The following is a 123,013-nucleotide window of genomic DNA, read 5'->3' as shown; positions in this document are numbered from 1 at the left end:
TATACCACACAGTATCAGATAAGTCTGAGGCCCGTGTTGAAGCTCTGAGACACTTTTACAAGAAACGATGAAGAAAATAAGGGTCCGCTGGAGAAGTCACACATCTTTTGTCAGTTAAAAGCTGATAGTTACAGAGAATGTGTATAAAAGAATAGTTGTACCTGTAAGGCTAGCATGTAAAAGTCTCCACTACAACATAACAAAACATGGTGGGTGGAAATTGAGTGATGCGCACAAGACAGACAGCATCAACCTGGAGGAGGCTTTGATCTTTATGGTGTCAGAACTTTTTATGCTGAACATGTGTCAACTTTGCCAAAATTGGAAATGTAAAAGTAGAAACGGGGGAGGGAAAGTCAGGGCATCTTGAGTCGTGATCTTTTCAAATTCAAATATTTGCATACAGAGACATTTTTAGCTTTAGGCTTGATACATTTCTCAAATAAATGTATTTGGTTGACTTGAAACTGCACAAACCAAAATCAAATCATCAAATCACTGTCTGTAAGTGATAAAAAAACTTAGTTTGTCCATTTCCTCCCTGCCTGCCAATAACATCCAAAATTGTAACAAATCACTGTTTCAAAAATAGAAGCCTTTTACTGTCTGAAAACGCTATCATTACGTAAAACTGACTTGTTTAGAGTAAGGAAAAAAGCATGGTCTCTAGGCTATAATTTCTTTGTAGGTTTAGGGTCCTTTTTTGTCATGGTTATGATAACCACTGGCCACTAAAACTCTACAAGGTGATAAGATGTCAATTCTATGCTAACAGATTGTTCAATCGCTCTTAAGTGGCAGCTGGTAAAGAAAAAATAAATAAAACAAGAAACAAAACCTGTCTGTTTTGTCTCCGAATTAGGATGAAGTTAGTTTTTGTTTTTGGATATCTTCTGCCTGGCTTCCAAATTGTGGGAATGCAAAATACAGCCATCAGATATGCAATCAGTTTATTTCACAGCAATACATTTTGTTCACATATGAAAGAGATTAACATCTGCTGCTGTTTATGGGCGAATTTACACTCGCAAATGAAAACTCATAAAAGTTATTTTGGAAGTGAGTGTTCAAAGAAGGAGGACATGCAGATGAGCATTTTGATGAGCTTCAAAGTTCATTCTTGACCTTTGAAACAGCAGTTGACTAAACTATTTCACCTCAAGAGATCGGAGGAAGGTCGTGTGATTGGTCCAGAAGAGGAGCTAATTGACACTCACTTTTGAGCCATCGTGCATGAAAAGTCCTCAGAGTGCTGAAGAAAAATGGAAATTTGGACATCCACAATTCCAGTGACAACTATGTGATCTATCCCCTGATGAAAGTCATGTGATATGATTTCCAACTTCAGAACAGCGACTAAATGGACCTTGACGTGATCATCTGAAGTACTAAGAGTGAATTGTGAACTGTAGCAGTGGTGCACAGTGATCGCAGCTGTGGTACGGCTCTATGGTAACATTTTTTTGAGGTATTGAAGTTCAGTTGTTTCAAATGTGTCTCTTGTGACATTTTGGGCTACAAAAGTTTCCCAGTGCAGCCTTAAATGAAGAAAAACACCAAAATGCTCATGTGCCAGACTGAGCGGGCAGAAATGTGGACAGTGCTATTGAGCATATGAGGCTTTGTGAGACAGTTTACGTAGCACTCTGAGGGCACTTCAGCCAAATGATATGCCTCTCACTCCTCTCTCTCCCTCCTCTTTCAACCAGTTTTTTTGTCTCTCTATCCAAGTGTTTACTCTGGCTGGGGGGTTTTCAGCACTATTTCTTCCATCCAAGTCCTCCAACTTACAAAACCTCCTTTTATCACGGTACAAAGGCAGCTATGTACTTCTTTGTGTCATGCTTGTTTCCCGGTCTCGCCTGTGTTCTGGCAGTCTGCAGACCTCTCCGCTTCAGTATTCCCCCCACGTCCCTCCACTTCTCCTACAGACTGCAATAATGTGTCTAAGTGCATCTCAGCATGGTGGGGAATGGGACCCTTTTCAATACCACCTGCCATTTATCTAACCCTTCAGTTGGTTACAGGTGGAGGAGAGAGACAAAGCTCTAAACTCAGACGCTTGTGAAGCGAGAAAGGCCGGAATGCCTGCTGGGCCTCCGAAAAAACCTTTCTCTGCATTCAATCTGAAATACAGTGATGGAAACAGTATACCTGGTGTACTTGTAACACAGTGGGCAGAGGTTTGATTAGGTGACAGATACCAAATGTTTCTGCAGTGATAGCAGAGCTTTAAAGTCAGTTATACAGTGTTCTGTATAGTATATGCTTGTAGCTGTACCTGCTATAGGATACAAGTACATTCAAGTCAAAATCACACATAAATGGCTAGGCTTGTGATACCCTATTGAATTATACCTGCATTGGGAGCTGCAGTATGCAGATTTTTTCTGCTGTTACAGATTTAGTTATTTGGTCCAGCACCTGCTCTCTTATTCCGGATGTGCATGTCTACTACATAACTATTAATGGAGGTTCCAATATGTATGTGTGCTTTAGTCAACCAATGACATAACAGCTTTTATCCTTTTCAAAACACCAGCATGCCCATTTTTGTTGGGTGTAATAACCACTGTACCTCAAATGTGCAGAAGTTTCATTTCAGTATTATGCTTCTTTAATATTTCTTTTATATCCCTCTATCCATCAGGCTTAAGTCTCTGCGGTCAGCTCGCTGCAGCTGAAGAAACACCACTGCAGAATATACTGTTATGTATTTATTGTGTTTTTCTCTTATTTATTTGGAGAAAGCAGCAGGCAGCAGTGATTAATCAGTAATGCTTTTGTCACAGTTATGATCCATAACAGCAGATAAGCAATACCGAGACTGAGACAGACTCAAACTAAGATTCTGTATCTCACACAGAAATATTTGTCTGTCTCTGATAGGTCAGTCTGCTGTTACAGGTGACCAACCATCAATAATATGGCCTGTAATATAATCAAAAGTAGTTAAAAATATGTTAGTTAAAAAAAAAGACAAAAACTGTACACAGGAAAGAAATGACTTTAATACATCCATTTCTTTCATCTTTCATGTTTGTGTTCTGCATTTTGAACATGAAATGAACCTAACTGATATCTGAGGGAAAATAATGCAAGTGTGTTTGGCCATTTGAGGGAATTAATGCTCCATTTCAGCGCTCCACTGACTTGCATTCATACATACCTGTATGCATAGAGACATGGAGACACTGTGTCCTTTATACGTGTTTGTACAACAAAAATACAAGGTCTAGTCTTTGTATGGCTGATTTCTGTGGAGGCTTGACATGCATAGAGTACAGCACATTTCACACTGATACGTTGCTGGAAAATAGAGGCATTGAATGCTAAACAGTGCTCATCGGAGGTAGGGAAGCATTTCAGAATATGAAGAAACCATTGAGTCAAGTACACATCCTGTATGAAATGTTTTTCAGTGAAGAAGAACAGGTCTGCTTTTCCAGTTTTGTATGGGTTTGTGTTATTTATAAAAGGAAACTATAACCTTCAGTTGATGATTTTCACAAAGCAGCTTAACTTTCTCCTTAAATAATGTTTGCTTTTTAAAAGATGTTAGGTTGATACCACTAAACATAAATTAATGTCTTAATGGCTTGTCTCATAATAACAAAATCTATTCTGAAAAATTCCTAAAGAGAATGCATGTGCCTTTACTTCAAATCCCTTGATTTATATACATGTTGTACCTGCAGATATCATTGCAGAGGGCATTCTGAGCCAGCAGAGGGCAGTTCAGACCACAGTTATTTTTTCTGTGCCTAAGGGCTGATACACTGAAAGCAGTCACGATGAGACAGCAATTAAACCTTCCTGTAGAGTATTACAAACACCTCCCTAATGTTTGCACCGCTGGACAATCCCAGCAGCTCTGATCATACCTTAATGACAGTGATCATAGTCACTTCTGACCACTTAACCCAAAACATGGGCCACATGATGACAAATTTCTGACCCACTGGAAAACAAATATGTGAAAAAAAGAGTCCCTGCTGATTCATACTGTGCTGTTATTGGTGAACATTATTATACTATATGGCATAAAATTCCAGAAGTATTACTATGATAATCCTACAAACACAATGTTGTACTGAATAGTGATTTTATTGAACCTACAACTGAATGCATGTTAATATTTACATCATTTTGCTTTATAGTTTTGACATTTCTACAAGAGATGATGTGTAGAGTTCTTTCAGGATGGGATTACAGTAAGTGGTTATTAGTGGATGGAAAAGTGAAGCTGGTGGAAACTGTCTTGTGGCTACACCAATATGAAGCAGAAGGTAAACAGAACACATCTAACAACTGAAATCCAACAAAATGTGCAATAACTTCTTTCTGTCTTCCCTATTAATAACTGGAAACGAGGTAAAGTCTCTCGTTAGCACAGAAATTGCAGCTTGATATGTCTGTGCTTTGCAAATGTATATTTATTACAGGCTTCTCTATGCATAATGGGATATAGTCATACAACACAAATACGTTATTTAGGGCTACCTCACAAAATACCTGTGTTTAGAATTTAGTAGCATCTATCGTTAAGAAATATAATATTAATAAGCATGTTTTCATTAGTCACCTGAAAATAATAATCGTTGTGTTCTTGTCACAGTAGAATGAGCCTACCTACGAAGAAAGTGGGTCCTCTTCCACGGAGCCCACCATTTTAAACAGAAATGTTTCTACAGTGGCACAGAACACATAAACTAAACACTAGCTCTAGTGCCTTTCGCGTTTTCCCCCGAGTTTCCTCCATGGGTTTTTCAACAGGCTCGGTAGAGGAAAGGAAGGGTAATCAGTTGGTTGCAATCTTTAACCGCACCGCTGAGTGGCGCTAAATCTCGCACACCGGTCCTTTAAAGACACCCCGGTACAAATAGTGCTGATAACAGCCCTGCTGCTAACTCCGCCTACTGAGTTGTCCTGGGAAACACTAACAACTGTAAGAAAGTGCAGGCAGTCCTGTTTTTTGACCGGGGACACACAGTAGGAAAACTACACCGCAGCTCTTCTATTTCACTCTGCAGTACAAAGCTTTTTTTTAAAAGGACGTTTCGGCCCAGTTCCAAACACTGCAAGTTCATCCATTAGGAGGATTATTATGCGTCCAAAAGCTCCAGCTTCACACTGAGCTCCATCTGCTTGAGGTAAGAGGACTCATTTACAATGTAGCCAGTTACAAGCTCACATGAAATGACTTTACGTTGTGTCTTTTAGCGAAGTTTTACATTGATAGAAGTGCTTTAATGGCTTCGGGAGGATGACTTTTTTTCTAACTTGTTGCTTGGTAGCCATGACATCCTCATTCAGAGACCCGCTGGGTCAATGTGGGAACTTCTCACGTTTCTGTGAACTCAGCGACAGCGAGGAAGAATACAGACGTCCCATAGAAGTGTAAAATGATACCACACAAAAGCAGCTAAAGTTTAATACAAGTCGTACACATGCTATAGGATTTAAAACCCCCACAAAGTATGCTAAATGTTCAAGTTAGCACGTACAACGCATGTTAAGTCTACATTCATATTCAATAGAAGGTTTTAAAAAGTACATAGCAACGCCTCATTAAACAACATATGGGGAAAAAAACTATTGTAAAGGTATGGTATAAAATATTTAACATGACATCTAGAACCCTTAAATATCTACATTATATCATAGCACCTCTTTGTAAAAGTCATATTGATGCCATTGTGCATAATGAGTCAATTTTCAGTTGTCATTCAAGCATTTGTTAAGTAATAGTGTGACATTTAATTGTTATTTGTGTACATTCTGTAGATGAAAATGACATCATGATACATGACATGAGGTAAAACTACATTTTACAGCAGCAGTGATATCTTATGATGATACATATTGATATAGTGTAATACCCTGCAGTGATTTAGTGTTGCACTTCCATAAAGTTGAAGAGATGGATTAAAAGAAAATGGAAGCAGCAGAGGCCAACATATCTGGACATTTAATGGTAGTAGATTGGTGCCCAAAAGATTGGAGTGTGTAGAATTGACTGACAACATCTCAAATAAAACTTCCATAAAGAACAACACGATCATTACCAGTCACTTTTGAAGAGTTGATTTCACTGCATACATTTTTCCATACTAGTGGGAGGATCTGCACACGTGAGGGAAAACACTAGCCTACTAATTCATTTACACTCGCTTGACCTCACCCACTTAAACATGTTCAAAGGACCAGGCGCATAAACATGGCTGCCCTCTGGTTTCCCATATTGAAACACACCCATAGGGTTACTCAGAAGTTGCATCATTGGATCTCATAATCCACATTTCCAGGGTTATTGGGCCTCATTTAATGAGAGAGAAATAAAAAGAGGATCCTCTTTTTCTCACAGCGTTAACACACTAATTATTCATCAAAGAAATTTGTCTTGACTTGCGGTCAGAGTGAGGATGGCTAATAGCTGGACACAGTTTTTATCACACCTCTGACATAGTGGCATGACCCTCGAAATCACTAGTTTTGACCCTTCAAATGTTTTGTGACAATGATCTAAAATCTTGATTTCCTGCGTCTCCATGCGGATGCTTATCCCTGTGGGACTGGCCTGTAAATCTGAGTGGGTGCCTTTTGAATCGAGGCCACAGATACAAACTGGGACTCTCCCTTTACAATTGAGCAGCTTTAACCTTGGATGTTGTTGGATTGCGGTGCTTTTTTTATTAGCTTCTTTGACCGGCACCTCTAGCATTTCCCCAGACAGATTTCCCCAATCAAATGTCTACTTTTTAAGACCTGAAAAGAACATTTGGGGTTGTTTTTTTTACATGATAAAATTATGGGTTTCTTTTAAATAAATGCATTGTATTCATATGCAAATTCATATGAATAGTAAGCATTTTTGTAAGTGCAACAGTAGACAAAGCTGCAGTTCTTAGATTGCCAACAATCCAAAAATCAGTAAACATTCATAAACAGTTAGGTTTTCATCCCCGCGGTCGAGGCTATCAGCAGAGGACTACACAACGCTTCCAAAAGCTTATTAGTCTACTCCCTCTGTGTCTCTTCCCACTCAGAAATATGTATTTAGCTCCAGTACAAGAGTCAAATGAAAGAGGACTTGGCCTCCCATTTAGAGTACTGTAAATTACCACGAGGATTCTGCTGGCTCCAAGTTGAACCCAGCCAATTTCTCATCCTCACAAACCCCCTAATTTAATGATGATGGAGGATACACACAGTGTCAGCCTTGTAATTACACTGCATTTACTATAGAATGGAAGCATTAGAGGAAGTCTTACAGGTACTATTCCATGATGTAGCGCTGTCCCGGGGATGGTTTTCGTGTGCCTGGGAGGGCGACTGCTGAATTCCCCACGCTGATATTCACAATAAAGCCTTGACTTAGTTTTTGTTAAGACTGGAATTGCTGGAATCCTTGTGGCACGCCAAACAGCAGCCGCACTCACTGTTCCAAAATAGCAGCCATCTCCTCGGCTCGTCCGCACTTTGTGACCTGGAGTCGTGTCTCTTCTCTCCCAGGAGTTATCAAGAACTTTGTTGTTAATTGTTGCTGTGCTTGTGGTGGCTGCAAAGATCTGCCATGATATGACTTTCTACAAAAAATATGGTTATAAGACACACTAGAGTAGGGCTGTGTATAATATGACATGTTTTGTTTACTGATGGTCATATGAGGCTGAGTTTTGGTATGAATACCAAAAATGATGCCATACAAGAAGGACTGGGCCTGAATAATCTTGTCTAAATATGGTAACATCTTTAATCAAGTTCTGATCCAAGAACAAGTAAACAAGATTAGGAATCTGAACAGACATTCTTTGCTAGTTTTTGGTATTTTGCAGTTTTCAATAGTCAGATTGACTCTTATCATAATGCATAAACTGTATTCAAAGGTCTGATGATGAAAAGTGCATCCAGAAGTGGTTAAACTGGCATTTCATTGCACTAAACATCAGAATGTAATTGCTAGGAGTCTCCGTATGGATAGGACCTTTGTTTATCGATCCAGCAGGAAGTGAACACAAAGCAAACAGCAGATAAGGGGAAGGAGGAGGGGGGACTCAAATACAGCAATGCGCAGACTGGATTGTCAGGATGGATGTGGTACAAACTGGCTTGGGTGTTTACTATTGGATTTACATGCTTTTGGAGGAAGTTGCGTGAACATTCTGCATTTAAAAATTTGATTTCACTGTGTATACAGGAGATGTTTGTAATTCCTACATGTGAATGTAATCCAGCCACACACATCTGAATGGAAGGTACATGTAATGCTCGGTATAAAGACGGCCTCTGAGCTTTTGTCTGTTCACTCAGTGGATGTGAATGCCCTGTGTGTGAAACTTTCACGCTCAGCAATGAGCACAAAAGCCTGTGCTGTGGATAGACTCGCCAAACCAATAAAAAATAATGTTGAGATAGCTCCTGTGCCAGTACAGTATGGGGCACTGCTGCTGTTCTGCTTGCTCACACTATATGCCTGTAATTTACCCATAATCCGAATTTGATGTATGTCTATCCGCATTATTAAGAGCGAGTCTACACTGTACAGTCATAGTTTTAGATGTTTGCATGGATGACATTTGAGTCACAGAAACAGATGCTGTTTCTCTGAAAGAAATAAAAAAGCTTGAGTAGATAGTTCAACAGCACTTTCATTTTCAAGACATTTCCAGATCCTTCTGTGCAGCTGCTAAAAACACTTTTTTTTTTCTTTGTGTGGGTGTGAGATGTCTCAACAAGTTTTGGAAGGACTAATGGATTTCCATTCAATTTTGGTACAGATGTCCTGGGTATCAAGAGGACTTTGTTGATGCATTGACTTTTCCTCCTGCACCACAGGCAGGTCAAATGTTTCACTTATCCTGTGAAATATCTCAACATCTACTGGATTAAGTGTTGTTGAGATATTTTTGTTACACCCCTCAGGATAAATTGAAATCCCTTTGCTGATCCCTTAATTTAGGGATTTAAATATGTACAATACTTTTATTTATGATCAAATACATGCAAAACAAATGACATTCCCATCAGCCTCAGCTGTACTTTTTGTTTAGTGTTATTTAGAGTACCAGCGTACTAAACTAAGACGGTGAACATGCTAAACATTATATATACCTGTATAGCATCAGCATGATAGCATTTTCATTGTGAGCATATTAGCTTGCTAATGTTAGCATTTAACTCAAATACCACTGTGCTTAAGTGGAGCCTCAAATAATTTATAGCATGGTTGTAGACTTATAATCCTGTTCACCTGTTTCAAAATGTGAGACTCCATTCCTAAAAAAAAACCATTGTCATCGATTTAAAAACCCATTAAATACATATATATCTAAAGCAGTTAAAATTATCTCCCCAGCCCTTGTACCCTTGATTGATTGATGAAGAGGAAGCTGTAATGTTTACCTGCACACACTCCAAACTACAACACCTTTTAAGAACAACATGTTTAGAAAGCAGAGGGAGCTGGAACAGTGCAGTTACAGCAGACACCTGACCTGCGGCCTGCAGGCTCCGCCTCTCCCCTCTGACATCAGGGCTTTGATCTGCCTACTGTCTGTGTTAGCACAAAGCCATATTTAGCTCACTTTAATCAGTGTGGTGAGAGCTCTGCATGCCTGCTACTGAGGATACCTGCATAGTGTAAACACACCTGCTCCCTCTGATGGACTTAAAATGAATTTAATGTGCACCTAAAGGAGTCTGCTGGCTGCTGTCATCATCAAATAAGGCTGCGGGTAAGGTTTCCATTGATGCCTTCATCTGCTGCTTACTTAGCTGACACAAACGACAAAGTGCGATTGAAGTTGCTCTGTTGTCTGAGGTGACAGAATTAGGAGAACAATGAAACATCAAGACTCATACTAAACAAATGATTCATTATGTATGAAGTAACACATTCGTTCTGAAGCTTATCTGCGTTGTTATTGTTTTGATGGTATTCCTCGGGGGCAAAGTTTGACTATGATGCACCTACTGGGCCTAGCAACGTCTGCCTCAGTGGTAACATTTAATGGTTTTAATAACAACATGTGACCAAAGAGCCTGCAGTTAAATGAAATTGTAATTGGGCTGTGCTCATGGGGAATTATAGATTTTATCTCCGTGCACACATTTCCTTGAGATCTAGTTGTTTTTGAAGCTATGAATTAATCCATACGGTATAAAAGACTACATAGGTTGTTATGAAAGAGTTTGTATGTTTACAGTTCAAATCATGTTATAACAACTTGGTTTCCACTCAGTTTAAGTTCCCCCAAATGATAAAAAAAGATGGCCTCCAATTAAAAAAAAAAGCTTTCTTATTTATAGTTGTCTATGTCCTAGCCTTTTCCACTTCGATATGTTTTTGTTTTGCTCACATCTTCACATGACCTTCATTTTTCTGATTCAACATACAGTGACTAGCAGCAGTCGGATTTAGAAATGGAACTAGTTTAGCATACAAGTGAACAACAAGTATTAATTACCAGAAGTCTCAAAGGCTGTGTCTTCATTCATTTCCTGTTTGAGAAATCAAGCGTTCTTTTGGGCTGATGTAAACAGGGAATCAGTTTGGGAGGAAGTGAGCAACTTGTGCACATCCTAGGCAAGTCAGTTCCCAAATTCTCTGCGGTGGGTTTAGTTTCACTTTTCTCTGAATCATGTCCATGTTTGAACAATTTTTAAAGAAACTGACGTTACGTTGACCATTGTGTGTCATCTAGTTGCAGTATAACTTTTTGGAAAGATCACAAGGAGGTCAAGAGTGCATCCCAGGATAATCCCACACAAACACATGCATAGTTGTGGGCAATTTAGAGTTTCTGATTGACCAAACTTGTGCCTCTTAACTTCACACACACTCAAGAAAACACAGCTGACATAAACCCAGGACCCTTTTGCTGTTAAATATACATACAAACCACAAAGCCGCTATGTAGTCACCGTCTGTGGATGTGTACACTTTTATTGCTCTTGTTGCAGCACTGCTTCTTTGGTTTTTTAATTGAAATGAACTTGTACTTCATGCAACAGTGTCTCAGCAATGCACATCAACCGTGACTACAGTAGAGGTAATATTAATCTGATCAGGCCTGCTGTGAGACTGAGGTTAGCATTGCTCAGGATTCTCCGGGTTAAACCTCTTACCTCTCAAATGCAACTAACAGCCACTTTCCTTTTCTAAAACCTATGCTATCTTCCTTGTTGTTTCCCTCACTACTCAGCTCCTACTTTTTAATTTTTTTTACATTTTCAATTTGTTATTTCGCATGCCACGGCTGGACGAGTAAGTGCAGCAAGTTGACAGTTCAGTGGCAGAATTTGCAGTTTTTGAGAGATTGTTGCTTTGCTTCTTGAAAATGAGTTGAAATCCACATTACTCACTTTGCTATCACCCATCAGAATATTGTCAGGAACTAGATTGCCAAGTATGACTGGATTCAAGCAGCTGAAATTGCCCTGCCCGTCTTGTAATGATGTGTTGAACATACATGGGCAAATGTGTATATGTGGTGTGTGTATTTATCTGCAGATTTCCGGGCCATTTCATCAGATAGTGATGGCACTCTCTAAATATCCCTTAAAAAAAAAAAAAAAAAAAAATAAAGTCAGTCAAGTCCTGTTGTTTCTGAAAACTTCACTATGCAGAGCAGCAGTGCTTTTTGCTTTGAAATGTCTACAAAGTGCCTCCATTGCCTTGTGGTGTGGTAACAGAGTGGGGGATGGGTGGAGGGGGTGGCATCAAACCTGGGGAGGAGCGCTGATCAAGGCCTAGGCCCTGATTACAGGCCAAGCCCCCAGTGTGCCTCACAATAAGATAATGCTATCTGGGCCCACAGGTATTTGGTTTCAGTGGAGAGGGTAATAACTGTCACCAAACACTGAGGAGACTCTTTCATCCCCGGGCCTTGTGTTGTCAGCCAGCGTTTGTGTGGGAGCTCTGCACAGAGGCGGCTTTTGTGTGGCGGGGTGAGGTCGCGTCACCACGACGGCCTCATATCTGCCCGTAGAGACAATAGCCAGGTTTGATTAAATCAAACAGCCGTGACTATCTAAACGGTGGTCAACATGGTGCGTCCAAATTATACTGTGGCGGCGTTGTTCAGGAGGTGACGTAGCCCTGACTAATTTAGCTGTGCCTCAGAAGAGCAGAGCTGATAGTGAACCGTAAAAAAGAAGCACACGCATGTTTGACACGGTGCTGATGTACTTTACTCTCTCTCTCTCTGGGGGTTTGGTGCTGTAGGCGAGCGTGGTGGACTTGTAGTTATAGGCCAGTAACTAGTGGTTAACCAGAGGAGAAAGCATGACAGGTTAAACAAACATCTGAGTTAAACATCAAACCTCAAAGAGCCTCACTCCTCCCTCAGTTTGCCACGTTTGAATGCTTTGATTCCAAATGTATTTTGGGGGAATAGTAGCTGTCAAAAAAATGTACTGGTGAATTCTTGGTGAATTTAGTCATCAAATATTTCATGATCCGTATATGGGCATGATGATGTGATATGTGTTTTCAGGTGTGTTAGTTAGCTTGGAGATTATTTCCGCAAAAAGTTGCTGAAAGGCTTGTGTAGACGGAGATTGTTTTCATTTTAAAACGTGTGTGTTGTTGTCGTGTGTCGTGTGTCGTCTCTGTCTCTTATCAGGCTTTAAATCAGCCTGACAGCCCTGTCAGAGTGCCCAGCACTCTCACCTACCATTTGTTGGGAGATTTTATCCAAAGCTCCTTACTGCGCCATAAGGCCTTACATTTAAAGGAAGAGAAACCCAAGTGAGCATTGAACCCCTAAACATGCCAGGCTCTTTATATCATTGCTCACAGTTGGAGAACCAGTATAATCACAAGTAGATTTTATGTCAAGACAGAGTTACCTTTGTGTTTGGCATTATGTATGCATTTAAGAGTAAAATGTGACCAAGTATTCAGGCCAGACTGTCCCTGTATAGTTAATGTTAGAGGGGCTGCACCTGCATACTATAGGTGAGGCACAAACTCCTGTTAAGCCCCTCCCTGAGAGTTAAGTCCTGACTCTGTTGCTGTCATGGAGCTCCGGTGTTGGATGACAGCTCAGGTCTATATTGGGCTTCTGTCCCTCTTTACAGGTTTCTCCATGTCCTTGACTGCAGCTCTCTACGCGCAGCCAAATACGAGAGGTTTCATGAACAAGCAGCCCCAGGTAATTGTTGTCCCTGTAACACCAATTTGCATTGACATTCTTCGTGTTAGTTAATGGCCAGTGGGTTTTTTTTGTTTTGTTTTTTGCAGTATGAAGCTTTAAAGGCAATGAAAACACCAATGTAGAGTTATACATGGTCTGTTGAGCATATTGAGTTCATATAATATAATCTACTTTATTTCAAGTCTTCTTCCCTAGATCCTGGACACCAGCAGCCACCAGCAACCACTCCATCCTTTCGTGACATTGTTTATCTAGGAAAGGTATAATAAGCACTGTGCTCTCCCTCAGCCTTGGCCACTGCAATCACTTGGCATTTAACCTGAGCTATGTCTTTGAAAATAATGATAAGTTATGAAATGAAAAGTTATTGTATAATAAGTTTTAAGAGGAGATTTTCAGTGGTCTCCCAGCAATTATAGAATATTGACCTGCACCTAAAACATGTGTCTTTTAAAAGAGAAACCTTTGGACAGGAGTGACTCAGATATTACAGGAAGTCTTAGGGTGTGGTGCTGACAAACCAGATTGTGTTGATACCATTACGGGCCTCTTCACTCACTTTTGATCTATCCATTTATCACCACACCTATCACCAAGTCATTGCCTTATCTTATAATGTGATCAGATCAGATCCAGTTTTTTTTCTTTTTGGTCTGCAGCATTTTGAAAAAGCTGACTCTGTGAAGATTTTCTGTCACATTGTGAATTATTGGCTAATTTAGGTACTTCCATAACAACCGAACCTCATCTCATGTGTTTAGAGCATGATGCGAAAGTGGGAAGTGGTGCGAGAAATGGAAGTGCAAACATCCAGCTGAATTTGACCAACAGTATGACTTAAAGTTTTGTCAGGTGAATGCAATGTGTGCTTAAAACCCTTGCGTTATTTGAAAGTGAACACAATTAATATTTTTAAGATATTAGAGACTGACAACATTGATTGATGGTTTGAAAGTTCTGCAAAAAACTGCTGCAACATTCAGTAATAAAAAACCTAGAAGGTGTCTCATCTCAGCAGGCCTTTTTTACTGGAGACAATTTGACATGTCACACTAGGAAAAGCCCAGGTGTAAATAATGCAGTCAGTGATGTCTGAATTGTATTTAGCTGCTTCAGTGTCATACTGCCATGACACATGAATAGAACAGAGTTTTTGTTCATGTAATTAATAACATCAGTGCTTTTGCCATTGTAACAAATCAAAATGTCTGCTGTCAAAAGAGGCTATTAGTCTAATTCACAAAGCTTAGTGTGTGGACACTGATGGTGCATTCACACCTATCCTGTTTTGTTCAGTTCAGACAAACTCTGATACATTTGCTTGTCAGGTTAGCTTTGTTTAGGTTGGTGTGAAAGTTGACAATCAAACTCAAACCAAGACCGCCTGGAAAGGAGGGTTGCAGTCTGTTTCAAAGCTAACTTTGGTGGAATTTGTTTATAATGTGAAAGCATATGGACCAACCACAGCATTTCAAAGTATATATGTGATTTTAACTTTAGTTAAAAAGATAAACTGCTTGTAAATTAATAAGTTAATGACATTCAACATTATTGTGTAACTTTGGTGTAATTTATGCATGTGTTCAGCTTGAAAGCTTAAGAAATGAATGATATGTGGCGCCCACTCCTCCTACACTAATATTACACAAAATGCCTGTTTTTTGCCCTGCTTCTACCTGTTTATATATGATGTACAAAGTACAGTTGTCTAAAAGTGCTTACAATCAGTCATTTATCTGTGAGCTTTTAAGAGCCTGTAAGATAATATAAATAAACACACAAGGTGCAGTGAAATGCTGCAGGACTTACTGTCAGTCAACACAATTTTATTACGGCTGTGGATTCATGTAGTTCTGATAAAGCAGGAAGAAAGTCCAAGAAACTGTGGGATAATTGATTTAACTGTCAGTATATGATGTTATTCTCAGAGATCTTGGTGAAGCTGTTCCTTTGGTTTAATATTGGACCAAAACTGGTGTTTACTTGACTCTGGCATTTACCAACATTGGATGCACTTCTATCCAGGGGGATACTATTGAATCGTGTATTGGAAGGCTGAGTGCTACCAAGAACAAAAACAAGGATGTCTTTCCCCAAATGAAACCTTGTCACAGACAAAAGCAACACTTTTACAGACAGAGCCTGCACTAAGTGTTCCATTTTGGCAAATACACTGTAGACATAGTCTGTCCTGTGTATCCAGTATGTGGTCATGTTGGGGAATCCTCAGTTGATTATTGGTAAGGGTGCAGGAGACAGTCCGATTAATGAGTTGTGAAGTTAATCCTATTAATCCTTCCATTCATACTGCAGTCACATGGTTATTATGGCTTTTTTATGGCCAGGGGACCTTTGGAAGCCATAACAGGTCCATTATCAACCCTGACTCGGCCTATCACCAGTCCTGTCCCAGCACTGAGACAGCATTGTCTCTTGATGTATTGGTCCATTTGTGATGGCTGTGCACTTGAACATGGCTGATGCCCTGCTTCTTTGTGGCATTCTTGCTGCAGAGGTAGATATTCTGTTTTAACAGCAGTTCAAAGGCAGTTTCTACCATAATGGAGAGACTCTAAGGAGCTTGGCTGAAGGCTGGCTGCACCCAATGTTTTAGGTGGAGTTAATGGGTTGTGTAATCTCTATAAGCAGGTGTCGGGTGGCCGTGAGGTGAGCTTAGAGGATGTAATTTCTCAAGGTTCTTCTGTTACCAGAGAAGGAAACTGAGTTTTATTTGGATACAAGATCTTTTCTGAAATACATGGATTATATGCAGATTGTTATTTACTCATATTGTGTAAAGAAAACTAAATGCTAAAATAAGTGTCTGTATGATGTGGTGCAGGTCTAAGGTCATTCATTGTTCCATGATAATCAGCTTCACTCAAAATGTCAGTGTCGGTATGACTCACCCAGGTCCGTTCCTCTCTTGAGTAAATCAAAAGAAAATACAATAAAAAGATAGGTTTCTAATGTTTTTGAGTTTTCTTGCGTATAAAGGACGTTACCTGACATGTACACTGTGACTTAATCTGCAGGTCCAGGTATGGTCCACAGTAGCACAATATCTTGTTACAGTAAATTACCTGGAACACGTTTTCTTGTGAGATGATACTGCAGCCTTTTGTGACACCCAAATTAGGGTATTAAGTCATTTGTGTAGACAAGAAGTGTTACGAATAGTTAGAATTGACCCCAGAAGGAACTGTTAAACACACAATACTGTGTTATCAATAATTCAAAGCAGCCTGATGAGAAGATATAAAACCTGCATTTAGTGGTATTTTTGTTCCTCTGTGCTGGCGACAGCAGTGGCAGGAGGTATTATGTTTTCCAGTTGTCTGTCCATCCCATTCACATAAACATGATATCTCAGGAATGCCTTGAGGGAATCTCTTCAAATGAAGTGATGACAGTTTATATCCAAAAGGTCAAAAGTCAACTTCTGAACTACTGAAATTGAATTGTTGATGCTAATTTTGGTGCGCACCTTGAAACTGCAGTGACTGTATAGATCTTCTGTGCTGCTCTGAAGCGTCCATGTATTAGAATTTGTAGCTTCTTTGTTTTTTGCCTTTCCAAGGTACTTGTATGAGTCCACCCTCTTCACTTCCTCTCCCTGGATGACAACCAGGACAGGGGGCCTCCTGTTTCTCTGTTAGTCTACCACATGCTCATTGGATTTGCTGACATTGAGCTTCAGGTGATTATTGATGCACCATGTGAAGAAGCTCTCTGTCAGTCAATCATTCATATCAATGCAGTGAAGGCTTCCATTTCACCAAAAATATACTTACTACCTCAGTCTTCACTACAAATATTATGACTCTGGACAGACATGTAAACTAATGATAAACTGCAACTTGTCTGGTCCTTTCTCTCATCAACTCCTGCAGTTGTACTACAGACCAAAAAAGGCTATAACTTACTTACTTTCTTTTTCCTTCAAAAAATATGAGTAGTTTTGTGTTCATATGTACATAGTATGTACACAAGTATTTTGTGAATTATCCACTAAGCAATAGTGTTTTCTCCAGAAGTTTACTCATCATAGAAAAGCCTCTGAAAACACATTTAGATCATAATGGGACCCTAGTATCTATATGTTAGCCTGTTTACAACAATATCCTCCTCATGTGGGTGAATGTTTGCTTCTTTAGATTGGTTAACTAGCTTAGCTTGACAATCAGAGAGGAAGATTTGGAAGAATGTTGTACAGGTCCTTTATGAATCCAAAACGACTAGTAATTATATCCTGTGATGGTGCAATAATACCAGATTAACTTCCTTTTCTATGTTACATCCATTCCTGCTTTACATTAGCAAAATCCCCAAAGTCATGTGGACAGGAACGTGTAACAATGCTGTCCACCTCAATTTAAGGGATGTCAGAGGATCTGTAGAGTGGTATTCTGACATTTAAAATACCACCACCCAACCAATTACACCTTTCTTCACTCAATTGCCCTGACAACCGTAAAGGTGCAGGTGAAGACATCTGAAACTGTAAATGTAAATATGACATTATTTTTATAGTGGTAAAGCCACTCTCTGTGCTCTGCAGCTGCCAGGTGTGAATCTGAAGACAATGTAGAGCATGGTGGAGATAAAGGGCATGGAGCTCAGCATACCTTTCCTGGATGAATAAATGTTATCAACAATGAAAGCTATGAATGTGGTAACACTGCCACTAAGAACTCCACATTTTTTTTATTGTGTAATGTGCGAGGTCAGACATTGGTCACATTACATGTTGCATAAATGAAATCTATTAAGGTAGCTTTATGCTTGACGCAGTGTCTCTGATGTGCTGTGTCACAAGACTATGCAAGTTGTGACATCGCTTGGTCATGCACCTCTGAATTTTTGTGACTAAGTAATCGTATTATGTGACTAGGTAATCGTATATAAACGTCTTTTTATTTTGCCATGTGTCGCTTTTATATTCCGTCTAAATGCATTTTATGTTTTATTTAAAGCACTTTGTAGTGCCTTGTTCTTGAAATGTGCTATACAAATAAATTTGCCTTGCCATGCCTAGGGCAATGCTGTGTGTGGACATGCATAAGTAGCTGAAGTCCATTTACTTGTCAATGGCATGCATTGGCCTCACAATATGCCTATATTCCCCATTGAGACGTGTCTGCATGTAAGGGATGCAGAGGGAGACCATCTCCTAAAGCAGGGGTGTCCAAACTTTTTTCACTGAGGGCCATATACGGCAAAATATACGAGGGGCTGGGCCACTTACTAGAGGTGAGGTATATAGCCTCACATCTATTGTATTAAAGTAAGAAAAATCCTTTAAAAGTTGGTCAAATTTGCTATATTGTTGAATATATTTACAGAAAAAAAAAATCAGCCATCATCACAGCTTTCCATAAATGGATTTTTATTGATTTATTCAGAAAAAGGGTTGGTAGCTAATTCTCAGAACAGCAGCCTCAGATTTCTTCTTAGTCAGGATGGTGATCCCATTCACAGTACAGAGAAAGAACAATAAAGGGGAAAATGGGATGGGTACCAGGGTTTCCCACAGAAAATGTGTTAGTTAAGGTGGTGGGGAGCAGTGAGACGGAGGTTTTTGTTGACATTGTCAAAAATGTGATAATTCCACTTAGTTTATTACTGAGGTCGTACTAAGAGGTGGTGGTGTACTTGGGTGCATTATATTGAAAGGTGTTCCTAATATTTTGCCCTCCTCATGTATGTTGATGGAATGGACAAAATATTAAGAACACCATTCAATATAATGCATCCTAATACACCACAATCACTCAATAATGAACATAAAGCAGAATTTTCACCTTCTTGTTAAAAAATGTAGTATAAGCTTCATAAATGTAGAATTTATAGCAGAGCTGCTGTATTGGATTAAACTAGATTGCACAGGTTAGGCCAGTGAGTCTATCTTATATAGTTAACTTATTCTCTGAACTATATTTTATAGTAATTACAAGTTATATAGTATTATACAGTTAAGTAGTGATATTCAGCTTCAGTAGCATCACGTTTTTGTTGAATCTGCCTCACTCTCTCTCTTCAGGACTGCTGAATGAGAAAGCCTGAAACGTGTTGCTATAGTAACGTCACAGTTACCTGTCTGAGGATTAACGTTGTTAATGATGACATCACATGGCGCTGTTTGCATTAGTTTTTCTGAGCAGGTTCTGCCTCAGATGATGTAGATTTATGTTTTAACCAGCGGTCTGTGTTTGTTTCCTTAAACTTAATATCACTGTTAGCTTGTCTGTGTTATGCTAGCGGGAGGTACAGCGAGAGCTACAGGTGTGTTCAGGGTCGAAGTCAGACAGTCGGACATAGCGGTTCCGGCCAGTCGTCCTGCAGTAAACACCGCTGCAGACGTTGGTTGAACATTAATATACATCGCTGTAAATGTGTGCGGAAATATAAGTGTTGGATTTGCGGGAATCAATTAAATTGTGCACAATACCTGCAATCCTGCGCTGAAATTCAGGCCCTGATCATATATATATATTTATATTTGTTTTTTATTTTTTATTTGTTTAAGACGTTAGTTAAGGCGGCAGGCGTGTGTTGCTAAGGCGGCCGCCTTAACTGTAAAGTGCTGTGGGAAACCCTGGGTACATTTCAAGCTTGTTATTTAAGTTATTATGCTTAATAACACACGGATACTGTGTAATATATTTTTAACTCACCTAAAACGGGAACGGCATTGCACTCAGTGGGAGCATTGATGCTGCGTTTTGGACTCAAGGATGGCTGGAAGGTCAGGAGTAAACTTGGTGGTTGAGATGCAAAGCAGTGCGGGCCATATTCTATTCTAATTATAAAATTTCCTGCGGGCCAATTAAAAATGGACTGCGGGCCGCAGTTGGCCCGCGGGCCGTAGTTTGGACACCCCTGTCCTAAAGGGTGTTGCCTTTGTAGTTTTAATAGCCATGGGCAGATAAATTCTTCCTCAGCAATGATAAACAACAGGGCTGTTGGATAAAGACATTCTTCTGGTATCACCTATTGACTTCTTGCTTATTCACTGAATATTTTACTTGTTTTGTTTGTTTCAGACTAGGGCTGGGCGATATGGCTGAAAACTGTATCACGATAAAAGTGTTTCATATCAGCCGATATCGATAATTATTGATTGTTATCAATCAAGGCAGACAGGGGAAAGAAATGTCAACACAACCACGAAAAACAGTCAAATAAATACATTTACAAATAAGTCTGAATGAAAATTAAAATCACAATGAACACTTAACAATTATCTTGTCACATTAAGGTGAAAAAATTAATATTAAAGAAATGCTTAACAATGGTGCATGTGTTTTAAAATATGTGCAACGTGTTAATTATGAACATAGAAATTAAAGTAAAGGTGAGGTAGGGCTGGGCGATATAGATAAACTCAAATATCACGATATATTTGACCAAATACCTTGATGTCAATATTGCAAAAATATTGGAGGAATGACTATTGGTGCTGTCATAAAATATTTACACAATCAGATTTTTGTTAAATAATCATCAGTAATTTGGATATAATGACAAAGTGGGTAAAGGCAAATAATAGAACAGCTAAAACAGTCTGGTAAGTTCAGAAAATTACATCATTTTGCTGTAATGCAGCCTTTAAAACCAGGAAAAGACAACACTTATGCTGTATCACGATATTACGATATCAAAATTCTAAGACGATATTCAATCTCATATCACAATATCGATATAATATCGATATATTGCACAGCCCTATTTCAGACAATACATAAATGCCTCGCCATGGTGTTGTATTAACAAGTCTTGAGGCCCAATGGCTGGAACTGTTAAGTGCCTTTCACACATGCACTGCAACCCTGAAGTTATCTGGACAATAGCGGATAGCTGTTTGTAAGAATGCAAATGTCTGAATCAATTGGACTGGACATAAAATGGACTTTATAATGCGACTGATGTGAAACCAGAAGAGCACCAACATCTGAGGGTGAAGAAGAACGGTCATTTACACAAGGATACCAGCGAAAATGTTTAACTGGAGACACAAGATTCAAGATCTTCTGTCGGTAAAGACTGATGACAAAATCGTTAGATGGATTCAAGGAACAGAAAGAGGCTCGGCTGTTTATGACCAAAAGCCAGTTCGTGAAATGGCTTCATGACCATGTGTACTTTTTGCGTCATATCCTGCCTCCGCAGGTGCATCCCCTCATCTAAACTACACAGAGTATTTCCAGTAGATGAGAACACGTTTGACATAGACATTCTCCTATTTGCTACATGTGTGAAAGGGCAACTCCGGACAATGTTCAGACCTGATGCTCTGAACGTTGTCCAGAGTTCACATGAGAAATTGGCTTTAGTGCGTACATCATCAATCATTTACGAAGTGAATCGGCCTATTAAAGCAAGACCCCAACCCATGCTGGCTTTCATTCTGTGGATTGGTCTTTAGGGAGCACTAGCAGATGACAAATGTCCTAGATTTCAAAATATAAAAGAACCAGTGAGCCTGTTGGGCACATTATGTGACAGTCTTATCAGTCAGAGTTGTGCATGTGGTGAGGAGGCTGGTCTCAGGCCCAGTGCACTTAAGGCAAGAGGATTAGAGTATTATTAGAGCTACTGATTATCCCCTTACCTGATCCGCCTAATTCTAGCTCGAGCCTATTTATTTAGCAGAAAAGTGGAAAAATGTTTGGATTGGGCTGCAGAAAGTGAATTGGCCTCGCTGCGCTTCAGCGCTCTGTCAAGTCCAACATTGACTCTTTTGGTGTTCTCTGCTGAACTCATTAGGTCCTGGCCTTTTGTCGCTGCCTCCCCCGCTGAGAGGTTCATGTGATTAATGCACTGCTGACCACTGAGGCTAGCAGCAAGGACTTGTTTTAGTGCCAGGGAACAGCAAACAAAAGAAAATTGTCTCTCCAAATAACTGAGGAGAATACAGACTCTCAAAGCCGACCAATCCCTTGACTCATTGATGAATGCAAGCAGGCCGAGATCTCTTAAGAAAGTCCACTAAAAAAGGTTTCCAAACCATTTGTCCTCAAGTCTATAGCTGTAATACATGTGTTTGTATGTTATTACACACCCACTGCTGCTGAACTTGTACCCTTGTGCCAACTGGGTACTGAGAGTAGAGAATCAAACGTAAACCTGAGCTGGTAAATCCTGCGAACTGATCTTCCCGGCAAAGTATTGCATTTTGGTGGTGGACTACCCTTAAAATATTTGCTTGGCAAAGAACGAATGGGTGATTGGAGGACTCAGAAGTCTTAATAGCTCACAAAAGGTTTGTACTTATTGGCGAATTTAAATAAACAAGCACAGATAGAGATTGGATAGTTTTGGTTGGCCATGAATGTGTGGTCTCTGGTGTGAGATACAGTGTGTGTCTGTTCTGTACTCATGGACTATTAACCTCCCACAGAGTGTTGGGATGACTGCCAGGATCAAGCTTAACTGTCACCTTGTCGGCAACAATGTTCTGATGCTGCTACAGCTGATATATAGTTTGTAGGAATAATTAGCTGATGTCACATGTTGTGGTATTTATTGCCTTTGCAGGGATCACATACAAAATACTGCAAAATATTATTTCAGTTAGTAAAGGATAACACTGATATTTAAGAAATTTGGATTACTTATATAAGATCTGATTAGAGCGTTGGTACCAAAACTTTCTCCATTACTGGTGGATAGCTGCATTCTAATGGAAGTTAAGTAAAGTAGTAAATTACAGTGTAAACACATAAGAGTAATGGAGTCTTACACCTGCATTAATATATATTTGGCAATGCAACATGCTCTAAGTTCAACACTGACATATTATCACCTCATCCAGTTGGTATGGCTAATGTGTTAGCAAACTGTTTACATATACAGACACAGAATAACATTACTGTGTGTTTGAAAAAGCTCTGAGATTGACCACCCACCAAATGCTAACTGTCCAGCACCAAATGACAGAGATAGTTAGTGGTGAAAGGATTTTGTTCTAATCCATACACAACATCTATTGCATGTCTTTGTGTGCTGGAAGAGGTTTCCCTTCTCTGTTCTTCCAAAGGTTTTTCCCTCTTAAAAGCTTTTTGGTGGGACTTTTTCCATATTGAGAGTCAAAGGACAGAATATGTTATATGCTGTACAAATTGCAAATCTCCTTGAGGCAAAGTTTAGATATGATACTGTGCTGTAATAACATTTCAAACTAATGCTTGTGTTGGTTTGTGTCTCCTGTCAATGGGTATCTATTTGCTAACATGTTAGCCATATCAACCTTATAATGTGCTAAAATGTTAATGTTGTGTTTCAGCTTTTTTTCATTGCCTCCAGAAGCCATGACATCTACATTATTTTCTATTTTTTAATCATGAAATCTATAGTTTATTAACATAATGTCATTTGTTCTTCTCTTTACAGTGTCCAGTGACATGAAACTCAATCCGCAGCAAGCTCCATTATATGTAAGTATCACGGTTCATACTATTACTAACATAGAGGCTACACATTTCTATTTGTTTTAGTGCCCCTATGCATAGGTGTTTTCACTTTCCCTGTTTAGACCTCTTCTCAGGGCTGTGTTGATGAATATATGCTCGGTTGGATCAGCTCGAGGGAGGAACTCTTATGAGTGTGGGTAGGGTTAAGGTTAAGGTTGGGGTTAATGTCAAACTTAAGAGTAGGGTTAGGGTTCTTCAGGGTTCCGTGCACCATGAAGAAACACAACACTTACAAATCTCATGAGAATTTGGTAAATCACCCCTCAGGCCAATCTAATCTAGCACCAACCGTGTTGGTGTGTGCAGGATGTGACTGAATGTTCATTTGTTGCACCTGTTAGGGCGGGATAACTTCCACCTTTATCATTCTTAATAGTAGATAGACTTGATGACCTTGTGTAATTCCTGGAATAGCTTTGCCTAATATGAGAACAGGTTCAATCAACTGGAATAACTGAAAACAACTATGTGGGTGTGCAGGGCCAGATAGTGGCAAACACAACATCAACATGCAAATCAACTGGCTGTTTAATGTTTGCTGACTGACAGATGTGTGTAATGCCTTCTCTCCCCCATTGTGTATTTAAGTGAGCATGTTTTACATTGACCCAAATAATTTATTCAAAATGACCAACATAAGACAAAAACAACTGATGGCAAAACAACTTCCATCTGGTAGATATTTTCCCTTCATAATGAAACCTTTTAAGGACATATTTAGTATTATGTTTTAGGTGAAAGGAGCAAATAGCAAACTGTTAAGTCAAAGAAAAGGTTCTGCACTTAGAGTCCTTGGAATTTTAATAATAATTCAGAATAGGACAAATTGATGCCTAGTTTACCTGGACCTGACCTTTTGATTGCTAGCAGGAAGCTGAAATGTTGTGATTATGCAGACTGTGTTACAGGTCACCATACAGTGATAGCATTTTACAAAGCAAAAAGCTGGACAATCTGAGAAAGAGTTAGATAGAAAGGATGATTTTGTGTTTTTGCAGTATTTATGCTAAGCTAAGCTAAACAGGGCTGGCTGAAGCTTGGTATTTCACTGACATACAGTAGAGTCATATCAGTTTTCTCGTCTAGAGAATAAGCATATTTCCTGAAATACCCAACTTTTGCCCCAAGAGCTGTACAGCCTTTGAAACTTAGTGCATATATGGATAAATCCAACTACATTTCCTTTATTAGAGTCTGACATTAAGCTGATCATTATTATTAATATCTAAAGCTTAGTTTGAAAACTGTTTAATCCATCTACCATTAATCAATCCCTCCATTTTGTAACCACTTACCTGGATTTGGGATTTCAAGACACCACAGTGAGCAGACCTCTATAACATCCCCATACTCTCCAGTGGCTTGCTCTTAAACAGAGGTACCTGGGTGGTCCGTTCACTAGTGGAGCCAGATGAGATGGTTCAGGTGGAAAAGGTGCAGCCTGTTGCTTCCTCTCAGATTTCTGAGCTAACCACCATGTGTTGTGGAGAATGTGGCGATCACACTGCAGAAGTTATCTAAGCAGCTTCCAACCTCCCATATCATTCTTTGTCACTACCCCCAAAGCTTGTTGGTGGTCATAGGTCAGGCTTAACATATAAAGCTTTGCTTTGTGGCTCATATTCCTGATTATCATCACAGGCTATCATTCAGTACGACTGTCTACACCAGTGCCCCAAACAAGTGGTCAGTCTCATGATCATTGGTACCCTCAAGATGCCTGAATTCCCTCATTAGTTGACTTGTTGTACTTTTTCCAGGACTAAATCATGGTCTACCAATTTTCTTCTCCCTTTTTTCTCATTAAGTACCATTTTTGGGCCTTAAATACATTTCCTCATAGCATAAGATTCTAAAATGTCTACAGGTTTGCACAGTAGAACCTGTATTCATTAGTTGTATGCGTGTGTGAGGCATTTCTGAGTGAGTATCTGAGGAGTTACACTGGTCCCCTATCACTAGCAGGTGAGGAAGGCACACAGGATATGAGATAAGTCAGAAACAAGTGTCTTTGTGTGTGTGTGTGTGTGTGTGTGTGTGTGTGTGTGTGTGTGTGTGTGTGTGTGTGTGTGTGTGTGTGTGTGTGTGTGTGTGTGTGTGTGTGTGTGTGTGTGTGTGTGTGTTCCTCTAAAGGCTAGACTGGCTCACACATTAACCACCCAGACAACCTTATCTGTGATTTACAGCCAAAGTCTTCAGTGGAACCGGGCGGGCAGTCAGGCCTCATTAGACATCAGATTTTAGACACTTATCACAGCAATTCACAGTGAGATAGCTCCGAGGGGTTAAGTAGTTGGTCTTTAATTGTACCTTTTTAAAAATACACATATAGGGGACTCTGCCACCCAAATTGACTGGAAATGACAGCCCCAGTTTGTAAGTTAAAACTCTAGATCATTAGTATTAGAAGGAGAGAGGTACAATTTTAGGGAGCAGTGAGGGCATATGAGTCATTGGGCAGAGGATGACTTCAGGAATGTCTGTAAAAAATGTTTCTTTCAATAGCAGAGACTCTGACTGTGGGTAAACATGCCATTTACATTCTCTGCATTGTGCAGACATTGTTTTCCAGAGTTTCTTACTATTAGAGGACTAGGTAGTCTTTACAGGGTCTGAAATTAACACCCAGCAAGTGCCAGCGGTGGGTAAATTTTCCATTTGGTGAGTAAATCTCACAAGGCTATCTGCCACACTGGCAGGTACATTTTTGTACGAAAATAGTAATATAATAAAATATCTGGCATGGTGGATCAGAGGAAATCCAAAACAGTTTACATGTTTCTAAGCAGTGCCACAAAATTGTAGAAGCCCTTTAGATGGTCTGAGGCGAAGGATTGCCAGCCACAGACCATCTAGAGAGCTCCTAGTTTCACAGCACTGTTTACCCTACAGGACATCAACTACCCAACAACATAGCTCTCCACTTGCCATTGGTGTGCTGCTAGCTGCCATTAATTATATAGCTATTATGTGGCAAAATGTACAAGGAGTAAGCCAACCTTTAAAACAAAATCCACCAACGAAAAGGAGGAAGAAGCACATAAAAAAAGAAAGTTTGTGAGAAATGGAGGTTTGGAGATAAAGGAGTACCAAGAGGATGGATACAGTATGATACTGAGGCTGTGTGTGATGACTTGTTGTATGTGTGGCCAGTATTCCAAAGATAAAAAGGCAATTTTGGTCAGTAAAAAATATGCTTTAGCCTGTGGACTTTTGGTAGGTGTGTCAAAAAGTTACTTTCAGGTCACATTACTGTTGGTGGACATGGCAGCAGTTTTGCTGATTGTACCTGTGACCTCTCTGTTATGTCACGGTCTCTTAATGGCACTGCTGCAAGGATGACGGATGCTCTGGATATCAGCAGCCTTTGTCGATTATAGAGAAAGGGGTGTGTTTACCTTGTAAATGCTTTAGCAATTTTACATGTCCAGGAGCTAATTTACTTTGAGTCTGGATCTGGCCACTTGCCAACAAGTAAGATTTCCATAAATTGTCTTCCATAGCTCTAGCGGGGCAGCAACATTTCTGGGTGAACCACATAAAAAGGCTAAACATTCTGCTTTCAAAGAAATCCTCTCTTATTAGGTTAGCTCCACTTGCTAGTAAAAATCATTCAGTATGTGTAAATGCCAGCAGGGATGAATCACACATTCAGTAAAGTGTAGCCATTAACCTTTAACTTTTTATCATGCCTGCTCTTTATACCTATGACGTGTTTTACTGTTGTTATAGCAGTTTCTATGCAACAAGAAGGGAGGTCTCTTGAATTTTCTGTAAATAAAGAAAAATATCTTAGAGGAGCTACGTGATATCTTGATTAGCTTGTGTTCTGATATGGAGCAAACCTCCACCTAGTAAGAAGTCCAGCCAGAGAGATAAACATTTTTAAAACTCCAAAATAAGTTCTTAAGTCATCATTGAAAGCAGCCTTGGTGAGAAATCCTAATACTATGAATAAAGGCCTAAAACAGCTACTACCATACCTAGATAGTTGAACCCGGGACAGTTGCAGGATGTGTGGAAAGGGCCACCATTCACATATGCATATTTTAAAAAGAGGGGGTTGGGTTCATAGCCTCCAGCTGTTCTTTTGATGTTGCTCAAAAGCTGCCTGTTCCCCGTTGAAGCTCCATGATTAGCAGGTCAATGCCCCAGCAGGTCACTTTGTTAAGTACTTATTACCAGCAGAGGAGCACAGTCATACGGTGAGGCTGAAAGATATCCACTTCAGCCCATGTCACACAGCTCTGAAACTGCTGGCTTGTTTCTCTGAATTAAACGGGACACGCAGGGAGTCACTCAGCTATACTGTATTTTGCATTTATTGATGTTATTGCCCGTGGTGTTAGTTTAAGTTTGTGTGCGCATGTGCTTGTTTGCATGCTTTCCAAAGGTGGGTGTGTGCAGCTGTGTTTCCTGCCATCCCCTGCAGATGTTTCACATCTCTCTTCCTCCATCTCCACCCCCGCCACAATATTTGCCTCCAGAAGGAGTAACAATGATCTTATTCAGATGATGTTCTAGTCTACTCTTTAATCTCTCTTTTATCTAAATAAGTTCCAATTCACACATCACAAATTGATTACAAGCAATCATAACCGAGGAGGTAAAAACTCAAAGGAGAGTGGAAGCATATTCTGCAGACAGGATTTGTGAATTCAATAGTTTATTTAATCTGTTTTCAAGCCATTGTAAAAAATCAGCGGCACATAATGTTATTTATGATGGGCGGATATTAATTTAGACAAAATAAGAGCCTGCTGTGGTGCCGTCAGACATAATTTGAGCAGCTATTGTGCCAAATGCAGCAGGTTGGTATTGTGACTGAGGTGATTTACCACCCGCCTTAAGCGGCTGACAGAAAACCATTTCTCCTTGTGCTCCTCTTTTGTTCGTAGTGAGGATGTGGAACTTATTTCACACTAATACATTTCCATTTTCACACGGAGCACAAACCCACAAATCCACAGAGGTACCAATCTGTTCAGTAGCAGCAAACCCTAATTTCCAATCTGGGCTCAGGATAAGAGATGAGTTTTTAATGGAGAGAATGTCACGCCTGCTGGCTCCCACCCATCTACAACTCATTTACACCGGTCCTTCTGCTCTGCTTGTTAAAGAGGAGACTCTCCTTGCATAGCAAAGCCTGCATCCTCCACACTGCAAGTCAATATATTCAGTCCTGGCTCTCAGAAAGTGACTGCGGGCTGTGTCTCTTCCTGTGGCCTCTGGGCTATGTAGTCGCCTTTGAACACATTTTCCCCCTCACATTGCTCAGCAGCATTAGTGCTTTGCCAAACTGAAACATGTAGATCCCAAGGCTGTTGCTTAGCCTTGCTGCTGTCAACCTGCTGATACCCCCTGTATGGAACAGGGCCCTTAGGCTACCACTTTATAAGAGGAGGAGGAAGCACCTTTAACCCTGACTGTTAAGCTCCCCTACACACTGGCTTTCACTGGCAGCCACATCAGGTTGTTCATGTTGGACGAAGCTGGCGAAAAGATTGCAACACTGGTCGGATTTAGTGGGAAGAAATGTCCCATTATCCCTCCTCGTTGTCAACAAGCCGCATTCCCCCAGTGGAAATAAGCTAATTTTGAACAATATCCTTCTTTTTTTGTTGTTGCTTCTCCTCCTCCTCCTCTGTCTGTCCTTGGATGACACCACATCATGCCATGCAATGCTCAGCCACAGCATAGCTGATTGTCATTTTAGAGAAACAGCAAGATGCACAATAAACTGTGCATAATCATATTTTCACATCATAATGTCAGAACATTGGCAATACTTGATGCGTCATATTTCTAAGAAAAGATAGAGAAATTTTTATGTGGATGGTTTTTCCCTAAAATAAGCTTTCAGTTCTCAAATGGGACAACGCTTGAAGATTTACTCTTAGTACCAAAAGGTCCTTGATTTCAAACAGAAGCAGGTTTAGTTTGTCAGTGGAAACTAAAACAGTTGTCAGATTTGATCAACTTTTGCAAGTTGGTTGAAAAGCGGCCTCACACTGACGTTTGACGACATTTTAAGAGGGAACACTTTAATTCTTAGTTAAGCACTCTGGGAAAGACTGAGGCTAAAGCTGCATGTGTTGTCAAAAAGTGAACATCCTCATCAGCTGATGATCTGTGTTAAGAAACAGCAGAGCTAGTTAGACCTATAAGTATGATAAGGAACAATATAGGATCAAACAGTGTGTTGTGACTTTCACTATTACAAAAGGAAAGGATCATTAGGATCATGACCAACGTGACTTGCAAGCATAACACCATCTTGAGTAACATTTCTGGGGTTGCTCAAGTATAAACTTCCCCCAAATCCAATAAGGACAGAGGCATTAACCTAAACTCTCTCACAGCCTCCAGGATCAGCCCTCACACAGTTTGTAACCTCAAAAAATAAAATATAGTTCGCTAATGACCCTCCCATTTCTTTAAGTACCAAGAAGCTCTGTTACTACGGCACCATGCACATGCTCATTGATTTGGATCTAATCTGGACCCAAAGTGTACAGAAAGTGAATATATAATCACTCAGTAACTACTGTTTAAATGCTATAAACCATTTATTTAACTGCTGAAGTGCACTACAGTGAAAGAAAGCCTCCATGTGTGAATGTGTGGAACTGTATGAATAAGAAATGGAAAAAGAGCATTGACCTTGGTTAATAATCCAAGGATGCATTAAGGCTAAAAAGCTGTATTAGTTGATAAAAAGCATTAATTCAGAAGTTTAACAATAATAAGAGGAATAAGTGTTACTATTAATGAAGTTGCCTCCTCCTGTTGTGATAACATTTCATTGTTCTCCTTCTCTGATGTGATCTGACCCTAAATGCACTCACTTCGCTGAGTCGATAGAAAGTCAAGCTGTTCCTCCATGTTTCATCGTTTGTTTGTTTGTTAATGATGCCATGTGTAGCATTCGAACGTCTATCACTTTGTAGTATTAGTGTAATTGCTTCAAACAATTGTGGTGCAGAAAAAACTGGCAGCTTCCATGCAGCATTTTACACCATCATGGCCTTGTTATTATCTGGTATGCAGATATAACTAGATCCTCTTGGGAAGCAGTGTGATTCACACCTAGAATCAGACTCTCTTAAATGCATCTGAAATGACTAACTGTGATAGGATTTAAGTTTTCCGATCACATTTGATTTTTATCTGTGAGAAACTGTGAGTGTGGATAAACAGATAAACATTTGCACATTTGCACCCAGCTAGAAAATACTGAGGTACTATTAGATTTGGTACTTTTGCTTTGGTGCTGGACTTCAAAACCTTCATTTTCTGAGTTGTTAGGCTTTTTAAAAAATGTTATACACACACTATGTAGACTGCCTTTAATGATGTCACACTATGCTGTGCATTCATCCCTGACTCTGAGGCCAAATGCACTCTTTTGCACAGTTATTAAGAGCTTCAAACATTTTCCTTTTACTCTTTTCTAACTGCAGACTTTCAGCAGGTGTTCCATCAAGAACTTAAATGGCTTTTATTAATTAAATAAATAAACGCATGAAGAAATAGCTTTTTAACGTTTTTTTCCTTTTCCATCCCCTTCCTCTTACTGCCTGCCTATCTGTGGCTGTCCATGCAGGGGCAGTGTGTTATCACAGTGCAGCTCAGTGATGAAGAGCTGGCTGCGGATGAGGAGGGCGTCGACTACTTCCTGCTGTTCGCTGGCAGCACGCAGAGACACCTGACCAGCACCCTAAGGAGCAGTCATGACACCTTGCAGGCGTTGTGTCCTGGTAAGTCTCTTGCAGCTTCTCTGTGACTTCTAATGGCGAGAAGGCAGCTCCCCCTACAGTGTTTGAAACATGTTCAATCAATGTTCAAGTCTTTTGCCCTCATGTTATGTTTGTGTAAATAGTACAGCCCATTGGTAAATAAAAACAGACTGAAAAGAAGCTTCTGTGAAAGCAGCAACATTGCAGATTTATATGCTGCAGGCTCATAACAAACTCAACAAATTCAAAGACCCCTTAAAGGCATAAAATAGAATATAAAATTAAAATGTGATCATAATCATAGATCTGTCCTCTAGAGCCCTCATGTGCTCTGACACAAAATTAGCATTTATTGATGTCAAAGCTTGCCTAAATGTCCCAGACTGTTTCCAAATAATAATTGTATTCGAGAAGGGAGTGGTGTTATTCTGCCCTCACATCACACAGAAAGCATGAGGCAGTCAGGAGTTATAGCCGTGGAAGAAAGTCAAAGTCATTAATGATTAATTATCCAGTGCCACTGTACTCATTTTTAAACTAATGTTGTGTTGTGGAGAAGCAGAAATCACCTTGCGTTAGTTCTTTTAGAGGCCGGCTCATTCATCAAGATCATCATCATCATCGCTCCTCTTGGACCAAATCTCATTTAAATCTCACTTATTCTAGCACTGTTACTCAAAGACACTTCCTGTGAAGTGAAGAAGCTCGACCAGCTCAACGGACAGCACAGAGATAAAGGTCACTGTACACAGAAAAAAAGGTGGTCATTAAAAATACAGCATACTTGTGACCCCGTAATAATTGCAATTAGAAGCAAAGTGCTGGGAAAGACCTTGAGCTGAAGGTGCAGGGGGAAGTTATGGAGTTTTTGTTTTTCAGGTGTCTTCCTTCCAGACAGGACAAAAAGAAGGCAGAACATGTTAAATAGTGTTATCTTGTTAAGAGCTCCACTGAATTACAGCCGTCTGGAGGGGGGGTGTTACTCTCTACTAACAGATTAGCTCCGCTTCACTGCTCCCTCCATCAAGGATGCACAGAGCTCCGAACTTGTGACCGACCACAAGGTCGCGGGATAAAACTCTCAAGTGTCCTGGGAAAATCAGCACAAATACACTGAATCAGTTCTTCGGCTTGGATTGAGGTGCCCTTGAGCAAGGCATTTGAACCTTAATGTTTCATTAGAGAAACTGACTATGGTTGTAGAGGCCAACAAATAACACTGATGCAAAGTAAATGGAATAAAAATCGTTAGTCTGGATTATGAGGTCAAGGAGTGTTGAATGAATGAGTCTGATAGCATAGAAAGCTTCCTCCAGACAGATGGGGTTCTAGAGGTTCAGCTCTCATTGGTTTCTTTGGAGCAAATTACAAGAAGCGCTGCATCCACAGTGTATGACCGGGCATTTGGAAAGGAAGAAAACTTTATACAGAAAGCCATAAAATACCCCGCAAATCAAAGACAGGAAGGCTGTCAGCGCTGCACACATTTACAAGGCACAAATTGGCCATGTACATGCACTACAGTCGTCTGTGCTCATTCTTTTTATTGTGACAAGTGAACTCATTTGCTTAAACGTTCATGTAACCGATAATTTGTTGTGTTGTTAATCTATTGGTAGTTTGAGTTTGATTTGTGACTGCTAAATGGCTTTTTAGTTGGATAAATTAAGTCCATTGAATACATGAAGTAAAATAATATTGTAATCTACTTTTATTAACTAAATGGTGTTTAAGTCAGTGTATTGTGCTGATTGTTGCTAATGATTGGTACTTGCTGTACATTTTTTTAATGTCAGGTGACTAAATTGTTTACATATTGTATCTTTTCATAGGTTAAGCGTGTGTTTTTGTATTGTGGGCGTGTGAGATTATTTCCTTACCTCTAGCACAAACTTGGCTACATTATTGAACTATTTATCCAAATAAATTCAGGCTTTTAAAGAACCTTTCAGAGTCACTGTTCATTCATGCGGCTTTTTAGCAGCAAATTGCTCACACAGACACATCTCTTCAGCCAGTCTAGCTCTGCTTGGGGAGTTGATTAATGCCGAGCCAGGGAGTCTCCCTGCAGGGGAAAATGTTACCATATACTGTAATTGTCACATTTATTTGTTCCAATGTTATTTTTCCACTGTGTGATAAAAGTAGCAGTCACAAAACATACTTAACAGCACAATTAGATAACTTAATGGACCACATGATGAGGGTACTTTTTCAAAAGTAGAAGTGAAATACAAGCTCAGCCATTTTCCCCTCAGCTGGGTAAATTGCGTTAATGAGCTTTAGGCTTCCTTATATCAGACATTTTGACATGTCATTTTAAGAAAAGCACAGGTGTTTCTAAGAACATTAAGGATGGCTCTCTTCTAGTCAGCTGTACCAGTAAGCTATGACAGTGTGACAGTGAGCCAGCCTGCACGGTACCAGGACCCTGAAATTGAAGCAGCTAAATGGCTTTCAGCCATCATTCATTATTAGTCATTTAATTATTTACACCTGTGCTTATCCTACTGTGCCATGCCAAAATGTCCTCAGTGAAAAAAAAAGATTTGCAAATTTGATTTGAGTCTTTTCTGCCTATTTTTTGCCTCCTAATGACTATTTTATTTACAGGTAAAAACAAATGCGTGTGTAATTACTGTGCTTCTTTAATTTATTATCGATTTTTTCCATTATTGTTGCAATACTTGCTCTGATTCACTGTGGTGGTTGCTAAAGGCTAAAGTCACCTTGCTAGCAGCAACAAGTTAACAAAGCTCATACAGTACAACACTAGGAGATAACAAAGTGTTAATGCAAAATATGCACTTAATATTATAAAAATACAATTTCAAAACACATGGTGGATTTATTTATGCACTATTCACATAAAGGCTAATAATATGGAGTGTAAACTCACTAAAAACAAAGTAAAATGTTAATGTGGGAATCATCACTATAACAAGCCCTGTTTTCACTGTTTGTCAAAGTAATAAATGACTCCCTCTCCTTTCCTTTCTCTTTCCGTTCTCCTCCCTCTCTTTCTTCCTATCTCCATGTCTCCTTCCTCCCTGTATCATTACGTAGCCCATGACTGTTGTGAGGCGGTGCTGGTCACCCTGTGTGCAGTCTGCCGAGGTGTGTCCGAGGACCCTGAGGACCTACAGCCCTGCCTGGGTCGCCTGGCTCCGTTGGCCGAGCATCGATTCACCTTTGTCCAGGATTTGGCTTTTGACATGGCCCAGTTCCTGGTGAGCGACATGACAAGTCATTTCCAGTTCTGAATCCGTCGTAGAAAAAAAGTCACAGAACAAGGAAATAAGAGGTTACCATTGGTTACAAGTGATGAAGCGATGTGGGGAGAGTGACAGTAAAACAAGAGATTTGCAATATTATTGTTTCTTCCCTGACAAGGACTGATGTCTCACATTCCTCGGTATTCAATTAATAAAGTCTTTGCAGCTCAGTGTATCATCATAGAAATGTAATATTGAATTTGCTTCACCAGTCAAAATAATGTAACTGTCTTGAGCACTTAACTTAAAACCTCTAATGGAACATGTTCCACTTTTTAATCTGAATATGATTTGTTTTTGTGAACTAAGTACAGCCTCAAATCGAGCTTAGCGCTGAAAGACGCCTGTGGATATGTCTTCCTACATTTGCATCTTACATTTTAGGCATTTGGTTAATGCTCTTATGCTGAGCGTCTTAAAATGAGTGCTTCCAGTAGTACTAAGCCTCGGTTCCTCCTCTCTAAAACTTGACTCATCGTTGTAATCGCCCTCCACACAGGTGAGCACAGCGGGCCGGGCTGACGGCCTCGACGGGGCGCTGCTGCTGGATGAGTGTCAGATTCCCCTGCTGGAGTGTGAACGTCTGGATGAGAGCTTGGCACTGGCCCTCCACCACCTCGTACTGCCTGCAGGATGGAGCTTGTTGGGGAACAAACCTGCCAACAATACTGGTGAGACTGGAGGGCTGTGGCTGTCTGCAACATGTAATTTCTACACACAATAAAGTATCCAAGAGTCAGACAGCAAGTCTCTCCACTGATGCAGAAACATACCAGCAAATTATAGTTTTACAGCACATAATGACACACACACAACACAACATCTCTGTTTGTCTGTTTGTTTATGCGTCACATGCAATATTTTACACAGCGTTGACCAGAGATGAAGAACATTCATCAATCGCAGAATCATGTAGCAGCATTTTCTAAACGGTGCTGCTTGGCCCCAAATGAACGCTACAATTACCGGTCGAAACAATTGTGACACTGTTACTGTTTGTGCAGAGGAGTGCGTGTGTGTGCTCACTGTGTGCTATGTGAATATGTGTGTGTGTGTGTGTTTTAGTGTCTAGTGCTTATTAGTGGAAGTCTTTTGGTAGACTTTATTCCATCCTAGGAAAAGGACTAATTTGGTCAACATAGTCTGATCCAAACAACCGTAATACTTAGAATTACTTAATACTTAGAACACTTTAGAATATTGTACATAGCTTTAAGCTAAAGTTATGTCATGAATTGTACACATAAAGTCTTTTTACACACATAAGACATAACAACTTCAGCTATGATTATTATTTAAAACTCTTAAATGATAAATTGTGCGTTTTATTAACTTTTATTATTATTCACATTGTTGTATCAAGCCAAAAGGTGTCAAACTGAAATTTCATGGGCTTTATGGTTTATACTGGGTTATGGCGTAGCTATGGAGCCTACACATGTTGGAGCAGCTCCTAAAATATGTAAATGCACATCAGGCAACAGCAACTACAGAGACAACATATCTATATAAGGACCACAGGAACTATACATTTCTGACATTGGTGGAGATTGTTTAGAGGGAAGACAACATTAGACTAGCTGAAAAAAGGCTCCGTTATCACCTCCTTTCAAATAACACATATTTAGCAAAGCCATTTCCTCTGCTTTCTGAATGTTCTCTTTACTGTCATAACTGTTGTCAGGAAAGAACATAGCAATTGCACAGCGGTAGCCTCCTATTGATTGAAGTTACCTGAATGTAACATTGGTTATATAAAATACATGTGACTATCCTACAGCCATTCTATATCACAAAGTGAGTGAAAAAATGTAAACACAATGATTATAGGAAATTACAATTAAAGCACAATACAGCCTGATCACAGAATACACCCGTCCAGTATTGTGGCTATGCTGTCAGTGTGTGAATATCTGATGCTCAACTAAAAATAAAGACTTTGCTTTAGGTGGCAGAGCAGTCAACAAATTAACTTTTAACTTACTATTAGAGAAACATTAGCAAATTAGCAAATATTGGCAATTCATTGTACTTGTGAATGTGCAACCAGCATATCATCAGTGATACATTTACTTTAATCCTCTATTGAGCTCTGCTTGACATTTGACACAGTGGAAACAATGGTGGCCATACACAATCCTCTTTTTTCTTACATGTGTAGGCTGATGTCAGAGTTGTGAATATCTCTCTATATGGATTAAGGTCTGATTTTGGTACTACTATGAACCGAACCCATATGAGTATCTCTGTACAGCAGAGCAGCCAGACAGCAGATTGGGCTGAGAGAAATAGCTCCGTCAGTACAAACAAACATACATTTTTATTAAAATGAAAGTGCCAATTTTCTCCAGCCATTGACTCTGATAGCTTTAATCAGTTAAAGGAAGCCAAACGAGCTGATGTGAGTGATAAACTCTGCAAGGTAATTGCTTTCTGTGAAGCAGAATAAACAAGACTTTCGGGAGCAGTTAGAGTGCTGCCTCTGCCTCAGGCTATTGTTAAGATAATAGCTTATGGTTTAACTTGGACTTGGATATCAGACCAAACCAGCAGAACCTGCAGGATTTCCAACATAACTGACAAAAAATTAGCTCAGTAGACTCAGTAAGTGTATAGTGGAGACTGACATGCACACACACCTTTAAATATTTATTCCTTATTAATTTTGCAGCCCGTAAAGACAATTCATCAAATCATATTTTCAGTAATGATTAGATAAGATCCACTTGTAACTGCTGTGAAAAATGTCCTGCCTTTTTAGAAATGGACACACACACACACACACACACACACACACACACACACACACACACACACACACACACACACACACACACACACACACACACACACACACACACACACGGCCTCCTTTACATTGAAGTCAGTTGTCATGTTGTTGATGTGGAAGGCGGCTTCATGCTGCGATGAGTGATGTGTGCTCTAATAGGCTGTGCTTCACAATATGTCACCGCTTCAATAGAAGACGCTGGGCTGCAGTGAACTGCAGGGAGGGAAAGAAGAGTGCAGCTCTCCTCTCCATTATATCAGATGTGTCAGATAATGGATAGCAGCAGACTATAGGTGGAGGTGACGGTGGTTTATCTCAGTCATCCTTCACGCTGTGGATGCGCAGCAGTCACTGATCTCACTGTAGCAAGTCATTTATTGTTCTCAGTGAAATTCACTTCACCTGCAAGACCTCTGCTTGTCATTAGATGTGGTGACCAACGCTCCACTAATTCACCAGTGTGGAGCGGAGTCACTGTCAAATCATCAATAGCCTATGATTTGTCAATCGATACCATTTAATTAAATGACAGAGAGATCAGATACAAGGGGCAAACTGTGCTGAACTCAATTGACCTTTTCTTATTTGCAGCATAGAAAGTTCATAGCTTTTAAGCCTGACATTCTTTATTATATGTGTATAATATCTTTAAGACATTTTATCAGGACAATAATGAGGTTGTTTTAAGGATACATGTAGTTATTTTACCTTAATCTCTACTGTGCTAAGCCAGTACTGAGACAACTGTTAGATATTTTTAAGCAAAACTTCCTAACATTTGTAGGTCTAAGCTTCTTCTCTTATATTATTGCAAACTGTATACTTTGGTTTTTTTTTGGACTGTTAGAAGCCATTTGAAGATGTTACCAGGTGCTCTGGAAACTTGGGATCAGCATTTTCTTATATTTGTCTGCCATTAGATAAACAAAGTGAATATTTAATTCAATTGCCAGATTAATTGATGAATTAAAATAATCATTAGTTGTAGCCTGAGATTTGTTCTATTTATGCAAATTTACTGGACTCGACAAGAAGTGAGAAAAACATTTGACCATTGCACAGCTAGCAATGCTAACCATAGCCAAGAAGCATTAGAGTTGTTCTAGTAGCGTACTATTGAGCTACTTCATCTCTGTGACTTCTGTCCTGCAGCAGATAAATGTAACAGCATGTACTGTATATTCCAGTTGTCCATCCCAGATGCCATAAGAGGATGAATCGATCATATTCGATTTGCCAGCCAGTTTTAAGGAACCACCTCTAACCATCTAACTTAGCAGTTAAGCATTTCCTGCTGCTGTTTGGCACCTCACATTCCAGTCTGGCCAGCTCGGCCAAGTGGAGCATTAAATTTGACCAATTAGCTTGAGGTTCGTCAGGCAGGCTGGCTCGCGGTAAATGGAGTGAAACCTCTCATCAGCAGACACAACCAGCTTTGTAAACGCTGCCTAATGATTATCATGGTGCTGATAAGCTGAAAATAAAATGTGTTTTCCCTTTTACAGATGAAGTTTTGATCTAGTTTTTAACACTTTAAGAAAAAAAAACTTTTTTTTGGTACCATTGAGTCCTGCACAAAGCATATGTATAATTAAAAAATAACTTTTGAAGAAATCATAGAGAGGTCAGATAAGAACAGCTCATCTCATCTCATCACATAAACATACATGTTCCATATTTGTGCAAATGAAACACAAGTAGAAAACTACAGAAATATTTTAATATTCTTCCCCAGTGAACACGCACGCACACACACACACAGATTTAATTACACTGATTCGACTTGAGATGAAAAGCTCTCTTAACTGACTAACAGTCACTCAGCCCTGCTTTCCCTCTGCAGGAAGCTGCACTGACAACCTGTTGCCTTGGCAGAAAGATGGAGGACTCTGTGTGTGTGTGTGTCTATGAATCTCCATTATTGTCTTTGTAATGTGTGAAGGGGAGGGTTGCGTGTTTAATGGTGTCATTTGGAGTTCGACTGATATATGGGGCCGATAATGGGCTTAAATTAAAAATGCGGTCTGGTGCACTTAGTGTTGCTCACCTCTGGAAATGAAATGATGTAGTTTGTTTTCATTACATGCATCATTATTATTGTTGTAGCTGCTATAATAGTTTTATTACCGCATTTTGTTTCGGACACTTTTACACACTGATGGCAACACAGGGATGTATTTTTCATTTTCACTGTTTTAAAAATGCAGTTAACTGGCACTTTGGCTTTAATAAAATAGCAGTATTGATCTACAAATTCCTCTGTTTGATCCTTTGTTGAAAAGAGACAGAGACAAGCTGTGGTTTTATCAGTCTGTAAATGAGTAAAGGTCTGTTGATAACTGGGTCACTGTAAACCCTGTACTGGTATAATTAGGAGGCACTGCAGTGTTGCCAAGCTGCAACAAGTGATGGTATGTCACCGACCGGGCAACAAATTGGCTGCCTGGAATGCTGCGCTTTCCTGTGCTTCTGTTTTTTTCTTTGTGCGTGTTTGATTGTTTCTGTATTTATTCCTGTATTTCTCACCCTCTTCCTCTTTCCATCTCTCTCTCTCTCTCGCTCTCTCTCTCTCTCTCTCTCTCTCTCTCTCTCTCTCTCTCTCTCTCTCTCTCTCTCTCTCTCTCTCTCTCTCTCTGTGTCTCTCTGTCTCTCTCTCTCTCAGACCTGGATCCTCAGGAGACCCTGCTACATTTTTCAGCACGTCGGGGTCTCTTTCGGGTCACGCACTTCTTGCTGCGGCAGCCTGGAGCGAGAGAAGCCCTGCGACTGGCCAACAGACAAGGCCACACCCCCGCCGCCATTGCAGAACAGCGCGGACACACTCGCCTCCATGAGTTCATCACACAGTAAGATTTTAGACTGATTTTTGAATCACTGAACTGATATTTACTATACCGTACTGTAATAGTAATTGTAGTTCTTTCAACGTCATGTTGAATTCAGCAGCATCAAGAACAGTAAAACATTAGAGAAAATGAAAATATTGAACATTTAAATAATATAAGATCCTGATCCATAGCACAACAGGGCACTGATGTCTTTTATAGGGTTGCATCTTGTTTTCACCTTTCTTGATAAGATTTGTCACATAGCATGCTCAGTTTCAGTTGAAAAGGCTCTCTCTTCACAACAAAGTCCTCCACAGGACCCTCAGATGTCCAAATGGTCTCCGCACTGTTTAACAGCAATATTAGCTTTTAGTTTCACTGAACATTGCCCTCTTCTCTATACAAACAGTCTAATGTCAATATATCAGAGGGCAGATGGCACGAATCCTCTGGGCCCTTTAGGGCAAAGTTGTTTGTCTGTTGTCTTCACGGAACAATAGAAGTATCCAAAGAACATCACCACAAAGCCAGTCTGCTGCCTAGCTTAGCACTTTCAGCTGCAGTCGGATAGTTGTGGGCTGCCATGGGAATCCAGAGAGAAACTATTCCGCAACACAAAAGCCTCGGTTATGTCTTCTCTGTCTACTGACGGGTTGTACTGCCTCTCCAAAAACATCCCACTCAGTGAAAGTCTACTTTAATCCACACACACTGCAGTGTTGTCTCTGCAGATTTAAATGGCAAGGAGAAGGCATGTGTGTTTTGTTTGCAGTTGTCAGGCATTACCTCTAATAATGCCTTCTTTCTGAATGACTAGTGAGGTCAAATTCTTTTCATCCCTTTATAGTAAAACATTAAACTGCAGGGGGAAAAGGGAAATGGACTGAGACGTGGCTTAAAGTGGAAATGGACCCCGTTTATATCTTTTAAGCACTCTACTATCTGCCACAGAACAGTTTTAACTGAACTCAAAATGAAGATGCCACAAGCTGAAAGACAACTACCACTTTGTGAGCTTGCTCGTTGGCAAGTGTGCACTTTACAAGCTGCTTTACAACAGCTCCCTCTTTATATGTTGGCAATTACATTTCCTTCATGAAAAGTGAAGTCACTTGCAGTCTAGCTGGTGACCTCAGCCGCCAGGCCTCGGAGCGAAAGCAATCCACCCATCATTACGCAAACAGATCTGCCTGGCTGGGAGGTGTCTCTACTTTACAGCACTATCTTTATGAACAAAAACACTCCACTCCACTTTTACCTTCAACACATGGAGGAAATGCAGCAGAGGTAGTGATGTTTTCTGAGAAAGCTTATCAGCTAGGAGTGGTCACAAAGTTGAGTATTGCAGGGTGTGTTTTACTGCTAGGGTTACGGACACACACTTTTGGTTGACTGACCACAGTGTCTGGAACTTTTTAACTTTTACTAGCTACTTTATGACTTGACATCATCTCTATAGGTTGCTTGATGACTTGCTAAACAACTATAATAGACTAATATAACAACCACGGCATGTGCCACTCTCAAGAAAACACAAAACAAACCTAATACCAATGAATGTAGATTATCGAAGGAAAGGGAGAGTGTGGATCAGCTGACATCATTGTTAAAACCTTCTCTTGAAAGCAGTTCTGTACTTCGTTAGCCAATCACGCCACGGACCCTTCGAGATGATCTAAGTGTTTATTTCACGGCAGGGTTGAGACGGACACAGAGACGGACATAGGAACTGGGACTGTCCAGTCGGCCTCTACAGACGCCCGGGCAGTTTGCAACCTCCCAACGCTGAACACACACACTCTGACGCTGAGTATCAAACCCGGTCGTGACCCTCCGACCCTTCAGAGGAGTGTTGAGCAGCTGCTGCACCTGATATGTCATCTCCATGCCAAGGTGAGTCATGCCACCCAGCCCTCTAAGTACGCTATCTGTACTCACATTGACTTCATCCAAGAGCTTTGTTGCTGCTGAACATTGTTGGATTGTTTGTCTTTTCACTGCCCTCATTTTTTTAACCTTCAAGCTTGGTTTGTATAACCGGTGGAACACCTTATGCAATCACAGAGTTGCAGATTGATAAGAACTAGAGAGCAGCTCATTTTGTTCCTCTGAGGGGAAAGCTAATGTTTATCCTCCCCCTTTTTTACATTCTGTAGGGAGTTTCTGAACTGGAGCTGCAGTTTGATTCTCTACACACAGCTGCTGAATGTTGTGACGGTGTAGAAACAGAGATAACCTGTCTGGATCGACTACAGCCGACTGCTACAGCATCGGAGTGCCTGGATACAACAACTCAAGGGAGCTGGCAAGAAAACTGCTCAGTGGAAAGCAGCTGTAGTGTTGATTATGGACGTGATGAAACTGGGAATGCAGAAAAAGACCGGAGTTTGTCTGTGAGTACTCCGACGTCAGAAGTACGCCCCCAGGAGCATGGCCTCGGGCCCCCAGAGGATTGGGTGTGTCTCAATTCAAACACTGAGAAAGATTATTGCCAAGCGGAGGAGGAGGGAAGCAAGCAGCCTCTTGTTTCCACCCATATTTTGAGTTTGTCTGACAGCAGTGAAGAAGCACAGAGTGAGGCCAAAGGGGGGAGCCTCACTGTGGGAACCCTACCACCAGGAGACTGTGGTAAACAGACAGAGGAAACTGATAGAGGAGAGGCTGTGATCCGGGAAGGACAGGAGGCCACAGAAAGTGAAGATAGATCTGAGCAGGAAACAGAGGACGGCACAGCAAGGAGGAGAGAGGAGGAGACCGAGTCAGAGTCAACAGATTTAATAACGCCCAGTGGAGACACGATAGTTTCAGACATGGGCCAATCCCCTTCGTCAGAAGCCGCTGGGGTCTCGGACAGCTGCGACTCTGAAGTGAAGGAGTGCTGCCAGGATGGAGAGATTGCAGAAAAAGAGATGAAACACGACCAGGAAGTTTGTGCTGCACTCACTTTAGAGGAGAGAGTTGAGAGTGAAGGGTTAACAGACCCTCTATCAACCCCGGGGGACCCCCCCAACCCATCGCTGATAGACCATGATGATGTAATCGAGGAGTCAGAATCTGCTGTTCCATGTCTCTTGATAGAAGGCCTCCATGAGGGGGAACCTCCGCCAGACACAAACAGCCTGGAACAAAACCAGGAAACAGCTGGTAGGGATTACGCTATAGAGCAGCAGCGGGGCTCAGCTCCAGAAACTGGGAACTGTACTGAAGGAACGATTGGTAAAGAGCTGGATGGTGAAAAAACAGCTGAACCTTCTGGATACAATGTAGAAAGTTTTTCTATGGACGAACCTGACAAAACTGAAGAAACATCTGCAATAAATACAGAGGATTTTCGGACTGCTGGTAACTCTGTGGAAGATACACAGACAGATTCAGCAGACTGCGATCCACCACCTGAAACGATGCCTAGCTCCAGTGACAGACACGCTGACCTCGATTCTGGGATGACCCACAGCCTCTCCAGTGATGATGATGGCAGTTTCCGATCAGTTGGAAGCTCCACAACAGACATATTCCACCCGACTCAGGAAAATGCCACCGTTGAGGAGCAGGACTTGATTCAAACTGAGATAGCTGAACTGGCCTCTTCAGAATTCAATATGGAGCAACCAAATGACTCAAAACCTGGTGAAAGCAGTGGATATTCACTAACCATGGATACTGTGGAGCCTGGTAGTGTCAGTGCTTTGACAGTGACAGACTGCAGCCAGCCTGGCACTGAGCCTGAAGCACAACTGTCACCCAGCCTGCAAACAATGGAGGCTTTGAATCCTGAGGGGACAGAAGAAAAACTTGCCCCAGAGCTTCCCGAAAAGGATCTGTCATTAGGTTCAGCACTGTCAGAGAATGGAGAAGTTCCAACATTGAAGGTTGTTCAAAGTGAAACTGGAGAGGCCAATGACTCTGACCCAAATGCAGAGATTGAGCATTCTGCATCAGAGGTCACCAACAGAGTCTTATGTGAATCCAGTCCATCTGCTACAGAGGAGGGTGGAGTGATTGGTCTAGCTGAAGGAGAGGCTGAGCCCACAGAGACAGATGATACATCTGTGGTGGCCTCAGCAGAGGAGAGTGGTAATGTGCAATTTGCTCTACAGCAACACAAACAAGATACTGCAGAGATGACAGCCGATGAAAGGACACCTGACGAGGGATTAAGGCACTCTGTAGATGTCAGATCTGTGGGAGCGGAATCACTTCTTCTGAACAATGAAGCATCAAGTGAGCCACATGTTGAGAGTGAGATGACAGAAAATCCAAAGACTCTCGACGCAGTGGATGGAGCCTCAGAGGGCCATGGCAGGCCAATCCAAGGTGGGCAAACACTGATTTATTTCAGTCCCAGCTCAGGTTTATCCTAGTTTCACACACATACATAAATCACAAGGCAATATGTTTGTCAAAGTCTTATTTCTAAACAAATATGCTAAATCAGATTCAGTCTTCCACTGGTGATTAATGGCAATAGCTCCACAAAGTTAAATGTAATATAGCTCACTGTAATTGTGCTCACAATTGACATCCTGTTGTGATATATTGCTACTGCAAAGATGTGCTTTGCTTAGTCATAATGCTTTTTTGGTTTCCAATTGTCGTTTTAATAGGGTCTTACCATTTATCAATTATGTAGGTTTTTATTTTTTTAAATTTAAAGGAGTTATCTGAAAATGTGACATAAGCACAATAATGTGCCCCCATCACTTCATAGTGGGACACTGGGAAGCATTGTGCCATTTTATGTAACAGGAAATACTGAGCTGGTTTATATCTTTGATACCTAAGGCCATGTGTAGTCTCCCAGCACTCCCCTTTATATCCATATGTTCTGTGTTAGTTTCTCTGTCTCGTGCAAACATGCACGCTCTGGCTGCAGCATATGTCAGCAGGCAGAGTCACATTACCAGAGCATGTGACCAAGTGTTAGACGCACAGCTACAAGGCTGGGTTCTCTAAAACAAACATACTCAGGCCAGCTGATGTGAGTGAGGAGCAGGAAGTGAGCCCTGCAGTGCCTCAGTTCTCTATGTGAACTTCCAGCACTCCTCTGTCGGCAATTTTCACTCATCAGGAATAATTGTACTGGACCCAAGTCCAATAAAAAGAGGTCATGGGGAAGGTTGGGGCTGTGCGTCACACAGAGGGTGGGGTGTCATTATGAATGAGAGGATATATTTACAGTCTGACAGTAAATGGTCTAGCTTCAGGTGACAGCGTGAGGCGATCAGAGACAAGCTTTGGTTTGGAGCTAAAGATGTGATTCCAGTGAGTGCTTAAAAACAAAACATAATTCAATTTTTATAGAGTTATTTCAGAGATTATTCCACTCTCTGATATTTATCAAGTCATATTCACTTACATAAGTTTACCAAGATAGACAGCTTTAATCCATTTCAGATACAGCACCATCACTGTACCATTGGATTTCTGTATTTATCATCAAATTATATTGAATTCATTTACATTCAAATGGTTATCGGGCCTCATTCACTAATACGTATGCAGACATTTGTTTTTGTTCTCGCCACTGTGTGTATGTTAGGGAATCAGAACGATTCTTAATTGACTGGTTTGTTACCACTATCAGTAATTACCATACTACCGCATCCCTATTTCTCTTTATGAGGAAAGCTCTGTTGGAGCGGTGCAGCAGTAAAAAGAGCTGTCACTCATTGCAAATAGGACTGTGATGGTAAAAATGTAAAACAGCTTTACAGCCAGTGAAATGTAAACAATAGTTTCAGAAGTAAAAGCCAGAAAAGGCAGATTTGGCTGGTAAAAATGTCACTGACACAGCTGTTTGGATACATAAACAGCCTGTTGCACAACTACCACACAGTGCATCTGGAACACAATAAAAAGTTGGTAAATGTGTGGAACTGGTCTAAATAAATCTCTACTGCTGCACCAGCATCGTCTTTCAAAGTACTCCTCCCTGTTCAACTACTGACCTGTCAGGCTGTGAAGACATTAAACAGACTGAGCAGATATCACAGCTGAATCTGACGGAGAAATGGAATCGTTGTCACATTCCAATAAGGAAATTCTGATAAACAAGATATTTCAATCATCAATCATTTCATCAATTTCAATCTTTTAAATGTATATTGGGCCCAATCGTTAAATATGTTTCTTACACTGAATAAATATTGACTGTATACATGTGTGTGTATGCACAATCTAATAAGGCAGTTCAATATTGTCCACAGAGTAAGAACAATTTTTGGTAAGAACATTTTAAGGAATCCCGTATTTCGGCTTATAACTTTTGTACACACTGTTTAAGCACAGATTTGTGATTACACATTGTTTGTGATTGAGACCCATTATCATTATACTTCTAGGTTGACTTTCAGGGATGTTTTGCTAGCCAATAAAACCACATAACATGACTGTATAAAACAATGTTGTTATAAAGACAAAGGCTGCAACATCACTGTTGTACACAGTTAACTCCTCAGTGTATCTGCAGTGAAGAAGTCTCAGGTCCCTTTACTCTAAACACTTGTTATTGATTCCTATATTTGGAGGATTTGCCGTCAGACTGATTACATTGTATTGTGTGAATTTCTCCAGAGGAGGATATCATCATGTCAGAAGACTCTGTAATTGCTACAGAGGAGGAAGAAAATGGCCCAGCAGAGGAAACAGGCTTCTCCACGGTAAGCTCAAAGTCTCCTCAGTGGCTGTCAGCTGTTGAGCTCTGCTTTATTGTATACCTGGGTATGATTAACATGACTCTATAATGATTAATGGTATGCTAAAACCTTGGAACACCCTACAGTAAATAACCTTTGGTAGGAAGATGCTGTGAACAAACAGTCGCTAAGTTCAGTTCCTGAGCTAGATCTAGTGTAAAGACATGATCAGTACAGTTCTGTGAGCAGGGGGTTAAAGCCAATCCATCATCCATAATTAGATCCCTAAGTGTATCTGCTTAACCCAATGACATATGTAAAGAGCTCAAGTAAAGAACCGGTTAGTGTATACTTTTATTCTATTCACATTAACAGAAGTCAATGACAGAAACTAAAGTTGAACATAGCATTTTCACAGCAGAAATGTGGATTTATCAAACACAGGTGTAACTAATAACATCACTAATTACTAGAACAGTCATTTTGAATGTTATTAGTTACACCTGTGCTTCTCCTGGTTTGATTGATGTGAAAAAGGCCAGTGAATGTAAGACCAAACAAGGGAATCAATGGGAGTAAAATTTCTTCAGAAAAATTATAATAGTACATAAAGTACAAGATGGCAGTGTTTCCCACAGATTTAGATTTTAAATGTGGTGGTAGCTGAATGGAACACACACACATTTCTCTTTATATCCTTGTGAGGACACTCATTGACCTTTGATCTGTGACCTTACCCTAACCTCAAGCATCATAGCTTCATACCTAAACCCGACCCAGACCCTAAACTGAACCTAGATCCAACTCTAACCTTAACCTCAAAACCCAGTCTCAAAATGCCGGTTTTCAACTGAAAGTGGTTCTCTAAAAGATAGAAAGAGACACACACACACACACACACGCACGCACACACACACACACACACACACACACACACACACACACACACACACACAGTTTAATGCTCAGAATGCTGGAGTTTTTTGCGCACCTTGTTCTTTTTTCCCCCCAATTTATCCCAAATTAATTTTAACGTTACATCCTCATCGGGGTGGCAGGAGGTTCTGCGTGAATAACTCACTTGAAGAGTTGGGTCTCTGAGATTGTGTTAAGAACAGATAAACTAACTTATCAGCGTTACCTTGATTGCATCAGATTAAAAGTGCATGCTGCTACCTTCTTTACCAGAGTGTGTAACATCATGCTAGTAACAGATGGGTCCGTCGTCATGTGTTTGTGAGCGAGAGCAATGCATTCATGTAACACCTTTCTAGTTTTCTGACCACTGAAAGCGTTTGTCACTACATGCCACCATTCACCCATTCACACACACACACACACACACACACACACACACACACACACACACACACACACACACACACACACACACACACACACACACACACACACACACACACACACACACACACACACACACACACACACACACACACACACACCAATGGCAGACGCTGCTATGCAAGGTGACAAGCTGCTCATCAGGAGATCTAATGCTCCTTCACACACACTCGCACTGATGGCACAGCCTCCAGGGGCAGTTTGGGGTTAAGTATGTTGCCTAAAGACACTCAGGCACATGCAGACTGGGGGAGCTGAGGATCAAACTGACAATGTTGTGATCAGTAGAGGATTTACTCTACTTCCTGAGCCACAGCAGCCCCACAGAGACAGCCAGGGTGCAGCGCAGCTCTAAAAATAGAAAACTAATATGTTGTGTGCATTGTTGATATTGTGGCAGGCCGACACTAATAAACAAATGTATAGGAAACCCTCGATGGACAGTGTCTGTTAATATAGCAAGAGAGCCTCCTGTCTTTTGAGTTTTGTAAAATATCTGACACTTTAGACAACATTAAACTTGCACTTTTCAGAGAAATAAGAATCATGTGAAAAGTAAAACATGCAGTTCATGTTCTTGATCATTCTGTTTTAATAAAATTCAACCTGGCTCATTTGTTACTAGTTTTTACAGGATTGCTGCCGGCATATTTTGGTGTATAGAACATTCAGTTTATTCTGTCATGCTGCTTTTCTGTGTGTTAAATAGTTTATTATATAAATGTTTAATGTGCCTAAAGTATGCACAGGCCATCACTGCAGCAGAATAGTGACGTTGTTCAATAGTTTAACTGTGAACATGGAGCATTTGATTACACATTTGACTTCTTTCTTAAAGTTTGGCAGGAATAGCAGGGATTACATAATATTTTCAATAAAATCCTCCATAGATTTTTGGGATGGGACGGCAGAGTTTGCTTTTATTCAACTTGATGTACTAACTAGAGATTTTCACAGTTCAGGACTGGAACATTTTTACTGATTTTTGATTAGTGCTGTAACAAAAACAAGGAATATATTACCTGTGTCCTTGAAGAAGACCTCTAGATTTACTTTATTGTAAAATGCAACAGGATATCCCTCACCCTGCGGGAGACTCTTATGCAGTGCATTTACTCTCTCTCAGCCACTGAGCACAATGGGTGCGATCTTCAGTAGACGGAGCCATTACTCTGAAATGTTGCTGACTGACAGATTCCTCAGCAGCCATAGACTGGAGTGGCTTTGCTTATTCCTGGGCTGCGGTTTAGGTCAGTGGCTTGTTCTGAATGCCAGATGTTTGACTACATGAGGATATACACACATACAGCTTGCAGGATGCTGGGGTCGCCAGCAGGGGGCAATGTTATACCATTGATGGCGTCATTGGAGCTTCTCCTCTTGACCTGAGAGAGAATGTAATAACCTGCCATATGATCTCCTGTAATTTCTATGAACAGGCAACTTGGAGTCAAGCTGGTGTTGAACAAACTACAGTAAGAATGGAGGTGAAGAATGACTGGTTTACAAGAGACGCAGCCTACAAACTTCCCACGATAGTTTCCACAATTTGACCAATTGTAATACATAGTGATGTGAAATGTAGTAATTATAATCAACCATCAACATAATAGTCGTATTAACCTTGTCATAAGTGTAAAATGACATCAAAGAAACCTCAAAACAGTTTAAAAATGGGAAACATAAAATATGAACACATAATGAATTATAAATAATAATGAATAATGAATAAACAACAAAATCTTAATGGCAGCCACAACAACTAGCTGCATGAAGTGACATGTAAGGTTTATGAAGTAATTAAAGTCAAGAATGTCCATGTATTAACAAGATGTAAGCTATTAAGATTGCAGACATTTAGTCCTTCGACAGTACAGAAACTTGTTAGTGAGTCTGCACAGCAACACTGTGACCTATAATGCTCATTGTGCTCTTTAAAGCTTTCAAGCGAGTGCAGTAACAGTTTTTTTTTGTGAGCTGCTTTGAAAAGTGTCAAAGTGCTGAGGAGTGTAAAATACTTAACACAAACATAATATAAAATCAGATCACTCCTAGATTTCTTTTAGGGTGTGGAATTCATTTAAACATATGAATGCAACATTGAGAAAAGTTGTATTAACTTAAAAGGTTACATTTTACCTGTCTTTTCTGAAGTAAAAAGCACATTAATCCAAGGACTAGAAAGGGCAGCACTTAAACATTTATGTCATACAAGATTGTACAATATCCTCCAATGAAAAATGTGTTTTACTTCTTGTTCCTTCAGTTGGATGTTTGAGCTTCACCATGCAGAATGATGTACGTGCAATCTGACACTAAAAGGCTGTTTTCACATTCATCTGCTGGAGGAGGAAAGTTTCTCTGTGCTCACTTAATATCTGAGTTGAAGGCCTGTACTTACAAGTGTGATTTATGAAATCACAACTAGTTTGAATCCAGTCATGGTCCAGTGTGCAGCTTACACAAGCATGATGTGGAAACTCGAAGTCTCCAGTACACTGGCAATGAACTTAACAGAGATGTTAGAGACGTATTGTGTCCGGCAGTTAAACCTTTGAAATAAACAATTATTTCAATGTGATAATTGATTATTTTTGGTGTAAAAACCATATCAAACAGAAATTCTTTTTTAAAACAGAATAATATTTTTACATATATTTTAAACATTTCTGGAGGGTATCTTTTAAATAATTCATGACTTATGTGTCATGTATGTGTAATATAGGTGAAATATGTCACAGTATTATTTTAGTGCTGTGTAGGCTGAACTTGTAGGTATAGTTCACTCTGTACAAAAGTAAAAACCAAAAGCCAATTGAGTTTTTTATTTTTTATTTAACGACTGATGGGTCACAGCGCTGCTCGCTCAATAAGGTCCATCTCATTTATTTTCTCACGTGTTCTACATTTCTCACTTGCACTGCTTAGCACCTTCCAATGAAGATAGGAAACATTTAAATATGGAGGAATCGTAATCCTATACTGGAATACATTAGTGCTGAAAAGAATCTGTCTGCCTGATGCACAGTGATTAATTACTGCATGCGACAATTGATCCTCTGGCTATTGAAGGCAGTACAATGAAGAGACTTTTTGTGAAAGAGTGAGAAAGAAGAGAAAAACATTGTTAAGCCAGTGGTTAAAGCCATGTGATAGAAAACCTTCGTGGTTTCAATATAGATCCATATGTATATGTGTGTGTGCTTGTTTGCTGTTTCCCCTCTTCATCACGTGGAGTGGTATAGAAATACAAGCTGGGAGGTTGTTTGCTTGTTTGAGTTAATGAGTTTATTGATTGTATTGTTTCCCTGAACTATGAGACACCTGGTGTCCTGTGAAGGTTCTCCATGACACGTTGGCAGTTTAGATTAGGGGAGGGGCTTATTTGTTTGTTACTGCTGGTGTCAATGTCTTTGTGCTATTGGCCTAGTAAGGCCAGGACACTGAGGTCAAAGCAGGATTCGTATGTCAGGGACTACCCACAGTCCATAAAGACTACCACATGTTTGCATGGATCCAAATATCATGTTTCTCAGTCACAGCATGCAGACTGGTGTCTTATTTGGGAGGTGTTTGGGACACTGATTTATCATAGATGTTTGTAATTCATCATATTTGTCATGTTTGTATCATTAATATAATAAGCTTTGACAAAAATAGCGACACAACCACAACAACCAAAGCAGGTAACCATTCAAAGTTATGTTCAACTATGTCTGTCACAGATTGATTGATCCCCTACTCTTCCTGTCCACATGTACAAGTGTCCTTGGTGATACCCAATGATCAGCACCTTGCCTGGTAGTTATCTGCCATTGGTGTGTGTGAATGAAATGCAGCCATTTACCATTTTACTCAGTGCATCACTATGAATGTCCTCCAGAAGAGACAGTTTGAGAACATGTGCCTTTATCCACATATTTAAATGACAGCCAGCTTTGCACTATACAAATACAACTATACAGTCTTGATTTCCAACTTGCTTCCTAATATTGACAGTTATGACAATGCAGAAACCTGAGCATCATTAAGAAGAGAGTATTGTGTTCAGCTTTTTTGGAGACCTTACACTTCAATAGATATAGTATCAATCAACATCAGTAATTTGCAATAGGCATGACATATAGTTGTTTCATTTGGTTTTTAGACAAAACCCAACAAGAATTAAGCCAATTCATTTAAAAAACAGCATGTTTGACAAATTAAAGTATTCATATTTAAGAAGAAACTGCAACAAAAGTCAGCACAGCGTTCATTAGTGAGACTCCATTCTTTTATTTTTTATATTTTATATACCCTCCTTTTTTATCATAGAATGGATCCTCCTGGGCATGGATGATCTTTGCTTGCGGGGGAGTTGTGTTGCTCTATCTTCCTCTTTAAAATACTCTGAAGGTGTTCTGTTGGTTTCAGGTTACAGTTTTCACTTTTTTCTTTTTTTAAAAACAGATTTTTGCACTCTTTTTGGGATCATTGTCATGTTAGAAAATTCCTCCTACACTTTTTGCACTCATGAATCCTCATAAAAAACCCATATCAGCACACTCCCACCTCCATGTTTCACAGTGGGTCACTGTGGTAGTCCTGGCCAGGTCTACTCCAAACATGCTGGACTCCATCTGATCCAAACTCATTTATTTTGGTTTCATGTGACCAAAGAATGTGCTGCCAGAACTCATCAGGCTTTTTTTCATGTTCTTTGGCAAAGTTACATCTGGCAGTTTTGTGCCATTTTATGAGCAATGCTTTTTCTTCTTGGATGTCGTCTATAGAGGTGGACTTTCCTTCTGCTACTGGTAGCATGGATCCACCTGTACCTCCTAACCACTGCTGCTACTCTGTCTTGGCTTCTGTTCAGTAGCCTACTGATGATGTCCCATCTTGAGTTTGGAGAATGTACAAGAAGTCTCACAATCTGGTTTCTTACTTGTTCACTGAAGTCCTTACCATGTATTATACACAACCCAGGCAAAAACTACAAGTCACAGGTGTAATCTTTTTGTTCAGTGGTCACAGGTCACTTTTGTTGCATTGAGGTTGTACTTATGTTCAATTTAGTCTATCTAACCTGTTTGTTTTTAATCATACATAAGATTAAAATACTTAACACTCCACCCCAAAAATACGTAAGTATTATAAGATGACACAATGTTTAATTATTTAACATTTTAATGATACTGCACAGAGTTGCACAGAGTTGTGTTCAGTTTTATAATATCAACATTGCACTTTCTTTTCTACCATCACGATATTCATTATGTTCTACATGGCCTAGAAATAACATATCATAGGTGGGCAAAAATCTGTGAGAAACTGGCCAATTCTAGCAGTGACCCTAGTGGAGGAAGATGCAATAAAGAGTAATTTTCTTCTTCTTTCAACATGCTATAACATCATTGGTCTACTTTTTTACCCAACATGGCCACTGGCCCAGTCTAGTGAGGAGGGACATCATCTGAAAATGGCACATTAACATCCAGAAGGTGCTTCAAGAATGTCCACATCCACCAGGGGGTGTAAATCTCAGCAGCATAAAGGCTGATGATTGAATTGCATTAAGTGAAGTAATAATGCCCTACTGTCATCTGTCATACTATAACAATGTAGTGCTTTAGCCGGCTGATTCACTGGAAGAGACAGACAGAGGGAGAGGGAGAGAGAGAGAGACATTCAGCCCCGAGAGGGACAGAGAGGAAAGGCATGAGTTAGGCAGAGAGAGGAGAGAAGTTGAGCGGTGACAGAGGAAAAGAAGAGGGAGGGACGGGAGAAGAGAAGGAGGGAGGGAAGAAGAGAAGGAGGGAGGGAGTAGTGCAGCAGCAGTCTGGTAGAAGGCTACTTCTGTGGCCAGATGTGAAGTTTAGCATACAGCCTCAGCTCTCCTCACAAGTGTTCCTGCTGGATTTGAACCGTCTGCTCAGTAAATCCGCTCTGGATATTTAAGGGAAAATGTACGAACGACACAAGCGGAGGTACAGCCTCTGTGCCAAGGGAGAAAGAGCTGTAGACGTGGTTTTGATAAAGGTAGGCTACCCATCCGCACTTTCAAACAAAGTTGTTTGGTATAATAATACATCTACCGCTGCAGTAATAACAGTCATTAGAGCAGAACCTTTGAAAACACAGTTGTTAAGTGCCTCAAATAGATAAAAAAAATGATGGCAAAAGTGATAAAAGCGAGGTAGGGGATATAAAAGCAGGACCATAAAAAGGAGGTCAAAGATAATTAATGACATTATTACATAAAAGTAAGTCCATTAAAGTGAGTTTCATCAAGTGATTTAGCAGCTTCAGCTCCTCATACAGATTGTTTTAAAGGGTTCGAGGGCTGAGGCCTGATCTCCCCTCTTCTTACAAGCCATCTTGAAAAAGTAAAACATAATCATAACTGTCACAAAGTGCTTCAACATGCTTCGGCGAAACCGGTAGTCATCTGCCAGGGATGTTGTGACGGGTTTTGCTGTGTTGCACCATGGGAGATGATTGCATGGTTGTTGATAGTGGCCCTCCAGACACACAGTGCTGATTATCCCGGGGCGGAGTGTGGTTTCTGGATGTACGCTGCATGGGTTATGCTGTATGCGATACCACGACAGATGCCTGCGCTCAATGCATCTCTGTGGAATAACTTCGCGTGAAACTTAACGAGGCACAGACAGTTTAAGGTCTTGCGGGGGCTATCTGGTCAGGGTAGAGCAGGTAGTTAGTATTGTGTTAGAAAAACTATAAAGCTAAAAACTGATTATAAAGTCCACTGGTGTTTTTAAAATGTCTTTTCATAAAGCAGTGTCGGGACTTTGTTCTCTCTCTAAGGTCCTGTTACTGTACCATAAATGTCAAACTGCTTGAATTTAATGTGATCTTTCTAAATGGATCTTTATAGAACTTGAAAGTTGCGCTATTAAAAGCTCAAATGGCAATTTCACTACACTACATATATAGAAGCCTTTTGGCTTTAAGGCAGCAATTATCCCTGTTGATTGTTGGTTAAAGTGCTCTGGGTTAAACGCAATCATAAGAAGTTCATATTCAATAATGATCAACCTTCTTTAGCCCAGATTCTTAGTATCAAGGTAGCGTTGGTCTTGTTGATAGATGGATCAGATGATAAAGAAACAGTGTCACATCTCATATTTCCTGGTTATTTTCCTAATGTTTTTAAACTTTAGTTCCTCCTATTCACCAATGGTGCAGCATCCTCTCCTTTTTCCCTTGAGAAATGTAGCTAAACATGAGTGAAAGTCATTGAACTATAATAAAAAAAAGTATAGTTCTGGGAGTAGTACAATATGTTTAAAAAATCTAAACTATAAAAGTGACTAAACTCAAAGAATTCAGACTGAAGTATTGGCTAACAATCATTAACCAGACAAGACTACACAGATTTGATTCAAACTTTGCTAATGACTCAAAACTGAGTAATTTCCTATTGCCTGATGACTCTTAACTATGATATAAACAGACTGAAAGCCTGATAGATAGATTAATCGCTATCACTGTGTATCCAGAAGGCAGAGCAGAGGGGGAGGTCTATGAAGTGGATCGCTCTGCTATATATGACACCACTCTTTGGTCCATTGTCACTTTCTAAACTTGTTCTTGATGTCAGCTTCTCTTTTTACCCGCAGGGTGAAATAGCGAGGATGAGAGAGAGAGAGAGAGAGAGAGTGTAAAAGAGAGAAAATGAGAGTGAGAGATATGATGGTGTGGGAAAAAGGCAACGCTGGGCTAACGGTTTTCTCTGACCTCAGATGGAAACAGGCATTTGGCCAAATGATTTCATTCCAACGAACGTTTCACATCCCAGCGTCTCTGCTGGCCCGCAGTCACAAAACACATCATCGCGTCACTTACCAAGTACACTAACTGTGAATAAGCCGTTATACTAACTGACATTTCACTACAATGTATTTGAGCACATGTGTCACTGCAGATAGACCACCCCCTAGAAAACAGGAAAATAACATATCTTCCTTTCCTTTCTGGGGCACTTTTATTGCACATTTCTGTCATCTTGGATCCTTGACCTCTGACCTGTGACCACATTGCTGTCAGTTGCTTATAATGTCAGTGATTCATTACCAGAGAGTGCTAACCCTAAAGGAAGTCACCCTGTGTAGGAGAATCAACGTGGTGGTTAAAAAGACTCTATCCTTGTCTGCTTTCACTTGCTCTCTTTGAAGGGAGGTTAGACAAGATGATTTTATTAAAGGTAGGAGTAGGGTAGCACCAGATAATGGGTGTTAAAATGTGTAACAAACTCAAAACAAATCCAGTTTAGAAGTAATTTCCTGGAAGGTAATTTGTTCGCTCTTATCCTGTTGGTGAGTCAGATTTCGTGCACATTCAAGATGCGACAGAGTATAGCCTTCACACTCCCGGTCTGCCGCCTGCCGCCCTCAGGGATCAAACGTGTATACATACAGTACCTGGCTGGAAACAGTCATTCAGTCAGCCATGGCATCCTTTAGTGCTGCTGAGCCTCTCTGGCTGCCTGCCTGTTTAGAAACAAGGCAGCGGTCCAAGCCCTGCCTGCCCCAGCATACACATAAACACACACACACACACACACACACACACACACACACACACACACACACACACACACACACACACACACACACACACACACACACACCAAGCCGGCCTTTTTATTTTTAAACCAGATGTGTTTTTACTGGGTACAGTTTAGATTCCCCCGACGCTACAAATATGCACTGGGCTGTTTTGAATCTGAGCTGCCAGCTTTCAGAGGGGGGATCAGTTCCTCGCTGCCTGGCTGGCTGGCTGGCTGGCTAGCTGGCTGGCTGGCTAGCTGACCGGGTTGCAGGCCTGCTAACCGGCTGGAACGCTTGTTTGATGAATGTGGGGTTGGTTGACCGTTTAAATAACTGGATGAATGTCACCTCTTTGTGTCTATTGGTTTGTATTGCACAAAACATATTTACCACCTCATCTCTATTGATTCTCCCCTACTGTTTCTCTTCATCCGTTGTGCTTCACTCGAGAAAAATAAGCTTTAGTGTTTTATAATATGCAAGGATCTTTTCTTTCTATTTGTTTTTTAGGGTATCCGAGGTGTTGAAAGGATGTGTGCAGAGACATAAGTTCAAATAGTGTAGTAGTAAGAAGTAGTAAGAAGTTGGAAAAGTGTCCTCTTTTATCCAAAATGAGCATTATCCTGCCATTTTTCTGTCATGTGGTCACCCTTCATCCTTTCACCTAATAATATGAACTGCAGCTCACTGTTAAAAAGGAAACACACACACAGTAAAAATAACTTGCATTACAAGCAGCTACAGTACTTCCACATACAGTATGTCTGCTCCCTAGGACAAATATCTGCGTCACATCCCATCAATGGAGTTAACAAATACAGTCAATCAGTTCTGGCGACTCGCTGTGGATAAACAGTCTATTAAAACACTCCAATCTAATGTTTCCTTTACTTTGGCTCTAATCTGGAATTTGATTCAGGATCCTTCATTTCTGTTTGATGATTTGCTGTCAGAGTTCTCCACTAAGGTCAAGCTATGTAGCCTTTTGTAATTAGTTGCAATCACTGGCAATCATTGAACTTTTAGAGCAGAACCTGTGCATGCATTTACTGTGTATGTGTATGTGTGTGTGTCTGTGTGTGCATGTGTGTGTACTGGCGCCCTCTGTGACCAGCTAATCTTTCCTCGTCAGCGTGTTTGTTCTCTCTCAGCGGGCTGTGTTTGATATCTGAGCACAGCTGTGAGAAAAAAAAGCCTGTGTGTGCATTCATCTGTGTGTGTGTGTGTGTGTGTGTGTGTGTGTGTGTGTGTGTGTGTGTGTGTGTGTGTGTGTGTGTGTGTGTGTGTGTGTGTGTGTGTGTGTGTGTGTGTGTGTGTGTGTGCATGAGAGGCTTAATGAGCCAAAAAAAAACAAAAGGTGCATAAGCAAGTGTTTGTAATGTGTGCGCTCTCGTGCGATACTGTTGCCCAATGTAGACGCGTGCACATGGTGCCAGTTGGTATGTAAGTGGCTGTCACTGTGTTTGCAGGAATGCAGAAGTGTATGGTCACACTGGGTACTTTCAAACGCACATACACACATATACACACACACACACACACACACACACACACACACACACACACACACACACACACACACACACACACACACACACACACACACACACACACACACACAGACACTTACAAGTACCACTCCCTGGCCTGGACAACAGAGCTCAGTGTTTGTCTCGTTCTCGACAGGCTTGTCAATAGCCTGCTCTGGGACAGTTGAGAGTTAGCTGCTTCAAAACTGAGCTCAGCCCCCGCACCCTCACAGCATTCTGGGAGGAGCGACCTTGTCGATGTTTTGGCACTCATTCATTCTCTTTTGTCTTAAGTCCTTAACCTTCTAACTGTTTTCCATGTGACCAAATACTGCAGAGTTTTTAGTCCTGTTGATCAGCTTCTATTGTTAAAAGTGTTCTGGTCGTAGCTGATTAGCATTAGTCTGTAATCAGGGAATTCATTTTGGCATTTTTTAAGATAATTGATGAACAATTGCCAACAGCTCTTCAAGGCAGTGGATCATCAAAGTCATTAGGATATATCATCTGGGAACCAGCCATGTCAATCTGTCCAGGAGTAGTAGTAATATGTTTATTGGGACCATGTCAGTGTTGTGTGTAACATAACTGTTACCATTAGATGCACTGTACCACAATAGTAGTGTACAATAGTAATTGAGACATCAGTCATCCCTACAGCCCTGCCACTCGCTAACTTGGCTAAAATACAAAAAAAGACTCATTCCACCTTTTGAAATGTCAGGATTTGTTGCTTTTCTCAGTTAATAATTTGAATATCTTTGAATTTGTTTCAGACTGAAAAAAGAGACAAACAAGCAATTTAAACATGTTTTCTTAGACTCAGAGTAACTGAGAAGAGCATTTTTTTTACTTTTTTGTAGTTGTAGACAATGCAAAATCATTAGTTTCTTTCTTCAGTGTTGTCTTATCTCAGCTGGTTTGCTCCCTGGTCACATTCAGCCAGAAGAGTAAACATCGACTTGTAGCAGAAACACAGTTAATTGTATTAATGAATGAATGAATGAAGGACAACATGTCAGTGTGGTGTGACTGATGAACAGCATCTGGAAGTTCCTTTGTGCAAATCTCACACAGCCAAGTTTAAAGGGCCATGCTAAAGCCTGCTTATCTGAGCCAGGCTTAACCTGGGTTTAACCGGGTAAGGATTTAAATGGGAAGGAAGGAAGAAAGCAAAGCAGAAGGATGATGTAAACCATTGAAGATGGCTAGGAGAGCGGATCACACGTCTTAGATGAGGAAGCGTCGACTGTCCATCACAGCAGCTTCAGCTCAGTTAAGGAATCCCTTGACCCCTTAAAAAAAAAAAGTTTTTCTAATGGGGGTCTCTACTGAAAAAAATTGGTCTGTCAATCGAATTTTATTAATAGACTAATGCAGTGCCAATTCAAAATGTGTCTGGGATGGGCCATCAGTGAAGGGAGCCATTTCTCAACCTCCAAACGATGCTTGGTTGCGGAATGGATTGTAGCACTTTTATTCAAAGTGCTTTACAGTGTTTGTGCTCTGCTGCTCATTCACCCATTCACAATCACAGTCATGCATGCACTCACACACAAGCTATCATGCAAAGTGTTGGCACACCCAGTGCCCGTCACCTAAAGGCAGACAATGCAATTTACCTATGCTCCCTAAACGCCTCACATGCATGCTGTTGGTAGACTCCACAATTTACCCATATTCCCTAAACGCCTCACATGCATGCTGTTGGTAGACTCCACAATTTACCCATATTCCCTAAATGCCTCATATGCAGGCTGTTGGCAGACGCTACAGTTTTGAGCTGAAGTTGATCAGATGCTCTGCAGAAACAACGTCGTTTAAGGGGTGTTTTTATGTATTTTTCCACTTCACACTCCACACCGCACATCTCTCAGCAACACACCTGCCAAATGTGAAACCAACGGGATGAACGGTTGTCAAGAGACATGAAAGACAAAACATACATACATACATACAGGCAGGCAGGCAGGCATTCTTTCCTTCGATTATTAATCTGTTTTTAGTTTACTGGGTTTGTATGAGTGACACATTCAAAGTCAAAGCTCATCATCTTCATCTGCATCTCATTGATGCGAGTTCATTAAAACACAATGAGCTTCTCTGAGTCTCTGTTAGCTTTGCATTCAGAGCTGTCAGTCAGTTCTGCACAGATTCAGCCAAACTGTTGAAGCTTTTGTGTTGCCTGCGAGGAGGGGGCTGCATGTGGCTTTTGTAGCTAAAACCAGCTCTCACACTCACACACTCACACACACACACACACACACACACACACACACACACACACACACACACACACACACACACACACACACACACACACACACACACACAGCTGTTGTATAGACACCCAGACCACAGAGGAAGCAGAGCCCCAGCCTTGTGTGTTTACAGCCAACCACAGATATCTGACAGGCAGTGTGTGCGCGAGCGTTTGAGTTGGTGTCAGTGTGGCTGTGAGTTCTGACGGCTGAAAACAGACCAAAGTTAGATCTCTCCAAACAGTTCCTCTAGGAGATGGAGTTGCTATATCCGATGAATACTCTTAAGCCTGCTGTTATAAAGGGTGTCTTACTGTTGCCTCCCATCCTGTGTACCGAGTAACACTTCCTAACTGCCACGCTCGTCTGCATCATTATTTCTTTGTGGGTGATGATCACATGTTGCTGAGGCTGATTCAGTGTCTTCCTGTTTCTTTGTAGATCCACCGAGACACAGAGGCGTCTTTCCATCAGCCTTTCAACACTCAACACTCAGGTAAGAGTCGCTGTTTGCTGCTGACATTACTGGTTAGTCAAATCGCTTTTTAGTTTGGACGTTTCAGGAAGTTGATATTGCTCATGTATTGTGAATTATTTCTCTTGTGCATGTTTCTTCGCTCTATTTTTTTAAAAACTCGCAATGATTTATGTGTTTAGCTGGAAGCTGTGCTGCAAGATTACTTTCCCATCAATGACAAACGTGTCGAAGTGGGCCAAATTTAGGTTTTTTCTCGGTGACCGTCTGGTTGAAAGAATGATGTTGTACAGTGCCGCTCGCACACACGCTTTAAACCTCAGCAGTTGGACAACAGCTTTGTCTTGTTGGATTCAGTAATGTAAAAACAGCTTAACAGCCTCTATGTCTGCTTCTCCGTTCAAAAGAGGAAATTGAGATCATCAGACATCGTTTAGTTTGTCTGAAAAAGTAGAGACTTTGACCAATATGAGAGTTTGTAACCAGATACTAGTATTTTCTGAGCCTAATAGCCTCTGATTGTACTTTTTCCTGCTAATATTAAATATCTTTGACTATTTAACCAGTTTCATGTCAAACAATATCAAGTATTAAATATTTCACCCTACAGTCTAAGTCTCTGAAATGACACTTAGACCATTATGTGCTGAAACAGAGCAACATATTGTGAGTGATAACTGATTATTTTGAGTTTGGATGACTATTACAGTACAAAGATAGAGATAACTACAGTCAGATACGGTTCTTTCTGGTAACTTTCAGGATTTTTTATAAATGAACATTTGGGGTCTAGACTAGTGGGATGAGTTTTGGGGTTTATGAGTAAGCGGGGAAAACCAGACCCCAGTGTTAAAACAGTCTTGGTGGGGTCATGTTTAAGGTAGTGGTGAGACATGAAACCAGATCCAGGCCGCACAGTTTCAGTAAGAAAACACTGCCAAAATAACATAAAATAATGAAATAATCAATAATGAGAATAAAGTTCACCTTACAAAGTAATCCATCAGTAATGTGTGCTTGCATGTATGCAATTAGCCAATGCAGACTGATATGAAACAGCTTTTTGCATCAGCTGACCCTTGAGGTTTTTTTAGCCAGTGAGCCGTTCCGTGTAACAAAGGTATGGTAGTCTCAGTGGTTGCTCATAGATACAGTGAGACATACGAGTGAAACCTGGTGGTTAGAGGTGTGGGATTAGCTCAACAGCAATTCAGCTGACAGTAGTTTGCAGGACTTTTATTTCATTATCTGTTTCATGGTCGTCGTTAAAAATGTGATCCAGTGGTTAACAAGGACTAGAGCCCACAGTCTTGCTAGCAGCTCTTTGAAGCCACAGCAATGCTTTGAGCATATTTTTAACTTTAGCATGCTGTTGCAATGTTGCAAATGAGGATGTATAGGTAGTGTTTACCTCAGTCCTCGTTTTAATTTAATACAGCTGAGGCAGGAGTTAAATCTCAATCTGAAAAACAGTAGATGTTGACACATGATTTTTGTGTGGGCAACAGCCACAACAATAAGGAGAAAAACAAGGACTCTTTGACCTCTGTAAGATGAGTCAGTCTGCAGAGAGACCAGTCTCAATAAAGACGAAAGACCAACAGATCGATGAGCTGGATCAGGCTGAGAACAAACTGCCTTTTATCTGTGCTAGAAAACAGATGGAACATCAGTCTGTCAGATGGAGAAAGAGAGAAAAACAGGCCTGAATGGATAAGATGACGAAATAAAGTGGGAGAAAAGGGAAACACAAAAAAATGGAAAGAGAAAGTTACACGGTCGAAGGACAGAACAGGAGCGTCAAACGGAAGTAATGGAAGGGTGGGTGAAGGTGGGGTTTCCTCTGTAGCGGCTAGGACAAAGTTGGCATCACTTCCTATTTGGTGGAAATATCTCACTGTCTTCCTTCACTAAACTCATCCAAGCCTTTCAGCCTCTCTCTCTCTTTCTCTCTGTGAGTATTTATTTAGTTAGGTTAACAACAGCAGGTAGCAACAGCAGCCCAGGCAGGAAAACTGATGGACTGTCTGATAAACCTCTAATCCACCAGGAACTCTTAACACTTGTGTTTGAACTTAGTCCTTCATTCACTTTATTTACTCTACGCTCTCTCACTTAAAAGTCTGGATTCTAATTAAAGTATAAAATATACGTAGTGGTGTGCAGTGCCCTCAGAATGTCCCACAATGGGAACAAATGTGTATGTGAATGTGCCCATTCCTCCTTTACGTGAAAGTAGAGCTGTCAGTGTGACAAAATGATGACAAATGACAAACGTCTCAATTTATTGTTCACCACTAAGTACCCTGCTAGGCTTTGACCATGTGAGGAATAGTGCATCAGTGAAGGGAGCCATTTCTCAACCTCCAAACGATGCTTGGTTGCGGAATGGATTGTAGCACTTTTATTCAAAGTGCTTTACAGTGTTTGTGCTCTGCTGCTCATTCACCCATTCACAATCACAGTCATGCATGCACTCACACACAAGCTATCATGCAAAGTGTTGGCACACCCATCGGGAACAACTTGGGAATGAGTATATTGCCCAAGGACATTCAACATGTGGATAAGAAGATTCAGGGATCAAACCACTTGACCCGTTCTACATGAGCCACAACCATCCAGGCAGTGAGTTAGTGACTAGTGAGGTAGGAATTTACATGTTGACTTTGTTCTGTTGATATCATAAGTCAGAAAAATTGACAGATCCACCTAGGTCATGGTCAGGGTTGAGACCTCAGTCAGTGTTTCACCATATTGTTGTAATGCATTTTTCAATATCAAAAGCAAATCATAACATATAGAATATTAAGTGCTTTAGACATATACAATATAATGCTAGTAAACCTAAATAGATACATTTCATTTGACATGCTCAAAGAGAAACACCTGCACGTCACATGTGTACAAGACGTGTGAATTGTTGGTGGTATAGAATGGTTCTGGATCAGCATCCCATAATATTACTGGTTGTTGTTGGAAGACTGTCATTTGTTCACTTGCCTTGTTACTTGTGGTCATTTGCTGTGTTTGTGTTGTTGCATGCTGTTGAATTTACATGATCATGGGTGAAGCTGAGCCCTGTTTGGTTCTTTTAAATCCAGTAACCCTTATTTACATAAGAGGAGACATGCTGGGTGTACAGTGAGACACAGGAGTACATGGTTCATTTAAATGAATCAAAATGAAGGTTTTGGTGTTACTTTCTTAAATGTGTACAGGGGACAGATGTCTTAGGAAGACAATAGATTACCGAAGCCTCAAGACAAATGTGTAGTGACTTTTCTTTACTCACATTAATTTTTTCCCCTGACGCTTAAATAATGAAATCAGTAAATGGATGTAAACCTTGCTCACACTAGCAGATTGAACAGTAGATGGATGAAACAGTAGAGTGATAGTCGATATGATCTGTTTCAGTTCACCTAGTTACAACAAAATAAACAACAAACCACTGTACTACTTGGAAGACTTCAACCAAAAAACTGCGTGGTGCAGCAGCTCAACGTGTTGCTACCTCAACATGCTTTCAGTGTGGTCAGCCTCCAGTGGTTTCTCAGCTTTCTGGGGTCGACTGCTGTCACTTAAAAATCTGCTATCTGCAAACAGTCAGCTGCATGAAGCATCTTGCGCAAATTTTACATTTCATGCCCTCAGAAGACACAGGACAAAGAAATACAATTGTATAAGGAAAAATAAATGAGGTTTTATCTGTAAGTGATGGTAAAATCTGCACTTAAGGAAACAACTTCAGGTACTCCCACTCGTGACTTATCTCGACCAACAGTCCTGTGCAGAGAGGAGTGTTTTGAGACACGGAGGCCCGATGGATACTTTATCTTGTCCGTTGTTTTTTTGTTTTTTTTACCACATTCATTGCCAGGTTGGATGATTTGTTTGGATCATGTCTTCTTTGCCACAATCATCTAGCAGCTCCTGAATTTACTTAGATTTTTAACATAATTGAAAATACCCCCCAAAGAATGTAACAATTTGGAAGAAATATTTGATTGATCTATTCATATTCAACCGGCAACTTCAGCCACCCATAGGCTCATCAGTGGGCTTTACACCTGTTCTCTGTGCTTTTTCTCTCTGTGTGTGTGTGTGTGTGTGTGTGTGTGTGTGTGTGTGTGTGTGTGTGTGTGTGTGTGTGTGTGTGTGTGTGTGTGTGTGTGTGTGTGTGTGTGTGTGTGTGTGTGTGTGTGTGTGTGTGTGTGTGTGTGTGTGTGTGTGTGTGTAGGGGTCTGTTTGAAAGAGAGGGAGGAAGACAGCTGTCAAAGCTCACAACCCCCTGCTAGTTTTGGTGGACAGGTGTGAAGAGGAGGAGTCTTTGAAAAAAAAACCCCACAACCACTTCTGCTACCACTTGCCACTCCCTCACACCACACAGACACATCATCACACACACATACACACGCACACATTTCACATATGCACTTCATGATAGGCTTGTGACCTCTAAATATAAAAAAAAACAAAGGTCAGAAGTTTTTGAATCAACTTCCAAAACCACCTTGTTTAAGGTTAAGCTCTGCTACAGCAGTCGGGGTCAAAGGTCAGTGTCATTTTCATGTTTGCAATGAATGTGTCACACACCTTGTTGGTTTTGGGGTGTCATGATGAGGTGACGGTCACATCCTGCTGTTCACAGCTCAGTGTGCATCTCCTCATCCACGGAAAGTGTTCAGCATCCTTTGATATTTGTAGTTGTGTTAGAGCTGCAGAATAAATGAGCAGCTCTGTAGTGTTGGATCTGAATATTTAGCCATTAATTTCCTTTAAGTTTTTAACTGCTGGCTCCTCTGATTATATAATGACTCAAATTTGAATATTACTTAGCTTCTCTGCTCTTTCAAGCTGTGTAATTAGAAATTGGCAGCAGCTCTCACAACTGTGCAAAAATGGATGAATGTGATACAAGTTTTCATTCTAATCAAATACTACAGTAGAGAGTCAGACATAACTGCTGGCTCAGGTCCAGTAAAAGTTTATGCAGGGTGAGTTGTCAATCAGAGTCATATGTGTACAGTTCTGGACAAGGGGAGGACATTTCTCTTCATTTGATAACCTTAAAAGTAAAGTTGAGCTTTCCTGTCCGCTTCCTGACTCATTCTAAGAAAGACAAGAGAAGAAGGGAGACAGAGAGAGCAGCCGTGGTCAAACGAGGACAGCGAGCAGCGGTAGAGAGCAAAGCAAGTGAATAAGAAAGATAAGCTGTCAAGTCGGTAACGTTATAAAGCACAAATAACCATCAAACACCCAACAGATGATTAACAGTGGAGATGGACGCTCGTCTTTCTGTTTCATTCTCCTCCTCTGCATTTCTCCTTTTCATTCATTCATCACAGTTCAGCTCCATGTCTGTAGTGGACAGGTGGCTGTAGACAGAAGGAGCTTGGAGTGAACACGCGCACACAAACAAATGCCATCATTTTCTGTCTCTAGTAAGTAAGTAAATAAGACTTTATTTATACAGCACCAGTTTTAAACACAGGTTGCAAAGTGCTTTACATCAATATGAGCACAGAAAGAAAAAAAGAGAACAAGACAAAAAGAGAAGGAAACGGAACAGGAAAAAAAGAAATTAAAAATACATACGGATACACTGGAACCAGTCAGCACACAGAGCATGCCCTTAAAGTTCATGTCAACAACAGTCAACACACTCAGCTGATCTAATGTGAGGGGGGAGATTGTTCCCAAGTCTGGGTGCTAGGGCAGCAAAGGCACGGTCACCTTTAGTTTTCCTCTTAATGAGCACATCTCATCTCACAGCATTGTCTCAGTTCTTGAAACAAGAGTTTATTATAAAGGTCATCCATACTGACTGGAAATACATTTATTATCATACATTCTGTTTGAATCTCTGAAAGCTGCATTTATACACGAAGCATTTACTGATTCAATAAGTTCCTAATTTTATGTTTTGCATATATAAGTGTAATATATCAACATTGCATATTCATAACTAAAGGAAAACAACTGAATATAAAGGGAACTGTACTGTTGTACATATTAGGTATACAATGAATAGTCATTTAGAGTTATTTTTCAAATATACAAGAGGTCAGTAAAATTCTGATCGACTGGCCAAGTGGGCCTGTAGGGAAAAAAATGTTATGTTGGACACTGAGTCAATCAATCAGGTCTGAATGAGTCAACCTGGGGAAGCCCCCCCCAACTGATGCACCACCACTTCAAACGCGTCTACGTGCTCATGCGATTGTATGTGTGAGTGGTCGGTGGTTCGCTGTCATGTACTTAGTCACAGGAAAGCAGTGATTGTGACTCCATTTGCTCGCTTGTTATTAGAGTGTAGCCACTTGCTGTAATGACTGGCTCAGCGGTCGGCCACTCCCACTGCAACCTCTTGTCCCCATCTCCCGATCCTCTGATGGCCTCTTCCTCACAGCAGCTGACTGGAGCTGAATCTTCAGCCTCAGAATTCCTAGAGAGCCAACTCGCTACAGTAGAGCCAGACAGCTGCATTTACTGTCTGCCATATTTATTCCCGCATACAATATATTATAAAATGTAGATATTTTCACCCAGGATTCAAGTCCTTCTGGATAAACACTGGTTTGCACACAAAAGGAACTTCCGCCTGCTCACATGAGTGCAGGGAATGAAAAATGTTCCTAAGGGATAAAGGACAACTTCCTCCTTTTGGGCAGAAATAGACACCAGAAATGATGCAAAATAACAAGCTTGGTGAATGATCTCATCCAGTTGTTCTTGGCAGCCGGCTAAAGTAAGCCTACTGTAATACATCGGGTACAGTCTTCCTCTTTTAGGTTGGCCTGGGATATTATCTTCATGGCCTTACATGTACAGAAAACTGCCGAGCCACAGTGCTGTTGCATAAGAATTGTTGTGTTGTGTGCAGAATTTAGGACAGATTGGTTGTTATTTTAATGAGGGGAGCTTGGAAAAAAAGGCCCAGATATTGTGTGTGTGTAAACCCAAATATGGCTCAAGGCTCTGGGACTTGGTGAGCAGTTGGTCTGAGGTTGACGGCAAGAGAAATGTTGCTTTTCTTCCTTGAAGTTATTGAATGTGATACATGCGGGCTATGACACAGGTGGGGAAGACCGTAAACATCAGTGTAGCCGATCAAACAAGTGGGAACTGAAGATTGAAGACTGAAGATTACTTTTGAGTGTAAAGCTAATACAAAATACAGCAGAGTCTTTGTAAATATCACAGTCCAGTTGGCATTGACAGCATTTTCAGTTGTCATTTCCTCTCAGTGAGAATCTCAGTCCTGTACTCAGACCTTTTAAAGACACAAACAGCAGTTGTTTTCCTTCGCAGCTCAACACAGAACGCTTTAGTAAGGACAGTCGGTCATTGATCCACCAGGCTTTTCACACCTTCTCGGATTCCCAGAAGTCTTTTTTACTGATGCCTAACAGACCTGCTTGTGTTTGAGAGCGGGGAAATGAAAACACATTATTTCGGAAAACATGGTGTTTTTCACTTTAACAGCCGAAAGCTCTCGTTGAGAAAATATAATGGAATTTGTGACTTTAATCACATTGTAACAGAATGTTTGTTGATTAAAATGTCAAGATTTTTCTTTATAGCCCAAGTCAAACAACTTTCTACTTAACAATACTCCTCCTTCTTCTGTATTTTAAATATTTTTCAGCATTAACTCTTTGCTGTTGTGTCTTTCAGGTTCCTCACAGTCTCCAACGTTGCCCAGTAGGACCGGCCGTGCCACCAGTTGTCCCACCAGTCACAGAGACTCCGGCAGTGACATAGAAAGCTTCCTGGGTGCGGAGCCGGGATATGACAGCATTTTCAGAAAGGTTTGACCCCCCTACTGGTTGTTTTTTTTGTCTTTGTAGCCGGGGTTTGGTGGGAAACCATCATCTCCAGGTTAGAGAAACTGGGCTTGTGTCATCAGTCTAGGACACCTCTACACTGATTTTCGTGCAAATAATTGTTGAGGTGTCCTAGACTGATGAACCTAAATTATAACTGTGCTCTTTTAAGACAGGCAGATTGATAGGAAACTCTGGAGGCAGCTATTGACTAGAATAATATAATTTAAAAAAACATCAAATATAAAAAATGAAACCCAAAACCCCCCCAAAACATAGCTCTTTTTGACTTTCTCTGTGTGATCAATAAGTAAATCTAAAAAGACCATCATATTTGATTTATAGCAGTGAACTCAGCAAATCTCGACAGGCTGCAGCTGAAACATTGAGTATACTCAAGTGGAACAGCAAGAATATGTTGTGTTTGCCCCTGCAACTACTCTATAGGGATTATATAGTATATATGAAGTAGCTATTTTGTCAGTCAGTCCTTGGCTTTTTATTTATCATCACCCTGCGGCTGAGATGCCAAAGCATCTTTTTAAGCCGGCAGCTTAAAACACTGCTGCTGGTGAAGAGCAAGCAGTGGTCCCAGCTGTCACTCTGCTGCTATTGGAAGTCTGTTTGAAGCAAGGCGCTCTTTAGTTAAGATTGGAATACTTGTATCTCTCAGTTTCTGCTGTGTTTGAAACAAGCTCATGGTAATGTAAATTGTATAGTAGGCCTTTATGTTGTGAGCAACAATGTAAAAGTCAGCTCAGAGAATATCAGCTGCCTGCTAGAATATGATGCTAAGTGTTAAGACACTTAAGATGGAGAGAAATGGGAAAACGGTGTTTTCCATTAATAACCCACACTGTGGTGGCCCCCCACAGTCTAATTTGTCCTGTCACAGTTTCATAATGACCCAAAAATATTTTTACACTTCTCATAACATAAAATATCTCTAACCTTGTGTTTTGGGCCGCTGCTTGAGCGATGTTGAAGCTCGTGGTGTGTGCAATATTGTTGTCAGGTTTATCTGAAGGTGAGTTGTTTATGTGAAATGATTCAGGTTTGTTTTCTCTCAGCTGCCAAGACCAGAGCCCCACTGAGGCTGCATGCTGCGGCTACAGGTTAACACAAAGCTGGCAGCTTCAGTATGTCATATTTCAGTGATAAAGAAGGAATTACTGAAAGATAGAGCAATACGTTTATCCTAGTGCTGGCTTCACAAGTGTTTTTTATTCAATCTCGGGAAAAAAAACTATAAAACGGTTCAAGATGTTCTGTTGTCAAGCAAAGCAGGTCAACAGCATGGCTGGCTATAAACATTATAATCTTGTCTTAATTTTCTAATCTAAGCAAAACTTAGCTGTATTGGAAACAAATGACTCAATTTTATGTATGTGTTCTGCTGCTGAGTGCAGCAAAGTCAGCTGGACTCATTTTGGACCAGACAGCGGTGCAGCCTCCTCTGCTTTCACCCGGTGTGGTTTGTTCCTCACACCAGCCGCATGTTTAGTGACACACTGGAAATGGAATTAAACAGTCCTTTTTCATTTAAACTGCACTAATGTGTCAAATTCCACATTTTGCTAAATCCAAATATATTCAGTTTACTATCATGTATGACACACAAAAAAGCTTTAAAAAATGGTTATTTGATTATCATAATAGTAGCTGATTAATATTCTGTCAATCGACTAATTGATTGCATTCATTTATTGTCCACTTTTCTGACAGAAACAAGTAGTGAACATAACACAATGTCAGAAAATTGCTATAATAGATGCTTATCATTTCTTAAGAGTACATGGTGATGTCTTCAAATGTCATATTTTGTCTGATCAGCAGTCCAAAATCCAAACATATTCAGTTTAGTATCATGTATGCCACAAAAAGGCATTTTGTCCTTAAAAAGGAATATTTACTAACTATTGTGAAAAACACTTAATAATAGTTAGTTATATTTGCTGTGTCATTATCATATATATCTACAGTATACAACCAATGTATTAATGATTAAATTGTTTACAAGAGCACAAAGTTCTTCATTGATCTCTTCCCTCTTAATTTTGCACTCAAAGTTCACCAAATAGATGCGCTTATCTTTAAAATGTACAACATTTTCTTCCGGGGGAGCATGACCCCAGACCCTCCTGGAGGGTCTGAGGTCCACCCACCACAGTCTCACAAAATCCTGTGGGAAAGACTGACCAAATGTGCTGTAAAGTCCACAGGCTTGGAGTCCTGAGAAAGAACACAGCAGCTAAATCCACAACTTCAGAAAGACAGGGTTTCTTTTGCAAGATACAGAACTGTAGTTTTAAGTTGGACAATTTTATTAGAAACTGAAAGGTACTGGGTAGAGAAATTGGCATACCGTAGAAACTCATGGTATTGATCCCTGTAACAATCAGTAGAGCATGTGTCATGTCCGTGTACACTTAAACACATAAGACACTGTGACTTTAAATGCTCAATTATAATGTGTGGAATGTTAAAAGCCCAAAATATAAAATTAAGTTTTAAATCCCCACTGACTTCTTCCCTTATTGCTATAGCTAAGGTCATGTGACTTGCACAGACACACCAACATACACTGCGGACACATGCATTCTCTCCCCTGAATGTACACACACACACACACACACACACACACACACACACACACACACACACACACACACACACACACACACACACACACACATGAACTCATGTGTTCTCTCCCTCCCAGAGGAAGTTGAGTACGCATAAAGCAGATCTTTCATTGCCAGCTCTCCAACAGAAGCAGCTCTATGCTCAGCTCTCACACTGCAGCTGGCAGAACAATAGACTCAGTTAAACCTCACACCTACAAATTAGCTCTTAATAGACTATCCCCAACCTGTGTGTGTACAGGCAGCAGCTCTTTCCCACCAGACCCAGGCCTTTCAACATTCATGGTCCCCAGAGGATGCTTTTCTCATTGTGTATATACATCATTGTGATGTGTATACAAAACATCAGAAAAATGTCCATCTCAGTTTCCCAAAGCCCAAGATGACATCTTGTCGTTGCTGCTGTAGTATAAAACCTGTGTTACCTCACACACACTTAAAAAACGTGGTTCTTGAGAATCAGTCTCATATTCATTGCAAGAACAGTCAATGTTTTGCTTGATTCAGGTATTCATCAATTTGTTTATGTTGACAGATGTGCAGTATACATATCCAGCATTGAATCAATACAAGGCAGTTCCACACCAATGATGAATACTCCTTAAAAACAGTGTATATATTGCTTAAAAGTGTGGAGTGGGAAAGTTTGTGTACACAAGGCTGCCATCATTTATTGGTGTTTTAATGTCAGTGCTGCTATAAAGTGGCTCTGGCTCATTATGCCTAAGCCTTTCCATTTGGTCTCCATTATATCCCATTCCTGTGGGTTAAATAGCTTTGCAGCATTCTTTTAATTCACCTCATGCTTCGGTGGAAAAATGCTGTTATTTCACAATACTTTGAAGGGCATTTATTTTATTTATAATAATATTCTCTACCATTCTATATTACAATCTTCATTCTATTCTATTTAGTTCTAATAGTATAATCTCTATCTATTCTATGTTATGCTAATTACTTTTAACCTTATCTCTTTTTTATTCTGTTCTATTCTATTCAATTCACTTCTAATATTACCATTTCTATTCTATTCTATTTAGTTCTAATAGTATCATCTTTGTCCATTCGATGTGCCAATGAGTCCTAACTTTTATTCTATTCTATTCTATTCTATTCTATTCTAGGATTTCTCTGTTCCTGTAGCTGGATGACTAAAAGATCTCAGGGTTAAAGGTTCCACTTCCTGTTTAAATGTGGGAATGAAGTTAATACATAAGAGAAAGCAGCTACTTTTACACACAGACCTGGCCCCTTAAATAATAAAATGAATAAACATTTGATCAGATTCTGGCAGTGAGTTCAATCATTTTAAATGAATAAAGGTGTTCTTGTGATTCATTGTAAAGCATACATTTTAAATGGTGTTTCTTTTGCTTCGGCCCTGCAGCATATACTGGGCAGTGAGGTTTTTAAATAATAACAATAAATATCTTTTGGTTGTCTCCAGAGTGACGAACCAGTGACAGGAGGAGACAGTGCCAGCGAGGTTTCCGTCTCCTGCTCCTCCACAGACGACACCGCCAGCGTCGGCCCGTCCAGCTCCAGTCCCGAGGGTAGCCAGGGCCTGGGCTGCAGCTGGAGCCCAGAGGAGTGCATCCAGGCTGGGGCTCCCATCACTTCAGACGGAGGTGGAGGAGCGGGAGACGCTGAGGACGAGGCCAAAGACAGAGTGACAGAGGTGCCGAGGCGCTCCTGTCTCCTGCGGAACAGCCTCCGCTCCTTGTCGCCTCTTCGCCGCCACAGCTGGGGTCCTGGAAAGAACAACGGAGGAGACGCAGAGATGAACCAAAGGAGGTGATAGATTATATCAACATTTCAACATTAGTCTCAGAGATGGGATTCATAATTCTAATTATACTCTCCTAGTTATTGTTCTTTAGGTATAAATTTGATGAAAACATAAGCATAATATATACAGGAAAAAACACGGAAGCCTCTGGAACAACACAAAAAAAATTCTATATTTATTCTGTGGGGTTGAACTGATTGTGAAATGCAGAAGGAATGATTCTTCTCGGCTCATGACAGTTAGCTGCTGGTGTTATTGTGGTGTTAGTCAGTAGATGTCAGTAGACCTGATGTGTGCAGATGTCAGTATCATTAGAGCTTGTTGATGTCACTCCCTCTGTGCCATGTTGAGTGCTTCCTCCTCCTGCTGTGAGCAGCTGTGTTGCCATTTGTCTGGTGTTGGTAGAGAGCTACTGTAGCAAAATTGTACCCACACAGATGCACACTCACAAAGACATAAGAGACACATAGGGAGGTCAACTTGTTCACACTCACAGCAGCATGTACAGTAATCAACAGTTAACACTTATTTCTTCTCATTTACACACACACACAAACAACACAAATGCAGAGCACATCAAGAACAAGACCATGACGTCTATTTAGTTCTCTCTGCCAGAACAGCAGCCTTTCATAGACTGTCTGCAGAGTAGTTTACCAGTCAATATAAGGCCTGTGCCACCATGTTGGAGTGAAAACAGAAAAACGACTGCTTGTGCATTTATAACTTGCTATTTTTGTGATATTCAGGTTGAGCAGATAGAGCCATTATCACCAAGCGTTCATCTGTTGTCTTTCAGTGGACGTAATGACAGAGAGTAAAATCGTTTTTTGACCTGAGATGCCTTTAACAGATAAACATGAGGCACCTAGAATACATAAGAAGCATACAAAGTGATCGCAAAGAGTGAATACCATTCAGAAAAAGGTTCCTGCTGCTGCTTAAGGTACATGCTAAGTAAAGAATAATGGTTGTATTATTAACCTAATTACTGTGTCTATAGAGCTATCATGCACATTTAAAGTGAGGCCTGATTTGACCCATTCTACTGTATTGTCACAATTTAATGGAATCATTTGATGTTTTGGGGAATTTTCTTTTTTACTTTCTTGTGAAGAGTTAGCTGAGAAGATTATTAAGTACAGTATGCAGTTAGCAGTTGGATAGCTTAGCTTAGCAGTAATACTGGAAGCATGGGCAACAGCTAGCCTGGCTCTGCACAAAGGTAACACAGTCTAGCAACCAGCCGTTTTAAAGGTCACTAATTAACACGTTACATTTTGTTTGTTTTATCTGTACAAAGAATGACATGTAAATATTTAAAGTTGTGGTTTTTAGAAGGTGTTACTTGTGGGGCCTTTCCTTGGTTCCTGTTTCCAACTAAGAAATAGCTCCACACATCATTTTCTGTGAAATTACAATATGTCATTTTTATTTTTATGGCCGGAAGCATTGTTTTTGTTGCATTGTTTGTCCAGGGAGTGTTTTCAAATTTGGCACAAACGTCTACTTGGACTCAAAGATAAAATGTTCCGTTTTTCGTCGTCAAAGGTCAAGGTCACTCAAGGACCTCACATATACAGCAACTTGACTGGTTGGCTGAAGCATACAACCGCAAAGCAGTATTTCTAGATACCCTGTTTGTTTTTTAAATGAGTGAGCGTTAGAGGTGTGGGGACAGCCAGGGTTCCCCTTGATATTAGTGTGTTTGCTTCACATTTAACATACAGATATGAGACTGATAATACAATACTCATCTAACTTTTGGTGAGAAAGCAAAGCGTATTTCCCAAATTGTTGAACTATTCCTTTAAGATGCTGAACACTTCTCCAGCATGGTGGCGAGGGCCTCGGACCACTACCACAGATGATAGTAACAAGAGATATCCAACTTTCTAGAAAGATTATGGTCTCATCATTGAATGAAGTTTGTTATTCATTCATTAATTATATTTTCATTAACCTGCCATCCCCTCATCATCCACCGCTTCTTGTCTCCGTCTCTCTTCCATCACCTCCAGTTCCATCCGTAGCCCTGGTGAGGGCAAGCCGACCCTTCACAGGAGAAGGTACTAATAAATCACATCATCTCATGTATTGTTAAGATTGACTTGCGGCTAGGTGACGGGTACTGTTAAATTCATGTAATTCATGTACATGTAGCCTTTGTGGGTCTGGAAAGAATGATTTTGCTCTGTATTCACACACTGGAATGTGCTGGAAATACTGTAGAACAGGCATGCCCAAACTATTCCACAAAGGGCCACGTGGCTGCAGGTTTTTGTTCCAACCAATCAAAAGCACATGATTCGACCAATCAACTGTCTGAAGACTGAAATCAGCTGATTACATGAGTCAAGTCTGGTGTGCTCCTGCTTGGTTGGAATGAAAACTTGCAGCCACATGGCCATTTGTGGAATAGTTTGGACACCCCTGCTGTAGAAGTAATAGATAGTTGAGACTCACTAGTGTTTTGTATTGCAGTTGTAACAAAAAGCAGCCATTGGCAGCCATAGTATGTTGGCTAGAGAACACAATTGTAATTTTTGTTTTTGTTTTTGGTGTTTTTTGGTGTCATATGTTCCTTTATGGAATTTGTTCAAGACTGTAAAGACATCAGTGAGTTTTGAATCCAGTCCTGGAGAAGACACAGTGCACTAGCAGTAAAGATGGGATGGAAGTTATTCTGAGGTGCAGAATTGCTCCAGTTGCAAGAAGAAGGGCTTTGTTGTGTTAAAACTGCAGTTTGGCTAAGAAGAAGCAGTAAGGAGGAAGTAGAGAGGAAGCTCAGTTAGGGTGGATGATAGCAGTCTCTAGTGTAGCTTAGGTGTAGTGTGTTTGGTTTTGGTTGTAAAGGAATTGAGATGGGACCCAAGTGACATGCCAGGTTTAGGTTTCACCCTTCTGGCATGACTTCAGTGCAGTTCAGGAGACATTGGAGGATCCTAGATGGAGTCCAGAATGACATTAGAGTAAGTTGTTGACATTATAGTATAGACAACATTGATCTTTTCACTGAACCCTCTGCCAGTGGATTTGATTGGCTCAGGAATAGGTCAGTGGATTTTTTTAAGGTCACACGTGCTAATAAGCGATTTAAAACAGTTTTAAAATAAACCTGTAAGTTCCCTGTAATGGACAAACAAAAACAAAGTTACCTCAAACATATCTGACATTTTATGGACATTTCTTTACTGCAGTTTGTTGTTACTTATCAGCTGACACATGATAACAATATATGCTTGATAAGCTAATATCAGTTCAATGGTATTGGCGTGGCTATTTATCAGTCAGACTTTAATTAGAACTTGGCTATCATGGTTGGAGATCACTGCCGTAACCTTCAGTCCAATTTTTACAAAATTCAAGATTTGTATTGATTGGTTCTGCAGTAGCTGCCACAGCACTGTTTTAACAGTGTTAATAGTCTCTGAGCTTTTTCTGGAGGGTTTTGCATTGCCTGAAAAACAAGCTTGGGTTTCCTGTCTTCTACAAATATTACCACAACACTGCAGCAGGAAATACAATTGTGTTTGACAATATGAAATAGTCTACAGCACAGTAACAAGTGGGAGGAGTGATCTCGACTCCTGATATGTCTGAACACTGTCATTCTCCTCTGACATCTCAGTAACTCAGTCCTTTCCATAAACTCCTCTGTATGCTTCATTATTACTTTTCCATGCTCACTTTTCAGTCTTCCCATCACTCCTCTTCATCTCCATTCTTCCCTGACAAACCCATCTACCTCACCCTCTGTTAGTATCACCTGGTGCCTTCCTGGTTCACCCCACAGCCATGATGTGGAAGTAGTTAGTTCCCTCAGGTACAATGTGTTAAAGTGTGTGTGTGACATTTCTTTCTTACTAAGGACACATGACCTACTTTGACTAGAGAGTATTTACATGCTGCTTGATTTGCATTTGCCGTTGTTGTGGGTGTGTTTTTTTTTTTTTTGTGTGTGCATGTGTGTGTGTAAGTGTCCTGCCCAATCATATGCAGTGTAACTCAGTCAGTAGCTTCCTGCAGCAGAGAGAGTTGCAACAGCTGCTGGTGTTATTCATCGTTTGAGTAGCGAGGCTCTTCTGGCTCTGTAGAATAATATGTAATAATACTGGTAGGAAGCAGGCCTTAATATGGCAGATATAGTCATCTTCATCCACAGCCCTGAGGATAGGTGAGTGCTGCTTTATGTTGGCAACTGATAATCTAGCCATGATTCTTTTGGTCCAGTGCAGTTTAGTTATGTTTGAATTTGATGGAATGATGATTTGCTGGATAATGGAGTGCCATACCAACCCAAAGGCTAGAGATAAGAGAGAATTACTGCCAGAGCTTTAACTATCACCAAGTCTGTCCCGAGGCAAATAGAGCTATAGCCACCTGGCGTAGCTCATCCTGAAATGTAGCTGTAGTTTTCCTCTCCATAATCATTGTATTGGATTTTTCAAGGCCTCTTATTTCCAGTCATAGATCGATGTAATTGGGTTTGTAAATCACAGCAGCCCAGCTCTCTATGCTGATGCTGATGTTAGAAGTCATTTGCCACCGTTTCAGCTGTAAATCTGCTCTGGAGCCCAGTGATAACTCAGCTGGCTAAACACTGTGCCGGACCAGCTGTGTGTGTGTGTGTGTGTGTGTGTGTGTGTGTGTGTGTGTGTGTGTGTGTGTGTGTGTGTGTGTGTGTGTGTGTGTGTGTGTGTGTGTGTGTGTGTGTGTGTGTGTGTGTGTGTGTGTGCGTGCGTGCGTGCGCGTGCGCCTATTTTAGTTTATTGCACCAGCAGCTGTGTGTATCTGAAATGCTGTAATGAATAGTCCAGAGAGACTAGTAAAGGGTGCGTGTGTGTGTGTGTGTGTGTATGTGTATGTGTGTGTATGTGCGCGTCTGTGTGTACAGTCATTCATCCTACATTGAGGTCACCTCTGCCTTCTGTTTGTCCTCACAGCTACAGCTTGGAGGGGCTCAGCGGGGGCCAAGAGGAGCTGAGGAGACCCACCACCCAGGGACCCCGAATCCTCGAGCCTTTAAGGATGCTCCGGCACGACAGTGATGATAGGGGCTCCCTGGTTTCTCTAACCGAGGAGCAGGAAGAGATGGAGGAGCACAGCAGACTGGACAACCAGGTCAACTAACACACTCATCACATCTGTCCGTTAGTTGTCATATCTTCATCTACTCACGCACTCAACCCGGAGGGAGCCTCCAAAACATCCTCAGCCTAATTCACACGAGAGGAAATATGTATTTGTAAAGCTTGTACATAAACAAGACTTATAAACAGTCTGGGAAAATGTGAGACTTGTCAGTTTGGGTATTAGCAAGAATTAATAAACATCACTTCCCTCAGGCTGCTTCACTGCACTCACATTGAATTTAAAACAAACTGAACACAACATCACAAAATCATTTGAACGGTTTCCCTTTTCAGTTTAATCGTTCCTGTTTTCAGATAAGCAACTGGTGATGTTTTTCTCTGCGTTATCTCTTTTTTTGCACTGTCATACATTGTGTTGACATACCTTTGTCCCTCTTGCTCTAGAAGTCAAGGCGGTATCGACCTCTGCGCAACAGCTGTCCTCCTATGACCCTGCCCCTCACCAAGTCTGTATCCATGCTCGCCATCAGCCAGAGAGACATTGATGGTGAGTGTTATATGTAGCTGTGTTGGGGGTCAGATATAATATAAAATTATAATCACATAAAGTTAGTAAAATAAGTTTGTTTAGTTTCAGAGTAAGCTGTGCCTGATCAGACCCACTTGTTACTTTCACCCTCTTTCACCTTTTTATCAATAAGTTTGCCGTCTTTCAACCTGCTTTAAATTCATGTTAATGATATCAGAATTACAGGTAGCGCATTCTAAATTAGCCTGTAAAATGTGAATCAGAATGCCCAATGTGTGGAAGGAATATTAATGGAGGACAGATACATGTGTAGATGGAAATATGTTATATAGAAAGGTAAGAAGATAAGGAGTATAAATAAATACAGTAAACATTGAGTTACCCATTTTCTCAGTTATTTGCAAGACTTTTAAATCGGTTTATCAGTGCGTTTGTCCTGTTTTAAAGCTTCTCTTTATCTTAATATTGCCCTGATCCATCCCACATTCTCACTGTTATTAAGTGTGATATAAAGTTGCTCAGTTTAAATAAGTGATGAGTGCCTGCTGTGGTTCTTTCCTCCCTCCCCGCCTCCCCAGCGGTGGGATGCATGAGACGAAAGAGGCGAATTTCCTTCTCTTTCAACCTTTCTCCCCTCACCAAATCTAAGTCTGAGTTCACTTATGGGGACTCTTCATCTAGCGATGATGAGGATGACATGAGTAAGTAAAGTACTGTAAACTTAGCTGCAGTAGAAATCAGTCTTTATGCCAGAATCAGAACAGTAGTTGTCCCTTTTAGAGCCCTGGATCCTTTTGTAAGAGCCTGTAACACAGAGACAAAGGCGACATTACCATGTGAATATGAGAATAAATGATGCCCTTTTCCTGCTGATAAGGGTCCAGTTCACATCGTGACTAACAGTGAAGACAAAAAAAAGTTTTTTTTCAATGAAAGGACACAGTTATGATCATAGAAACACTCATTGTTTATGAGCTAGTAGTTTGCTAAGTACTCAGATCTATGCACCCTGTGACTGGAAGTCCAGTAAGGTCTTTATGACTCCTCTGGGGAGATGACAAAAAGCTTCCTGGAATCACTCAAACAAAACCACAAAATGCTTGATGATGTATTATATTAAAGACTACGGTAAAGGTTGAATAAGTTATGCAGTCTAAACTTGTCTGGTGCTGGGTGAATGCTCTGAACACACCTAAATGCTTGAGGGCAATAAAGCTAACAGGTTCCACTGCAGCAAACTTGTCATAAGAAAACCACTGATTACAGCTGATATTAAGTTGCTTGCAGTGTTGAATGTGCAATTAGAACGAGCACGTAGCAAAATCATTGGTGTAGAAAACCACCTTTCACCTAAGCAGCAGGCTTTGTGCTAGTTATTCCTGTCAACGACATATAAACGAAATAAAACTGCAGCTTCTCCTGTCCCCTGCACGGCCCAGTATTTAGCTGACCTTTAGATAAGTTTTTATTTTGTCTGCTTGCAAAAAAATGAAACACAATTGCCAAAAAGAAAGCGGAAAAACATTATCATAAACACTGCAGGTGAACTGAGGAAGCCCTTTCTTCCCTGCAGATAAATGTGAGCCTGTCAAAGACACTGAGCCATTCCTCCCCTATTCTTATCTGGAAGATATTTCCAGTAGCGTTCCCCGTCTCCCTGACTGTGTCGCTAGCAACACAAGCAGGCCAAAACTTTGCCCTCATTATCCTGTTTTGGGGTCTGACTCTCTGATGAAGAGCAGGCGAGCCATGCTTTGCATATTTGCGTGCACGTCAGAATATTTAATAGAAATTATTGTTGTCCTCTGAAAAGGATGCCTATACTTAACTAACCAAACAAGTAGAAACTCTGCAGTGTATGCTTTCATTTACATCTACATATTGGTCATTTATATTATGTGTACACAGATTTAAAGTAAAGAAGAAAATAACAGCTTGAACAACTCTTATATACTGGATACTCAATACTCCTGTCAATCAAGCAAACATTCTCCAAAATATACCTCTCTTCAGGCCTTAGTATCTTGATTAAACAGTATATTTTTAAACAGACACCAAGATACACAAGCGTAATTAGGTATTGACAGCATCATGTCTAGAGGGAAAAGTAAGCACTGACTGTATTTTCACTGTGAGTTTGGATTTCTACAGTACGCAGCCAGACATCTTTTGGAGCCAGAATTTAGCAGCCATTAATGGCACTGAATCTAAAGGCAGTACTGGCTTCAGCTTTTGGCTTTTGTGCTGGCTGCCTCATCAGTGAAAGATTCATTTTGTCATTGGCACACAGCTCCACAAGAACAGCTAAAGGTTGAATACCTTGCTCAAAGATATTAAAAGTAGCAGCTGAAGGACAGGAGGGCATTGGTTATTCAATGCTTTACCCAATTCTTGCAGCCAGCACTGGATCTTACAACCAAGAATGATTTCTGACCAACAGGTCAGTGAAGTCATGAACTCACACTTAGGGAAAACAGGACAGTGGTACATCCTCCAACCAGAGGGAAAAAAAGAAAACTCCCCCCTCAGATAATAAATACACTTTAAAAGAAAAGAAAACATTGTGTCCTGTCATAACAGACCTCTGAATGTTTGTCCTACTGCTCTTGTTTCTTTCCAGGTATGAAATCGTTTTCTAGCACCTCTGGATCACTAGCATACAGGTCAGTCCAGCTTAAACATTATACACATATTACCAGAAATCTGTTCTTAAGGCTTTTAATGCAGCTGGGATTTTTATAGTCTTATAAAGAAAGTTTGGAAAGGTTCTCTGAGGCAGTGTGTGGTTCTCTTCATGGAACCTTTATAGTGCTGCAAAGAACCATTTACAGAATGTGTGGTAGAATGGGTATGTCTGCAGAATGCAAGTTAATGATAGATGTGTGTGTGTGTCTCTTCCAGTATATCAGAGGAGGAGCCCGGCCCTCTACGGAGTGACACTGAGGGAAAGAATGTGACGAAAGTCAGCCGGACCTTCAGCTACCTCAAGAACAAGATGTACAAAAAGACCAGGGTGAGGAAACATGGAGATTTGAATTCTCCAGTTTGTGATGCTGTCATACAGTAGATGTAACATTTGTTTATCTATTCTCACTGTGAACACCACTCTGCCAGGGAAGGGCCGTCATGTATGCATGTATGTGGTAAAATAGCAGTCTCCTTTCATATCTTTCTTTCTCCGTAATTTACATTTATTCCTTCGAGCAAGGATGACTGAAAACCAGGCAGCTTTTCAACCTCCATCCACATTCATGCAGTATCACACTTTCACACTGGGAGCTGCCCCGTACATCTTCTCCTGTTGGCCTCTGAGCAGCTCTAGGAGTAATGGTTGGGGGTTGCATGTCTTGCGTTTAGGCAGGTCGGTGTTTCTTGTAACTTCCTCCATTGTGATTTCCTCAGTAGGGTTGGTTTTGAGACTATGACCTTTACTGGTCACAAACCTGAATCTTCGGTGTATGAGAATGGTCAAAGTTGTCTTTTTCTCCCTCAAACAGCCACATTAGGTGATTTATCTTTTTACAAATTTCTTTTTTACTTACTAGATGATGCTGATTATTGTGTGACATATTATTATTATTATTATTATGACTATTTTAAATCAGGTTAAATGGTTTTAGATAAAGAAAAATTTAAAAACTTGAACTGGATCAAGTCTAACCAGTCATATATAGACTTTTAAACTGCACTGATCTTATTTGGGTATTACCATGACAATATGTAGTTACTGAAACTTGTGTGTGCTCGCTGTAATACTGCAGCCCTTGCGAAGAGACACTGAGGGGTGAACAGGAAGTAAAACAGGAACACAAAGTTGGCTGTGGTTTAATAATCTCCTCACTAACCTCAGCCATTGCTTGCTTTTAAAGGGACAGGATAATTAAAACTCGCCGCAATCTGAGGCTGGTTAATCACTGTCAAAGGCCAGTATTATTGATCTTGTAGTCTTGTAGCCTTTACTCAAAGACAGTTAGCAAAACTTTGATGTTTAAATTGTGCACATTAATGCTGCTGCAGCCAAGGTCAGAGTTATTGGATTGCATTCAAAATTGACAAATATATTCAGAGACTACAAAAATGGCCACTTCAGCAACCACAGGGCAATCACACGCCACTTAAGTGAGTGAGTGAAAGATTAAAAATGATCTTATTCTCATTAGTACACATTATTTTTTCTTGCCAAACACCAAATGTCCAAACTATGTCATTTAAAACTATTGTGAGTTGATCTGTTTTTGTATTTACTGTGCACACATACAGTTTCTCTACAGTTTTGAAAGTCTGACTGTTCTGGAAGGGGATCTAGTTTCTGTAGTTTTGTCATACTATCTGTACCAGAACGAAAGCAGAAATAACACCTCCTTCAGCGAGCCAGTCACTTCCTCAATGCAGACTGTTTGATGGAGACTCAGCGCTGGTAGTAACTTCAGCTGCTCTGCAACAGCCAGGGATGTTATACAGGAGAATCACAGGGAACCATTGCTTCTCACAGAAATGGAAAAATTGGCTGGAGGTAGGCTTACAGAGTGTTCTGGTTTCCCAGTCAAATTGTAGTGAAGGAGTCTGTCACAATATCATGTTAAAAGTTGATGGTGTGCCGTTCAAGGCTGATCTGCTTCCTGATGGAGTCAGTGCTTTTGGTGTTTTTGTATCATCCCTTTTTTTAAATCTATGGTTTTGACTGTCAAACATGATTATTTGTCCATTGCTTCTGCTACTCAGTGACCTGTGAACGCACGTTGCTAAAAGAAATCGTGCTGAGAATCTTCTTTTGCTTTTTATATTTTTTCCGATAAGTTGAACTCTTGTCAAGCATGATACCATCAGTCGTGATTCTTGTGGTAAACAATACTTTATTAGGCCTCTACTGTCCTGTACTTTGTTGGTGTGTTTCGCCAGTGGTTAGACAGCTTTTGTTGCAGGAAGTGAGAATGCCAAGTGTTGTAATAGTTACAAAACATGCAGTCTTTCACTGTGGTCCAGTCAGGCTTATGATATCTTGAAGCAACTGAACAAAATGAGCTCTAGTATGTCAGAGCTCTGTGGTCCCCTCAAACCAAGAGGCCCAGGGCTGGCCATTAAAATGAGCTGGAAACTCCATTTTCCCATTTCCTCTGGGTTTGGGTGGAGGCTCTGTGATGTAAATCCAAGAGAATAAGAGCTCTGTTCTTCTCAGCATCACTTTATGGGATCGTGATTCAGCTCAGTGTACGGAGATGATCAACAGCTGAAAGATTGACCTCGCCCATTAATGCCGAAGCAGCAGAAAGACCGCCCTGTTATGGAAAGGTTAAATATTTGATTCCCAGACAGTGTCTCATCAGTAAGTGTCTTTTCAGAACACTGAAGGCTTCTCTGCTCATTCATCATAAGAGGGTTTGAATAAGAGTTTAACAGTAGCTGAAAAATGACAATTTTTATGTGCTGTGTCGTTACATATCAAACAACATATCAAATTCCAAACGTTTTTGAAGGAAAATCCCACTGTTTTTTAAATGAGGCAAACTTGCAAAGATTGTCTAAATCAGAAAATAACCACATTTTAAATAGTTTTGTAGTCAGACAATTTGTTGTCATTATTAATAATGCATCACTTAATATGCAAGAGCCCCTGCTGTGCAGTACATCAGAGTAATAATGTTGCTCTGCTGGATTCAGTTGGAATTGAACTGAAGCATCCGGCTGAATGCTGAGACGGTTTGTCAATGGCTGGTAAATTAGTCTAATCTACAGGCAAGCCGAGTCTCATTCTTTTCTGAACATTTATTATACAATTCTGATAGTCAAAACTGTTTTGTTTAACTTCAAGTTACCTTCTTGTCCTTGCATGGTCAGACTGTGTTATTAATCCTCTGTTTTGTTTTGTTTTTCTTACATGTGCAGGAAAAGGAGCGAGACAAACGGGACAAAGACAAGGAGGGAAAGGAGAAGGACAAGAAAACGGTGAATGGTCATGTATTCACACCAGTCAGCTCAGGCCAGTTACTCCAGTGCTCCCATTGCAATAAGGCTTTCAACAATAAGGAGGCTTTCCAATGCACACGTAAGTACCTTCTTTCTCTTCCCCTGTGTGTTCTTAATTTTCCTTTTCTCCATTGTTTTCTCGATCCTTTGTTTGTTCTTTGATTGTTTATTACTCACCGGGATTCCTGTTGCTTCAAGTCTGATTAAAGCACTTTAAGTGCTGAAATGCTTAATAATTCATTAATTTTATTGTAAATTAATTTCCAATCTGAAAAAAACACTAAATCCTTAGCAACATTGAACGTAAGGCCAAAAAAGAAGCCACAGTTTTAAATATAAGGCCCTTAGTGGATGTACATGGCCAGGCATAAATCATATTGTCTGAGACATCATATCACATTACTGTAAAGGCCCAGTTGGTATATTTTAACCATATAATCTAGAATTATATTCACATATTTAATCAGTGTTTGGTATATTAAACAAAAGGCAGAATTATTGTTATTTGTTTCTCATATGATCAGAATGGAAAATAGCTGCTTAAACTCCTCGGTTGATGAAAACAAATCATTAACAGCATCATAAAATATAAATAACTTATATTATTAGTGTCTGAATAGTGTCCGTTGTTGTGCAAAAAAGACCTTTTAGTGTTCTCTGTATCCCATATTTATACCATATTAGCTGTAAACAGCTGCAGAATTGGTCATACTTGGCTGAACTAGCTTCATGATCTGTTTGAAGTAGTGAAACTGACTAGAGGGCTACTTATAATGTAACCCAGTCAGGCTTTCAGTGCAGACAACAAAAAAAAGCGTTGCATTGTTTTCCACTGAAGCAGCAGCAGCAGTCCTAAAGAGGATGTAGTTTATTGCACAAGCCTTTGGCGCAACCCCAAAAAAACCCTAAAAAGGAGAAACCAGCTCTGCGATGGATCGCAGCGATGCTCTTTGCTCCTTGACAAGGCAGACTTGCAAAAGCAGCTCTTGTTGTGTTCACTCAGTCTGGTTGGGATTGTTGGAGCCACAGACAGTTCTGAGGGTGTTTTCGGGAGGTTCATACTTGCAGATGTCTGGCTGGTGTCCATTCAGCAGACAAATACAGTGATCCTTTGTCCGAGATTAGCTAGAATTAGTGGGACCTCCACAAAAGCAGTAAAATACCTTTATAAAGCAATTTAAAAGGGGAAAATCACTATAGAAATTTAAGAGGGTTTTAATGTGGAGGTTATACTTTAATGTGTCGTATAATCCACTCAGCAGATACTTTTATCCAAAGTATTTTACAGTATCAGAAGTGCATACCCTTTCTTTGTGATAGGTGGAAATGAAACAAAATGCTGTGACGGGTAGAGTTACACAGGGTTATTTTTTTGCCCAGAGACCATAAATGTGCTGATGTAATCCCAAGAGCGGAAACATTGCGTGCATGTAGCATGGAAGACTAGGACTGATAGTGGGTTTTTCGGGTTTTCTATTATGCAACATGTCTGTTTCATACACTTCTGTCTATTGGGAACATGTCTCTATGAAAGTTAGTAGAAGCTAACTTGTTGTGAAGCTACATTTTGACATCACAAGAAACATTTGTTCCTCTCACTGGTGCTTCCTGATCGACCGCTTCAGTTATTTTCTATCTTTACACATAAATATACATAATGTTCATATAAGAATATGTTTTGGCTACATAGTCAGCTCACAAAAATGATAAGCAGTTTGAAAGTATATGAGTTTCTATAGGAAAACAGGAATGTGAGTTGTTGATTGACTAAATAGAGTTTAGACTATAGCAAATCTTATTTTAGCAATCTTGAATGATGACCAGTGTTCCAAAGTGGTGACTTGGGAATGTTTACATAATTGAAAATGTTCCCATGCAAGTCAGTTTTAATGTGTGTGTCATTCCTAGACCTATCTTTCTTCCTCCCCCTTCGTCCACAAGCAGTATTACCCTTCGATTGCATCACATGCTTTGCTCCAGTCTGTCTTTCATTAGTGGGCTGGTGGAGTTTCCTGGCCAGCTATGAAAACCAGTCAGAGTTTCTAGCCCCCACCTTTCTGCACACCCTCAACACCCCTACCACCACTCTACTACTCTCATAGTATTCATGGAGTGTTCTGTTACTTTTTTTTCCAGACTGTAATGCTTCCGTCCACAAGGGCTGCAGGGACAGTCTGCCTGTTTGCGCCAAGGTGAAGATGAAGGTAAAAGTTCCCTCAGAGTTACTCTAACACCGATTTGGTTTTATTCTGTTTTTCTGCAGCCAATATTGACACTTTTTTTCTCTGTTTCTGGCTAATTGCCCAAGCAGCAGCTCGCAGCACCAGATTCAAGCTCTTTCTCCACAGTCACATTGAGGAACAAATGTGAGTGTCAAAATCAACTTGGATTTCATTCATATTCTTCAGTGTTTCTTTACAGATTTGATACCAAAACACAAAAGCTGTTAATGTTGTTTTGTTTTTTTTAACCTTGTCCCAGCAATTATTTGCACCAAGGGGTAGCTTAACGTGTAGATTATGTACTTACTTCTTGTGTACTCTAAAAACCGCAAAACACAGGCTATAGAGTCAACAGAAAATACATTTGTGCAATAAACCTTACCGCTATTGGGTAAAAACATACACACACACACACACACACACACACACACACACACACACACACACACACACACACACACACACACACACACACACACACACACACACACACACACACACACACATCCCCAGTCATTTTCATATTGATTAGTTGATGGTCCAAGGTTCATAAAACCTTTTAAAACCCATTGGAACATTTCAGAACTGTCTTGTCAAGAGGCTAAACAACAGTTGCTTTTCTTCTGTCTTGAAACGTTGTTATTTTGGAAATGCAGGATTCAAAGAGTCACAAAAACTGACCCAGTATGTTCCACAAGGATCCTATTAGAATCTCCTGTGGTTGTTTTGGGATTTGCAGGCTAGCGCTAACTATAGCATATGTCTCATTCTTGTCCAGCTGGTGGGACAAGAGAACGTCCTTGGTCAGCCATCTTGTCCCCAGAAGATCATTCTTCACTGATTATCCCATCATCACGGAGACACACAAGTATCATGGCCTTCCACGGCAACAACCTGTCCAAGAGTCTCTCCATAAGCAACATTGCTGGGTGAGCTCTTGTGTTTTTGTGTGCTTGTATTTGTAAGTGGAATATGTGCAGTGGTATGAGGTCAGATCATTACATTTCCAAAGTAGAATGTTTTTGTTGTATTTAACTTTTGTATTTGTATATCAAATATGTTGTGATATTAATGTTAATGAACATAAATTATGTTGTGACTTAATGTGTCTTTTTTGTAACAACTGCAACTACAGTACATTTAAGGATAACAGTCTCTTCACATTTAACAAATGTTGAAAACATTATTAAATCATTTTTATTATCATTATATCTCCGTACAGTCCGGTGTTTGATGAGATGCCCATCAAAGGCCTGCGATATCTTTCCCAGTCCACTGACTCCCTCAACAGAACCAACCAGGTCACAGAGTCCATGGAATCACTCACTGATGAAGGTCAATACAAATAAAACAAAACCAAGGAAATAAAAGTGATAGATTATTATAAAACTAACATTGATTGTAATGTATATTCATATTATAGTAATGTTGTATATATTGTATTTTTTTAAAAACCAGTGTAAAAATATGTTATAATCAGGTGAAGTTAAGATTTAAGCCTCTTACCTACAAGTTATAGTCTATCACTATAAATTAAAGAAGCAACATTGTAAAAAAAAAAAAAAAAACGTGTTTAAAGCCGTGTAAGACCTTCAAACTGTAAGTCCAAGTTGTGTTATTGGTGCAGGAACAGAGATGATGGACGGGCAGCTGATGGGGGAGTTTGAGGCAGAGGCCAAGGAGCTGGAAGCTGACTCATGGAGTTTATGTGTTGAGCAGCACTACCTGCAGCAGCTGGACAAAGAGCTGGTGAAGAGACAGGACATCATCTATGGTACACCTGATCACCACACCTGACATAACAAAACATGCTCTTGAATTAAAGGTTAAAGACAGTTAAGGGCAATCACTTGAGGTGCATTTCATTTACCCACTTTATTTTGTATCAAGCTTGGTCTCAGCTTGGTTTCTTTACCTTTTTGTTGTTGTTGTTTGTTTGTTTGTTTTTGTAAATTAGGCATTTGAAACATTTGTTCGGAATGGATTGTTTAGGGTTGGTGATATTTTATGGTAATTTAAAGCAGAGAAAAATCTTGAAAAATGGGTCAATGCCTTTTAGCCAAAGGTCAATAGTAAAAAATAAGAATTTGGTCTCTGTTATTTCACCTGAGTGTCCTGAGTGTCTGTGTTGTTAATTCCAAGCATGTTGTCATTTTTGGTACACCCACTTTCCCTCAGCATCCCTTAATGACTTTCACTTCAGTTTGTTTCGGTTGCATCTCAAGTCTCAATGGTTTAAAATTTTACCTCATTTAAATATGTGTTGACATGTATCCTGTCTACTTTGAAAGCCCTTGGGATGTCTCAAACTTTTGTTTATAATCAACTTGTTGAAAATAAATGTGTTATTCTGAAAGGCACATTGCTGTCTACAGAAGGTAAGCAGTGACAAGAATCCTGTCATGAGCTCTATGAGACGTCTGAGACAGAATTACAGTAAATAGATGCACAGATCAGTGGGCGGGTGTAACAACTGCAAAAGCATGAGCACTGTATATCATTTAATTCTCTGAATTTAGAATCACTTTCTTGTATATCCTGCAGAGCTGATGCAGACAGAGATGCATCACATCCGGACGTTACGCATCATGTCAGAAGTCTACAGCAAAGGACTGCAGAAAGAGGTGCAGCTGGAGCTACAGACAGTGGAGAAGCTGTTCCCAGCTTTAGACGAGCTCCTGGAGCTCCACACGCAGCACCTCCTCCGCCTCCTGGAGAGGAAGAGGGAGAGCCAGCTAGAAAGGGGAAGCTTTGATGGAAGCTTCGTTATCAGTAGGATCGGAGACATCCTGGTCAACCAGGTCAGAGAAGGGCTGGTGTTATAGGATGCAGTTCACAATACATTATGCCACATGTTAAATACATTTTTCTTTTTTTTTTCTTTTTACATGAGCTAGTCTTAAAGGAAAAAAAAACATATTCTATGAACTATGCACATTTTTATATAGATTTTTATACAGTTTTAGAGCAGCTGTAAAATGTGTATTTGTCCTCAGCTGTGTGGATCTTTAGCTAATGCTAATATTTTAGAATGCTGCACAATAACACCCCCGCATGTAAATATACCCTTTGTTTTAAATACATATCGCACCACTGAATACTGCTCACAAATCCACACTATTTCTCTCAACACAGTTAAAGTTTTGAAACTGAACAACTGAGTTTAAATAAGAAATAGAAATTAAAGCCTCTCTACATCTAATTAAAGTATCCGATTTTTTTAGGTTAGCTTTTTTTTTTTTTTTTGCTGTGCTGCACCTGTGGTTGTTTTTGTGTATTCATGCCTGTCAAATCCCGCTCCAGTTCTCAGGATCTAATGGTGAAAGCATGAAGAGAATTTATGGGAGATTCTGCAGTCGTCACAGCGAAGCCGTCAACTTCTACAAGGACCTCCTGAACAAAGACAAACGCTTTAAGGCCTTTATCAAAGTAAGGCCTTCATTTCAGTCCTCGCATATGTGCATCATTTATCTATACTGCAGACATTTTTCTCTGTGGAGAAGTCTCTTCTTTTGATTTTGTCTCGTCCTGCCTTTTTACTGCTTTTGTGCTGAAAATATATTTTTCTTGAAGATGTCTTGTTTTCCAGACACTATTGTTTTTTTGTTGAATAGAGTTCTAGCAAAGATTGTTTTGTGTTGTATAGAGTGATGTCTATTGTGTTAACTAGAGAGCTACATCTTGTTCTATCGTTCTTTTTATTTTGTTATTGAGTCTTTAGCATCTGCACTACATTTCAATCAGTGCATGCATTCTTTTTCTGATTATAGAGGCTTCTGCTCTTCCAGACTCGTGTCACTGTCATATCCATAATCACTGTAAACACCCTCTCAAGTACCATTACTGTATTGCATTACAGCAAATGAGTTTTAAAGTTTCCCACTGGTTATTTGAAACCTTGATTTGTTTTGAGCAACCTGTTGTGTGGGTACGTTTTACTAAAGCACTTGTTGTTTATTCTTCCAGAAAAAGATGACTTGCAGCATTGTGCGGAGGCTTGGTATCCCAGAATGCATCTTGTTGGTGACCCAGAGGATAACAAAATACCCAGTGCTGATTCAGAGGATGCTACAGCACACTAAAGGTCAGCTTCATGTCAGCCTCTTATCAGTACTCAGCCATGATTTACTGTTTGTACATAGTAATTGGGAAACTGAAAGAAGGAAGTTTATTTTAATTGCAAAGATCCTGGAAGTTACACAATTTAATTGCAAGCTGGTAGAGCAGTTCAGTTTATTGTGGTTTGTATGTCTAATACAATATAGTGCTATACTGTAACTGCTGTAGTCTTACAACAAAACATCTCTAACTCCACTGAACACAACTACTTTAATACAATGTTATGATTCAGAACATAGTCAGATGCATTATTCATTGCAAAAGTAGAAGGTCATTTTCCAGTTGTTTGATTGATTCTTTTTCTATTTTGTAGTTTCTATTGATGACATTCAAGTTATGAGTCAGATTAGTTTTTGATTCAATTATTCCTATCCTTCCTGCAGAGAGTGAGAGTGAATATGAAGTAATTGATTTGAAGGCAGTAAGAGAAAATATCATATTCAGTCATAAGTTTTTCTTCAACTTTAAATTCTCTGCTAGTGGGTTGTGTTAATTATACTTGCATCCAAAGGATCTTCCCATAAACAAGTGACAAAAAAAAGACAGAATAAGGCCAATCACTGCATTAATATTAGGAAAATGGAGCTGGCTTATAGATCATTAGAGAAACAACTTGACTTGCAGTCCAAACCACGTCTGAAGATTTTAGCATCTGTTTTAGGACCTGTTGTGATGCATGCTTTTGCTCTGAAAACCCATAAAAAGTGTTGAGGTAAACCTAATCTGAAGCATAAAGTTGTAGAAATGAATACATTCCCAAAAACAAAATCAAAATACCATGTCCATGTCGAAACAATTCTGATACAGTTTTTGGGTTTGGCAACACATATTCCTGATATTGTTGATCCTTAAAATAGATAGATTAATTAAGGCTTGCTAAAATATGAATATCTCATATATTAGCTAATCAATTTTCAGAATGGTTAAATTTCATTTCATCCTACAAGACAGATGACGTCAGTAGTAATACTGCAAAACAATACCAACCACATTGTCACGTGTTTTTGGGAAAACCTTTGAAAAGCTGAATTTCTCACAGATGGTTTCAGATATTTAAAGGGAAATAAGACACATGTTCAACAGGTGTGCTTAAGATAATAAATCAGGCATACTCTGCACCATATTTATATCTGATTTAAAGCAGCTCTCGTCAACTGGCCTCCCACTGTGTACATTCTCTCTAATCCCCCCCCAAAGCCTGTTTATAGTTCTATGTGGGATGGAAGAGCTTTGACTTAATCCCCAAGGTGCTTTAAGAAGACTCTCTCCTGCCAACTGATACATACTGAGTGGAAATAACACAGCACACTCATAGTTAGAGATAGTATTTTGGTGCTTAGGAGCACTAAAGTACAACAACCAAAGGAGAAAATATTCTACTTTGGGGAAAAAAATATTTTATATTGAGTTCAGACTCCAGTGCACAATACACAATACATATATGTAGGACACATATTTGCTCACTTCCTGGGTGTGCAGACCTACAGGCCACTAATGATATGAATCTTATAAAGACTTCTCAAAATGAATCCAAATGAAAAGCAGTCCCATTGTTGGGAATCCAGGACTGCTGATGTGTAGCTGACTCTAACATTTGACCTGTGTGCTTTTTGACTTATTTGACTGTGAAGCTTTTACATGTTCAGTTTATGTTTATACCAGAAAAGCTGGAGAGTTATCATGAGCAGCGATAGCCACTCTTGCACAACACACTGAGAAACTTACAGAAATATTAGGTCAAACTGAAATAAACAGCATTTTTATCTGCTACAGCACACATATCTGCTCTGTACATCATTTGTCCTGTGTCCTCCTTTGAGAAAAAAAATCTTAAACCCAAAGAGAGAAATTGGATTCACAATGGCGCCCCCTGGTTTTGCACTAAATTGGTGGAAAACCGATACTGTCTAGGTTTTGGAGACCTCATTTCGCAGCTTTAATATGCAAATCGGTTCCATAAACGCAAAGCCAGTCAGGACTTAGTATTCACATTTCTCTTCACCTTCACTGAATACTTGCTTTCTCGCTGCCTGAGCACAATAAAAAATATCTACCATTCAAATAGTAATAAAAGGTTAACTATTTTTGGTGAAATCACTAACACAGGAATTAATCAGAGTGAATTCTCAAGAAAATTACAGCATCCCAAATCCCATTAAGATAAGTTAAATGAACCTTTTTAGAGAAAGGGAAATTCGTATTTGAGCTATTGTGAAAAGAACATGTCGTTAGAATAACTACTGTAATTAACCCAAAGAGCAGAAATAGTTGTGTGTGAGACAGTGTGGCCAGTGTTGCATACAAATGACTTTCACAGTAAAATGTCAAGTAAATGAATACTGTCTGTTTTTGAGATGTATAATTTTGCCCTTTTCTCAAGATGTAGGAATGTTAGTGAAGCTACTCAAAACATGAAATATTCTGGCGACCAAAAGGAAAAGTGCAATCCTGATACAACTCAATAGTTTTAGTACTAAATTGTGTTAAATAATGTATGCCTTTTTTTCTATTTCAAATTATACAATGAAAAAAAAAAGGACAGATGGAAAAACCTGCATAAATGAATGGAGAAACGTAACACATGCAGATGCTGCTAATAAGTGAGGGGTCACTTAAGGGTTTGATGAGCATGAAAATTATGTGAATCATATGCTGTGACCTTCACAGTCTCCAGAACTCACTCAGTTAAACAAATGAGGGAATAACTTTCGGAAGAACCCTCTGGTAGCGTTACACAGACTTGCTTGTGCTGTGTTAGTTTTTCCCTTAATATGTCCCATATCTGCATGGTAAAATGAAAGAGGCAAAAGTCAACACACATAAAACTTTATAGAGGTTTATGTGTCCAATTCCACCAACTAAAACCATGAAAACCACCCTCTGCAGTGGCATTAGCATTAAGAGGTAATTTTATCGAGCAGCACAGTTAAAATGCCAAAATGGGCACCAAAATTTCACTTCCCTTCAGCTGTGCATAAACACCTCCTCAGCTGTGCCACTCTACACATATGGTTCAAGATTGTTAGTTTGGAGCCATGAAATTTCCAAATCCCCGAATAATAATGGCCTTCGCCTACATTCAAGCCTCTGCTGGTTTACACTTTTTTTTTTTTTTTTAATGGTGTTTTTTGAATGCTACACTGCTGCCTTTCTAACCTCTCTCCTCACACGTCAAACGCAGAGGGCGAGGAAGACTACGACGACCTGGCAGATGCTGTGCGGCTCGTGAAGGAGGTGATCGCGGCGGTCGATGGCAAGGTGAACGAGCACGACAAGAGGCGCCGACTGAAGGAATTTCACATCCGCCTGGACAGCAAGTCCATTATGATGATGAAGAGCGGTCAGATTTTTGCCAAGGAGGATCTGCTGAGGAGGAGGCTGATCCACGACGGAGCACTGCAGCTGAAGAACAGCCAGGGGAGACAAAAGGGTGAAGACATGCTTTACTGCTCTCTGTCTCATATCATTAACCCTCATGAAAGTTTGGCAATGTGGAAATACACCAATGTATTTTAACTTTTCACTCATCCACAACAACCCCCCCCCCATCTGTTGTTCCTTCAGATGTCCACGCTTTGCTCCTATCAGACATCTTTGTCTTCCTCCAAGAGAAGGACCAGAAATATGTCTTCGCCATGCTGGTAGGTTCATTATGTCTGTTTCTCACTCTGTTCTTCACCCTCCCTCCCTCCCTTCCTCCCTTCTGCTGCTCCCTGCATGTTCCCTCCATCCCTCCATCCAATAATAAAGATCTTATGAGCAAGGCCAGAGATGTTGTTGTCATATTTTCCTATCCCACTGTTGCTGTTTGCATTAGCTGCCCTGCTTAGCGGTCCCATTGTGTAATATCGCCTGCCTGTAGGTAACTAGTGAGCTGCACCTAATAAAGCTGTTGTGGCCCCGGGCATCTAACTCAACTGTGATAAATCATATAGGTTTGAGTAGTTTTTTCCATGTTTATAGGATTCAGTTTCATGTTATGGCACACAAACACACAAACACACACACACACACACACACACACACACACGTACAAACACGTACACACACATACACACACTGAGTTGGGGGAATGAAAACAGAGGCAGGCCTGTGGGATAATAATCACATCCATCATTAAAAAAGGGCTTGGCATGTCTCAGTTGATGTTGTTGACATTAAAAAGAGGAATAACATGTGGTTTTAAATGGAAGACAGCCATGTGAACCAGGCTGAGTTTTGGTCAGAATAAGCATCAGTTCTAAAGATCCCCCAACCTGATGCGCTGGATGGTTTGTTTCACAGAAACCATCTAAAAAGTCGTCCTTGGAAACTAGAAAACAGCAAGCGCTTTCAAAAAATTGGATGAACCATCTGTCTATCATAGTCTTGGATTTGCGAGATCAAACGAGAATCCTCAAAGAACACTTAATGGTCTGAACTGCCTGTGGTTTGGACACAAGCGCATATCCAGCAAGTCCAGCTGCCTCTCAAGGTAAAGCTTCACCATCAGGACACACAGCCAAGAGCGATGAGGTCAGAGGTCACAGCAGCTGGACAAATGACCATATTTCTGTGAAGCTACTATAACACGGTCAAAAGAATCATAACTTGATTTTCTTGTTTGCTTATAGCACAATAGGAAGACAGACTTGGGAAAAAACATATCTTTTAGACCTCAGACATGAGATTGTAGGAAAAACATTGCGGTTGCATTTTCAGAGTTTCACTGGATAGAGCAGAGATGAAACAGCGGTTTGTGGTGTTTGCAGCCGTAATGATGCAGAGCTGCTGAGGCTGTAGAAGTCAGCTGACTCCCATGTGGATGATAACATTAACCAGACTCTGATTTTGTCTCCTTCTTTCCCCTCATTCCACATCTTTCTCATTCCTCCCTTTCCCTCACCCATCTCCTCACTCCTCATCTAATCTTTTTTACCTTTTATCTATCCTTCTGTCTTGGCTGCACTCGCATCTGCCCCTTTTTTTTTTTAATCCCCCCTGCTTTCCTTTTCCACTATCTCCTCCTCCTGTAATCATCCTTCTTTTCCTCTCCCATTGTCTTCCTGCTCTGCTTCAACCCACCCTTCTTCCTGACCTGCGCATCCTCTACCATTTGTCTTCCCTCCCTCTCACTCTCCCTCCTTGACCCTCCCACTATCATCTCTTTTGCCTCGCCTTTCATTCCCCTCCCTTGTCGCCTCCATCAATCCCTTGTCTCCCTCTTCCTCCTCCTCTCCCTGTAGGACCAGCGCTCCACTGTCCTCTCCCTCCAGAAGCTGATTGTTCGGGAGGTCGCAAAACGAAGAGCGCGGCCCTCTTCCTCATCACAGCAGGCACTGATAAACCGGAGATGATGGAGGTCCTGGCACGCTCGAAGGACCGAGCGCAACACCTGGATGCAGCTCATCCAGGAAGCCATGCAAGTCTCTGTAAGTATGGTTAATTTATGTGCTTAATTATAGGTTTTTACTTACTGGAGGAAAGCAAGCACCAGGATTTTCTAAAATTTAAATCCCACATTCAAAGAGAAGATCTTGCTGAACTTCCACTTTTTGCAGAGCAATATCTCTGAATGTAAGCCTATCTCCTCAAACCTAACCCACCTGACCTAACCTGCAACATTTACTCTCACCCCTAACCTCTATGTCAACACAGACTCAGCTTTCTCAGTGCTTTGCATTCAGGGCTGGCCTCTTAGAGTTCACCTACAGTACATCTGGGTTGTAACCCAGGAGTTAGACCCAGCCCAGTCCTTTAGAAAGTAATGTACGGTAAGCTGTGACAGAGCACTATGCTGTCAGGAGGATTAGCACTTCCCTACCTGGGATAGGATGTACTCAGGGACAGTCTAATACTGGATTGGCTTCAAGGGCAGCTCACTATAAGCAGAGGATTATTTGACTGCAGCCAGCGGGAAGGAGAGAGATTTAGTACTCGGCCTCTCTCTCTCTCTCTCTCTCTCTCTCTCTCTCGCTCTCTCTCTCCTCCTCTCTCTCTCTCTCTCTCTCTCTCTCTCTCTCTCTCTCTCTCTCTCTCTCTCTCTCTCTCTCTCTCCTCTCTCTCACTCTCCTCTCTCTCTCTCTCTCTCTCTCTCTCTCTCTCTCTCTCTGTCTCTCTCTCTCTCTCTCTCTCTTTATCTGACTTCTGTCAAACAAAAACATTTAGATCAAGCTATTGGCAGGAACAGAGATGAAGATGAAAACAAACCCAGATTTCTACTGATGCTCCAGCTGTCTTTTCCACCTAAACATCATATCCATCACATTTGTAGACTTGTCTATCTCAGTCTAGTCAGTAGATACAGGACAACATTGACACTCTCAGGTTTAAGGTTTTTAATCCCTGTAGAGTCAAAGTGGTATTAATGCTGTAAGTAATGGTTGTAGACAGAGTTGAACAAAGTATCAATGAATTTGATATTTTAGTTTCTTTAAAGCCATTGTTTAGTCTATAAATGTTAGAAAATATATTTTATAATAAAATAATATTTTAGAAGCTGATATTTTTTCTATTTCAATTAATAAATTATCAAGATCTTTGGCCATTTGTTTTTGTGTCCACTAATTCATTAATCATCCAATTGTTTCAGCAATGGCTGTAGATGTATATATTGTAGATGGTGTAGTAGTAGTATGCTATATTTTTTATTATTTACTAAATGTAAAACTTAATGTTTGTTTATTTTCTTGGTTGGACAGGGAGAAGGATGAGGATGAAGGGATTCCCAGTGAGACGGAGGATGACAAGAGACAACTGGAGACTAAAGCCAAAGAGATGAGAGGTAAGAAAGATATGTTTGGTGTGTGTGTGTGTGTGTGTGTGTGTGTGTGTGTGTGTGTGTGTGTGTGTGTGTGTGTGTGTGTGTGTGTGTGTGTGTGTGTGTGTGTGTGTGTGTGTGTGTGTGTGTGTGTGTGTGTGTGTGTGTGTGTGTGTGTGTGTGTGTGTGTGTAGCAGGGATACATTCAACTACCACAAATTGTTTTCTGTTTTCTGTCTTCAGTATTGACATACAGTGTTTTTGATTTTCTCTTGTCCTTTCTGTCTGTCCCCCTCACTGTCTTCTTCCTCGCCTGTCTCCTCTTCTTCTGTCACTCTGTCACTGCCGGTCAGATATGTTGAGACAGAAGGATACTGAGATCATGTCCCTGCTGGAGGAGAAGGTGCGGCTCTTCAGGGGAATGTGGGAGGGCTGTAACTCAGGCGAGGAGCCTCGCAGGCAGCTTGAGCCTTTCTTCAGATCGGCCTGCGGCCTGGAGCCGCCCAGGGGAGCGTCCATCATGAAGGATGCCCTGCAGGAAGGTAAGCCAGAGAAGAAGAAGGTTGATAATATATGTGCATGTTTTCATCTGTCATTCTTAACTATGAACTACAATGATTTGATTTGAGTGAAAGGAGACTATGAACACAGTTTCCATCCTTTTAGCCTATGCTGTCATTTCCTTCAGCTCCTACAATTGTCACACAAGCTATACCATACATAAGGTATAATGTCCCCTGGAATATTACTTGATAAAAGGTTCTTGTTCCATTGAAGTATGAAGTATTCTCTATATTAGAAGACACAACACTAAGGCCAAAAATCCTTAAGCTTAATGTACCTTGTTTTTCATAGCGCCATCAACTGGAGTCATTAAACTAAACCTCCCAAACAAGCAGTGGTTGGAATTTTTGTGTTATAAAGTTATTTTGACTTGTTAAGCTGGACCTAAATGTTAATGATGGCTCTATTATGTTTATGTATCCCAGATAGCCACAGCATGTGCAATAGCAGGATGTCATTCATTACACCTGCTTAGATAAGAACACATCATGTAATTGTCTTGGTAGCTGCATCTCAACCCACCTGAAGAGAGCAGAAGTTTAAGGCAGAGAGTGTTTGTGGTTTGGGATGATTTAAAGAGAGTGTATAGAAAACTTATAAGGAATCAGAGTGTGTTTTAGAATTTTATTTCAGCGGCAACCCTGTTCATCAAATGTGTATGAGAATAAAGCTGCACAAACTGAGAGAGATACTGTATGTTGTGACAGAGAGAATGTAAAGGGGAGAGAGAGAGACAGACAGAAAGCACACCACATTCTCTGCACAAAAAAAGTTAACTCAAAATTTAAACATAGTCCATAACAGGGTTGTCTGAAAAACATTTCTGTATTTCAAGCTGCTGTGTGACAAATAGTATTCATAAGCTACAATATGTTATCTTTTTGAGACATAAAACTTAATTTCACTTGTTTCCGGAGCCATTTGAGGTGTTTTATTTCTTTCTTCTTTTTTTGTGATTTGTGAAAGAGGTGGAATGATTTTTCATTTTCTACCTCATTTCATTATATAACATTTCTAAACAGTCCCAGAATAAAAAGAAATTTGTGCTGGAAACAAGTAAAATTATCTCAAGTAGCTGGAAGAGAAAAACAAGATTTTTAGTCAAACACTGACTTTTTTTATCATCTTCTGGTCTTTTAAAGAAGACATAGAAACTATTAACTTTTGAGTGAAAAGATGTAAAAATCAGCATTATACATTATTGTCACATGCATTGCAGTGGTGATTATATGCTAATATTAACACCACTTTTAGGTAAACTACATAACTAAAGCAGTCATTGAATTGAATAAAATTGTTCTTGATTTTGGCCACTGAAAGAGCTGATTTAATGTAGCGGTCAGAGCTGTGAGCTACATGACATCAAGACACAGCTCTTACTGATTCCTGAGTACTGCTGCAGGCAGCTACTGTTCCAAGAAAAGGTCTAGCCGGTCACAAAATACTAGAATCATAGTTTGCAGGTTTAGTAGCTGACATTCAGTGAAGAATTTATGCAGCTCTACTGCAGGCTAAGATGTATGTAACTTCCATAATGGTGTTCACTTTTTAAATTAGCCGGAAAGGTTTAGCTATGGTATTACAGAATGTATTTCTCACCTCTTCCTTCTATAGCCTGGGGTGAAAATTGTTCTCATTTGATATGTGAATTGGAAGCAGTAATGTCATTTTTTCTACTGAGGTTATTGTGTTTTGGTTCACATCCACCGGCTGCAGCTTAATTTCTCCTTATTTTCTCTGGAAAGGTCATAGTGCTGTGTGGTACATATGCATATGGTTGTATATGGCTATCAATGCTGTGTAGGTTTATTTAGAGTTAGATGGTAAAGATATTTAAACTTTTATTAAAAAAGCTCTGCGGTTCAAACAGGCTGTCAATAGTTGCTAAGCAACAGCAGCAGGTTGAAAGCAGAGGTGATGGTAGAATTCATGAGTGCAGAGCTGAACTGTAACACAGTTAGCTAGGATAATTCACTTACTGACCTGCACATTGATATATGCCTCTCTGTGTGTGTACGTATGTGTGTGTCTGTGTGTGTGTGTGCGTGCGTGACAGTGGAAGCGTTACAGGCACTGGTGAATGGCAGCCTGGGCGGCGCGATGGCCAGTGTCCAGGAGGGAGGAGGAGCAGGGCCTGTGTGTTTGCCCCGTCGGGCTGAGACCTTCGGAGGCTTCGACAGTCACCAGATGCACAGCAGTAAGAGTAAGTATCTGCTGCTCTGGATTCATGTTGATGTTTTTACGGAGAGATGGCGCCTATAAAATTCAAAGATACCGAACCCCCACCTGCTGGTCCTGGTGACTGAACTGCAAATGTGTGTGACAGTAGAGCAATCCCATTAATAAAAGTAAAATCACTTTTGATCCTAAAACAGACTTTTGGTGGTCACATAACAGCATAACACCCAGGACTTCCCACAATGCCTCTGTGCAGCGCAGTTAGATAAAACATTTTAGGCAAAGACTTGGATAGCCAAGCTGATGCTTCCTGAGGGAGACGTGGCCTGCAGCGATACGTCTGAACTGGAGGCTTGCAAGCTCAGAGAAGGACTCTTTTGACAGTGTGGCAGATAGTCAGCCATAAGAGGTCCAGACTTTTATATCAATAGCAGGACCTCAAAAAGTGGTAAAAGAACAGTGTGATATTTCTAAAATTGTATTTAAACCATATTTAGTTCATCACCCAGACATAAAAAACTTTAAAAGACATTATGAAAACTAACTAGTGTGAATTTTGAGTAGGTTAAATATTATTAAATATTAACTATACTATATTAGTTGTTTAAATAGGGTTAAAAAGATAAAGGATGAGATTCTGAGGATGATGAGGACATTGTGTGTGTGTGTGTGTGTGTGTGTGTGTGTGTGTGTGTGTGTGTGTGTGTGTGTGTGTGTGTGTGTGTTTGTGTGTGTGTGTGTGTGTGTGTGTGTGTGTGTGTGTGTGTGTGTGTGTGTGTGTGTGTGTGTGTGTGTGTGTGTGTGTGTGTGTGTGTGTGTGTGTGTGTGTGTGTGTGTGTGTGTGTGCAAAGGCACAAATAATGGTAGAATAAATAAATGAATACAAGAAGAGGTTTGCATTATTTCCAGATGAGGTATCACATTTTACAAAAAGCTTTTTGTCTGCCAGCTGATGGGGAACATTAATGTGATGCTAGCCCATCTTATTTGTAAGTCTTGTGTGCTTTTCACTGAACTGTAGAGCTGATAATACATTTTGTAGACAGTGTTATCATCAGCCTGCATAAAATTTAAAATATCGTGATCATTTGAACCTGGGGTTGTTTGTTCTTGCTTGTTTTTGAGGGTTGTAGCTGGCCCAATGATGAACAGCTGGAGGCTGCAGTCCTCACACCTCTTGTCTGATCACTATGTGGCTGGTGCTAACCAACAGTTATACCCCCACATCTTAAAAATCATTAAATATTAAAGAAGGCATTCATCTGTGCCCCCATTTGACTCTTTCAGCCACTCTTTTAGAATCTACTTGGCCACTTCTGATACTAATCAGGATTCAGCAAAGTTATCCAAATCCTGTTGCCCATATTAAGAATTGTACCGGACACCTGTTGATAGATTCTCATCTACTGTATGTCTGCAAAAGAGCTGAACAGAAAATACAACTTATTATGAATATCTTATAATATCATCATCTTTATCACTGTGCGCTATATATTAAATGTCCCAGTTCTGAGTATGTGATATGATTGTATATTTTCCATATCGCTGTGCCTTGTTCTCATATTCTCTGTTCTTGAACACAGACTCTTTGCTGCCTCTTTTATTTCCTCTCCTGTGGTTTCTCCTTCATGTCAGGTGGAGACAAAGACGAGAGCGAGGATACGATGGGAGATCTGCGCAGGACGGAGTCCGACAGTGTTTTAAAGAAGGTCGGCATCTCAGCAGCCAATTATTCTTGACTCCAAAGCCACTACGCCCCCACGCCACAATGAGAACCCGAGGCTATGTGTGGGGGTGCATTTGTCCTCCAACATTAACAATACCATTAAGATGAATTTAGCCGGGGTTTTTTGCCTCTAGCAAATTAGCCCCTTGACTCTTCATGTCAGGTCCCGTTGCTAATGGTGACCATCAGTTGTATAAGAATTCAATAGTAGATGAAAATGAATGAACCGCCTCTAGGTGCTGCTATTGTAGTTCTGCACTTGCTAGCCTTTGTAGTCATTGATCCTACATCTCACAGCTGGATTCCACATAATTGTTTCTTGAATGTTTTAGTAGAGCAGAGTTGCTGCAGTATGTTGTTAAACAAAAGCATGTTTTTTTGTCTTTAAACCAGGTCATTACTTCTAAATTAAACCGACTGAACAATAGAGTAGCACTTGATGAACACTGCATACTGCGAATGAAGCCAAATTTCAGAGACAATTCAGCAGTAAAAAAAGTGAGTGTGTGCAGAAATGAGGATGATCATTGAATACACAATCCACAGTTTATTTAAGCATTCCATTTTCTACTATATCCCCATTAGTTTAACAGTTTTCTTGTAAACATAGTCGTTTTTTGAAATGTTTAACCCGTAAGCTGTACAAGTCTTACATAATCACTTTCAGATTTGCACAGCACGCCCACATGTGCAGCTATAATCACACTCACACAGCCATGTAGTCTGTACGGTATACATCTTCACAGATTGTACACAAACAGTAACATACACACAAACACACCCTAGCAGATGTGTGCATGTGTTCTGGTTGTACAGTACTGAGTGTGTGTGTGTTTGTTTGCAGGGAGGAAACGCCAACCTGCTGCTGCTGCTGAAGAGGAACAGTGAGGTAACAGACTGACTTCCTGTCTCTAACTCAATCAGAGCTGCTGTTTACATGGAAACTGTTTCAGCTCTGTTAACATCATTGCTATCAGCATCACGGCTTGATCAGTAACCATAGCAGTAGCAGGGTAGGAGTGGATGTGATGTAGATGTTGGTAATTGTACTATTAGATATTAGTAGCATGACCCAAATCTTGTCAATAAAGAATAAAAGGAACACAATGGAGACTGTTAAAACCACATTTATGCCACAGTAATATTCTAGAGACCACCTATAACACTTTGTCAACAGCTGAAAAACAGTTGTGGTAAATGCAGTATTAAATTGATGCCATTTCTATCATTAAAGCAACTGTGACACTTTACAGAGCAACTCTCAGCATTGTTTTCTGGCCCACAATTGAACTGTTTGGTTAATTTCACTGTCATTACAGTGTTATTTTTGGACACAGCTTGCAGCTGTTTTTCAGCCAAAAAAGCTGTAAAACAAACTGTCTGCTGTCAGCTTTTTAAGAAGATTGTAAATGATGTAATAACATGTTCTGATTTACATACACTGGTCAAACATAGTTCTGGTTAACTGAACTAAATATGAGGTATATGTAAAAACATTGGCAGTTATGTACTATCTATATACATTATCTATATATATACATACTGCAGTTCCCAGTCAACATTAATTGGAACGTTTTGCATCTTAGTTAACATTGATGGCTCTGTAATCCTTTCTTAGAGAAAAAGTCACATCACTGTAAACTAAAGTCCAATTATTTAATGTTGGCTTTGCCTAAGTTTGTCTAAGAGTCTACTGATAAATCCATAATACATGCAATCTACTGCTCATGCTTATTAAAAGAAAAAGTCACATTTAAAGTGCTGCACAATCACCATCCATTGTGTGTTTTAAAAAGGGAAGTCACATGCAGCAAGAAGCAAAGCAACTTCATGCAGCTCAATAGGACTAAAAATAGTTTGTCCTGTAGAATTGTTAGTATGTTTGTTTGTTTGTATCTATATAAGAGTATATTTTCTTTTCCAACAGCAGGTCCTCAACAGTGTATCCAATCTGCATCTGCTGCTCAGCAGTCTGCAGGTAAGATGGCTTCCATACAGTGCATCCATGTGCTCCAGATCAGAAATGAAATGATGCAGCTTTGTGAAACTTGAAACATCACTTCTTGTTTGAAACCAAAAGGGGAACAATCTGAATTGAATAGACAGACGTGGCAGCAGCAATGTGTGTGACCTGTCTCTCTGCTCTTGTATGTCCCAGGCGGTGGTGGTTCAGCAGGACAGTTTCATAGAGGATCAGCGGCAGGCCATGAATGAGCGCTCGTCCTCCTGCACGTCTTTATCGCGGCCGTCCTCACGGCCCAGCTCTCTGATTGAACAGGAGAAGCAGCGCAGCCTGGAGAAGCAGCGGCAGGAGCTGGCATCCCTGCAGAGACAGCAGTCTGCTCATGCTGAGGAGAAGAAAAGAAGGGAGAAGGACTGGGAGGTCAGGGAACAGCACCTGGCTGAGAAGGAGGTGCTGGTGCACGTACAGGTACTGTCGCATCATTTTCTACCAGTGCTGTCTATTATTAATATCTCTCTATGAAAGATATTCTTAAAGTAATTTTTTTGCCAAGAGGGGTGATAGAGTATTCTTTTACAGTAATTTAACCTGTACTGTATTTTATCTGATAAATTACAATGTAGCATTGTGAAAAATCAGAGGTTCTGCAGTGCTTTGTAGCATATTTTTGTGTTTCTCAAAACGATACCTACATGTCCATACTCACACTGAAAATGTTTTTGTGTGCTGTAATCATTCATTCTGTTCATATTGGTGTGATGAGGGACAAAATCCACAGTCCTCATACTGTGAAGAAATACAGTTAATTCCAAAGTTAATATGAAAAGTTAATGAGTCTTCAGCAGTTAATTCAATCAAGTGAGAATCTTTTAAAGTTACAATCTGTTTAGTACAGAATTCCCTCAAAATCTCATGAGGGCCCCTGGCTAGTGTTTCAAGACAGACTTGAAAAATTGTGAACCTTTCTTTTCAGTTTACTTTCACAGAGAACGAAGCTGTCAGGTTAAAACTAAGGAGGGTGGAAAGTAATTGCAGTAGTGTCAGAAAGTGATTGCTGGTTAAAGATTTAGTTTAAAGAGAGCTTACTAAGCTTAAATAGGGTGCATAGATTGAAAGGATGGTTTTAAATTAACTGGGGAAAAAAAGGCAGAAACCTTCTACGCTACAACCTCAAAACTGTTTAGTTGTTGATTTTCATAAAAAGAGGCTCACTAATATTGTAGAAAGACATATGAGCTAACACTAAATTATTCACTCATCATTGTTAAGCTCTGGGCAGCCTAGTTTCTCTTTTGTTGTGTGTGTTAGTTCTTTTCTTGAGTCTTTTCTTCAACCAGAGATATTAAAAAAGAGCAGATATGATATGAAAAGAAACCGCTGAAATGATAAGGCACAATTTCAGACAGGAGAAAAAACATTTCTATTCACAGTACAGTATAAATCACTGTATTACTCAATACTATTTCAAGTTTATTTTTAAATATTGAACAGAAATAGCAGTCCCAAATAGTCTGAACACCCTCCCTGTGCCCAATATGAATGATGATGATTGTATCATTGTGTATTGTAACATTTCAATAAATCAATCGATGAACCTGCCAACCACTGCAGGAGGAGGAGATCTCAAAGCGGCACAAAGAACTGGACGAGGAGAAGCGGGAGCTGCTGAGCAAGAAAGAGGAGTATCAGAGAGATTTGGAGAGGCTCAGAGACGCCCAGAGGAAGCTGGAGAGGGATAGGGAGGCCGTGCAGCGGCAACTCGACAAGATGGAGGAGCTCCGTCTGGCAGAGGTGAGCGAGGACACCTTAAAAAAGATAACAGTGATAAAAAATGATAACATGCTTTGTCGTTCCCTGCAGGGAAACAGCCTCTTCTGTTGTCCTCTCAGCGACAGGGTGACACTCTGTGAGCTGCGAGGGAATCAGCGTTTTGCTCAATGACTCTTCAGCAGGAGTGATGTTTACGGATGCTTAAACTGGGTGCTTGAACCTGGGTGCTCTCGAAAGTGAATCCTAAAAAGCTCTTTGTGCTTCAGTAACTAGCAAACAATGCTGCATTCTACTCCAAACAGCAGAGTTATATTTTCAGTGTTTCTATGCCAACAGGCGTATATGCACATAAACATTTTTCACGTTAGTTTCTTTACTGGGAACCTCTTTTAAACTGCAGCTTTTACACCATCTGTGCTATTACGTCTGTCTGACCTCCCTTTTTTACTTTCAGCGGACTCCCTCTACGACGTCGGATGAATCCCAGTTCCCCGGCAGCTCCCAGTCTCTGGAGGTGGACCCACTGGAGCTCTCCTCCTCCTCTTCCTCCTCCCTGCCGAGGCTGCAGCCTCAGCGGTCCAAGCCCAAAGGGAAAAGCCTCAATCCCTTTACCTCATCTTCCACCAACCCCAACCTCAAGGGCAGCGAAGCTAACAACCAGATCTCAAAGAGCCTGCTACAGCTGGCCAAGAACAAGAACAAAGAGAGCAAGGAGAAGAAGAAGAAGAAGGGCAAAGGAGGGAGCGTACAGACCGCAGGTAGAGAACGGTGAAGTGGAGGCGTGGACGGATTTACATGAGGGTTAATTATTCACAGCCACACAGTGAGTCAGAAGGTTGGGGAATAGTATTTTGGGCTTTTTTTTCTTTATCAAGGACACTTAAGATCAGACTCATGACATTAGAAAACGGAGATGTATATATGTAGGTAGGTAGATAAATGGATGGAGGATGTAACTTGATGAATATAAGGGGGGATAGATGAAGTAATGTTTAAAGCTGGAGTGCCAGACTTTTACATTTGAATGGAAGTCCGTTACATTCACACAATGCTGATTAAGCATCATAACTGTCACGTATTTTTTTTAAAATCTGGTATAATGTTCCCCTACTGGCCTATTTGCAAAATTGCTCTGTTTTTATAGCTGTGAGGAGCCGCTAGCTGCAGGACCAGCTAACGCACAAACTCATAGAACTGGAGTTACATCCAGGTCGCTATTATTTACTCTCACTCCCAGCAGGGGGAGACAGAAGCTCTGCACTGGCTGCTTTAAAAAAGTGATAGTGTTAGTTTAAAAGTTTGAATACAGGATTCACTTTTAAGCACAAATCCTTGTATCTAAAAGCTAAGAACCCTGATCATCAAAATTCTTTTTTAGGATATATTTTTTCTGAAGCAGCCAGATAAAACTTCAACTTATCATTGAATTTCCAATCAAACATCTTTCTCCTCTGAAGACACAGAGAAATCACTATTCATCATCATTTGTTACGAAATGACACTCATATTCAACAATTGTATAAAAGTATTATCCTTTGTCATGGTTGTACATTCTATTGATGTACGTATTTTAAAATGTCAGTTTGCATGGTAACACTTATCTTCTTTATTTCTGCCCCAAATCTAATCTCACATCATTTTGCTTAAGTCAAGCAATGTGATGTTCCTTTGTTACTGTAAATTCAATATTTTGGGGATTCGGTCTGAGTAACACTTTTGAGGATTCCAGAATGTGTGATGGGTGTTCTTTTTCTGATATTTTACCAACTAAATGATGAATCGAATAGTTGTTAGTCTGTAACAATGTGACAGTGAACAATGGAAAAATAATCAAGTAAATAGTAATAATAAGTATATATATAATGATAGATTATTGAGTTATTATTGCTAAAGGCATAAATGTGTAAGCAACTATTATACTGTTGTAGTTGATTAGAAATGAAGCGTTTTATAGTTACTGTATATAATACAGAGTGTACAACTACATTTGATTCTGACATGAAATGTATAGATTAAGATGCTCAGTGGTGGATCCACTTACTGAGAGTTGTGAATGTGAAGCAGGGAGATTCTGCTCACTAAACCTGCTTGGAAAATAAATGTTACAACAAATCAGCCATCTCTGCTATAGAGAATAATTTCCTGTGACAGTGACGCTGACTCCTCTCTTCTCTCTCTCTCCTTGCAGACCCCTCACACCTCCCAGAGCCCCCTCTGGATGGAGAGATCTTCTTCTGCTGAGACAAGTGGCTCCCTTTTCCTCCTCCTCATCCTTTTAGACCCATCACGCCTGTCTGACTTCCAGAGGATTTATTGTGTTACTGCCAAGTAGTAACACAATAAAGAGACTTTTAGATAGCTGATTGTAATGTAGAGCAATTTAACATTACATGCAAAAAATAAAAAAAGACAAACAATGTATGTTCAGTTCAAAATGGCACCACTGCTTTTAGTTTCTGGAAAATAGATTTTCAGTGGATCTGTTTTGGTGTGCAAGTAGGCATACATGCACTATATAAAAAAGAGGGAATGTGGAATGGCAATGCACTTTGATGTATTGTCTGTCCAAAACTCTGTTTCCTTTTCCAAAGATGTGTTAACATTTCTTTATCCTTGAGAATTGTACATTTCTGACAGCTCAATATCAGATTGAAAGCATTTCACAGCGGATTGCTCCACCAAGTATGTCACGGGCTTCATTGCCTCCGTTTCCATGTTTGTTACGGCCCCAGCTAGCCCCCCTTTTCAGCCGTCAGTCTCACACAAACAGACCGTTTCAACCAGAAATATGTTAATTTACAGACGCAGGGTCCTGTCCATGTGACCACACACAAATATATGTAAAAAAAATGCTACATGGAAACAGATAAGAATGTCAACAAACTCCCATGTGGCACTGGAAACGCCTCACTCGGAAGCATTTTTATTGACTGAAACCACAGAATAAAATCTGCAAAATCAATAGTGTCCTATCAACATTTCCTAATTGAAAAAGTCAAGTGCTGTCAGTTTTTTTTTCAGCATTTCAATTCAAACTGCTACTGTGTTTATCCACATTAGGAGAAAATTGTTGCCAGGCATTCCTTCACTCATTTGAAAAGCAGATGTGATTACGTCCGCTAATTTAGCCTCCAGTTTGTAAGCAAAATGGAATTGGCACATGATAACTTGACTAATCTTGTATAACGACTTGATGCCATCAATCATGTTCCTTGGCTTTAAAATTATCTGAATTATGGATATCTCAATTTTGGAGTGAAACTCTTCAAAATGTATGTGCCTATTTCCCACATTGTACAGTAATGAAAAGATTGAGACATATCGGCCTGTGTCTAATGGCTCAATTCATATCCTTCAGTGTGTTTTAGAGCCTTGGTTGGATATTAGTTTGATCCCCGCTTTATCTGCCTGTCACTGGGCTTTTATGCAGCCCTCATCGTTCATCTGAGCGAGGCTTTCCTTCGTTTTTTAATTGCATGTAACTCTGCAGGTAGCATACTAATGGCTTCTGTGTGGTAAAGAGTTCAGCGTTCTCCTTTCAACCTCCCTCTTTCATTTCAGATAATAGGCTCAGTAAATGTACACGGCTGATGGTTTTTGGAAATGGAGGTTGTTAATTTAGGGACAAAAGAGGCTGGTTAGAGAAAAGGAGAAAGGACATTAACTAAAAACACAGAATGATGTTATGTGTCCCCGTTTAGATGCTTAATGACCAAACCGTACCGCCTGAGTATCTGATCATTTCAATGAATCAACATTTATCAATGTTGTTGAGCACTTTGGTTGTAATGTGTTTGCATTTTTGTTTTTTTCTCTTTTTTTGTTATCAGTGTGAGATATCAATCAAGGGGATCTTTGTTTTCAGTTTTTTAATTGGGGGCAATGACGCTGGTGAAGAGCAACAATGATCCAAAGCAAGATTGTTCACGATGTGTTGAATCACATCAAAGGTGCTGCGGTTCCACTTCGTTAGCGTGGCAGGTAACTTTTAGATGTTTGCAGTGTGACCTGCCCTTTAGTTTTTAAGCCTGTGGTTTAGTCCCACTGAGGCCACACATCTACCTGCTGGACAGGTAGTAAACAAACAGAGGAAGTTAAAAAAAAAAAAAAGAAAGAAAAAAGAAGCCCTTTCCTGATGAATTACAGAGCAGCGTCACTGAACTGCTTCCTTGCTGCCTCTTTTGTCTCATGTTTAAGTGCTTGTTTGTTAACTCGCCGTCTATGTTGAGGATTTGACTTGATGTCCAGGCTGGTTTATTATAGTGTGTCTTCTAAGAGGCTTACAGAGCCAGCCAATTAGTTGCTTTATGTCTTTTGTTTATGGCTTTGGTGTAATCCTGTCAAAGAAACAGAGAGGAATGGGCTTTTTTTGTCTCTCTATTGCTTTAGGTGTGTTTTGACCACTAGGGAGCACTGTACCTATGACTAAATTAATTCACTCCCTCACACAACACCCAGAAAGTATGAAACTATTTTTTTTATTTTTTTAAAACAAAATATTATAAATTGAGTTTTTTCTCAGCAGGTCATTGCCGTACAGAGATAATGTGATGAGCGTGGGTTCTCATACTCTGTGACATTTTCCCCACGGCATTTGTAATTGACTGCAGAAACAAATAAGTTGTCAGAGACTGTAATTGGTTATTCAGTGAAACCAGTCAGCAGCAGCTTTAATATGGAGGAGAAAAAAAAACAGTTTGAGGGAGCGACGGGGCAGAACCACAAACCTCTCTCTGTAAAGGACAATCAGCAGATGTGAGTCGAGAAAATGATCTCCCTTCCCGATGATGATAGGCCTGTCCGCAAGATGAGTATGTCCATCAGGTGAACCCTGCGTAGCCTTAAATCTTAACGATGAAATGCACTAGAGTAGAACCCAGCGTCTTCTCAGGAGAGAGGGAAGAGCTTTTATACCTCTGCTTTCAAATGAAGGAAATGTTTGTATCATGAAAATGGTAGAAATTGTTTCATTCTCAACTATGTAAAAAGAAGGGCAAAGACAAATGTGTAAATATGATTTATGTATAAAACAAATCAAATGTAAAAAATAAGTTTCTTTTTGTGATTTACTGCAACATTTTGTAATAATGTTTTATTTATGTTTTATTTTCACCCATTCGGTGACCAACAATGTAAAGTCATATTTCTCTCATAATAATAAAAAAATCATAATGGACGTTTTGCGTGTTTTTGCTCTTGCTTTGTGTCTCAAACAAGTTGTTATAACAATTACCTGCAACATTACAGTTCATGACAGGATGACAGGAACAGTTCATCGTGTTGAATATCATCATCCATCAAAATCCACGGATGGTTCTCACTTAAAATAGTTATTAATCTTTAATTAATTCAAGATTTTTTTATTAACAATATCTCAAATATCATAAAATGATATTGTCTACATAATGGTGTAATATCTGATTTATAGGCTATACAATTTCCTAGCGTTGGATACGATGAATGATGGGTAGTAAAATATGACAAGGTGTACATTAAGATGTGATGCAGCTGTGACACGACATCCTTTACATCCTGCCACTGGCTGACAAAGTGATTGAGGGAGGGCATTGTGGGTAGACATGACTGTAGTCCAACACTGCAGGATCACTGAAGTCAGCATAGTAGACGTCCTGCTTTTTCTAAGACATTTTGGCCTCAGAAGTCAAAGTTTTATAACATTCTTGAGACCATTTCGCAGAAGTTTTGGTTCTGGTAACAAAACAGGAGCAGCAATGTGAAGGCGTTAATTATGACAGGTGATACTGTGTTTTAATTGTGCATAAATCCATATTACCAAACAACGTTCCAGTTACTAAAATTACAACAAAATCAAAAATGAGCAATTTGTCCTCTTTCCTCTGCTTTGGTCCATGTTTTGATCCAGTTTACAGCAGTTGGACACATTTGCTCTTGGATACAATGTAAAAACAATTATTTTTTTCTTCTCTCCGTTTTTTTTTTTTTAGAGACAATTAAATTGCTAACACTAAATTCTATTCATCTTTTGATTTCCTGTTTCCATTAGCTGTGTTACTTCTGTCTGAGCACTGCCGCCAGAGGAAAAACTGACAACAATCTTGATGGATTGACAGCCGTGCAGGCACACAGCAGCATTCATCCCTCCTGATAATTAAAAAACCACCTGCTTTAATCTCTCTTTGCTCTCTATTCTGCAGACAGCGTTCTGTCTGCTCAGCCCTGCAGAGATGCTGCTGGAAACCTTGACTGTGAGGAATTACCAATATTTTTTTTGATTTTTCTTAACGGTTCAATCTTGTACACACACTACCTGATTCAATACTGTCCCATATCTCTCTATCTGTGCCTAGATCCAACTCATCAATTGAATCATGAAAGCTGAGACAAAAACATCAGCTGATAACAACAAACAGGGAGTCACTACCTTTATGTGGACAGTTGTGTTTGTTGGAGGAAAACACCAGTTCTCCAATCTCTTCTTGGAAAATATTCCTATCAAACCAGACTTGTATTACATTTAACTAGAGACCCTCATCTGACACTGGTTGTCACGGTGACAGGGATGCTGAGGAAATGAGGCAAGCTGCTGCTTCAAAACAAGAAGTATGAGAAACAGAGGGACAGAGGTAGAGAGCTGAAATTAAATCGTGATTTCGTCATTTTTCCAAATAAAACATTTCAGCATATTATAGTATGAAGAAGAATGAAAGACAGCTACATTTGAGTCTATAACACTTGAGTGATTTGGGACAAACAGTTCATGGTACTATATAATAATCCGTCTTAGATTACATACATTTGACATTGTTTAACTAATTATATTCATATCTTAATTGACTAAGTCTGTCTGATTGATAGTTACAACATAGCTCTACATTGAAGTGTGATGAAACAGTGACAGTGAGTGACAGTCCTACAGCAGTCAATTTCATCAATGCATCAGCACTTTCCAGTAGATTAATCTCTCATAGAAAGATCCCTTTTGGTATAGAAGTGGTTTAGTACAATAAGATATACCAAAAAACTTTGTTAAACTTGCTGCTCACCTGCTGATCTTGAGTCCACTATTCATTCTCCTTTTAGTTCTGTTTTTTGTCTTCACAAAGACCTAAGGTGGATATCTGGCTCTTAGAAAAATCCTCCAATATGTCCACCAACGAGTCGTTAACTTTGTCAAAACAGCTGCCAGCTGTGGCTGAAAACAATGATGTAAGCACAGTGAAACATTACAGTGAAAGAATAAAATTGCAGGACAGAAAACCAAAACAAGATGCTGAAAGATGCTAAAATGCATCATACATGGAGCTCATAGGAACTCCCGAGTCAGGTGATAATCCTCTGGGTGTTCATCAACATTTCACATTACAGTCACTTGACATTATTAATTATATAGCAGCTTTAAGTAAAAGTATAAAGTTTTGCCTGCAAAATATACGTAAAGTATGAAAAGTACTCATTATGCAAAACGACCCATTTCAAATTGTTATGATATTAAGTATATTACTCTCTTATTCTTACTGGGGCCTGAATGTGTAAGAAGCATATAAATGTTGAAGCTGGTTAGGGTGATAATAGTAATAATAGCTAATTGTAATCACTTTGTTCTATTAAATAATCCAATGAATAACAATCAGTTATATTTCATTAGCTGATCACATGTTTTTTTTATGTAAGTGGACTTAAAAGTCAACTATTTGCCAACTGAAGTGTTGCACAGTGGATGTGGTGTATTTTCATGGAATAGGTGATCTGAACTGTGACTCATTTCCTGTTTGCAGGCACAGTTTTTAAAGTCCAAAGTCATTGTGCTCATAAAACTCTGTTCATTGGCTTCATTTAGTGTGAAAAAGGATGCATGTATTTTATCTACAGTAAAGTGACAAAATGTGACTTTCTTAGCTATAATACTGGATTATCTCAAGAAAGTGTAACTGGAAAAGTAGAATGAAAATGCTCATTTAGTCTCAAAATTCAAAACTTTACTTGCACAAGAGTACCATGTGTAGATATAAGGTGTAGTGACTCCAGCCCTCCATGACCCTGAATAGGAATAAGAACATGAATAATGGCAGTTGAATAGGCTCCTTCACCTCACACATCTCTTCCTTTTTAGGAATCATGAGATGAAAAGTTAAAGCACAAAGAGCAGGAGTTGAGAATCAGCAGCCGAGCCCATATACAATAACTGTGGCACAGCTGCAACAAACCTGAGTACATTCTCCCAGTGGATATTTACAGAATGCTGAGTAGATATTATTCCAGTCCTCCTGGAGGTTTGAGGGAAATCACGGCTGCGAGCGGTATCTGTACCACAGTGGGGAGAGCGGTTATGGCTGCAGCGGGGATTGTGGGCGGGGAAGAGATGATGCTAGGTCCTCCATCTTGCTCAGAGATGTGAGGATGATTTAGGAGGCCTGTCTTTGCCAGGGTGTCGAGAGAGGGAGCGGGGCTGAGCAATCCTATTACTCCTCAATGACCCTGACACACACACACACACACCATACTCACAGACCTTTTCAATGGATAGAAGGCCCGGGCAGTGTTCAGGAAGTCACCGCCACACTTACAGACCACACAGTAGTCAAAAACCAGCAGGAAAAGTACTTGTAGGAAGCAGAATGCAAAGAGTCACATTACAACAGGCCCAAATACTGTTTACATTGGAAGACAATTATGTGTAGACCTTGTTACAGAAACTGACTGCTCATATCAGTTATATGAATGCAAAGGGAAACTCAGTACATTAGAACAATTGTATACAGCTTTTCTAGAAACTCTGTGAGGCTGTACAGCATTAAATCACCTCTGTGCTGGAAGCTAAAGTTGCAATTTTGCAGTTATACATACCCGTGTATGTGTAAGCAAAGGACGTTCACGTGTGTCATCTTTTATAACTGCCTGGATATAATGTATGTGTTCATTAGGAAGCAGTGTCACGTTTAGTAAACCACAATGTATGCTGACAGAAAAGATAGAAAAATCAGGAAACAGAAATCAATTTCATTGTTGACATATGTAAAAGAAAAGGAAAATAATTCGCCTTGAAGAGGGATTTAGTTTCCCATGTTCTGCTGGAACATCACTTGCTAAAATGTACAATGCTAAAATGTTTGCCCAAACTCTTAAAGACAAAATTCAGGAAAAAAAAACCCAAAACAAACAATCCTCCAAACAGAAGCCTGAATCAACAATTCAGTTTGCTTGATAGGCAGGTCTGCATGGTGTTCTTTAACCTTGGGAAGTGTGCAGGTTGGCTTCTCTGTGGATGTCTAGTGTAACCCATAACACCGTTCTCTATGTAGGGTCACAAAGACATTCATATGTGTCAACGCAGAACCATAATTCCAGTTTAACATGCTCACATGACGTGCTTATGTTTAGCAGATGTAAATGCTCACCATGTTCACCATCTTAGTTTGCATGTTAGCATGCTAGCATTTGCATTAAACTAAATAAATTAAAAACACAAAGTACAGCTAAGGCTGATGGGAATGTCATACGTTTTTCAGGCATTTAGTCGTAAACCAAAGATTTGGACAAATAAAAAATTGAACCTGATAAAAACCATTAATGTCTGAACAAACTATTTCGGTCAAACAATCTGGTTGACAATGAGATACTTCAGTGAATACGTGAAAGTGTTGTCCTCCTGGTGGAACTAGATGTAAAGTCAGTGGATCATCAAAGTTAATAGAATTCTTCCTCTGGAGAGAATATCTCCATAAAATATCCAGAAACCTGTTGCAGCAAAGCTTTGAATTTGGGCAGTAATATTTCTTAAAGTTTATTTTCCAGAATCCACCTCTATCTGAAAGATAGAAATTAAATGGCACTTGAAAAATAGGCCTCGCGGAAAGAGCAAACGTAAATTAGCAAGAGTTCAATTTGCATAGAAATTGTGTTATCAAGTCTCCTCTGCAAAGAACAGCGGGTAATATGTCTAAGTGTTTTTTCATCACAAATTGCAGACACGGTAGATATGATTGAAAAATAAAGTCACTACTAATCTCCATGATTATTATAATTCACTTTATTTCTCCAATCAACATTTGTCCTGTACAAATAGGACTTCAGTATCTCTTTACCTGCTACACAGACTCACTTAAGGACAGTGTGTTATGGACTACCATTATAAGTAATAGTGGGTATTTTGATTTGGTTACTTTTACTTTCATATGCAGTTAAAAACAGACTTATGAGCCTTTTCGATTAAAATGTAGTTGTATCCAGTTGGTTCTGTGTTTTAATAAGGATTATAAATATCTGGGACTTATAGCCCTTAGCTAAAAGAGCTCAGGCAAGATGGCTGCAGAGTGAGTAAGCCAAATTGAGCTAAGGTCTGCTTGTCTTTTTTTCTGAAATCTGTAGCATTTCATGGTTACCTAATTTTCTAGAGTCACATCTAACAGTGTATGCACTTAATTACTTAAAAGTTGCTCTACTGTATGCAACTGTCGCAAAAGGACAGTTTATTTCTATTATTTTGTTGCCATCCCCTAGGCCAAGTAACCAAACAATGGATCAGTTCATTAATGAGATGATATTATCTGCTGCCATCCAACAGATTAAAACTGATATGATGGCATACTTTGAACTGAAGTGGATCCCAATCTTTGCACCTTGAGTTGACTTTTATTGTAGTGAAAAAGACCACTCCTACCTAATGGACCTGGATAACTGGAGTAGGTCTGTCAACCTTGTCAGAGTACACAAATTTGCAGAGGGCCATGACATACTCAGGTTTATGGGCCATCTCAATCCACATCTGCACCACTCCCTGAAAGGGCTCATCACACTCCTACTCTCCAACAAAATGACTTCAACTTGCTGATCTACAATGGGAACCACATCTTCATATACCCAGATTACAGAGCTGACCTAACAAAGAGATGTCAGTCCTTTGATCCTTTTAAACAGAGACTTTGGGACATTTGCACACTGAGGGCCTGATTTACTAAGATCCCAAATTGCGTGCACGGTGCAATAGATTGCGCGTCTCGTTTGCGTGCGATCTACTAAGAATAACTGCGTAAATGAAAACAGGTGCAACAGGGTGGAGACAGCAGTATTTAAATGAGGGTTTTGCGTGTCTTTATGGAGAGTTTGGACGAGCAGAAAGCTGCAAGCGCAAAATGAAATGTGATCAGGTTCTAGTGGAAGAGGTTAACAAATATATTGAGTATATATTACCAAAAAAACCCACATATGGGAGAGTATTTGTGACGAAGTCAATGCTGTTAGTAAAACCAAAAATATTCCACTCCAAAATTATTAACACGGGTGGCAGAAACCCGTCCTGTGCGTATTCTGTCATTGTGCCTCCGTCTCCTCGTCTCCACAGTGACAGAAGTCATCTGTGCGCAGTGCAGCCGGTTAATACCTGTCCTTCAAAGGTATTATTTATAGACGCAGTTAGCGTCAGAAAAAATACCTTCAGGTTTGGTAAATCACAATGCGCGTGCTAAATAACATATTTGCATTTTCTGCTGTATTTTGCACACTGGGGTTGAAACGCCTCATATTACATATTCATTATGGCAAACGTACAAAATGGACAGCGCGTACTATCTCGCACAGTTGAAAGACGCAAACCTCAGTGCGCTGCGTTAGTAGATCAGCTTGCACATTTTTTGCGGTCGATGTCAAGTTTGCACACGTTTTTACACACGCAGACCTTGAGGCCCTGAGTGTATGGGTTGATGGAAATGGGCAAATATTCAGTGACCACAAAGTTGCTGGAGCTGTCTTCATGTCTTCTATAAACTCCTTCTGTGAACTCTAGAGCGCAGGTCCCTGCTGAAGCTACTGACTAACTGAAGCCAGCTATCCGCCACAAAGTTTATGAAGACTTCCCAGTATGAACCATGATGATACTCTTTCATGATAAGATTGGTGACTTTCGAAACTATAACTTAACTTAAATGTTAAATTACATACTTTTTTTGCTGCTAATGTTGGGATGTTTACATCCAACAAGTTCACTGGTAGGGCTCCTCATTCGACTATTTATTTTTTGTATATATACAGTTGCCATTTGCACTGGCTGTACTATGAAGCAATATATACTTTTTTCGCATCCTTTTGAGAACTTTTCTCCAGTGATGAAAGTTACAGAATGGATGCTGGTATTATAATTATAGGCAGCAGCCTTTATAAGTTATTGTATAAGGCCTCTTGATTATTCATTACTAATTAATGTTTTTCTGACCCACATATATTACTCTTCATTTAAGCAGAGTGGAAGTTTTTTTTGTTTTTTGGCTTATTCACCAAAATCCTTGGGCCTATGAGGTCAATGTTAATGTTAATGTGTTTGTTATGTGTTTTGTCTGTTTGTTTTTCTAGATCTGTTTGCCATGGCCTCATGGTTTTTGGGACTTTCTGTGCTTGTTCTATTGGTTTCCAGTGTTGTAATTCTGTTCAAACCTTTTGATCATGCGTTTTTTCTTATTTATATTTAGGTTATGAAAGTGTTTTCAGGGTTTTGATTCTCCAACTTTTGTCCATTTCTATTAGTAACGTCCCCTTGTAACATCGTAATATACACTCCTAAAACGAATTTGTTACAGATTGAAACAGCTTTGCAATCTTAATTTTAATATCCTACAACACTAGATCACAGTAAATAAATTACTGCTCAATAAAACTAAATCTCACACTATGATTTCTTACTCACCAAACCATTAAAGGTATAGTAAGCGATAATAATCCAATAAACTTTTTGTAAAAATCACAGAATCTCTCCTCACTATCTGCAACTGTCCTTTTTAAGTGCGCGCTGGAAAAAAATATGGTGTTTACACACAGCCAGGGCTCTGTGTTTCAGCAGGTAACTCTGTGACCACCACAACACTACTCCAGATGGAGGAGGGGGTCGAGTAGCGGAGGCAGTCGGAGCTAGAAACGGTGAATCTGTCACGGGTATTGTGGAGAAGGAGAGGTGGCCAAGAAACATCCAGAGAGAAGGTCAGAAGAACAAAAAATATAAAAGAAAGGTCTTTGACCAGACAAGGACCCGCAGAGGGACCAGCGAGTGAAGGCGGACGCTGCTGTGCTTCTGCCAGACAGGTGAGTAACATCAGCTTTGCTGTGCTCCACATAAACTGTAACGTTACCTGCCTGGACATTCAGCTTACTGTCTAGTTTGTTAGGATATGCTGTTGTTGTGATGTTTGCTGTAAAGTAGCAGCAGAGTTGTGATGTTTCCTGTATAGCAGCAGCAGAGTTGAATGCAGCTGTTTGACCGCTCTGCACATTAGCTTTGCTATCCTTAACTTCAACTCTGGTCACTGTAAAATCAACCTCAAGATTGAGACCAGGGAATAGTTGCATTCCCCTGGAAAAAATCACTTATTGTCTTAGAAAACGATATAACGCCTTTTTGAAAATATGGCAGCCATATCTTGACCATATCGGTACATCTGTTACACCAAGTACTTAGTGGTTTGTATTGATCTTGCACACTGACTGACCCCTTTTTTTCTTTTTCTCTCAGGGTGGAAGTGGGTGGGTGGTGGGGTTATAGAGTAAGGAAGGTTATCCTCGATGTTTTGTGTTGTGACTTTATACTGTTGGTATATGGATGTTTGTTTGTATATTGCATATATAAAAAACTGGAAAATAAAATATTTCAAAAAAAGATTGAGACCAGGCGGGGAGTTCCGGTCCTCTGAAATGAGGCCAACGCGGAAGTAACTTAAAACTGCATTCTATCAAAAGGCCACCAGGGGGCGACCGTTTTGGTGTCAAAAGGACTTCCGTCTCTATACAAGTCAATGGAGAATTCACTAACTTCTCACTTGATTTCTAACCTCAGTAAACGTTTTCAAAATGTGTTTATGGTCTCAGTCGCTAGTTTAAAGCCTTTTTCAATGCAGTATGATGTTCATTTGTGAAATTTTGGCCTCCCTGATTTTATATTTGACGATAAAGCAGGGTATGCATTAGGGCGTGGCTACATCGTGATTGACAGGTTGATTGATTCACAGGTTCAGGAGCGATAGATTGCAGGAAATAGCCGTGAACTTGTTTCACACCGACAGTTTTCTCCGGAGTTTTGTGGTTATAGTTAGTTGTAACAGCTAACTTGGTTAGCATCACCAGGTTGCCGGTGTAGACTGTGGTAGATCCAGCCCTCGCAACCTCCCCCACTCCGTCCTCTTGCTCCTCCTCATGCCCATATAAGTAGAATCCGTGTTTTTATTTTTCCCGGCATGCACCTGAAATTTTCAAGATGGCGCTGCTCAGATCCGAAACTATTGGCCTCCAAGCAGCAGTCCACAAACCAATGGGTGATGTCACGGATGTTACGTCCTTTTCTTATATACAGTCTATGCAGTAGACATGCGTCGTAAAATTGGATGTCAGCAGTCTTTGTTTCATGTTCTTATTTGGTGGCATTTGGTTTAACAGGTAAAGTAAAATTGTCCACAGTGGTTTCAGTGTTGGAAACGCAGTGGAACAACACTGAGTTAACCAATACTCAATGCCGGATTCCTCAACCTCAGCACTAGTAGCAGCAGTCTGGTGGGACTCGGACAGCCCCTCTTTATATTTGAAAATCTCCTGCCTAATGTTTGTTGTCTTGGCTGTCTTGTGCCTCGATGGACGATTGGCACAGAAGAACTTAAATCTATGCCGTTTTGCGGGGGTTGAATCTGGAGCCTCTGTACCCTCTTTTGCAACTTGCTCATCATCAGTCAACTGCTCTTCTCGTACTTGCACTCTTTGTGGCACAAGATGAGCAATGTAGTCCTCTGCCTTTCTGACAAGATTCTGTACTTCGTTGTCATCATTTTCCAGAAGGGTTTCAGCTACACAAGGGTCCACAAAGCATGCTGCTGCAGGAAGTGGTGAGAAGTTGTCAGCTGTTATGTCAATAAACACTCTAAAGCGCCTATCCATGCTGGACAGCATCTTCTGAGCCAGAGTAGCTGCATCTTTGTAGGTTCTCCCATGTGCAATCGAGAACTCCGACAGATGGTTTTTGAGATCCAAGAGTGCTGGCACAACAAGGGAAAGTGATTGAGTGTCACTTTCAAGCGACTTAGTGTGCTCCGCAAATGGCAGAAGAAGGTCTCTCAGCATCCCGATCTTCTGCCACTCACTGGGCTGCAGGCTGTCCCAGCCCATGGACTCGGCCACAGCTGGGAGGTGCTCCTTGACTTCAAGACAGCGCAAAATCATAGCAAAGCAACTTGACCACCTGGTGGGACAGTCTTTTACCAGAACCAGAGCACACTTCTGCAGCAGCCGCACTGTGGCGACAAATGCCTCACTTTCTCCAACAGCCTTTGGGGGTTCCTTCTGCACCATATTCACTACAAGCTGTAGGGTGTGAACCATGCATGGGGTCCTTTCTATGGCTCCGTAGTCATATCTACATGGAAATATTAAAAAAACAAATGTACATATTTAACCATTTTAGCCCTTACATTATTGAACCAAATGAAATAGTTCTAGTAGTTAACTTCCTATGAACTTATTTAGTTTTTATGTATATGAAATTAAATCATGACCAGTTACATAAATGTTGAATGAATTAATAGCATAGTTTCATACACAGAATGACCTGTCATCCTCCCCTTCCTGATGCTCATCGTCATCATCGTGCTCCGCCTCTGAGTCCTCTTCAGAAGTTGTGGCAACTTCTGCATGTGTGTGGAGCGAAGCCACCGTATTGCTGCCATTGTCAGTAATTGTGAGGAAAATTCGTGCTGGGAGTCCTGTGCGGCCTATCCACTGCGCACTGAGCACTAGTTGGCTTGTCCATCTTCTTGGGCGGGACTTGCTTCACTGATGCTCTTTCTAGAATCTAGCATAGGAATAGATACAATGTCAGGACAGATGCAGCCTCTGGAAAATCTAACTGTTGTAAATATGAAGTAGTATAAATCCTTGCTATAATTTTTACCTTAAAACCTTAAATCAACCTCTGAGTGAGTGACTTGACTGTCCGTAAAAGAAAAATAGGTCTACATAATCAAAACAGTAGTCTAAGCAGTAGTTTCGGGAGGCATGTTAATTCATATACTGTACCTTTTGTTTAAATGTATGTATGGGTCTAGAATATGGTATTCAATGTCATGTTGTTGATGCCAAATTCAGTTCAGTGTGATTGCTATGTGAATGACAAAACTATCGACAGTATTTGGCCACCAAGGGATGCTTAGTACACTTTTATGAAGTCAGTCAGTCAGGTAGGAACTAAGAACCCACTTTACACTCTCTCGCTCTCTCACACACACACACACACACGTTTGTCTCAGTCGTTTTAAGCTCCAGTGGCTAATGTCTAAAGCTAACGTTAAAATGTGACACATTAACCACAACCGCATGAGCTTTCTAAAATAGAAAGTAACGTCACGTTAATGTCTTGACTTACCTTACCTTGATTTCATTATGGAATGCCTTGAGATGTCTCTTAAGATTTGTGGTGTTTTTTCCTGTGATTGTGTGGCCGCATTTCTCCCCATCTTTTTTCACAACAAATTCTGTTTTATTTTCCACTTCAATGTAATGAAAGTGTATCCAAATGTCGATTCTTCTTTTTCTCCCAAAGACGAACCCCGGCTGGCAGGCCATCGGTCCCGTTCTCTCAGGTGTCTGTCGTTAGCGCTAATTTACCGCATCTGCATCTTCTAAATAATGCCGCGAGTGGGGATTGAGGAAGTGACGTCGAAGTGAGACACAGGAAAAAGAAATACTGCAAAATAATAGTAACAACGCGAATAAACGAGACGAAATAACGTTATAACCTTTTTTTCTCGTCTCGTTTTAGTAAACAAAAATGAAGAGACATTTTAGCAGT

General features: G+C 40.2%; 1 protein-coding gene across 1 annotated transcript; it reads left to right on the top strand.

Moving 5' to 3' along the window:
• Nucleotides 1–4,979: 4,979 nt before the first annotated feature.
• Nucleotides 4,980–111,400, top strand: LOC133981105 (A-kinase anchor protein 13). The gene is given in 43 exon segments (XM_062419993.1): nucleotides 4,980–5,153; nucleotides 23,559–23,602; nucleotides 31,245–31,398; nucleotides 34,444–34,607; nucleotides 35,152–35,323; nucleotides 40,106–40,289; nucleotides 41,969–42,164; nucleotides 42,428–44,585; nucleotides 46,845–46,930; nucleotides 61,055–61,109; nucleotides 68,772–68,905; nucleotides 73,013–73,359; nucleotides 75,376–75,423; nucleotides 78,301–78,478; nucleotides 78,895–78,997; nucleotides 79,558–79,680; nucleotides 81,600–81,642; nucleotides 81,881–81,992; nucleotides 84,863–85,022; nucleotides 87,080–87,147; nucleotides 87,243–87,309; nucleotides 87,944–88,094; nucleotides 88,388–88,500; nucleotides 88,793–88,939; nucleotides 89,710–89,966; nucleotides 90,469–90,594; nucleotides 91,132–91,249; nucleotides 94,466–94,714; nucleotides 94,849–94,925; nucleotides 96,510–96,563; nucleotides 96,566–96,646; nucleotides 96,648–96,689; nucleotides 97,617–97,621; nucleotides 97,965–98,047; nucleotides 98,377–98,565; nucleotides 100,644–100,790; nucleotides 102,401–102,474; nucleotides 103,336–103,380; nucleotides 104,419–104,469; nucleotides 104,650–104,922; nucleotides 106,066–106,245; nucleotides 106,679–106,982; nucleotides 108,413–111,400. Coding segments are annotated over 42 exon segments (7,404 nt in total). The 5' UTR covers nucleotides 4,980–5,153; nucleotides 23,559–23,569; the 3' UTR covers nucleotides 108,466–111,400.
• The last annotated feature ends 11,613 nt before the right edge of the window (nucleotides 111,401–123,013 follow it).

Source organism: Scomber scombrus, chromosome 1, assembly GCF_963691925.1.
Source record: "Scomber scombrus chromosome 1, fScoSco1.1, whole genome shotgun sequence".
Classification (NCBI taxonomy): Eukaryota; Metazoa; Chordata; class Actinopteri; order Scombriformes; family Scombridae; genus Scomber; species Scomber scombrus.
Note: the sequence above shows the minus strand (reverse complement) of the source record. Positions and strands in the feature narration are given on the sequence as shown.